Raw genomic sequence first — 108402 nt, forward strand, 5'->3', positions numbered from 1 at the left:
GTAAAAAATTACCCTGGCATGGGCTCTGTCAATAAAGAGTTATTTTAAAAAATAAATAAAATAAAATAGGGCATTACAAAAAAATGACATTGAGATCTCCTTAGTCTTCCAAATGGATTTTTTAAAAATCCAAAATGAAACTAACCAGCTGAACTTCATATCAAAAGAATTTTTTTTAAATGTACCTGTCCTGCCAAAATATAGCAGTATTTTCACTCAATCATCTTTTTATTGATTTTATTCTAGGGGAAGAAGCTAAATCTGCTTTTTTATTCAGAATCCTCATTCTGATTGAAAGGTTATTTCTCTGGAACTGGGCCCTCAATTGAGTACCAGTATTATATATTTTCTCAGTGACTACAAGAGCTAGAGCATGGTCCTTTACTAAATTAGGAGACAGAAGTGGATGGAATGTTAGATCTGCCTAGATTAGAGACTTGAGTTCAAATATAGTCTCAAACACTTATCAGGTTGTGGGCCTGAATCAGTCACTTAATCTCTCTCTACCTTAATTTTCTCTTCTGTAAAGTGGGGGTAAAAAGGAGAAATTTAATTCAAATCGACAAAGGCTTGTCATTTATTATTTGTAAGGCTTTGGGTAAGGAAAAACAATTTCTACAATGGGGAACATGAAATGTAACTCTTACCCATGTAAAATAGGTTACTTTGCCTCCAGTGTTTAAAAGTTGGATACATTAAACTTTATTCTTTCCCAGGGATTTCAGGACTCTTAAAAGGATTGGAAGTTTTAAGTTCTCCCATGATGGCTTCAGCCCCCACTCCATGGTATTCTTCCAAGTGTAGTGGATGTATTTGCCTGCAGCCCAGTTCTATCAGATACTGACTGTCAGATTAGCTTTTTTTACACAGAAACATTTTCTTCAGGAGGTATAATATAGACATGCTCCCCCAACATATGGGAAGTATAGTTTCTTCCCCTTCTTTACAGTCTCTGAGGAGAGGAAGGGGATTAGATTCATATTTTAGCTCAGTTCCCAAAGAGCACAGACATAGTTTCAAGGCCCAAACCCTTTGGGGTTCAAGTCCTGGAACACTTTGTTCAGGGCTTCTCTGCAACAATCTTGACTCTAAGGTTACCATGGCTTGAGCTTCCCATCCATGATGATCCCTTCTGGCACCTGAAACTGAGGAGAACAAACAATACAGTACAGAGACAAATACCCCAAGCCCCTTTTTGCAGATCTAGGTAACACAGCAAGGAAGAGCTCTCATCAGGTCAGCTCAGATTCTTTACCCTTCACCCTTGGGCTGGTTGATAAGTGCACAGAAGAAAGAACGTAGTGGAAAACAGTGGCTTGGTCTTGCCAATGTTTAAAGAGGAGGACAGCCAATCAAAAAAGGTTATCTTCTCCCCAGCACACACACACTTATCCACACATATCATAGGGGATGCAGGGGCACCCTGTAAGACTAATGCCAGAGAAACCCAGGTTACACAGATAAGTAAATATCAAGGAAGTTGAGGAGAGAGAAAGTAGTAACTAGTAAATGAATCAGAAAAGAACTTTTAGGGAAGAAGCCCTAACAGAGCTGTCCTTGTCTAGAAAAAACTGTCTTTATAAACTGATTTAATTTTTTAAAAATAAGGAAAATTTTATAAGGGTAGACTAAAGTACAGCCTCTGAGCAAGATCAGTTTGTTAACAGTGTCTGATAATTAACAGAGCAGGTCATACTGGCAACCTCAGCAAAGCAGGGATCCCAAAAGGAAGAGAGGACCCTCTTTATTTTTTTTATTATAGCTTTTTATTTACAAGATATATGCATGGGTAATTTTTCAGCATTGACAATTGCCAAACCTTTTGTTCCAATTTTTCCCCTCCTTTCCCCAGACGGCAGGTTGACCAATACATGTTAAATATGTTAAAATATAAGTTATACAATATATGTATACAGGACCCTCTTTATTGACATGCTCTAAAGAAAGGATTTCTGTAGACATGAAGAAAAGATAAATTAATAAGGATAGAAACATACAATTAGCTATACTGAGAAAAGTGGACTGGTATTCATTCAGGTGAGGCTAACGACACTTGTGTCTAAAAATTAAGGAATGTTCATTGTTTTATAGGACCTCTCTGCATCTTGGATGCAGTCTTGGATAGAGGATCACAACTGTAATTAAAGGAATAAATAGGGGTAATGGGCATATACAATGTATCTTTTGGGCCAGTAATTTGTGGAGCTTAACAAACAGATATCTAGGAAATATTCCAGAGGATAACAGCAGGAGAATGAAACTTTTCTTTTAAACTAAGTCAAAGAGAATGCTAAATTCCTAAGCTCAACTCAAGGATATAGAAAGGTAGCTTTAGGAAGATGTAAACTCAATTATAACAACCATTACAGCATGAAATCAATAAAATACATTGTAGAATCAATACAGTAGAAATCCATATAGTAGAAACTGTTACTAATATTAATAATATTAATTCTTATCTTTTTAAAGCTAAAAATTGAGAAAGGATGGAGTGAGGAGCAAGTACATTCTAGACATGGATGACAGGATCATTTGAGTTTATAGAAATGTTATACTATGTTCAGAGAATAACTTGTAATCCAATTTGGCTGGAACACAGAGTATATACAAAAATGAAATTGGAAAGAAGGCTGGAAAGGTAGGTTAAAGGCACATTATTGAAGCCCCTGAATTCTAAGTCAATGTTTTGTTATCTTATGTGAAGAGGAAACAGTCATGAGACATTCTTTTAAGTAGAAGGCACTACAGGAAGATTATTCTCAGGAATTAAAGGAGAACTGATACTAGCAACAGTGCTATTCAGTCATACATGAAGATCATCGAATTTTAGAGATAAAGAGATAGGTTTGAATCCTGGTGTGATCTTGAATAAGTCCCTTCCCTATTCATTCTCTTGAATTAGATATTCATTATCTAAAAGTAAACAATAAGCTTTACATTATCCTCTAATTCTATTTTTTTAAATTTTTATTTAATAATTACTTTATATTGACAGAATCCATGTCAGGGTAATTTTTTTACAACATTATCCCTTGCACTCATTTCTGTTCCAATTTTTCCCCTCCCTCCTTCCACCCCCTCCCCTAGATGGCAAGCGGTCCTATATATGTTTATCCTCTAATTCTAAGTCTACAAACCTGTGAATTGTAACCTACTCATATTAGAATAGGATGTAGGCCTAGGACTCTCATGATATTTATTTTTCACTTCCTAGCCCCTCGTGCCCCAATATACTACCTTTTCTGTCCTTCCTGTCCTTCTCCCTTTCTCTCTTCCTTTTGATGCTTTCTGGAGACAAATAATTATTATCTGATATTTCTGTTGTATTGTATCCACTGGTTTAAATTAAATAAAATAGTAAAAATACATAAATTAGCACAAATGAAGTTGGGAAAACATTTCTCTGGCATTAGTTGACAAAACATAATTAAGCCTTTCAAAATGTTCTCTTTTGAAACCCTAGGTTTAAATATAGATATGGGTTATGTTATTTTAAGAGTATCAACAGCACTGGCTCCTTCCCAAATTCAAAGGTTGCTGACTTTTGTCCTGGAGGCTTGCTTTGTACAACATCCATTATTACCAGAAAAGAAGGAAGAATGTGGATTTGTGCCAATCCTGAAAACCTATAACACATCACAGACTTCTAGAGCTGAAAGGAAGGAAAGCAGGAATCATATAGACCAATCATTTTATAGATAAGGAAACTGAGGCCCAGTGAAGTATCCTTTGAGATATAATTAAGGCAAGACAAATGAGACTTTCTTTGGGGTACCAAAATTTAGAGGGACAATGATCACTTTCAATCCTCCAGCAGCATAAACAACCTAGTTTAGCAACACTAATTAGTTAAAATAAGAAGCTGATAAATAGCTTCCAAATACCATCCTGGTTTCTCCCCCTAAGTGAATTCCTTCTTTACCCAACCCACCATACTATTCTGCCAAGCAGCTGCTTTGCAATATTTTGAAATCTTCTCCCATCTCTTAGTTGAACTGAGGACATGTTTCTTTTTTCTAGCTCTGGGCACCAAAATTGCTGTCTATCTCACTGAGACTCCTGATTCTCAAATGCTTTGTATGGAATTGATGGAAAATCCAAATTCAGGAGTTTCAACCACTGCCAAACTTTGGTGAAACCCTATATCTTCAAGGAAATCCAAACCTATGAAAAAAATAGATGTATAGTAGACTTCCCAAATTTGGTGATTTTATCCAGTAAATCAAGACAATTACTCACCTATAGGATGCAAGGCAATAGAATGCATTATATAAAAATGAAACAGCCTTTCTCAAGGGAAGATTTTTTAGAATATGAATAACTATCTTCTTTAAAGAATAGAGCAAAGGATTTAGAGTGGAAGAGGACCTCAGAAATGATTTATTATAACCCCCTAATTTTAAACTGTGGAAGAAATAAGCTTCATCCTGTATTTTGTCAAAGCCCCTTTTATTCAAGTCACAAACAATTTTGAGGATACGGGAATTTCTCCCTGTCAAGCCAAGGACTCTGCTTAAAGAAATTTCCAAATAATATTTATATGCTCATAATAATCTTGGATGAAGAGTAAAGAAAAATAGCCAACCATGTGATAAAAGTGATTCTGTTTTGTTACAGTTTTGTAATATTCAACACAAAGGAAAGGATGATAATGTAGTTACTTGCTTGGAAAAATCTGCTCATCAAGTTTTCTCTTTTGGTGAGGAAAGATACCACTCTAATCCTACTTCTTCAAAAACTAGCCTCTGGCTCTAATCCCTAACTCTAGCAATACTTGGGCTTCAGTAGTTTTGCATTCATTAAAGGAGGAAATAGGCCCAGATGGGACAAGGGACTTGTCTAAAATAGCAAGAGCTGAGATTCATACCAAAGTCTTCAGAATACAAATACGGTACTTTAGGATTATGCAGACATCAACTTGTTTCATGCTTATATACATACATATTTTCTAGATTTCATCATACTTGATTAAAAATGAGTGTTCATAAATTATTTGGTTTTCTTAATAATGTTGTTCATTTGTTCAATTGTGTCTGACTTTTCATGACTCTCTCTGGAGTTTTCTTGGCAAAGTGATTTGCCATTTCCTTCTCTAACTCATTTTACAGATTTGGAAACTGAGGCAAACAGGGTCAAGTGACTTGACCAGAGTCACATAGCTAGTAAGTCTCTGAAGTCAGATTTGAACTCAGGCCTTCCTGAATCCAGATCTAGTGTTCTATCCATTGTGCCACCTGTCTATCCTTTAGTAGACAATAAATGTATTGTCACTTAAGAAATATATTAGTGAATAAACAACTTGTGTCACCAATCACAACAAAAAATAAATTGCATCGTAGCAGACACACTAATACTTTTGCTCCCAGGTGCAAACTTCAACCTCACATCTTCAAAGTCCTATAATTTCATTAGTGAAAGAAAGTTCTCTTTGTACCAGTCTGGCAACGCCATTAGTCTGTCTTTTATGAGTTTTATGGCTAAAAGAAAATCTTGCAGACAGCCTTAATAAAAAGTCTTTCTAAACTTAGCTAAGGTTAGTTTTCAAAAAACAGACATACAGGCAGGAAGAACATAAAGACCTCTCTTCCATCTGCCAAAACTCATACTGGGCCTATAATGACTTTTAAGAATCCAGCATCATTTCCATTCCATGATGAGGGGATAGTACTTTCCTAGAGCCTTACATCCTGGGTCTCTTTTTCATATCTGGGAAGTGTCGCACAGTACATAGTGAGTTAAATTTAAAGATGGAAAAAACTGGGTCTGCTTCCCATTATTAACAGTATCTATGTGATCCAGGACAAATCTCTAAATCTGTAAATGTCAGATTCCTCACTTGTAAAATGGAGATAATTACACTTGCATTACCTATTGTTAAGGGTTGGTGTGAGGTTCAAATTTTTTCAGGGGTCCTCAAGCTTTTTAAATAGGGGGCCACTTCACTGTCCCTCAGACTGTTGGAGGACCGGACTATAGTAAAAACAAAAACCTTGTTTTGTAGGCCCTTAAATAAAGAAACTTCATAGTCCTGGGTGAGGGGAATAACCTTCCTCAGCTGCTAGATCTGGCCTGCAGGCCGCAGTTTGAGGACCCCTGTTAAATTTAGATTATATAAATGCTTTGCAAACTTTAAAATGTTTCATAGTTAAGATTGTGGTTATTTCTGACAGTTGTTACTGTTTTTTTCATAAGATCATACTTTAAAAGCTAGAAAGAACCTTAGAGTTCATCTAATTAAAAGCAAGTCAAAAAACATTTGTTAAACATTTATGATATAGAAAGCGTTATGTTAAGCTATGGAGATATAAAGAAGAGGAGGGAGTAATTGCCTTTAAGGAAGCTCACAATCTAATGGAGGGGAGAGGGAAAGGAAAGGAAAGAAAGCATTCAAACAGCTATGCACAAATAAAATATATAGAGGATAAAATGGAGGTAATGTGAGGGAAGACACTAATATTAAGGAGTAGAAAATAGTCATCTTGCACAAACTGAAATTAGAACTGAAACTTGAAGGGATCAAAGTAGAAGAGAAAGGGATGAGGAGGAATAGAATTCTAGGCGTGGGAGACAGCCAATGAAAATGGCCAGAGTGGAGAGATGGAATATTTGTTTGAGGTATTCCTCTAGCAGTAAATCTAGAATCATTAGATTTTAGAATACATGGAGGGGAGTAAATTATATGGCAGAAAAGGGTCAGGTTATGAAGAACTTTCAAAATTCTAAAATTTCAGAGGAAGGAACAGGACCAAAGATTGGAAGTGCTTAATGAAAGTCACTTATATTTATCCAACTTTGACCTGGTAGAAGATCTTCCCCCAAATATTTACCAACATAGTTATGCTTTTTTGTTCCCTTTTCCTCTGAGAAGGTCCTTGGCCAAGGCCTGAGTCCACTCATTACAGGAAGTAAGAAAAATATAATGAAGTATTCATTCATTGGGGAAATATTTTGAAGCTACTGTCTTTACTGTGCCATTTTAGTAAATGCCTTTGCTTTGAGCATATTATGAATACTGATTTACTATTAAAGATAAATTTACCAAGAGGGGATTGTGAACTATATTTTTAAGTAGTCTTTGAACTTGGGGGTATTAGCCACTCTCTGGGGATGTAGCTCAGAGGGGATGCTACAAATAAAACATGGTAGGCAATTGGTTTTTTAAGTACTTTAGAAATACCAAGCATTATGGTCCCTCACTTATTTTATAACTAAACAAGGTAAAACTAAGGAAATGAGAAATCATATTCATATTTGGAGACAAGTGTGGCATTTTTAAAAATTTAAGAGTTATACTTTCTATGTAATTTAATGTTATTAATTGTTGGAATCTTTACATAGTGTTAAGTCATTAGAATTGATAGAGACAATAATTATCTAATTTAGCATGGTTCAGTATGATTGATCTGATCCTACAAGGAGATGTTATGGGCCAGAACTTGAAACAAGGTACTAAGTGGAATTGAGGAGACAATGTTTAAATCTAGTTTAGAATTGATTTAATCCTACAACAAATAATGGTTTCCCAGTGATATAATGATTGGTGTGTGCTCAGTGTGTAGCATATAAGCAAAAAGCTCTCAGGACCAGACACAGAAGCCCACTCTCGGAGGCAGAGACAGATTCATTCCATATTCCACCTTTGTGCTGGCTGGAGACATTTGGAGGGAGCTAGAGGCTGAAGCTCAAGACTTTGAAGGACACAATAAAGGACTGGATTTTAACTCCTGGCTGCATTTGGAGTGATTATTACTCTGAATCGAAACTAAAGCTGCCTCCAGAAAACCTCCCCAAAAAAACCTATTCACAGAGAAACATCATATATTATACAAAAGAAAAGAACACTACAATTAATAAGGCCAGCATTTTAATAAAAGGATAGTCATTTGGCTGTCTCTCAGACCAAAGACTATCATGGTGACTCAAAATTTAGAAAGCCTTTTGGAAGAGGAATATTCCCAAGGAGAACAATCAACTCTGATTGGTTAACTATTAATGAAAGAATGACTATTAGAAGGATTGTTTATGTCATTTACTTCTTAAATTAACCCCAGCTTGGGTAATCTATTCAAAATATTTATTCCCACCCAAAGCTGAACTGATCACAATGGCTGCTCCACCTGGATGGGGTCTGATTAAAAGAGAAATTTAGCTCAATTTTCAGAGACTGAGGTCTTGAAAGGAGGATAAAAGAAAAAGGAGGAAATCTGAACCTCCCCAAATCATTGATTATTGGTAATCATTTTTCTCACAGGTAAATTTTTAAGAAGACTATTGTTATCTTTGGGAAAAAATAAGGAAGTTGTTACCTTTTAAGTGAAAAGTTTAAAAGTATAAGAAATAAAAGTATTAAAGAAAGAAAGCTGATACTGAAGACTGTATAACCTGAGAGAAAGGGTGGGGGAAGGGAGGAAAAAAACACCAGGTTTTGTAAGAGTGAATGTTGAAAATTATACATGTATCTATTTTGAAAATAAAAAAGCTTTGATTTAAAAAATAATCTGAGAAAAAAAGGAAAGAGGAAAACAGCAAGGGAAACCAATAAAATATTATACATGGTAATAGCATTGTGATAATCAACTATAAAAGACAGCCTTGCTGATCAATAAAGGATCCACAACAATTCCAAAGAATACATGATGAAAAAACCTATCTACCACCAGAGAAAGAGACTTGATGAACTCTGAGCGGAGACTGGAGCATTTTTAAGCTTTCTTTGCTTTTCTTGCCTTTTTATTTATTTATTTTGGCTATATACCTAATATGGAAATCTTTTGCATTACTTTCTGTACATATTCCATATCATGGTTGCTCAATGGAAAGGAGTTGGTGGAAGGAAAGGAAGAAACTTGGAGTGAGCAGAAGACTTTCAAAATAATATAAAAAGAAACAGCAAGGGTTGAAAAGCAGTTTGTTGGAGATGTTTAAGAGACTGACCTTAAACTAGTCTACTTTGGGTGTCAGCTCCTGATTGGTTGACTAAAGACTAAAGTTCCAGCTATTAGCCCATCAGTACCACTACCTAAACTTTTCAGAAGTGTATGTTGCTCTCTTCTGCCCCACTCTGTTCCAAGAGGGAAAAGCAGAAAGTGGCTTAACAGGTAACTAGTTATTTTTCTGTTTAAGAAAAATCAGGTTTAGACTTATTAGCTCAAAGTCTACCTTAATTATTTGCCATAGACGCTATTCTGATTGAACAACACAGCATTCTGGTAAGTGGAGAGCTGACTGGGTTAGTCTGTATAGCCCAGAGATAGTCAGCCTGAGGAGTTTTGCCGTTTCCCTACTTATAGGGAACTGCTATCCACATTTTAAGAACATTTTCTCAATGACATTTAAAGGGTGATTTTTTAATTTGAAAGAGCATGACAATACTACATTTGAATTTAGAAGAGATTATTTGTCCAGCTGGAGAGTAGAGGCAGTCCAGACACTCCTCAACTAACCAATGATATCAAAGTTTGTAGTCCTGAGTTACCCTGAGCACATGGGCTTCCTTCATGAACAAACCTATCAGATTTCTATAAATGTATACTCACTCTTCCCTATAGAAACTGATTGATCAATGGGAAAGTATATATACCCCAGGCGGTATGGATTGTAATGTATTTTATTATTTACACATTTGTCTTAATATGTGCATATTGTTATTATTTGATATTGTCATAATTTCTTTTGTCTTGTTTTTAAGTAAATAATTGTGCTTAAAATCTAAAAGTGTCATAATTGTGACTGGCTGGTTCGTGTAAATTGAAATATGCTAATGGGAGCTCAAGACCTACAGTTATGAGTAGAAGGAATCTATTCCTACTTAATAGAATTACCCCTAGAAACCTTGAGAGAATATGAATGCAATAGTGTGATGGTCTGACTGTGAAGTGATCACAATACAGATAGCAAGTAGATGGATGACAAAGTAGAGACAGAGTGGTAGAGACAGGAAGACAGAGACAGAGACACAGATAATGACACAGAGAGAGAGCAAGAGGGACACAGTGACAGAGATAGAAACACAGAGACAGACGCAGTGACAGAGATAGAAAGAGACGGATACATAGTGAGGAGAGAGATGGAGATACAGATAACAGAGGAAAAGAGAGATAGACACACAGTTAACAGTGAGAGAGAGGAAAAAAATAGAGAGAGAGAGAGAGACAGACAGACAGGGAGACAGAGAGAGACAGAGATAAAGACATGGTAGGGGAGGGGGGTAAGAAATCGGGAAATGGAAGAGAAAAGAGAGGGTAGAGGCAGAAACAGAATACAGGACAAATCGAGCCCAAGTAGATCGTAAGGCGTCAGGAGACTGACACCTAAGTAGAACAGACTTGAACATACGTAGTTAACAGGACAGAAGAAATACAAGAGAAAAAGACAAAGAGACAGAAAACACAAAGAGAGAGGAGCCGAGCGAAGGCAGAGACGGATGCAGAAGCGGGCTACAGAGAGCACGGGAGGAGCTTTTGCGTGCAAAAGACGTGTCTGGGGCAGTCCGGGCCCCTTCTTAGGATCATGTTTCGCGGCCCCAGTTCATAAAGGAAGGAAAGGAGAAAGTCAGTTAGGAAAGATGTGGTGCCCCCTCTCCCAACCAAGTGCAAAGGATGCCCGTTAGAGTCTAAGTCCCCACTTATGGATCCCAGGTTACGGACGCCCGGGGAGGGGAAATCAGAAACGGAGCAAACGGCTTCTTTCGTAGGCGGGAAAGAGGGAGGGAGCAGGCCGGAGGAGGGGCTGGCTTTTTCTTTCTTTGCAGGCGCTTAGTGAGTGCTCGGTGGCTGGCTAGGGCCGGCCCCAGAGACGCGGGGCTGCAGGCGGGGGAGGGAGGGGGAAAAAGAGAGAGAGGGAGACTCGCTCTGGTTCTCTCCTCTCCCCGTGGCTCTGCTCACTCACACGCGGGCCACCAGGGGTCGCTGCTCCTCCCCGCCTCCGCGGGGCGGGGGCGGAGACGGGGGCGGAGCCGGCGCCAAAATCAAACCCGCGCCTCGGCCGCTCGGCTCCGCCTCTGCCCGCAGCTTCTCCCGCACCCAGCCATGGTAAGCGCCGCGGCGGGGAGCCGGGACGTGGGAGCGGCAGGGTCCGGGAGGAGCAGGCTGGGGGGCCCGGCGCCGCTGTCCCTCGCTAGCCTTTCCTCCTCCTCTTCCTCCTGCGGGCCGCCCCAAGCCCTCTTCCCTCACCGTGCCCTTCTCTTCCTCCTCCCGGGCTCCTCCCCTTCCTCCTGCTGCTGTTTCCGCCCCCCAGCGCGTCCTCCACGTCCTCCTCCTCCCTCTCGCGCCCTCCTTTCCCTTCTTCCCACTCCTCTCCTCACCCTCTTCCTCCCTCACTCCCGTCTCCTCTCTTCCACCTTCCCATACTCCTCCTCCTCTTTCCCCTTTTCTAATCCCTTTTCTTCATCTCTTCCTTCTTTCTTTTTCGCCTCCCTATTCTTGCCTTCTCTTCCTCCTTCCCCCGATCCTTTACTTTCCCTCTTCCTCCCTTTCTCCTTCCCATCCTTTCCTCTTTCTCCTTCCCTTGCTCTTCCACCTCCCTCTCTTTTCCTTCCTTCCTCCTTCTTTTCCATCTCTTCCCTCCTCTCTCTCCTTCCCTTTCTCTTCCTCCTCTCCTCTTATCCTAGTCTTCCTCACCGTCCCCCCGCCAAAAAACAAAAACAAAAACAAACAACACATTTTGGGATTGTATTTTGTCTCATTAGTTTTTCACAACAAAACTTGGAGGCAATACAGTTGGTCAACTAGCACTTATTAAGTGCCTACTTTGTGCATTTTTTATATAAGTAAATTAAGATTCAAATTGAGATTTGCTTATGGTCACAACTACTAAATGTAGAAATGCTGGCTTTAAATACATTTCCCCTAACGATTTCAGTTTGCTTTCCCCGATGTCAGAGCTACATCGAGTTTTCCCCATTTCCTTTGTTAACATGCTTTCTTGCTTCATTGAATAATTGCAACCTGGGAAAAAATTAAGTCATTTAAAATTTGGCACAGCAAACATTTATGTTACTATGTGCTGTGTTCGAAGTGCTGAGGAATCAAAGATGAAAAGAGAGACTTGGCTGCTCTCCAGCTTACATTCTAAAAGTAGGTAAAAATTTCTAGAATGTGAACTCCTTGAGGGTAGAGACTTTCATTTATTTCAATCCACAGTGCTTATTAGCACATTGTTGGTGCCTTAATAAATGTTTGTTGATTGATCCTACTGGTAAAAGAATATTATGCATTTCCATATAAATGTAATGCTAGGTTGGGGGGGGGGATGGAACACTGAAGAGTTCTGGGCAAAAAAAGGATGTTCTTAACTTGGAATTCATGAATTTGCTTGTTAAAAATATTTTTATATTTCAATGTAATTGACTTCCTTTGAAAGACAGTTTATTTTATATATTTAGAAATATTATTTCATCAAGAGACTTCTCCAGAATGTCACAGGGGTCCATAAAAGAACAAAAAAACAAAAAAACAAAACTCCTGCCTCGAAACTTTTTGAGGAGGAAGAAACATTCTTGTAGGAATAAAAAGATGGGGACTGAAAAATGAAGGTGATAGCTGAATTCTTTCCTTTTCTGAACCTTTTGAAAGGCAGATAGAGAAATACATCCTATTCCTCCTGGGCAAATGCTTATGTCACTTCTCAGCATGTTTTCCCCCAGAAAATGTGTGCTCTTAAATGCTAGGCTAAAGAGCTTATACTTTATCCAGACGCTGAGGTTTTTTGAGCAGGGATAAAGGATTTGGTTAGATTTAAGCATTAGGAAGAATATTTTAGTAATTGTGTGAAGGATGAAGAAATGCAATACAGCTACTATAATGCTGAGTCCCAAAATCTCCTACAAATATTATATTGTTAAAAATAATTTTCTCTCCCTGACAATGTGCCTGGCAAATAGGTGCTAAATAAATGATTCCTGAGTAAAGGAATGGAAGACTGGGGCTGCAGCTGCCCAAGTAAAAGACCAGCAATTTACATAAGACTATCAAAGAGTTAGCAAGTAAGAAAAATACACCATAGTTCAAAAGACAAGGGGATGAATGGCATTTCTTTTATTTTGTAGCTTTTTATGTTTTGTAAGAATTTATGAAATATTTAAGCCAACATAAAGCAAAAGTGGAGACTTCAACCACCACGTGGTATTCTATTAGGAAAGAAGTGTGAAGTGAGAGTTTTATTATTACTGTATATACTTAGAAAAGAAAAAGGGGTTTTATTGTAAATTGTAGTTTCCTATTGGATATAGCAGTCTTTTCTTGTTAAGTATATAATAAGATCAACCTGTAGCTTTCCAAGATGCATCTCTAGCTTGTTTCCTATTCAAGGGATTATTTTGAGAGAGAAATAGTGCTTAAGATCATAATGGATCTAGGCAGAGCTGCTAAATTCAAGTAGAATTTCAAACCTCATTCTGTTTCTTGTGCATTCTCACTGCCCACCTAACCATTTCCTATTAACTTCACTTGAATTTTTTTAAACCTCTGTTTAGATTGTTGATATTAACTGTAATTTGAAGCCTTTTGTTTTTGAACTGAAGGGTCAGTATTTTAGCTGAAATTGTGGTGCAGACAGGCAGACTAGGGTACTTAAGTGTGAAGTTACTGCCGCTCCAGATGTAATTTTAACTGATAACGGCTTCTTTGTGGTTAGACTAAGCCAGCCACCTGGATATAAATAAATTGGTGTGAATGAACCTCATGCTCAAGTAAACTTAAAAAAAAAAATGTCACTAATGCAGGTTGATCCTATCCCCCTCTCCTAGTAATTTGGTAGTTAATAGTTCTGAGTTAACTGCCCAAGTCTGTCTGGCACAGCTTTTCCTTTTCCTTTGAGGTGGGAAAAAGTCTGTTCCTCACACCTGGGCTCTTTATAGAATTTAAATCCAGTACTAAAACTGTTTTGATTGTTATCTCTGATAAAGAACATACTACAGCATAATTGCGAATAGTCTTTATAAAACATTTTCTCATGATGATAGAAATTTTAAATATGAAATTCTATATCATCTTAATGTATTTTTGTTCTAGGCAAAGTTTACCAGATTGTGAGTTAATTAATAGCTATTTAATTTGAAGTAGCAGGGGTTGTCATAGAAACAATTTTAGTAAAACTAAGCCTATATTTACATAGTTGAAGAGCAGTATAAGTTATCTCTGTAACATACATACATACATACATACATACATATATATATATAATCAGTCTTCTGTTGAGATCTAATGATATGTAGAGTTGTTCCTGAGTATTCTTTAACTTATGGTGCAATATCATTAGAGCCTCTGATTTTACAAAAAGATGAAATTACCTTTAAAAGAAATTGTCCAAGTAGGGAACTTTGAAAGTCTCAAGTACCATATGCCCATCCATTTCTTATTCTTCAGCCAGATTTGCTTTTATTTTTATTTTGCAGAAACAAGTAATAATTGGTCTTTTATGACTCCTTGAGAGATTTTTATTGAAGTTATTTATCTGGTATCATTATAATGACCATTTAATATCAGAAAAAGCTGTATATGGTTGTTTCCTCCATTTCCTTTCTTACTGACTTTTCAACTTTTGTTGGTCTGGCTTCTGATCACATTACTGAAACTGCTCTCTTCAGAATTATCAGTGCTATTTTAATTGCTGACCATCTACCGCCTAACAAAAGTGACATACTCAATATGCAGAATGAGACATAAATTTTTGAACTTAATTAGAGAATTGTTTTATATGACTACTAATGTTTGTTAAAGCAGTTGTGTTTTTATTTTCCTTCCCCCCCCCCAAACTTATTAAGGGGGGAGGAGTTGATATTTTTTTTAAAGAAATTTTTTAAAATTGCTAATCTAATAGTTTTTTTTTTCCATTTCTCATTCTTGATTGTTCTTCAGGAGTTGCATTGTCTCTCCTCCTAGATATTCTTTCTTCTCTGAGCTTTTGTTCCTCTGCATTTCTTCTGGTTCTTCTGCCTATCTGGCTGTGACTTCTCAGTTTCTTTTGCTGTTCCTCATCTATATCCCACCTTCACTTCCCAAATGTGGCTCCTTTTTGGTCTTCTATAAATTCTCTTATTTGGTGACCTCATCTGATTCAACAAGTTATCACATCTATGCTAATCACTCCTAGACTGACATGTCCAGCTTTCACATTCTTGTCCCACATTACCAAATTCCTGGACACTGAAACTGAAAGATCATAAAGGCTTCTCAAATTAAGGCATAACCAAAATAAAACTCATTATCTTTCCCTGAAATCCATTCCTCTTCTGAATTCTCTTATTTCTGTTGAAAGAACCATCATCCTTCTACACTCCTCACTTATCCAAATAAGTTGCCAAATCTGATTTTGTTATAATTTTACAATCAAAATTATTTTCATTAAAAGAGGAAAAAAGCAAATATGTCACTTCTCTATTCCTCAAATTCCATTGGCTCCCTGTTGCCATCCAGATAAAACACAAATTCCTACTTGGCATTTAAGGCTCTTCACAACTTGCTTCCAACCAACCTTTGTATCCTTATTGCATATGGATTATCCAGCCAGAGTAGCCTTCTTGTGTTACATAGAACATCCCATTTTCCATTTTTATGGCTGAAATATACTTCCTCTTTTTAAAAATATTTTTCCCCAAATTTTATTCAATAAAAAACCGATCTCTACAGTTTTTATTGAGTAGGTTGACCATGACCACGCCCAAATCAACTTCTTAATTGGAATTCTGTGGTTGACCCAGCTCCAGTTTCAGCCTTCTTGTTAGCATTGGGAGAGCAGTGCTTTGTATGTGTCTGTCAGCTTCACCTGAGTAAATCAGGCAGGTCTCTCATCCTCCAGACTTTTAGGCCATGCCTTTCCTGCCCAGGACTTCTTCAGAGTGTGGCAGGCAGCTCCTGAATGCCCTCCTTGGTGAGGTGCCAGGAGAAGGGCCTCCATGGCAGCTGCTCTCTAACAGAGCCATGGGACTTTAGAGACTGCTTGGCCTTCAGGACATGGAGATCTGCCAGCTCAGGGTGCTTTGGCAGGTGGGCATCCTTAAAAAGGAGTTCTCAGATGGCAATTCAGTTCTTTGAGGGCATCCACATCTCGGCAGAGGCGCCTGATACTACTCTAGAAAGAACAGGATAGAAAGGAAAAAAGCTATACTTCCTCTTAAAATCACGTGTTTATTTCAAAACTCAGGTCAAATTCTAGCTAATATCTGAAGCCTTTCCTGATCTTCCCTCTCAAATCAGTAATTGTCTCTTAGGTACCTGCTGTGCTTCTGTACTGCCCTAAGTGTTGGAGAAGCAGACCCTGCCCTCAAAAACTTACAGTCTAATGGGGAAAGACAACAACAAAAGGAAACTGAAATGGGGCATGGTGGAGACAAAGTACCCTTTCAGGATATATGATGATGGTAGAGTGGAATTTAACAAATTCATTTGGTAGAAAATGACTAGACCATGAGTCCTCTTTTGCTTTGCCCTCCACAACTGTACCCAGAAACTAGCATCTTCCTCGCTAAGATAATAAAAATTATTTTGAATTTACTTTATATCCATTTTGAGTCTCTATAGCTCTATGATTGAATATAAACTCCTATAATGCAGTGCCTGACACAGTATGAAGTAAATAATCTTGTTAATTAATATTTACTTTGTCTCTATATCTTAATTATTATATCTATATACATCAAAGACCATTGCTACAAATCATAATATCTCAATGTTACTGTGGTCTTGAGATAGAACTACTTCCTAAAAGAGTACTTATTTCTACTCTAGTGTAGGTTAAGCTTAATTTCCCATGAAAAATCAAGAAAGTAATTTCTGAGACTCAATTGGTCTAGGATCTATGCTCAAGTTGTGCTTTTCTTATAGATTGACATGGCTTTCTGGTTACCAAAGGGCATTAAAAAGGTACGCCTATGTGGAATTGAGCCCATCAGACTATGTAGGTACCCAAGACCTGCTCCTTTTTGAATATTCATTCTAGTTTTTGTTAACTGTTGAATTGCCTGTCAGTGCTTCAGTTAATTCCAACATCAAACCAGAACTGTCAGACTTGCCCCCTAAGAAGCATAAAATGTATTTCATTTACACTTCTTCCTTTTTCTATTTTACTCTCCCTCCTCTTCCTCTCCCCCTCCCCAAGATGGCAATAATTTGATACAGGTAATAGATGTACAATCACATCAAATATATTTCCACATTCAAATTGTTTTAAAATGAAGTATTTGTATTCTTTCTCTAGTCGAAGAAAAAAGGATTGAGTGCAGAAGAGAAAAGAACTCGTATGATGGAGATCTTTTTTGAGACGGTTAGTACTTTTTCTTCACATTTTTATTATTTTAAATAGATTTTCTGTTAGCAAGATAATAGAGAAGGTGGAGAGAGGGAGGGTGGTTAGTCCATGACAGGGCTGGCCTTAGAGTCAGGAAAGCAGGAATGCTCATCTTGCCTTCTCACACATATTGACTATATGGCTATGGGCAAATTATCTACCCTTCAGGTAGTTCCCCACACTGGAAGTTCTTTAAACAGGTGAAATTGTAGGTCTAGACTCTCTGCCAAGGCCTCCTCTCCCAAAAAGAGAGGAATTATCAATAATAATTCAAACAATTATTCGTGATGTTAGTAGCAGATTTTTACCTAGGATCATCATTGATGTAGAGCTAGACCTCAAAGTTTCCAGGTTTACAAGTAAGTATACTTAGACTTAGAGAGGTCCAATGGCCTCCCAAGGTCATAGAGGTAGGAAAGAGCCAAGCCTTTCAGAACAAGCTGGCAAGCTTCCTGAATAGCAGGTGACATTTGGCAAAATTTTATGCTTTCTCTGAGCCTTTCTTCTTCCTGACATTATCCATTCATTGGACAAATTATGCCTTCCCATTAATAGAAAATGAAAGCTCAGTTCTTTAAAAAATTTTGCCATCTATGCAAATTGGAGGACAAGACAAAGAAGCTTCTGTTTTCAAATGTTTGATAATGTGTTTGAAAAAAATGACAAATAAGTTATTATAATGAAAAAGCTTTTTTTTTTTTTTTTTTTTTTTTTTTACTAATTTGAAGTCCTGTGATTAAACAATGTGAATTTATTTTACATTTTAAACTTGACCACCATTCTTTAAGTATAGCTCAATATTCCTAAAAGTTTTTGGTGATTAGAGAGAGAGTGATGATGTCATTTCCTTAAGTCACCATTACTCATTCTCCCATTTCTTATGTTCATAAAGATCCTCCCATATTGTCTTAGGCTAAATAAAATGGTGATGGTCTTTGACAGTCTTTGAAAAGGCAAAAGGGAAAGAAAAGTCCAGGTATCATTAATCTATATCAATTGTATAGATTTTCTTAAGAATCTTTTGACCTTTCAAAACATTTGCTCAATCCACACATTTCCCTCCAGCCTCCTATCAGCCATTCCAGTGAAGCAGCATGGTGCTATAGAAAGAGAGCTGAATGCTATTATCTTCTCTCTAAGATTATTTCCAGTTTATACTATATGTGTCTTATTTGTATGTAGTCATTCCTTGTTTCCTCCATTAGAATGTAAGCTGCTTAAGGGCAGAGGACTGTTTTTGTCCTTTTTTGTAGCCCCATCTTGTAGCACAGTACCTAACACCTAGTAAGCACCTAATTAATGCTTTTTGGCTTAATTTGGGTTACCTTGTAAATAGAGATTACGTCTTTCATTGTACTTATATTTCAGTACCTGGCTATTTTTGATTGTAAAATGTAAATATATGTATGAATAAATGAATGAGATGAAATGAATGTAAAAACCAAATGGAGAATAAATATATGCTTTTGATTTATATCTTTTAAACAGAAAGATGTATTTCAGTTGAAAGATATGGAGAAGATTGCTCCCAGAGAGAAAGGAATTAGTAAGTATCAGCTTTACTTTGTTTTTAATATCTTTAAAGATTCGAAGAGGTTACTTTTGGATTTTGGTTAGATTGTTTTGTTTTTTGTTATTATTGTTAGTTTATTTTTGTTTTTAGTATATGGGTCTTTTTTTTTCTGCAACTGTTATTATGTTTGTTTCCTTTTATCTTGAATATGAAGGACAGTAGACTTGACAAGAAGACCCATGTTTAAAGCTTCTTTAATACTTGATACTTATTAACTTGTGGGATCTTTGACAACTCTGTTGACCTCTTCTAGAGTCAATTTTCTCATCTAAAATAGTGGTGATAGTCATTTTTGTGATTCCATTCGTATGAAGTTCTCCCTAGTGGAGAAACACCTTCCACTGACATAGTTCTGAAGCTCTTCTGTAACACAAAGATGAAGAGAAATACTTGGAACACTCAGAGTCTAAATGACTTGTCTGTGGCCAAACATGTTAGGACTACAAACATGGATGTAGCAGAGACAGGAATAGACCCTGGTCTTCAGGAAGCCAAAATTGGCTAATTATCCATTACAGCAGCATTAGATCTCTTGACAATTGTCATAGAAAGGATAAAATAAATCCAAAAGGAAAAAAAGCTAAGGATGATTTCAAAAAAAAAGCACAGTAAAACTAAAAACTCCAATTTTGATGAAACATTTGAAAATGCATTTGAACTCTATCTTCCAAACTCCATTCAAAGCTGATATCTCAGCTTCTCCATGAAGTGGTATCTTTAGGTCTCACTGAACAGATTTGTTTAGTTTCTTTGTGTCTATGAGAGCAATTTTTTTGGTGTTCTTTCTTTTTGATTTATGGAGAGATAGGACTATTATAACATGATCAAACATATATTTTAAAATATATTCTTTAAATTTAAATTTTTTTGAGTTTTTTAACACCTTCTTTCCCTCCCCCCTGAAAAAAGAGCATTTCCATAATATAGAACACAAAAAGAAGTTTTTATAGGAAACTATGAACCTGCCCTTCCCTTTCCCCTTCCCCTTAATCAAGATGGTTGTGTGTGTGTGTGTAATTATTTTCTCCTCAGTATTATCTTTCCTTTTAATCCTATTAATTTCCCTGTTGAACTCATATAATGGAGATCTTTTTTGAGACGGTTAGTACTTTTTCTTCACATTTTTATTATTTTCAATAGAGTTTCTGTTAGCAAGATAGCAGAGAAGGTGGAGAAAGGGGGAAAAAAAAGACTTAATTGCTTAAAAAATTTAAAAGGAGAATTTCAATCTTTGGAATGTCCATTTCTTTTATCTAACCTGATAGATGATTCCTTTTGATTTAGTGAAACTAAGTATACAAAAAGGACATATCCCTTATGTATTTCCTGTTGCTAATGATATATAATTCTCTTTAGCAAGCATACTTTAAAAAAAAATAACCAGCTATACTGTAATAAGCAATCCTCTTTTTTTATTTGTTTTATATAACATATACTACTTATACAAAAATACTATTAGAAGAATTGTCAATAGCACATATTCTCCAACTATTAGTGGGGCACTTCACACTCTGGATGTAATAAAGCTTGTTCCTCTGGCATTATTGGCATTCACTAATCAAATTGATAAGAAAATTCCTGCAACAGTCTGGTGCCCATTCCTTTCTTCCATGTTTATATACTTTTCTTAAACATCCCAATTATAAGAAATAACAAATTCCAACCATTTCTCCCTTGTTCCTATACTAATGTATTCCTTTTACCTACTCATCTCTTTACTCTTTTAAAACCTTCAGATCAAAATCAATCTATTCCTCAAACCATTCTTTTTCTTGTTTATCTCTCTCAATATCCTTTGAAATAATTAAAGTTCTGAAGTATACTTATTTCATTTCCCATTAACAATATGTCAGCGCTATATCATGATATAGCTCCTTTTGATTGTTCGACTAAATTTATCTTTCTAGGTTTCTCTGTTCTTTTATGTTTGCATTTCAAAATTCCTGCTTAATTCTGGACGTTTCCATTAGAACTTCTTGAAAGTCTTTTATTCTATTAAAAATCTATATTTTATTCTCATTTTGGATTATACTCAGCTTGACTGTTATCCTATTTTTTTTATCTTTTAGAATATTATTTTCTAAGATCTCTTCTAATTTATATTTGAAACTGCCAAGTTTTATGTATTCCCAACTGTATGTATTTCTTTGTCCTTCAAATTGCTTCTTTCTGATTGTTTATGGCATTATTTCTTTGATATAGGGAGTCTGGATTTTGGCTTTGCCATTACTGTATTTATTCCAGGAGATGATATGTAGATTTTTTTTCATTATCTTTACTTTGGCCTCTAGTCCTACTAGATCTGGAGATTTTTCATTTATGACTTCTTGCCATATGGTGTCCAGAGTTTTTTTTAAAAAATCAGGAAGTTCATTGATTCATAAAATATATTTCTTTGACATCTTTTCCAGTTGAAAAAATTTTTTTCAGCCTATAGATTTTGCTCCATATTTCTTGCTGTCTCACAGAGTCATTTTATTGTTGTCATTTTCAAGTTTTCTGGAATCTATTTCTTGGTTAAAGTTTACCATTCTCTTGTCTAAGTTATTCATTATTCTTCCAATTCTTTCTCCCAGAAATTTTATTTCATTTTTTATCTCTTGCTCATTTGTTCTAAGTATTCATATAGAGCTTATAGAAAAATCTCTTTTTTTTTTCTTTGAGTCTAAACTTGAAGTTGTTATAGACTTACTTCTTTGGGGGGGATTTGATTTAATTGTTTTTGATTTGAAATAATTGTTGATATTGATGAAAATTTCTTTGGCTTATTCCTTTCTAGCATTACTTCCTGGAGGCTGTATGCCAAGGCCAGGCTTTGCCCCTTTATGTATTTTGGTTGAGGTCTTCAACCCTACTTAGTCTCTTTCTCTTGGAGAACTAATTGTTGAGCTTGCTTTCACCTCTCAGGATTCATTCTCCTTTCAACTTTAAGGTTCAGAGCACTATGTTGTCAGGGGTCATTCCAGCATGCTAGGACAGAATATTAGAGACCTCAGAGATCCTGGCCTTGGGTATGTTGGTCAAAGTGCTGTAGTCAGGTGGTGGTTGCTGCCTGCTGCTGCTCTCCGGATTTTCTAAGATTTGGGGCTTTCTGACCACTCTGGAGCTTTCTTAGGGAGCCTCTTACTTCATCTGAACACAGAACCACACTGGCTAGCTGTGAGCTTTACTGGTTTAGGGCCCATTTTCCTATTTCACATAGACTGCTGGCAGACTTTTTGTGTAGTTTTGGAGTGGGAAAAGTTACTTATTACAGTTTCTCTTTCAATTTCTTCATCAATTTTCAGTTTAGTTGGGACTTCAAGTATTTGCTAGAATTGGTTTGTAACAGCTGAGTATTATCTTTTGTTCAAGCAGTCATCTTGGCCAGATTTTTGAAGGTATATGAAACCAGGAAGTGTTGACATGAACCCAGATTTTCTGACTGCAAATTCTGTAGGCTATCTGTTATACAATATCTCCTAATTAAACAGAATTTAGCTGCAGAGAACTGAATGACAAAAAATTGGTTTTAGTTCTGAAAAATTTAAAGAGCAAGAGTTAATTCTGAATTATATACTGATTAGTAACTCTTTAAGATTTGCAAAGCACTTTATTTTATTAGTTCATTTGATACTTACAAGAACAGTAATAGCTAGTATTCATATAGCACCAAAGTGTGCCTGGAACTCTGTTTAATGTTTTATAAACATCTCCTTTGATTCTCATAATAGCCCCATGAGGTAAGGGCTTTTATTATCCCCAGATTTACAATTGAGGAAACTGAAGCAAATAGATTGTGACTTATGTAGGTTGACCCAGTTAGTGAATGTCTGAGACTGAATGTAAACTTAGGTTTTCCTGATTCCGGGCCTAGCATTCTTTTGATTGCACCAAGTAGTTGTTTAATTACATTTTCATAAGTGTATATTTTCAATAAATCATTATACACAGGTGAACTTTTATTCCCTGGTCAGTTAAGGAACTGACATGATTCAGTGACTCTAATTTCTTTTTAATGTTAAAAAATTTAAGTCTTGCACAGTGATACATTCATTCCCAATAGACCATAATGAATAGCCTGAGGGCTACACTGGTATAGTAGCACCACAAAGTTAAGAGAAAACAAGAGAAGTCTCATCTGTTAGGGACCCTCCATAGGTGAAGCGCTGGGGTGGTCAGGGACCAAAGATATCATGGAAGGAGTGAGTAGATATGGCTTGCAGTCCACAGAGATATAGGGAGTTCCCACATAGATGAGATCACTGGCCCCTTAGAATATTTGTGAGACATTCATTTTATGTTTTACATTGTTTTAGAAGCTTAAATTGCAGTATCTAGTGGTTTAATTTGAACATTTTGTTTTCTTAAGAATCTAGTCATTAATAAAAATGGATGAAAGTCTTATAAACATATTGACAAAGCAGTCTCTTTGCTATTAAGATGTCTAGGTTATTCTGCTGTGTGTTGGCTTTTCTATTTTAAAGGCTTAAGTCAGTTTACATGTGCCTGTATTTAACATGGGGAATGACATTATTAAAATGCCTTTGATTTTCACGAGATACAATATGGCACAATAGATACAAGAAGTTAACCAGAACTAGGGTCAAGTCCAGCCCTGGTATATGCTAGCTGTGTGATCCTGGTCAAGTCATTTAACTTCTAGGCAACTGCCCAGGATAAACTGCAGAAGCACTAGTCCAAGGAGTCTCTACCATCTCTTCCCCATCCCCATCTCCAATCATTTTTGAGGCGGTAACATATAGTTTATGAAGAACCAGACTCAAGTCAGGAGATGGGTTCAAGGAGCCACCACTGGCCATGTAACTTTGTCAAACTAGCCAGCCTGCTGCAAACTAACAATTAGGGAGGCCCACAAAAGTTTTGAGGAATGTCTGGAGATTTCAAAATGAATAAAAAAAAGTTGTTTTTTAATATCAAAAGCAAGAATCCAGTTAAAGAAAATAAATGTGAGCATGAGATGACAGAGAGGCAAAGGACTGCTTTGAGAAGAGGGGACCAGCGTACTCAGTGCATCAAGTTTGACATATTCAACAGTGTATTGCCTTGACCCATACTCAAAGAAGTTGAATAATTTCAAAAGATTATTTCCAATGACTACTCTAAATCTTGCCCAATCTTCCTTATATGGCTGGGTTTTGTTTGTTTGGGGGGCATCCAGAGTGATAGGTTTCATTGATGTGGCAAACTCCCATGGTAAAGACTCCCTGCATTGGGGCTCCTGCAATCTAGAGTTGCCTAGGGATTAAATGACTTGCTCAGTATCACACAGACAGTATGTATCAGGGACTGGACTTGAATCCAATTCCTCCTGACCCTCTATCCTCTGCACCGTCTGTCTCTCATGAAAATCAAAGGCAATTACTTGTTCATTCCCCATATTAAATACTGGCACATGTAAACTGACTTAGGTGTTTGGCTTTCTTTATTGTACTCAGCAGTCCTCTTGAATAAAGTCCAGACCCTACAATTTTTTAAAGTATTGAGATATATATTTCTTCCTAGGGGCATTTTAACCCCTCATGCCTTAGGTGCCATTAATGCAATTTTTCATTCATGTGTTATCTTTGTGTGTTATTAAGTTTAAAATACTCTTTTTCTTTCTGGTAGCTGCCATGTCAGTGAAGGAAGTCCTTCAAAGCCTAGTTGATGATGGCATGGTGGACTCTGAGAGGATTGGGACATCTAATTATTTCTGGGCTTTTCCAAGCAAAGCGTTGCATGCAAGGAAACGAAAACTAGAGACATTGTCAACTCAGGTAAGCAAGAGTTAGGGAAAAAAAATAGGATTTTTCTTTGTGAAAGGAGAATAGGATTTGTTCATGTTTTTCAGTGATAGCAGCAATGGCAGGGTAGAGTAATAGGCTTAATGTCAGGAAGGCCTAACCTAGTGAACTTTAATCAAAATTTTATGACTTTGTTTAATTCTATCAGAACTTTTTTTAAGTCTTTCTTTTTACTAACAAATTTAGTGCCTTCTATCTTTACCTAGCTTGTTGATAGTAGCATTACTTTTGTTTAATAGTTCTGATTTTCATTATTGAAGTAGTTCATGTATCTATTATGAATATCATTCATTTGTGAAATGTCTTCTCAGGCTTAGACAGGATTTGTTTCTATTTGTATATCTAAATTCCATGCTATTTTTGAAGTAAGAGCTAAGACTTTTCAGTGTTCATATTTTCCACTAAAAAATGCTTTAGATAGAGAAAAATTCAGTATTTACCTTGGGCAAATATCTCAAAGTATTTAGCACTAAATCAATTAAATTCTATCCGTGACTATTACTACCTCTAAGTGATTCTGGGTAAAGACTAAACCAGTAAGTCATAGATACCTTCCATTCTCTTAGTGGAAGGAACTTCTATACCTGGAGTCTACTCTTTTAACTTATTGCTAAAAAAACACAAAACAAAACAAAACAAAACAAAAATGAAAACAAAAAAACCTTTTTAACAGAAAAAAAATCCATTTTACACCATTATAATAAAGATAATTTTTTGATGATTTTTTGATGATATTATATCATTAATACATCTTTAGGACTGTAATAAATTGCTAAAAATGTTACTCAAAATATTTTGTGTTTTTTTTTTTCTCCCTGAATCTATAATTTCATTGGTAAGGGGAAATTCTGAAGAAACTCTCCTTTATCAATAAAGACTGGAAAACTTTTCTTCAATTTTTAGTAGAGTTAACACTGAGTGTCATGCCCTTGTTTACATAATCCATTTATGGGTCAAGAGTGGCAACTTGAACTCATGTCTCTTGACTTTTGTTGTCTATTTAATGTGCATCTAATTTTTGCCTCAAATGGTTGGGAATGGCAGTGAGGGTGGTATGTTTGTTTTTGGTAGGAACTGATTTGTATCAACAACAAATCAATAGGATTTCACTGCATCTTTTGTTGTGGTAGTTTTATATAAAATATCTAGATTGTAACCTACGTTATTTTTCATGCTTTATGTGGTGAAGTTATTGGAATAAATTGCAATATATTGTAGTATTAATTAGAAAGAATTGAGCAGAAGTTGAGTAAAGAATTGTAAAGGTGTATGATAAGAGAAAAAGATGGGTTGGCCCAAAATGCCAAGAGTGAGGGATAATTTGTGGATAACCTATGCAATCCATTGATATCCAGATATTAAGTATCATGAGATTTCAAGATAGGTCACCAGTATCCAGAGGGCTTCCAGTAAAACGATTATGAGAAAATGTGAATCCAACTCTCTGCACTTGAGGTTTTTAACTTTTTGGAGGGTCATGGCACTGTGTTTAATCCTATCAGGACTTTTTTTTTTTTTACTTTTTGTTAATAAATTTAATATCTTAAATTATTACCTAGCTTATTGATAGTAGCATTTTTCTTGTTTATTAGTTCTGATTCATTCTTGAAGTAGTCTAATGTTAGTCTACTCAGAGATTTAAATAGGATTTATTTCTAATTGTACTTCTAAATTCCATGATATTTTTGAACATGAGAGCAAAGACTTTAGTTTTCATGTTTCCACTAATTAAAATTTATTTGGATAGAGAAAAATTCAATTTTTATCTTGGACAAATACCTCAAATTATTTTGTTCTAAATCAAGCTTTGTATTAAGGGGCCAATGGTAAACAGAAATTTATTTTAATATAATGCTTCAACAACACAAGCCTCCAAATTTACAGCCAATTAATATCATTTAAGCCAATTTCATTACCATTGATTTAGGGCTCACAAGAAATTTACTGAACTGTTTCTTTCAGTCACATCTAATTATTTTTAATGAGCCTGCCATCTTTGGAGTCCTCTACTACCATTTGTTTTCCAAAATGTCTTGTGAATTTTTAAGTAGTTTTACTGAACTAAACATCCAGATTGTGATTCTGCTAACCCAGTGGACTAACACTGATGTCAGCATTTGTCTTCTGAGCCCAAATTCCTTTCTTTTCCCTTATTGGGTCAATTCCAAGCATTACGCTCTTTTCTGGGTTTTTGTTTCTATCCATGGCCAGACTCTGAATATTTAAAAAGAATGCCATTCAGCTTTTCAGCCTGGAAAACGGTTTCTTTTCATCTCATTTGGGATAGCTATCAGAAAATGGATTTTGGCTATTTTCAATTCTTCTTATTATTAATTTCTAGAACTTGGCCTGGCAATATTTTCATCTAGAAATATAGGGAAATTTCATTTTGAGTGTCTTTGGGTCTGAAACATACAAGCACTTAATTTACTAATTTTAAGAAAATATAGGAATTTATTGTAATTCATTCTCTGATAGCTGGTAGCTATTGAGTGGCACGGAACTTAAAATGATACTTAATATTTCTTTTCTGTTGTTTACAAAATAAATCTCAATTAAAACCTTTCTGGACCTCAGTTTCCTTTCCTCAAATTTCTGTGAATTGAAAGGACTAGATAAAATGATTCTTGATATCCCATTTCTGAATCTGGACCTTCACAAAGAGTTTCCTGTTGGAAATAAACTGTGTGGAATAAAATAACTGAGTCCACTTTATCTTACTATGGTTAAAAATTATAATTTTTATCTAACTACCAAGAGTACCTCTCAAGAAGGAGAGATCCACTGAATACCGAAGAAAGGAAATAATCCCTTTTATACAATTTAAGGGCCTATAATGAGATTTTATTCAAAAGTATTCAAATACTTTTTTTTAAAATTTATTTTAAAACTTTTTATTGACAGAACCCATGCCAGGGTAATTTTTTACAGCATTATCCCTTGCACTCGCTTATGTTCCAATTTTTTCCCTACCTTCCTCCACCCCTTCCCCCAGATGGCAAGCAGTCCTTTACATGTTAAATAGGTTACAATATATTCTAGATACAATATATGTGTGCAGAACCGCACAGTTCTCTTGTTACACAGGGACAATTGGATTCAGAAGGTAGAAATAACCCGGGAAGAAAAACAAAAATGCAAGCAGTTTATATTCATTTCCCTGTGTTCTTTCTTTGGGTGTAGCTGCTTCTGTCCAAAAAGGAAATACTTTTAATAAACTTCTTTTTCATAATATATCTTCCTTAATTGTGATAATAGTCACTAGCATACTGTTGACTGCTTTAATAGTCTAACTTTGCCTTAATAAGAATTTTGTTGTTTGCTTTATATAGCAAGCCTTAAATATTACCTTTCATTAAAAACTCATAACTTCGTCAGCAATTCGAACCAACACTGAAAAAAAAACCTTGATACAATGAAGAATTGTAAAGTCTGACTCTTTGCTTTCAGTTTATTTTTCAGGCTCTTCCCCTCACGCAGCTCCAATCCTATCTGCCTTGAATTGTAGCTATCACAACCCCCACCCCACCCCCCCAAAAAATAAAAAAATAAAAATAAACCACACCAAATCCAATCCTTCTGGGTAAATGCTTTGTGGATTGAGGATAACCACAAATCTGCCTGAGGCTGGAGTAATTGAAAAGTGCCTTGGTTTTGATATGCTAATATACATATTAGCATATATATTATGTATGGTATTCAAATTAGCTTTGAAATGTTTCTATTCACAGATGACCTTGCAGTAATTATTTGGAGTTTGAGATCTACAAAAAAGTCTCCTAGACAAAAATCCATGGTTCATTCCATCCTTCATAGGATCATATATTAAGATCTGGGAGGGAACCCAGAGACCATCTATTCCAGATAGATGAATAAACTTAGACATAGATTAAATGATTTTCTTTTTCCATACTATTTTTAAAATGTTCAATGTTTTAATGATTATTTGCAGCCATTTCCCCAAAATCATTCTTGTAGTTTTTAAAGAACAGGTAAGCCAGCATAAAAGCATGTACTAGCTGTCTGTGACAATATAGATAGCATTGTAGAGGTGGAGTTCAGTCATATCCAACTCCATTTGGGGTTTTCTTGGCAAAGATACAGGCGTGGTTTGTTTGTCATTTCCTTTTCCATCTTACAGATGAGGAAACTGAGGCAAACAACGACACACAGATTATCTGAGGTCACATTTGAATTCAGGGTTTCCTAACTCCTGGTCTGGCTGGAGCCAGGTGGAGCATCATCTAGCTGCTGTCATTAAGAAGAGGGAATGATAATTATAGATAAAGTTGATATTGTGTATTCAAGTTTGTACATTGAGCCTCACCACAGCAGTTAGTGGGTACTAGAGATACTGTTATCTCCATTTTGTCATTAAGGAAATTGAGACCAGAAAAGTAAAATCACTGCCCATGGCCACACTATTTGTAATTGTTAGACACCATATTTTAATCCAAGTTTTTCTGACTCTAAGGCTAGCTTTCTAGACCAAGGGTCCTTGGTCTCTTGGGGTATGAGGTAGGAGAGTTGACATGATACATTAATGGTCACACTGCTAGAGTCATGAGAGAAATGTGAACTCAAGTCTCCTAACACCAGTCTAATGTTGTTTTCACAGTATCTCACTGATTCTCAGAATTGCAGATGTTCAATTTTTATTTTGGAGCAAAGTTTCTTAGCGCCAGGCTCCTGAAGCTAGTTTTTTTTTTTTTTTTTAATTGATAATTACTTCAATATAATTGTTCTCCTTGTAATCCTAATATTTTGTTTTATCCATTTAAATACCGTATTCTAATCCATTTCTATCCAATAAACATTTGAGTCTCTATTAAGTACCTGGCACTGTTCGAAGCCCTGGGGATAGAATTAATCGAAAAATAGTCTCTATCCTGGAGGAGTTTACTATCTAAAGGGAAGGGAAGAGCTTAAAAGGTGGCTGGAAATGGTCTGGAGCAAGGGGAATACCAAGGAAATTATGGGAAAGTTTTGGGAGAAAAGTGATAGTCTGCTCTCCAAACTGAGGAAAGAGGAGGTTAAAGGAGGTGATGTCAGTCTAGTCTAGACTGCAACAGAGTGAGGAGATGAGAATTTAGGAGTTTATCTTGGGAGGGCTCTCTTGTTTAAATCAGGCAGAGTAGCAGGAGTGAATGGAAGGAGGAGTTACCAGACTTTCAAAGAAGTCCTCTCTCTCTCTCTTCCTCTCTCTCTTCCTTCTCTCTCTGTCTGTTCTTCTCTCTATCTCTACCTGTCTGTCTGTCTATTTCTCTCTGTTTCTCTCTTTGTGTGTCTCTCTCTCTTCCTCGCTCTGTCTCTCCTTCTCTCTCTCTCTCTCTCTCTCTCTCTCTCTCTCTCTCTCTCTCTCTCTCCCTTCCTCCCTCCCTCCTTTCCTCTCTCCCTTCCTCCTTCCCTCTCTTTCTCTCTTACACACAAACGTTAAGAACCCCTAATTTAGAGTTTTTTAAAGAGCAAATTGATAAAATGTGCTTACTTATTTACTGTGCTTACTAGGCAACATGGTATTGAAAGTTGTCTTTGAAAGACGCTCATTTTATTATTTTGTTTTTGACTATGAGCACAGGATGATGATTTATAAATAAGTATAGAGCAAATGGCTTACTAAAGAGCCCAGTTTGTTTAAAAAAAAATCCAACCTATTTATATTAGGATATTTTGATGCTTAAAAAAATCATTGTAAAATCCTCCCTTTTACCTAGTCATTGTTGAAAAAGTTAAAGCAAATCAACAAATAGTCTTTTGTGACATCAATCTGGAGAAAAGATAAATGTTTCATAATTGCCTTTCTGGAAGAAATCGGTCGTTCCATTAATCTGAATTCTGGTGTTTTTAGTGTTATTTCATACAAGTTTTTCCAGATTTCCCTGAAATCTTCATATTTACCATTTCTTATGTAGGATCAAAACTGGAACATCTGAGGGCCCCCAGTATTGTCATATTCCATCACACCCATATTTTAGGACCTCAAAAATGCTTCATTAATATTTTGTTATGGTAATTTTTTTCTTAGTAGTTGACCTCATTCAAATATTTGCCAAGGATTAAGACTGTTGGGTCATCTTAGTAAATTTTCTTTCATTAAACTATTTTCAGAATTTTTTGACAGATTCACAGCTTTACCAATACTGTAATAGTGAGCCTTTCTTTCCCTCATGTTAACATTTCCATTTTATAGCATCTTTGCCAATTTGTTGGGTGTGAAATGAAATCAGAGATGTTTTAATTATACATTCTCTTATTAGTTATTTGGAGCCTATTCCATATGGTCCTTTAAATTTTTTCATTCTTTTGAAAACTGATTATATCATTTGAACATTTATCTATTAAGAAATGGCTATTGGCTTTGTATATTTATATCAATTTTTTATTTATCTTTGACATCAGACTTTTTCCAGAGATACTTGATGAAAAAATTATTTCCCCAGTTGATGTCTTTTTACTATAATTCTACTGATTTTAATTTTTTTTATTTTTAATTTTTAAATTTTTTTATTAAAGCTTTTTTATTTTCAAAACTTATGCATGGATAATTCTTCAACATTAGCTCTTGCAAAACTTTGTGTTCCAATTTCTCCGCCTCTTCCTTCACCTCCTCCCCTAAATGGCAAGTAGTCCAATATATGTTAAACATGATAGAAATATATGTTAAATCCAATATATGCATACATATTTATACAATTATCTTGCTGCACAAGAAAAATCAAATCAAAATGGGAAAAAAATTAGAAAGAAAATAAAATGCAAGCAAACAACAGCAAAAAGAGTGAAAATGCTATATTGTGATCCACCCTCAGTTCTCACATTACTCTCTCTGGGTATAGATGCTCTCTTCATCACAAGATAATTGGAACTGGTCTGAATCATACTGATTTTATTAAAATTTATTCTCCTTGAAAAAACAATATAAAATGATATTTTTTCAAGGAGATTTAAGCCTTTACATTTATGCATGGGATAACTAGGTGGCCTGTGGATAGAGTTCCTGGTCTGAAGTCAAAAAAAATCAGGAAGTCCTGAGTTTAAATCTGGCCGTAGACACTTACTAGCCATATGACCCTGAGCAAGTCACTTAACCCTGTTTGCCTCAGTTCCTCAGCTGTAAAATGAGCTGGAGAAGGAAATGGTGAACTGCTCTAGTTTCTTTACCAAGAAAACCCTAACTAGGGTTTTGAATAGTAAGACATAACAGAAAATGACTGAATAATAACTATCAGCATTTATGTCACAGTTCATTTTCTGTCCAAAATTATTCAAATTCTATCAGAAAATTAATTCTTCTTTCTTTTTTTCTAAATCATAGTTCCTTTTCTATTCTTTTCAGGCAAAAAAAAAAACATCTATGAGAAAGACATCATTTTATATAGTTGATTGTACTATGTAACTAATTGAAATAAATTTATGTGAAATTTTTTTCTGAACCTCAGTACAAAATCACTTCTTATGAATAAATAGGACCATATATACCTACCTACTTGTTCATCTATACAAATGTTTTTAAGTGCTCCATAAGCCAATAAAAGACCTCCTTGATGAATCATTCATAGAATACAAGCTTCTTTAATTCTGTTTGATTTCAAGTAGGAAACAGTTAACTTTTATTCTAGAACAGCCAATCATATAGCAAAATTCCACATTATTCACAGGCTGTGATAGCCAAGCTCAGAATTAATGAGGGAAAGAATTTCCTGTACATAAAGGAAGTAGCAGAATAGGGAAACTAAGTTAAGAGAATCTTACCTTAGCAAGGTTGTCCTCTCAACCTTTCCAAGCCCTATAGCAGTTTCAGATCACCCTCCCTTTGAGTAACACATAGCATTTCCCTTAAGTAATATACAAATTTCAATCCTAAAAGATTTTAGCTAAAATAACAAGTTAAGGACTAAATATAGTTACTATTTTTCTCATGTTGTTACAATAATAGTTAATAGAAAACAAATACAAGGCCTTATTTTATTTATCCTTTCTAGTTTAAATCTATCCTGGAGCAGAAATCAATCATTAGAAATTAAGAACAATCACATTCTGGAGTTGCACACATGTAGTGAATTCAGTACGGTTTACTCAAAACCCCCCAAACACTGACTATTCATTGTAAGCCTCCAGTCTTCTCCATATCTGAAATTTACATATTAATCTCTAAGGTAAAATTAAATCTTTAAGTCTGGGGTCTGTTAAGACTAAATTGACTCAGAGATGTAACTTCAATATGTACTATTCCACGTGTAACTTTCATGATTTTCATAAGCAATGGCCAAACAATTTATCCAATAAAAATCATTCTCTATAAAACAAATTTGTAAATCCCCTTATTTCAAGTGTAAGATATTCGAATTTCTCATTAACTTTCTAGCATTTTTCAGCAACTTCTCCCACAGTTGATTGTATTTTACAATCTCACTAAGGCAGCAGACCCAGGGGAGGACAGAAAATTAGACAAGCCCCCCCCCCCAAAAAAAAGATAATGCCTCTGTAAAGAAAAACATACGGAATTAATTTAAATTCATAATTTCACAGCCTACTGATCAAAAGAGGAGTTAATTTTCTGGTGAAATAATTATATCATTTTCTGAGTATCATTTTTCTAATTAATAGCATTTCTTAATACAATAATTCCCTACATATTACAATACAAGAAATATTAGAAGCCTTACAATTATATAGATGGTATTATGGATTTTTAAAATGCAAAACAAAACATTACCAGGCAAATAACATCAATTCAATTGATTGCATTTCCAAATCATCTAACATAGAAAATCACTTTATTCATCTTTTAATTTGGTGTTCTTTACTAATTGCATCCAAAAACCACTATAGAGTAAATTTGAAATAATTAGTCTTTTCATTCTTATTAATGCCTTGAAGCCAAGTATCAAATAGAATTTGCAGTAAGTACTGTTCTATCTATAAAGATCAAATATCATATAGGAGAATAAATCTCACTTTAAAAGAAACCATATTTAATTTAATTTTAGGACAAACTCAGTCAACTCTAAATTTACAATTACAAATAGCATTTAAAATTTCAGTTTTCCTACGTGCCTAGCTGCCACCACCTCAAATCATAGACTTCATTGTTTCCAATTTGCTCAGTTTCAGAGATTTATGGTGGTTGTCTCACATTCTCATCCCCTTTTTTGAGGCCCTTGAGGTTCTAAAGATTCGACCCTTTTAACGGTCCTTTAAAGACAGAATTTTAGTATGGTATATTGAAATTATTCCATATGAAAGAAAGTTAATTATATTCTTTCTATTTTAACGAGAACAAAACCACTTCAAACCTCGCTTTCCATAGTTTGAAACCCTTTGCTTTCAAACCCAGTATTCATATTGTCAGTACAAATGGATTCCAACTTTCTTTAAATTTCTACCCATTTTCCTCTAATCTCTACCATTTAAACTTTCTCATTTTCTTTTTTCTTTTCCAGTGGACTTTAATTAAAGCCCTACAAATTTCAAAACTGCATCTTTCTCATTGCATCTCAGTTCAACAGTTCTCTTAAATTCACTATTGTCTTAAGTCCATCTCATCTTTACTTCCTAGTCTAATATTTAATTGAATCACTCCTTTTTTTATATTGTATTAATAAATTGAAAATTTTTATTTTACATTTCAAGTTAATTAATCTATTTCAATTTCTTTTAGGTGCTTTCACTTTAAATTTATCCCAACAATAACATTCTGTTGAATCATTCACAGAAAAAAATAGTGTTAAAATATCCTTTTAGTATAAAATTTAACCTGTTAAGGCACAAAAGCTTTAGACTGCAAACCATTCTTTTATTTTCTTTGCTTTAAGACTTTCTTAGCATTCTTCACCCTCTTCCCTTATACTAAAACAACAAATCTGTCATTCTCCAGGGGAAGGAAGATAGTAATAGAAAGGTGAGCTGTTTTTATATAATTTAATTCTAATGGAGTTCAAATTCTAGAAGTTCACTAGGATATTTCAGAATTTATAAAAATTTCCAAACCAAAATTTGGAAGTTTATAGCAAAATATTACATTTCAGTTACATTTTCCATCTATAATTAGTTTACAATGCAATAAAATTCTTACAAAACAAGGGAAAAAAATCTTTTTTTTTTTTTTTTTGTCTGTCTTTATTTCTGTAACCCTTGTCAGCTAAGTTTCTCCTTTTAAAATCTGCAAGGAAAATTTTCCTAGTTTGTAGACATTTGCCCACAGGAGAGCTTCTGAAGTGGAAACCCCAGTTTTTCTAGCCTTACTGCCTTGTAATAGGGTGAGCCAATATGTGGGGTGTTCAGGGATGACCGGCACTTCTGGTGTGAGGACTTGCTGGACCCTTATAAATCTTATTTGCAATAAGTATGTGAGTGTATAAGAAGTACTACTATGATTCCATATCCCAAACTGAGAAAGGCAGCATGGTATGGGGGGAAGAGCTCTATGTTTTGAGCCAGAAGTTCTGGATTTAAGTTCAGGGGTGTGGAAGAGAAATAACTTCATAATTTAGATTGTATTCATGAGACTCAAAAAAGATAAACTAAGAACATTGAATAATAGAACTTGAGATACCATCAAGTCAAACTTCCCCACTGGACAGATGAGGAAAATGAATCTTAGAGAAATCAAGTTGACTTGTTTAGGATCTCACAGCTATTGGTATCTGAGGCTGGATTTAATAACATGTCTCCAGATGCTATGTCCAATGCTACATCTACTATCCTAGACCAGCAGATGTGATTTCACATTTGAAATAAGCTTTTTGTCCTCAGATCTTAATTTAATAGCTCAGTCATATCTACATGATCTTTTTCATGATCTTCATTTACATAAAACTGATAAACTGAACTTTGTGTCCAAATTAAAAGAGATAAGAGTACTAAAATAAATATGAAACAGAAAACTTCTCTCAAACCATTAAGTTTGAAAAGTATTCTTGGTATACCTGAGAGGATCTGAAAGGAATTGTTTTTTTTTTTTTGTTTGTTTTTTTGTTTTTTTTTTTTTTTTACTAAGGTTATAACATGGGTATAACAAATATCACTGCTTTCTTAGTAAATATAACAGTCATGTGAAAAAAATTCCTTTTTTTTTTTAAACCACTGACTCCAAAGGAAATAATTAATTACAGAAGGAAATAAATTTGGTAATCCAAACACTAGTTCTTTAAAAAAAAAAGTTTCCTGCCAAAAAATTTATACATTAAACTTGGATTAATGAAAAAAAATTTAAAAAACCATTATAGACTCAGATACTTAACACTGCCTAGCTGTGTGACCCTGAGCAAGTCACTTAACCCAATTGCCTCAACCAAAAACAAAAAAAAACCCATTATAGATCAAAATGTTACAGATTTTATTTATCTGAAAATTTTTTTTTTTTTAAAAATCAGAGAGTCAAAATCAAAGAGGAGAAATTAGTGGATCTTCAAATAAGGGAAGTGATAAAAGAGGAGTATTTTGCAAATCATGAAAAAGGCCATTAAAAGGAAATTATTTTAAAGAATGAGAAAAAGAATTTTGGGGAAGTTCACAGAGCAGGAAATTACCAAAAAATTATAAATGACTATTGCAAAGCCTACAGAATGATATAATGTAATGTGCCACTGACGTTCCATTTATTGATTATGGAGCTTCTTCTTAGAAAATATAGGCTTTCTATATAACTGGTGAGTATGGGAAACCCTTAAAACAATAAATTTTTGCAATAGAAAAATCCAGATTAGTTGTATCAAAGTATGCTAGCTGTCATTGGTTGCTGAGGAAGAATGTTAAAGAAGCAGAATGCCAAAGATGATGATTGTATTTCATTAGTAGTTCTACCTTAGTACAACTTTAGAAAGTAAAATAAATGCTTTAAAATGAGGAAAAACAATTTTTGAAAATATGAATCCGATTCCTGCCAGCCTAGTGGAGCCTCGTGGGTTTTTGGTTTTGTTTTAAATTAAATTGATAAATATAAACATAGTACCTCAAAATTGTTTTAACATGCTTCTTTTTATTTATTAGATTAACATATATATATATATGCTTTTGAAAATGATTTGTTTTATTTAGTTCTATCAATAGAATAGTCTAGACAAAGAAGAAACAATTACTTGAACCCAATAAACCAAAGTATGATGAATCAGAAAACATATATTACCCAGGAAAGAACTTCTTATTTGATTAGAACTATTGGGATACTGGAAAATAGTATGACAAAAAATAGACTTAAGGCAGCTTCTTGTACTATATTCCATAAAAAACCCAAAATTGGTATGTAACCTGAATAGTAAAAAGCCTATCATAAAAAAACTTACAAGAAAGGCAGATCATATTCCTTTCACAGCTTTGGATAGGATATGAATTCTTAACCAATATATATTATTGGTTATATATATATATATTGGTGTTACAGATTATGATAAAAGATAAAGGTATTTTTGATATTTTGATTACACGAAATTGAAGTTAGTTGGTACAATAGATGGAGCAGCAACCCTAGAGTCAGAAGGATCTGAGTTCAAATGTGGCCTCAGACACTTACTAGCGGTGTGACCTAGGAAAGTCACTTAACCCCAATTTCCTCCCCCAAAAAAAGGAAAGAAGGAAGGAAGAGAAATTGAAAAGCTTTTGCACAAAAATGAACACATCTATGATAAGAGTTGGTCAAATAGAAAAAACAGCTTTGTATCAAAAATCTAAGCTAAGGGTTTTATGTCCCAAAATATATAGACAGATACTTTTGACCAAAAGATATTTTCTTATATATTAGGAATCAAAGAATATGAATAGGAATTAGATTGGGGTGAAAGGATACAAAGGCATAGGTCATTCTATATTTTATATCTCAAGTTTCTATTTCTCTGTTCACCATAGATATTGTTCCCAATGTGGTTTATATTGTTTTTGTTGATAGATATTTATTTTGATATGCTTAAGTATACTTATTTGAACCTTAATAAATATTTACAATATTGTACTTCCATCTTTTTTTAACAATTCATTTTTTATGTTTAAATCTCTTCAACCTCTGGAATTCAGTTATATAGTACCTATAATGTGTGTTTAAATCCATTTCCCAACAAGTTTCTACCAACTTTTCCCAAGTATGTTTGCTAAACTAACTGCATCTCAGTTTTGTTATATGAAAGTTTATCATACTAATCTTTTGTTGCATTTGACTATCTCTGTCCTTTTATATCATTCATTTCTTTTCTTTTTGCATATTGCTAAATATTTTTGATACCTACTTTCTAATATTTTTAAAGTTTAAAAGCACAAGTGCTTTAATTTGTTTTTTTTTTTTTTAGTCTCTTAATATTCTCGCACATTTGTTTTTCATTTAAATTTCATTATTACTTTTTCTGTTTGTTTAAAGAAACTTCTTGCTGTTTTGATTGCATTAAATTGCTAAATTAGACCCTGCATTATATAAGTGAATTAAATCGGATAGTATAGCAATAAGATTGCTATATCATAATATATTTGTGAACATGGTCCATCAAGTTTGTCTTCCTCTATTTCATATAGTTTTTAGTCGTTTCTTATATGGATAATATATATTCCTAGGCAGTTAATTCATGAATTTTGGGGGGATTTGATTTATTGATGCATTTTATTGCAATTGTAAGTGGGTTATCTTTTTAAAAAATTTTCTTCATTCTTATTGGTAAATCAAAATGCAAATGACTTTATGAGTCAATCTCGCCATCTTGTAACTTTGCTGATCTCATTTAATGCCTCTTAATTTTTTCTAGTTGGTCATTCTAGACATTTTCAGATTATCTGAAAAAATTTTCGACCTATTCATATAATATTAATCTTTCTAATATCTTCTGTCTCATTTAAATCACTAGAACTCCAATTCTTTATCAAATAAAAATAGCAAAAATGGGCACCATTGTTTTGTTCCTGTTTTTAGTTGGAATGCTCTCAACTAATTTTTAATTCTCCATGGAAGGAGACTACCACCAAAAGACTAAAGTGCTTTTGTTGTTTGGATAAAAAACATGCAATGGAATGTGAAACTTATTGAGCTTGCAATATTATTTCCAGTATCAATGTGGATATCTTGAACTAGTGGTACAGCTGGACATTGAACTGGACCCATCCCTGGATTATTGAAGGATACAGGGCAAAGTCATATTTGGGGAACTGTACTATGTTTTAGTACTATTAACTGATTCCCTGTCACCAAGCTCCTTTTTTTGTTCCATATTTTTTCATTTTATATGACCACAAAACGTAGAGCACTACAGTCTCAGACATATCATAATTGCAGGTGACTCAAAAGGCAATGGAAAGATCAGTAGAGTTGTAAGGCTTTCAGCATCCCTGAATGCTTTGAGTTAGAGAAATAGTCCAAAGGGATGTCAGGCATGTATGACCAGGAAAGGAGTTGGGTTAGTAATAAAGAAAAAATCAGAACTATAGGTGGATAGCCATAAACAATGAACAGAAACAAAAATTGGAAAGGTCTCCAACTTTGTAGGCAGATCCTCTATGGAGGATTCCATGGTTTGTGAAATTAGGTCGGATAGAGACCAGGTGGGAAGAGAACTGGATTTAAGGGTCAAAGGAACCATGTTCAAAACTTGCCTCTTACAATGTGACCTTGCTTAAGCCATTTCTCATGATTAGTTTCCTCATCTATAAAATGAGGCAGTTGTACTAAATGGCTTCCAAGGTCCCTTGCATCTTGAAATCTATGATTCTGTGATTGGATTTATTATAAGATGGGGAGTGGGGCCATGTTTTTGTGTTGTACCAATGGAAAAGTCACACTTGAGAAGGAGTTGGGTCGTTAATATTATAAAATCACACTAATGATTACAATTGGAAATGACTCTGCATATCTGTGCAGTAAATAGAATTTGTAGTAGAAGTGTCTGGTTGCTTTGGTGAGGAGGGAGTTATTTAAGTATCTATGAAAGTAGAGCTTCATGCATTTGATATTTTATATTGTCAGTTATATTAAGAGAACATTGTCGCTGTTGAGGAGAGGAAAAGTTTAAAGTGAAAAAGTGTGAGAAAAGACACAAGATCAGACAACAGAAACCAGTCTTTCTTCCATCTGTTCCCAGATTAAAAGGAGAAATAGCTTACCTAAAGTGGTAAAAAGCTTTTACAGCAGTGTTATTTTTTGTTTTTGCTGATTGGGAGCTTCTGGCTTCTCAGTCTGTTAAGAAAAGAGATTTGCTGAAGTGTGATTAACAACATGGGCTCTTCAGAATGCTTCAGCTCAGCTGATCTGTCTGTCATTGGATGTTGGCAGTGAGTTTAAGAAATCTTCAGGTAGGTAGTCATGACATGTGAGAAATTACTTATTTTTAGGAAGGGAATGAATTGGTCGTAATAGACTGTGTGCCTGCCTTCAGATACATTTCGAGATAACACAGGACACATGCTTTCATTGGTTCCATGGTGGTGAAGGGTTCCACTAGCTCATTAATGCTCTCTTTTTAAAATGAGGGGGCTTTTGTGGTTGACATGGATCAGAGTCGGGATGAATGAGGAACCCCTGAGATGGGACAGTATCGTTTTACCTAAATACCAAGTATTTGGAATACATATTTGGCCTGGTGCGTCCTCAGTATTTACTAATTATCAATTGGGTGGTACAATGGAGAGAGCCCTGTACCTGGAGTCAGGAAAACCCAAGTTCAGATTCTGTCCCAAATACTTACTAATTGTGTGAACCTGGGGAAGTCACTTAATTTCTGCCTCAGCTTCCTTATCCGTAAAATACTAGTGAAATTGGCACTTACCTTTTAAGGTTGTTGTGAGAGTGAAACAAGATAACATTTGTGAAGAACTGAGTACCAGTGCCTGACACATAATAAGTGTTTATTAAGTACTTATTAAATTTTCTTTAAAAATTTAATTTTCAGTATTCCAGAATGAATAAATGTCAACAGTGATTGTCTATTGTGTACAAAGAAGGCACCGTGCAAGGCATTGATGTTGTAAAGGCAATAAGAAACAGTTCCTCTCTGTAAAGAGCTTGTATTTCACTATGAGAATCTACCTTGTGCCCATCTAAGTTTAATAGAAAACGTTTTGTGGAGGGAGAGCACTAATGAGTAGGGGGATCAGGAAAACCTTCCTGGAAGAAGGGCATTGAAGCTGAACTGTAAAGGAAGGTAAAGATTCCATGTGGAGGAAGTATATGTATGCCAGTCATAGGTAACAGCCTGTGCCAAAGCATGGGGGCAAGAGTTGGGATGATAGCAAGTTGGCCATTTGGACTGGGAAATAAAGTGCCTCAAGGGAAGTAAGGCGAACCAGGGCTAGAAAAGGCCATTTGGAACCAGACTGTGGGATTCTTATCTTAGCAAGTCTCTGAAGCTTTTTTATTCTTTTAAAACATTTTAATAGTATATTATTTTCTCAATTACATGTAAAGATAGTTTTCAACATTAATTTTTTTCTTTTTTTTAAAAAAATTATAGCCTTTTATTTTCAAAATATATACATGGATAATTTTCAACATTCATCCCTATAAAACTTTGTGATCATTGTGAGATGATTATACACTACGACAACAATATTGTATGAGGACATATTTTGATGGAAGTGGATTTCTTTGACAAAGAGACCTAACTAAGTTTCAATTGATAAATGACGGACAAAAGCAGCTACACCCAAAGAACGAACACTGGGAAACGAATGTGAACTATCTGCATTTTTGTTTTTCTTCCCGGGTTATTTATACCTTCTGAATCCAATTCTCCCTATGCAACAAGAGAACTGTTCGGTTCTGCAAACATATATTGTATCTAGAATATACTGCAACATATCCAACATATAAAGGACTGCTTGCCATCTAGGGGAGGGGGTGGAGGGAGGGAGGGGAAAAAAATCGGAAAAGAAACGAGTGCAAGGGATAATGTTGTCAATATAAAGTAAAAATTAAATAAAAATTAAAAAAAAAACTTTGTGTTCTAATTTTATTCCCTTCTTCCCCCTCCCCCAGTCATCAAGTGATCCAGTATGTTAAATATGTGCAATTCCTCTATACATATTTCCACAAATATCATGCTGCACAAGAAAAATCAGATCCAAAAGGGAAAAAAATGAGAAAGAAAACAAGTACAACAGTCAACAATAAAAAGTGTGAAAATACTAGGTTGTGAAACACACTCAGTTCCCACAGTTCTCTCTCTGGGTGCAGATGGATTTCTTCATCACCAGACCATTGGCATTGGCCTGAATCACCTCATTGTTGACAAGAGCCATGTCCATCAGAATTGATCATCATATAATCTTGTTGTTGCCATGTATAATGATCTCCTGGTTCTGCTCATTTCACTTAGCATCAGTTCATCAACATTAATTTTTTATAAGACTTTGAGTTCCAATTTTTTTTCTCCTTATCTCCCTTATCTCACCCTTTCCTAAGACAGCAAATAATCTGATATAATTTATATGAGTAAACTCATTTTTAACATATTTCCACACCAATCATGTTGGGAAAGAAAAAACAAAAAGGAAAAACCACAAAAAAGAAAAGGTAAAAATAGTATTCCTTGCTCTTCATTCATTCTCCATCATTCTCTCTGGATGTGGATAGTTTCATATCACTATAGCTGTAAAGAACTAAATCAAAGTTGATCATCATACAGTCTTGCTATTACTTTGTATTATATGTACAGTGTGAAGGGTTTTTTTGTTGTTGTTCTCACTTTTGTTTTAGGAAGATTGTTTTGTCAACTATATGAAGGATGTTAATATTTTTATTAACAGTAATATTTTCCTTTTATTTATCTTCTCTCTTTAGAATGTAATATCCTTGAAGGAAGGGACAATTTGTCTTATATTTGTATTCCCAGCTCCTAGCATAGTGTCTCGCACTAAGTTATGCTTATTAAATAAAAGTTTGTTCATTGACATAACTTATATCCTTAAACGCTTTAAGGCTCAAACTGTTAGCTTTCCTGTAATTCTTTCCCCCACATATAAACAGTAGTCACTCAGTAAGTTTTTGTTGATTCTTTTTAAAATCTCTTTCAATATCTTACTTTTTCCCAATTACATGTAAAAACAAATTTAACAATTTTTTTTTTCGAATTTTGACTTCCAAATTCTCTCCCTTCTTTTCTAAACCTCCCCATTGAGAAGGCAGGCAATTTGACATAGGGTTATACATGTATAGTTATGCAGAACACATTTCCATGTAAATCATTCTTTGAAAGAAATCACAAGATTAAAAAAACTAAAGAAAAATGAAAAGTTATCTTCGATCTTCATTCTACCAGTTCTTTCTTTGGAGATGAATAGCAAGTTTCATCATAAGTCCTACAGAATTGTTTTGAGTGATTGAATTGTTGAGAATGGCTAAAGTGTTTTTAGTAGATAATATAATATTGCTGTTATTATGCACAGTGGTTTTGCTCATTTCACTAAGCATTAGTCCATGTAAGTCTTTCCATATTTTTCTGAGGGCATCCTGCTTACCATTTCTTAAAGTATATTGGTATTCTGTCACAGTCATATACTACTTTGTTAGCCATTCCCCAATTGATAGACATCCCCTTGTTTTCCAATTCTTTGTTACCACTAAATGAGCTGCTATTTTTTTATACACATAGGTACTTTCCTTTTTGTTTTTTATCTTTTTGAGATGTAGGCCTAGTTAGTATTGCTTCCAAATTACTCTCCAGAATGGTTGAATCCATATACAGCTTCATCAATAATACATTAGTGTTTTAATTTTCCCACATCCCCTTCAACATTTGTCATTTTCCTTTTCTGCCTTATTAGCCAATCTGTCAGGTGCAAGGTAATAGCTTAAAGTTGTTTTAATGTGCATTTCTCTCATCAAGAGTGATTTTTAATTTTTTTTAATCAAGAGTGATTTAAAGCATTTTTTCCCCATGTAACTATAGATAGCTTCAATTGTTTTGTCTGAAAACTGCCTGTTCATATCCTTTGACCAAATATCTTTGAAGAATGGCTAATATTTCTATAAATTTGATCTTATTTCCTATATGTTTGAGAAATGAAGTCTTTATCAGAGAAGATCAGTGTAAAATTTTTTTCACAGTAAGGATTATCAGCTATGTATTTCCCCTCATTTTGTTTCCCTGTCTATCTTTCTCCCTCTCTCTTCCTCTCCTTTTACTGTCCATTCTCAAGTGTTTTGCTTCTAATGTTTACTTCTCCCAAACTGCCTTTCCTTCTATCAGGTCCCTATCCTACCTTCTCTTATTTCTTTCCTCTCCTACTTTTCTGTATGGTAAGATATATTTCTTTTCTTTTTTTTTTTCATGTATTTCTTTTTTTTTTAATTATTATTATAGCTTTTTATTTATAAGGCAAGATACATTTCTAAACCCAACTGAGTTTGTGTATTGTTCCCTTTTTCCAATGAGAGTAAGGTTCTTCACCAAGATTTTACAATGATCAATTCTGATGCATGTGACTCTTTTCAGCAATGAGATGTTTCAGGCCAGTTCCAATGATCTTATGATGAAGAAAGCCATCTACACCCAGAGAGAGGACTATGGGAACTGAATGTGGATCACCACTTAACATTTTCACTCTTTTTTCTTTGTAGTGTACATTTTATTTTCTTTCTCATTTTTTTCCTTTTTGATCTGTTTTTTCTTGTGTAGCAAGATAATTGTATAAATATGTATGCCTAAATTGAATTTAACATATTTTTACCATATTTAGCATATGTTGGATTACTTGCCACCTAGGGGAGGGAGTGGGAGGAAGGCGGGGAATTGGAACACAAGGTTGTGCAAGGGTCAGTGTTGAAAAATTATCCTTACATGTGTTTTGAAAATAAAAAACTTCAATAAAAAAGAGAATAAGGTCTTGTGCTGCTTCTCCTGTTTCCCTCATTTACCCCCCCCCCCCCCACTGTAAAATCTTTTTCAGGTCTTTTTTTATGGAAGATAATATCACATTCTACCTCTTCTTTTCCCCTTCTCCCAATGCATTCTTTTTTTTCATCCTTTAATTTAATTTTTTAGATAATGCTATCCAATTCAAATCACATCTCTGCTTTCTGTTTATCTGTAAGCCTTCTAACTGTCTCCCTAATAATGATAAAGTTTTTAGGAGTTATAAGTATCATTTTCTCATATAGGAATATAAACAGCTTAACCTTATCAAATCCCTTATGATCTCTCTTTGCTCTCTTATCTTTTTATGTTTCTCATGATTCTTGTATTTGAAATTAAAATTTTTTATTCATCTCTAGTCTTTTCATTAGGAATGCTTGAAAATTCTCTATTCATTGAATGTCCTTTTTTTCCCCCTGAAAGATTATACTCAGATTTGCTAGTTAGAAACTTCTAGTTGTAATCTCAGAATATCATATTCTAAATCTTCTGATCTCTTTATGTAGAAGCTGCTAAATCATGTGTTATCCTGACTGTAGGCTCCATGGTATTTGACTTCTTGCAGTATTTTCTCCTTGATCTGGAAAGCCTAGAATTTGTCTATAATATTCCTAGGAGTTTTCATTTGAGGATCTCTTTTGGGAGATTCTTTTTGCCCTCTGGTTTTAGAATATGGAAGCAGTTTTTGCCCAAGGTCACAAAGCTAGGGAGTATTAAGTGTTTGAGGCCAGATTTGAACTGGGTTCCTCCTGACTTCAGGGCTGGTGCTCTATCCACTGTGCCACCTAGCTGCCCTGGTAATTTCTTGAAAGATGCTCTCTAGATTATCTTTTTTTTTTAATCATTATTTTAGGATAGTCCAATAATTCCTAAATTTTGTCTTCATTTATTTTCCAAATCTGTTTCTTTTTCAGTGAGACATTTCACATTTCTCTATTTTTTCATTCTTTTGATTTTGTTTGATTGTTTCGTGGTATTTCATAAAGTCATTAGTTTCCACTTGCTCAATTCTAACTTTTAAGAAATTGTTTTCTTCAGTGAGCTTTTGTACTTCCTTTTCCATTTAGCCAATTCTGCTTTTTTAATAGGGTTCTCGTGCTCTCTCTCTCTCTCTCTCTCTCTCTCTCTCTCTCTCTCTCTCTCTCTCTTTTCCCCAACTCTTGATATCACCTTACTATTTGTCTTTTTCTTTTAAATTGTACTTTCCCATCCCTTCCAAATGTTGGTTATTTAAATCTTGCTATTTGAATTTTCAATAAATAATGGTAGGTTTGATATAGCTTATGGTCTCTAAGGAAGACTGTTGTAATCAGAACTAAATTTTTAAACCTGTGGGTGAGCCCATTGATTTTCTTTCTTTTTTTTTTAATTTTTTTTAACTAATAGCTTTTTATTTTCAGAATACATGCAAAAATAGTTTTTAGCAATCACTCTTGCACAACCTTGTATTCCAATTTTTTCTCCTTCTCTTCCCCCATTCCCTCCCCAGTCAGCAAGTAATCTAATATATGTTCTTCTATACATGTTTCCACATTTATCATGTTGCACAAGAAAAATCAGATCAAAAAAGAAAAAATGAGGGAAAGAAAAACAAGCAAACAACAACAAGAAAGGTGAAAAAATTATGTTGTGGTCCACATTCAGTTCCCATAGTCCCCTTCTGGTTGCAGATGGCTGTCTCCATCTACAAGACCATTGGAATTGGTCTGAATCACCTTATTATTGAAAAGAGCCATGTCCATCAGAATTGATCATCATATGATGTAATGTTCTTCTCTAAAATATAATATTCTCTGGGAGCAGATTTCTTGGGGAGCTTCTGGAGGTAGCCTTCGTTTCAGTTCAGATCAATAATCACCTCAAATGCAGGAACTACAAGTTCAGATCCTTTATTGTCTCCTTCAAAATAGCCCCGGTTAGCTTTCTTAGAGGCCTATCTCTCTCCTTGGTTCCCAGAGCTCTTGCTGCTAGTCCTTTGTCTCTTCCAGCTTCAGCCTCTAGCCCTCTCTGAATCCAAAGCCTCTAGCCAGCACAAAGGTGGAAGTTGGAATGAATCTGACTCCTCCTCCCAGAGAGTGGGCTTATGGGCTTCTGACTTTGAATCTCCTAAAGTCTCTAGTGAGCTTGTGAGCTCCTCCTTAAATATGCTCTCTAAAGGTATGAACTCTAATGTGTGAACTCTCTTAAAGTGTGAACTCTAAAGGTGTGAACTAAGTACATAAGCATTGTTTCTATCAATTCCAGTGGCTTAGCACCTTGTTTCAATTCTGGCTCATAACAACATGATCTTGTTGCTGTGCACAATTACTCATTTTACTTAGCATCAGTTCATGTAAGTCTCCTCAGGCCTTTCTGAAAGCAGCCTGCTGATCATTTTTTATAGAACAATAATATTCCATAATATTCATACACCACAATTTATTCAGCCATTCTCCAACTGATGGGCATCCACTCAGTTTCCAGTTTCTTGTCAACAAAGAGGGCTGCCACAAACATTTTTGCACATGTGGGTCCCTTCCCTCCTTTAAGATCTCTTTGGGATATAGGCCCAGTAGAAACATTGCTGGATCAAAGGATATGCACAGTTTGATGGCCCTTTGGGCATAGCTCCACATTGTTTTCCAGAATGGTTGGATCACTTCACAGCTCCACCAACAATGTATTAGTGTCCTAGTTTTCCCACATCCCTTCCAATATTCATCATGTCTTTCCTGTTATCTTAGCCAATCTGAGAGTTGTGTAGTGGTATCTCAGAGTTGTCTTAATTCGCATTTCTCTGATCAATAGTGATTTAAAGAATTTTTGCATAGGAATAGAAACAGTTTTAATTTCTTCATCTGAAAATTGTTCATATCCTTTGACCATTTATCATTTGGGGAATGAGCCCATTGATTTTCAAAGTAAAAGCGAAACTCTCTGTCAGCTCCATTTTCTATTAAGCACCCACTGTTGGGGCTGGAGGTGGAAAATACTTTTTTTTTCCTACTGTGCTCTATTTGATTGTACGCCTCTGCTAAGAAATCCTTGTCCTTTCTTCTTATATCAGTCCAATACAGTGTAATAACTATTAGATTAAGAGTCTTAGAGATGCTGCGATCACTTTTTTATGATTCTCTGACTGAAGTTCAAACCTCCCTTGACTACCTTTGTGATCTTGGCCAAGGCACCACATTGGTCTATAATTTCCTCAAATGTAAAATGAAGAGATTGAATTAGATAATTTCTGAAGTCTCTTCTAGATCTAAATCTAAGATCCTGTGACTAGTGTGGAAATAAAAAGATATTGATCAAACTTTGAAAAAAATTGAATCAAATTAATGCATTCATCCATCCATGTATTCAACAATTTTTTTTCAGTGCCTTCTATACTCATAGCATTATTCTAAGTACTGTGGGAAAGACAAAGAATTATAGGACCAAATCTCTACCTTATAGCTATAAGACCTTATGGCTATAACTAATATTTACATAGTTTAAAGATTAGTACAACTCTTTCCCTCTTCTGTTTTCTCTTCCTCTTTCTCCTCTCCTTTTCCATCTTCTCTTTCTTCTGTTTCCCCTCTCTTCCCCCTTCTCCTCCTCCTTTTTTTCCATCTTCTTTTCTTTTGCTCCCCCCTCTTCCTCCTCTTTTACCTCTTCCTCTTCTTCCTCCTCCTCCTCTTCCTCCTCCTCTTTCTTTTCTCTCTATTTCTCTCATTTGGTCTTCACAGCAATCCTGTGAGGTAGATGCTATTTTAACTTACTTAGATTCTTCTTAAGAAAATTATAGGAATCCAGTGTTCAGGGATTGGATAAGCTTAGCCACCATAGAACATTTGTGTTGAGGAATAGTGGAAGGTAAGGATGAAAAGGTAATTTGGGATCACAGTGCGAAGAGTCCAGAATATCAGGCCCAAGAGTTGGGATTTTGACCTGTATAGGAAGCCAATGAAAATTTTGAATTTGCCCAACCTTGGAATTATTATTATCATACTATTATGAAAATGAATATATTTGAGATTGACCTATTTAGTGACATCATGCTTAATGATATATTAACCAGTAAGCTGAAATATCTATAATAGTGGCATGTTTTCTTCTCAATACTCAGGGTGAAAAAGCCCCCATTTATGCAACTGTGAGAGATCTGAGAGGCAGTCCATTAATTCCTTAAGCCTAAAATGGATTTGGAATTTCAGAGAGAGTTATGAAAGTTGCCTTCCTGAACAAGAATGATGCTGTATTATTCTTGAAAATTTTTTTACATGAAGTAATAAACTTCATTGAGGAACACAGGCTTCATGTGATGATGTTTTGTTATTTTAGCCATTTTTTTTTTTAAATCTATCGTGTGCATTTTTGGCTTCTGGGTAGTGAGGGATAGTATGGGAAGCAGGTATTTTGGCAGTTCTCACCAGTCACACAGAAATGCCCGAGTCCTTGTTCTCATATGCTTGGCTCTGCATTTGAGGAGTGAACTAATGGAGCTTAGAACTGATTTAGCTAAGTTTTAGTAACTGCCAAGTTAAATAATTTTATCTCTGCACCCTGAAGTACATATGTGGGCTATCAATCAGCTAAGAGCTGACTTTTTCTTCCTGAACAGCTGTTCAAAGAGTCTTGACTGATATTCTTTGCTTTTTTCTCCCTCAGGCAACAGGGTTTCAATCACAACCACGGTTTTTTTGAAGAGCTCTTTCTTCTATATCTTTTTTTCTCCTCATCACTTTAATTTCCCCCTGTATTCCTCTCTCTCAACTCTTTCCCAGAGACCAGCCCATATAATAAAAAATATGTCCAAAGTTTAAAAAAAGAAAAAAAGAAGAAAATCAGCAAAAAGAATGCATACATTGAAAAAATCTGAAAATGTATGCAATTTTCCACACCCAAAAGCCTCCCTCCTCTGCAGAGGAGTGGGAAGAAGCATTTTCTCATATCTCTTTGGGCCAAGCTTATTTTTTGTAATTTTGTAACATTCATTTTCAATTGTTTTGTGGTAGTTGGTTTTTTTCCATTTACATTGTTGTAGTCATTGTGTATGAGGTTTTCTTGGCTATGAAGAGCTATCTTAAAGGAGAAGAAAAGAGACTGGAAATAGTTGCATGAGTAGTTCTCTCCCTTCCTTTGTTTTCTTCACTTTCTTTCTTCCCTCCCTTGCTGCTCTTTCCTTCCTTCCCCACTTCCCCACCCCCATACTCACACACACACACACACACACACACACACATATATATATAAAACACCTCTGTGTTAAAAGTAGAAAAGTTGTGTTTCTCTCTAGGGACAAGATTGGGTGTCTTTTAATTGAAGGAGTTATCTTATCCTTCAAGTCATAGAGCTTCCCCTCTAGCCAGGATCCCTTGTGCTTAGTTTATTATATCTGGGTCTTTGTGCTTTCCCTTTGCCAGGAATCTTTTCTCCCTTTCAGTGTCATGTAGTTCCCAGCCATCTTCCAAGGCTCTTTTCAAGCCCTACGTATTTGGAAGTTTTCCTGAATAATACCAATCCAGATTATAATCTTTCCATTCTGGTTATCCACAAAACTTATTGTCCATGTCGTGTATTATGGCTTACCTGGTTACATTTAATTTAGTTCTTTAATAAAAGTTGACATATTTTGTAACTTGTTCCTCTTCCTTTTTCTCCTCCTCTTCTTCCCATTACTGCTACTTTTTCCCCCACTCTGCCTATTTCTCTTCCTATTAGTATTACCCTTACTTCTATTAATGCTTCTTTCTCTTAATACTACTACTTGTGTGTCTATTCCTCCTCCTCTTCCCATATTTCCTCTTCCTTATGAGAAGCTAATAAGAAGCTAAAGTACTTAGACATATTCTAGCTCATTCAACTTAACCCTTTGAGGATTATCAGAACAATTCCATACACTAGGGAGTTGCATTTTTATAGAAGATATTGAAATTTTTCCTTGTTTAGATTTTAACTCTTTTTAAAAAAATCTTTTTATTTTTTCCCCTACATCAAAGAAAGGAGTGATTCAGAGCTATTTTTAAAAAGGTTTCTCTAGGGCATAACTAAATTATAATAATAATTTTGGTATAAACTTCTCTAATTATTCATAATGATATGTTTTGGAATTGAGTACAAGAGGATTTCATAGCAATTGTATCAAGGCAGTTTCCCTCAGAGGTGGTATAAAAAGTGAACATTTTCCTTCTCCTCTCTCTTTGTTATTTTGGGAAATATTTGGGAAATAACACTATTTTGGGAAATAGCACTGGGAAAATGAGCAGCATTAAAGCAGCTCAATCAGTAGAAACCTTTGGTAAGTAATAAATCTTTCTACACATCTATACTACTTTTGATGCCATCATATACCCTAATCTGCTACATTTAACTAGAGTGCATCAATTCTGAGCTTTGGTTTTAAAACATATACTGAGTGAACCAATAAACTATTCAAAATGTATATCTTCTAAGGGGGAAAAAAGTTTCTGATTGTTTTACTTAGTGAAATTAGTGACATTCATTGCTTTGGGGGGCTTGATTTTACTTAATCTCTGATTGCCTATTTTCCTTAGCTGTTCCTCTGTTCTTCTCCTGTTCCTTTTTACTATGAGTGTCACTCAGGCCTCAGCCCTAATTTTGTAACATCCCTCCTTTTTAAATAAGCAAAGTTAAGTTTCTGCTTACCTTCTGCTTCACATATGCCATTTAATGGTCTTCTCTGGAACTCTTTCCCTTTTCCTGACTATCATTGTCCTCTCTTTTTCTAAGCTCTGTTTATACCACCTCTTCTATGACTTTATTCCAGATCTCACACTCAAAACTCTTATATTATATCACCTTCTGTTCCTATATTGTTCTTATCTATAAAATCCCCCTGCCTAATTTTTTTTATTATAGCTTTTTATTGACAAAACATATGCATGGGTAATTTTTCAACATTGTCCTTGCAATCACTTCTGTTCCAGCTTTAACCTTCCTTCCCTCCACCCTGTCCCCTAGATAGCAGGCAGTCTCATATATGTTAAACATGTTAAAGTATGTCTTAAATACAATATATGTGTATATATTTGTATGATTCTCTTGTTGCACAAGAAAAATCTGATTCAGAAAGGTAAAAATAACCTGAGAAGAAAAACAAAAATGCAAGCAATCTACATTCATTTCCCAGTGTTCTTTCTTTGAGTGTAGCTGGTTCTATTCATCATTGATCAGTTAGAACTGAATTGGATCTTCTCATTGCTGAAGATATGCACTTCCATCAGAATTCATCTTCATATAGTATTGTTGTTGAAGTGTATAATGATATCCTGGTTCTGCTCATTTCACTTAAGCATGAGTTCATGTAAGTCTCGCCAGGCCTTTCTGAAATCATCCTGCTGCTCATTTCTTACAGAACTACAATATTCCATAACATTCATATACCACTATTTACTCAACCATTCTACAATTGAAGGGCATCCATTCATTTTCCAGTTTCTAGCCACTACAAAAAAGGCTGCTACATACATTTTTGAACATACAGGTCCCTTTCCTTTCTTTGATATCTCTTTGGGTTATAAGCCCAGTAGTAACACTGCTGGATCAAAGGGTATGCACAGTTTGATAACTTTTTGAGCATAGTTCCAAATCACTCTCCAGAATGGTTGGATCTATTCACAACTCCACCAACAATGCATCAGTGTCCCAATTTTTCCACATCCTCTCTAACATTCGTCATTATCTTTTTTTAGCCAATCTGACAGGTGTGTAGGGGTATCTCAGAGTTGTCTTATGCATTTTTCTGTTCAATAGGGATTTGATTTCTTATAAATTAGAGTCAATTCTTTATATATTTTGGAAATGAGGCCTTTATCAGAACCTTTAATTGTAAAAATGTTTTCCCAGTTATTGCTTCCCTTCTAATCTTGTCTGCATTAGTTTTGTTTGTGCAAAAGCTTTTCAATTTGATATAATCAAATTTTTCACATCTAGTTCTTCTTTGGTCACAAATTCCTTCCTCCTTCACAAGTCTGAGAGGTAAACTATCTTATGTTCTTCTAATTTATTTATAATCTCATTCTTTATACCTATGATCAGAATAAAAAGATGGGCAAGTCATGAGTTTATAGTAATAAGGGTTCCACATCAAGACTTAGAAGTTATGAAAAGATATAGATAAAGGTGTCTAGTATATTAAGTAACTCCTTTCTGGAAGATTCAAGTTAAAACAAGAGCAAGAATACATCAGGTTGTGATAGCCAGCAGGGGTGGACAGATTAGAAGTCTATATACTTTATCTGCAGGTCTACACACTACCCCAAGAGGAAATTTGTAAACCTGCATTCTGGATGCATTAGTGAGAAGTTAACTACCTGAGCACTTATCGTTGGCCTTGGAGCATCAAAGCTTTTCAGAGTAATTACAAAACATATTCTTAAAGGTGTTATAGTTTATTCTGCCTCTTAAATAATATTTCCTTTTTGTCTTGTAAGCTGTCATAAAATAAAACATTCCCACTTTTCTCCTTTTCCCCATCTCCTCCTGCCCTCTGAACAAAGAATTCTCTTACACCCAATCTAATTTGTATTCTTGAGGAAATGTCAGAACAAGAATTGGCTCTACCTATTCCATCCACACCTTGAACCTTGAGTCAGCCCACCTTCTGGTGAAAGGGCTTATCTCCCTTTGCAACCTGGGATCATAGAATTAGAGGCAGCCTAACCTAAATCCTTAAGTTTGCTTTCAACTCCAAAATTAATTTAACATTCTTAAAATTAAAAAAACAGCATTAATCACGAGTTAGAAGAACAGCATTTGCAATGGTATTCAATGCAAGATGTGTTTTTCAAACGCTTGCTGTGTGTAAAACAGTATACTAGAATGAAGAAAGCATAGGGATATAGGGTGGCGAAGTAGGAAAGGGAATGGAGATATACTGTGTGTGTGTGTGTGTGTGTGTGTGTGTGTGTGTGTGTATGATTAGCTTGAACAAGAGTTCACAATGGCTAAAGTCTTCCAGTTTTCATTTCCGTTTTTTTCCTTCTTACCCTACTGTACAGTAATTATTTTCTTCTCCAGGATTCCTCTAGCCTTACACCCTTAGACTCACATAACTAGGTGGTACAATGGATAAATCACTGGATTTGGCATCAGGAAGACCTGAATTCATATCCTGCCTCTGATGTTTATTATGATCGACTTGAGCAAGTTCAAGTTATTTAACTTCTGGTTGCCTTAGTTTCCTCATCTATAAAATGGGGATAAATAGTACCTACATCCAGAGGTTGTTGTAAAAGTTCAAATGAATCTTTTTAAAGTGTTTACAATGCCTAGAACATAGTAGGTACTTAACAAATGCTTATTTCTTTCCTTCCCACCTTCTAGAGTAAAGTTGACATAATCGCATCTGCCTCCTAAGGTTATTGTGAAGATATAATGAGATAATTATAAATTGCTTAGTATAGTGCTTGGCACATAGTAAGCACTATGTAAAATGTTAGCTATCATCATCATCATCATCATCATCATCATTCTTATCATTTGTATCTAAGTACTGAGGATTTGATCAGAACAGGCCCTATTTTAAAGCTTTAGCAAAATTCTCTTTTTTGATCTCCGTTTGACAGATTTTAAAATTTTGGTGGTGGTAATGGAGTTTTTTTGTTTGTTTGTTTTTAGTGACTATGGCCATGTAAAGGAGAAAAAAATCAGAATCATATTTTTTTCTAGAATTATCCTTGTTAGTTTACGATTAGTTTTTCAGCAGTCCTACCATGGACACTAGTCAGGGAAGAACCCCTCCGCCCCCCCAATTTCTATTGAAGAAGATAATAAGCATAATGTTAATTTGTTGTACTTGAGAGAAGATTTTTCCCGATTTAGTGTGGTTTGATTACTAGGTGCTTGCCAAGGCAGGAATGTCACTTAATGGTGGTAGCATTTGAAAAGTGGGGGGGAAAAAAAGAAAAATTTTAAGATATTTCTAAAACTTCCAGAAAATCTAAATCCTAGTATGTAACTTAATGTCATATTTAGTTATTTCTTCTGGGTTCCTGGGACAATGTATTGAATTGTACTTCTGGTTATATAGTAATTTAATGTTGAATATAATATATTTCTTGTTCTTGTCTAAAGCTTTTTATGTAAATTGTTCTAGATGTTTGAGAGTAATTAGCATTTGGTAAAAGGAATGATTATATTCTTATTCAAATAAAATATGTAATCATAATAATAATTACAGAATCAAAAAAGTATGATGGTTTTCTTATGAATCGATAACATTGGATGTATTTTGGGGTGTTTCCCCCAAAAGAATCTGTTTTTTTCTACTTTTGCTTTTTGCTCCCTGTAAGTCAAAACAATTATTAGATTAGATTTGGGACTTGATATTCTAAAGTCAAAATCTTAAATTATCATTGTTAAATCTAAATGGTCAAAGTGTACTTTTACTATAATCCTTGTTAGGTTGATTTGGATATACTTTGGGTATAAATTATGTTATTTTCTCTCTTTCCTTGCCTTGGGGTGGAAGATGGAGAAATTTTATGTAACAAATAAAAGTTGATATAAATACAATAGTTTTAGTTTTAGATGCTATTTTGGCTTATGACAGCAATGTTGGCATATTTCTGCCCTGTATTGTATAAGATAAAAACTCAGTGTTATTTATCATTCGACTTACAATTTACATATTTCTGCTAGATTCTTATAATTACTTAAAATACTTCTTAATGTTTGTTCTTCATTCTTGAAGAGGACCAGGAAATCAGGGAGGCCATGTCATGACATGCAAGCGAATTATATTTAAGTTAGGGAGGGCTGGGCAAGGTCACCTGCCTCACTTTTCCCTCCAGAGCCATAAAGAAGGGAGGCAGTAGCCTTAGTCTGGCCATTCACTTCGAACCTAAGAGTCTGTATTGTTACTTGTGAACTCAATTTGGAGGGAAGGAAATGTTTCTGGTCCTAACCTCATCCCCTTGATCAGGTCTTTGGATCTATTGGAAATTCATGACTCCAACCCAGAAGATTCCCTTCTACTTTCAAAGGATGCTTTAGAACTATGATGCTTACTATTACTTTCTAACATGATATTGTAGAACTTTTTTTTTTAGAAGAGGTTTAGTAACCGTCAGAAAACCTGAAATTGCAACTTTAACCTGCAGCCACCAGGTGGTAGTGGTGATGTCTCAGTCACATGTCCAAACTCTTCAGGCCTATGTACTTTTGCTGAGATTCAGTGTGGATTGTTTGTTTAAGCTCTGGCAAATTTATAGCCATGTATTTCCTGTACTTTATAAAAACATTTTTTTAAACTAAAAATAATCATATTTTACCCTTTATGAATCCTTTAGAACTTAGGAAACAACATTTTTTTGTTTGTTTGTTTTTTGTTTTTTTTTTACCTTGCTTAATGAGAGTAATTTAGAAGAAAAATTAATATCTAATCTATTCTTTTAAAATATCCATATTGATAAACAAACTCAACAGATCCAGCTACATGTGGTAGTTTGTTCAATATGTATATTCCATTTGTCTAATCTTTCTCATTTAGATGTTTAGACCCAGCCCTTCCACACTGCTATAGATTTCACCAAAGGAATGATAGGAGGCCTAGAACAGTTAATAGAATGGCTTAATTCAGTAAATGAACATTTCTTAAATATCTCCTATGTGCCTGGCACTACGCCATGCACTTTGGAGTATGTCATTATAGCACAGTGTCTAAGGCACTGGAATTAGAGCTGGGAAGATCTGGATATGGATCCCTCCAACCCTTCATGCTATGTGACTCTGGGCAAAAGTGTTTAATCCTAATCACCCTCAGGTCCCTCATCTATAAAATGATGATAATAACATTTATCTCAGAGGGTTGTTGTGAGGATCAAATAAGGTAATTATGTGTATAAAGGGCTTCGCTAACCTGAATGCTGCATATAAATAGGAGCTATTTATATCATGACCAGTCATGGAGAATTCTTATTTGTTTTGACTTTACACAAGCTGTGTCACGACATTGATAAAGATAATAATAGCTGACATTTAAAAAGCACTTGTATTTAATCCTCACAATAGCCCTGGGTAGTGGATGCTGTTAGTAATCACATTTTACAGATGGGAACTGAGACTCTCAAAGGTTGAGTTGACATGCTTAGTATCCCACAGAGCTAAGTGGCATTTGAACTGTGCTCTTCCACATCCTGATTCCAAATCCAGCTTCTCCAAAACCTTTGCTGAATAACTTTTTTTTCATTTTCTTTATTTTTCTGCTTTTTTCCCCCTTGAATGCAGTCTAATATGTAAATATTTTTTGCATGATTTCACAGGTATAAAAATTAATAGCACACTGCTTGCCTTCTCACTGGGCAAAAGGGAAGGCAAGAAAATTCAAAATTAAAAAAAATATATTAAATGTATATTTAAAATGTACAAAATTTACAAAACATACATAGTTCCACTTTGCAACTTACACCATCATGGTTTTGATATATTGCAGGTTGGCATAAGAAATTAAATGGGAATTTAGGGGGAATTTTGTGGAAGCCACAGATAGCATGTGAAGGCCACAGATAACAGAACCTATAATCAAATATTTAATCCAAATTGTATAATAAGATAGTGTAAACATCCCATAAAAGAAAAAGAAAAAAAAAGTCAGATTTCTTTGTTATGAGGGGATTTTATGCAGATTTTCCGGATCACAGAGAATACCATGCCCCAAACTCCTATGATGTGGAAGAGATAACTAAATTTGTTTTAAAAAAATAAATAATTTTGCTGGAAATAATTTCTTCCTATTTTACTTCTCATTTGAGGTGAGCCAAATTCTTCTTTCAGCAGTTAACTCATATTCATCATGGATGATACAACTTTTATATATACAAAGGAGAAACATCTGAATGGAGCCTTCAAGATTGCATTTCATTTTTATCAAGCCATGTGCTTTTTAAAAAATCAATAAATGAATCTTAGTGGCATCTTAGAGCACAATGCCCCTTTTGCTTCCTTCGGGGCTAGATGGAATGAAATTAGGAAGACCCAAGTTCAAGTCCACTTACTAGCTATGTGACCCTGAGCAAGTCATTTTATCTGTCTGCCTCAGTTTCTTCATCTGTAAAATGGTCTGGAGAAGGAAATGGCAAACCGCTCCCAGATCTTTGCCAAGAAAAACCTCATGTGGGGTCTCCAAAGGGCAGATGCTCCTGAAAAACAACTAAAATAATAGTAGCACTTGCAGCGAGCTCTACATGGAAAATCATCCACAAAACTGACCCTTTTCTTGCTTGTGGCTTTCCCCAGACACTCTTGCTGCCTGCCATTTTTCGCTTTTCAGTGTACGTTTACCCTATATTTGTGGTGGTTTGCCCACAGCCTCCTCCTTGAGCCTTGTTTGTCTGGCTGGGAGCTTTGTCTCTTTTCCAGGTGGTCCAGGCACCCTGCCTAAGCTGTTGAGCTAATTAAAGGGAAGCCCTTAGTCATCAAGAAAGGGAAAGCTGAAAAGACAAGCTAATGGTCATCATTAGGAACATCAATTATCATACCATGATGTAATAAATGAATGTCCTCAGAGGCACCTAGGGTTGTTTACTCCTACCCTAAATCACTCCAGACACTTGTGCCTTTTCTTAGATCTTTTCTCTGGTTCTTCTGATACCTTCAGGGTTTCCTATCCTATCTTACAGCTATCCACATCCTTATTTTCCTTCAAGATTCAGCCTTGGTTCTTCCTCATCTATCAAGCCTTCCCTTTTCACTCCAGGAGCTACTGTTCCCTCTTTCCTCAGTTTTCCTTGTATTGTACTTGTACTATCCATGTACTATGTATGTCTTCCCAGTAGAATGAAAATTCCAGTTCAAGGCCTCTTGAATCACCAACACCTATTGTAATCACTGGTTTCATAGGTACTTAATAAATTAGTGTTTAATTTCATAATTTACCTCTAGACAAGATCTTCATTTATCCATCCCCTTTTAATTTGCTTTATTATTTTCTAGAAAATCTCTTGGTCAAGATTTTCAAATTTGTCTAAAGGGCAATGGCCTAAATGAAGGCCAAAGAGCCTTTTTTATAGCTTAAAGCATGTAAGCTATATAACAGCTAGTGAGCCCATTCAAAGGCCTTTCTTACTGATGTAGGAATTTAATATTCTTCCAAGTGATTGAGATTGGTTTAAATTTGATCTCTACATAAGATGAACATTAATTGTTTACATTTTTAGTCATTTCATAGAGGGATCTTTTTTTTTTCTCTTTTAAAAATTAAATTTTTTCTTAATTTTTAACATTCACTTTTTAAAAAATGTCAAGTTTGAAACTTCCTTCCTTCCTCCAATCCTTCCCCCATGCATTGAATAGGCAAGATGCATGATATCAATTGTACACGTGAAGTAAAATATTTGTTGCATTTTAGCCGTATTGCAAAAGCTAAAAGAAGCAAAAAATTTAAAGAAATTTTTAAAAGTATGCTTCAATCTGCATTCAGACTTTAATTGAATCTTTCTTAATGAATGGTTTAAAAAAAAAGAAAAACGGTTTACTGAAAGGTTTTAAATCAGAGAAAATAACATGAAAGATCTGTAATTGTGGTACTACATATATAGGTATGGTAGCATATTGAACTTTGGGTAAAGAGGTTTATTTTATTTTTTCTTCATTTGTTTCAGCCATGTCCAACTCTTTGTAATACTACATGAGGTTTTCTTACTGAGGGTCCTGGGAGTGGTTTGCCATTTCTTTCTCCATTCCATACTGGAGAAAGCCTGTTTGAAGCAAACAGGGCTAAGTGATTTATCCAGATGACACAGCTAGTAAGTGCCTGAAGCCAGATTTGAACTCAGGAAGATTCTCCTTCTTAACTCCAGGCCCAGTGCTATCCATGGCACTACCTTCTAATCCTGCCTCTTGTATTAATTATTAACTGGGTGACCAGAATCAAGTCATGTAACCTCCATAAACCTCAGCTTCCTCATCTAAAAAATGAAAGATAATAATCCTTTTAATACCCACCTCACAGGCTTAAATGAGATAATGTATGTACAGCAATTTGCAGACTTTAAAGTTAGCCATTATCATCATTACTCAGCTTACAGAATAAAAAGAATTAATATCATGGTCCACTTTGATCCTCCCACTCCCATTCCTTACACCTTAGTTATATATACCCACATAGGAAAAAAGTGGTGTGTAAAATTTTATATCTTCCAAAATTTTCTACAGTTTAGATTTGATTGTACCAGATCCACATTTGGATGGATACTTTAAATAATTTGTTTATCAGATTTCTTCTCTCTCATTATTCAAATAGCTTTTTATATCTTGTCTCTTTGATGAAGCCTTTCTAGACTAACTGGGAAAGATTAGTTTTCACAGGTCCCATTGTCTTCCCACAAAATTAGTATAGTTATCTTTTTTCTTATCACCTCCCAAAATACAATCCTGTTCGACCCCACATATTTAATACTTAATACTTAAGTTGGTATTTTTATATAAGTATTAGAAGGTTTTGTTCAATTTTTTTCACATTATTTATATGTAATTTGTAAAACCCTGTGCAACAGCATAACCTAACAGGATTGACCTTGGAAGGCCTTGAAATTCAGCTTCAGTGACATGGCATTGTCACATAGTAAGCATTATGTGAATGTCAGCTATTGTTGTTATTATTATTGTTATTATTAGCTGCATGACTTTGTACCAGTCACTTATTTATTCTGAGCCTCCGTTTCCTCATTTGTAAAATGTAAGACTAAGTGACTCTCCTGAGGACCCTACTAGTTCTAAAATATATCATCCTGTTTTCAAGTTATTCTCGCTAAAGCCCAGCATGGCAGGCTGGCAATTCAGTCTGGAAGAGGAAGGGGATGCTTTGAATTGGATGTACTTTCACAAAAGTCTTGAAACAAAAGCCAGTTGTAGTGAGCATTCCCACTCGGGTAAGGATTGGACCGTGTGGTCTCTGAGGTATATCTCAGCTATCCTCAAGTATTTGAAGGATTTTTCCTTAGACCAGGGATTAGGCTTGAAGCTTCTATGCTACAGAGGCAGGGGCAGTAGGTAGAAGTTACAAAAGGACGACAAAAGTACCATATAAGGAAACTTCCTCAGAATTAGAGCTCACCTAAAGTGGTGAGCTAAAACCCAGTTTGTCCCAGGATGAAATGAGAGTTTCTTTTTCCATTGAGATCTTCAAGCAAAGGCTAAATATCCATATATGGGGTTATTCAGCAAGTTTTTATTCAATGCCTATTGTGTAAAAAGCACCTAGCATTCCAAGATATACTTGTACAGGAGAATTTGTTTGTTTATTATAGGGAAAGTTTAGGCTAAATGATGTTCCTTCCAAGTCTTATATTCTGAGATGCCCTTCCAACTTAAGTTTGGGGCAGTTGGTGGTAGTTGTTGTTGTGGGTTATAACACATGAACTTAGCTAGTTTCCATAGCAGAATTCTGGATTGTAAAAGAGAAAGACACCAAAATCTTAGAAAAGGTAAATCTTCTGAAAATCATCTTAAATTCAGAAATTTTAGGATGGTTTTTTTTTTTTTTTTTACTTTTGCTATTCTTTTCCCTTTTACTTCTCCCTCCCAAGATTTTTTCATCTTACTCTCTACATGATATCTTTGTAATCCTTTTGTGTTAGCAAAGTAGTTCAAGACTTCTGGCCTGTACAGTTTGAATCAATCATTTCTCTTTCTTCAGTGAGTAGACCATTAGTTCCTTGAGGCAGTGATTTTCTCTTTAAAATACATTTGGCATTATTTTTTTCAGTCCTGTTTTATCAATTATACAGGTTAATGTCCAATGTACAAGTAAACTACAATGTCCTGGATTTGTAGATCTTCAGATAAAAACATCTATCCCATAGCTAGATTTATTTATCCACATAAAGAACTTGTGGTGGATATAACAAAATTTAGATTGGTTTTATAGCCTTTCCCCTCATTTTATTTTATTGTCTTGTATAGGTATCTCTGACTTTACACAAGTCGCACAGTAGAAAATTTTTATGTACATAGCAATTTAATGAATCACATTTCACATAGATTAAGGAAGCTTATAATTTACAAGTCTCTTACTGTGAATTTCTTTTTAAAGAAAAGAATAATCTTTAATTACTTTCCATTTTAAAATCAGAATTTCATTTCTCAAAGGAAGAACATCACTATATCTTTGTCTAGTTCAGAATTAATCTATCCAGCAGTCTGGTTTTTATAGCATATCCATTCTTCTATCATCCTTGGCTGATTTTGTTACTGCAAGAAAACAGGTTTTAGAAGTTTAGATCATATCATCACAGAAGTTCAGGAGCCATGTTAGCCCTTGTCTTGTGAGGCCTCGATCTGATTTAAGTCCAAAATACTAGCCAGGAACTGTGGCAAAAATTACTTCCAAGAAAAGTGTAGATCCTTCACTGTGATAAGAAAGCTACTTACACGGGAGTCACATATTGTGGCTTTGAGTGGTTGTGGCTTTGTGATCTAAGCAGAATACCAGGAATCAGTCAGTAGTCAGTGAGACCGGATTGTTTCGGTACTTACTGGTACAGGAGCTCCTGAGTGGAAGTCCTCTGTAGCTCTTACATCATGTGAATTACCGAGGGCCTACGGGACAGACCTTGAATACCATGTTCCTCCTTTAAGGCCAGGTTATTTTATTCATTAGTGAGCTTCCTGTTTCGGGGTGCGTCTTTCATTTGTCTTTTCTACTTCCTCAGCAAACTGATTGGTACAAAACCTCTAACAGATGTCATTTATGTAACTGAACTATGAAGCTGAGTCTCAGTTAATTAAGGGTTCATCTTATGATCTTTCTTTAATGAGATAGAAAGGGGTGGGGAGAGTGAAGGATAAGGACAGGGAGAAGGAGAGGGAGAGAGGGAGGGAGAAACAGACAGACAGAGAGGGAGGGAGAGAGGGAGACAGAGATAGAGAGCATAGAGAGTGGTTGAAAAGGAGAAAGAGATGGAATGCATTTATTAAGCACTTACTATGTGTATGACACTTAGGTAGGTGCAGAGTAGGTGCATTAAGAAATGAAACAGTCCCTAAAGTAAAAGAGCTTATGTGCTAATGGGAGGTGGATATGCAAAGATTAGCGTGTATTTGACAATTAGAGAAAGAGGTGCCTTCCTAAGGAGACTGGTGAGTGGTCCCTGAGCTGTGCTCAAGTACTGTAAAAAGCAGAAACCAGAAAGGAGAGAAGCAGTCTTGTACAAAGACACAGAGATGGGTGGATGGAGTGGTACATCTAGGGAACAGCAGGCAAGCCAGTTTTTCCAAATTGGCAAGAACATAGAATCTAGTGAGCCTGATAAGAAAGGCTAAGTTTTCATTTTGTCTTAGAGGTAATAGGGAGACAGGGATGTCTTTAGAGCAAGGGAGTGTGACCTGTCTCCGTGTGTTCTTTAGGAAGATTATTTCTTCTAGATACAGATATAATTTTACATTGAACCATAGTGTTAATCTATAATATTCTTGAATGACAATAAGGACTTCAAGTGAGTCCTTGAGGGAGGATATATTCATGTTCTTTAAGGCCACTTCTAAGGGAAAGTTCCTGTTTTTGCAGGAATCTTGATCTTTTGCTGCAGTCGAAGTCTTAGACCTGTGCTTTGAGTTTGTTGTGGGTCCTAAGCATTCTAGCAGAATTTATCTAACTGCTCCCTCCCTCCTCCTCCTCCTTTCTTTGAGATGATTCCTCTCATAAAGAGGTATAACTGGTTTGGTTATGTCGGCAGGGCATTCCTAATTGGTCTTATTCATGGTGGGGATTAGAATTAATGGCCAGGGAAATGTTAAATGGAAGCTTACAGTGCTTTTTTTTGTTGGACATCAGGAGCAGAGACACATTGTATAGCTCCCTGCTTCTTAAGGATATTACCCTTTATTCTCAGCAGAGAACATTCAGGCCCCTTTCAGTATTCAAATATTGCTAGATCACATGTGCAAAAAAGACAGTTTCCTATGGTCATCAGTGACAAAAAGTTTCCCTTCATCCAATTATTTCCTTTATATTAACACTCATGTGGACTAAGACAAATTGTCTGCTTTTAACCAGGTGTCTACTTCCTAAGCTTCCAATCAGTTTATTGAAAACAACACAACAGAGGTTTTTCACAGGTAAATTTGTTGTAATATTTAGTAAAGTAGCATATATGGAAGGCCAGCCTTAGATTTACTTCCTGCCTCCGGCCCATTCTAGCTTCTGTGACCTAGAGAAAGCCAGTTAACTTCTCAAGTTTGTACAACATTCATTTTAAATTAAAGATAAGTAATTATGGATTATAGATTATGAAAATTATGGATTAGAGAGATGCAGGGACATTAATGAAGAGAATTTTCTTTGCTGAGCTAGATAAAAAAATAGTTACAAAAAAAAAGACAAAAGAGAAGTTTTATAAAATTATTGAGCCCCTTTTAGTATGGGGCTAGGCCCATACTTGTAACGAGTTTATGCTAATGATACTTCATTCATTTCTACATGAAGCTTTTTATCATCTTACTGTACTGAGTGAAATGTTTAGAGTGATCACTGTGGAGATAAAGTACTTAAATAAATAACCTAAGTGATATGTAATAGAATAAAAAAGTTTGGCAGCCAATTTGACCAATTCCGAGTATTGAGCATATAAATATGAAATGTCCTTTACCGTTTGGTTTTTTCTAAGCAGTGAGAACTTCCTTTACTGCTCCTTTCTGAGTACTAGTGAAGTAGCCACACACTCATAGAACTTCAAGTCTCTAGGATGGCTAAAATAGATAATCTAATTTCTAAGCAGCATTGAATCGAGCCCTTATCCCAGTAGCTAAGGTGTTGACATTTATTGAATTTTTGTTATTAAGTCATTTTTCAATCACACCTGACTCTTCACAAATCCATTGGGGTTTTCTTGGCAAAGATACTGGAGTGGTCTGCCATTTTTCTTCTCCCTCTCATTTTACAGATGAGGAAACTGAGGCAAACAGGGGAAAGTGACTGTCACCCAGTAAGTGAGAGTCTGAGGCTGGATTTGACCCAGGAAGATGAGTCCTCCCAATTCTAGGTCCAGCATTCTATCCACTGCTCAACTAGCTGCCTATTTATTGAATACTAGGGTACTGAATATATTTGAACTTCTTTATTTTGTAGTCTACTCCACTTATCAATTTAATCCATACAAAATTATTTTAATAATTACTGCTTTGTAGTATTGCTGAAGATTTGGCACTCATAAACTCCCTTCCTTCCCATTTTTTCCCCTTATTTCTCTTGAGAATCTTGACTTTTTTTCCTCCATATAAATTTTTTTCTACTATAAAGCAATCTCTTGATAGTTTGATTAGTATAACATTGAATAAATCAATTTATGTAGCATTTCCATTATTATTATATTGACCCATCCTACCTGTAAGCAATTAATATTTTTCCAATTATTTCAAGCTGTCTTTATTTTAATAAATAGTTGTTTATGTAGGTAGAAAGGTGGTACAATGTATCCTAGATCTGAAGTTGGAAAGACCTGAGTTCAAATGCAGCCTTAGATGCTTACTAACTCTGAGACCCTGTGAAGCTCAGTTAATCTCTGTGTGCTTCAGTTTCCTCTTCTGGAAAATGGGGATAATAGCACCAACCTCCCAGGGTTGTGAGGATCAAATGAGATGATAATGATAATGATAATCACTTAGCACAGCAGCTGGTATATAGGTAGTGCTATATAGATGTTAGCTATTATTATTGTTGCTGCTGTTGTTGTTATTATATTTAAATAGTCCTTATATGTACCTTGGGAGAAGTTTTAATACATTCTGTAGTATTTGTAAGTGAAATATCTCTTTTTGGTGGGTTTTATCAGTATTCTATAGAAGTGCTGATGACTTGTGGAATGTGATAGAGTACTGTAGTATTGTAAAAAAAAATGAGGAAGTAGATGATTTCCAAAAGACTGACTTGTATGAACTGATGTAAAGCTAAGTGAGCAAAATCAGAGCAATTTATATTTCAACACTAATATTATTTTTTTAAATGAATAATTTTGTAAATTGATAAGGAATGAAATAACCAGAACCAGGAGAACAATTTGTATAACTATTGATATGATACAAATAAAGAATTTTGTAAGCTCTAACTCTTGGAAAAACTTTCATTTAGCCATTTTTTTTTTGTAGTGGCAAAGAACTGGAAATTGCATGGATGTCCATCAGTTGGGGAATGACTGAATAAGTTATGGTATATGAATGTAATGGAATATTATTGTTCTATGAGAAACAATCAGCAGGATGTTTTCAGAAAGTCCTGGAAAGACTTAAATGAAGTCAAGCTAAGTAAAGTGAGCAGAACCAAGAGAACAAGATTATGTGATGATCAACTCTGATGGACATGGCTCTTTTCAACAACAAGATGACTCAAGCCAATTCCAATAGACTTGTGATAGAGAGAGCCATCTGCATCAGAAAGAGGGACTTTGAGAACTGAGTGTGGATCACAACATAGTATTTTCACGGTTTGTTTGGTTGATTGATTTTTTTTTTTTTCCTTTTTGATCTGATTTTTCTTGTGCAGCATAATGAATGTTGAAATATGTTTAGAAGAATTGCATATGTTTATCCTATATTGGATTACTTTCTGTCTAGAGGAAGGGAAAAGAGGGAAGGAAGAGAAAAATATGGAACACAAAGTTATGCAAGGGTAAATGTTGAAAACTATATTTGCATATATTTTGAAAAATAATAATCTATTATTAAGAATAACCTTAATTTTTGCTTCATTTTTCTGTGTGCCTTTGTATTCTTATATAAAGAAAAAACATAGAGAGCAGCACACATTGTTGGTAATAACAATAATAAGATCATACATTTACATTTGTAAAGCACCATATATGTTTTCTTAATTGATCCTCACAACAACCCTATGTTGTGATCCTTATTTTATAGATAAGGAAACTGAGGCAGACAGATTAAGCAACTTGTCACACTGTTAATTAATGTCTGAAGTTGGATTGGAATTCAGGTCCTCACTCCAAGACCAGCACTCTATCCACTAAGTTTGTGAATGCTTGTCTGATGTCGGTGACCACAGTGTGCTGGTCCCAAGTATCAGCTAACTATCTTGAGTGAAGGACTTAGAGAGCTTCTGTAGGCTAAACCAATTCAAGGTGTTTTGGTTTTAGGGTTGTTTGTGTGGGGTGTGTGTGGGGTGTGGGGTGTGTGTGTGTGTGTGATGGTTTTCTATTTTTTAAAGAGGGTATTCCACAGCCCTATCTGACCTGAGACAGGATGGCAGATATATTAGATATATTGGTATTGAATCAGTTATATCATTTTATTAACTGGTTATCCTACTTTGTTAATAGTTGAGATAGAAAGTCGAACTTCATTATTGTGTGATGATTGAAGTGAATGATCGTCCCTAATCCCAGTAAAAACAAATTGAAGAAAGTAAATTTAATCTTTCGAAACCAGAGAGAAAAAGACATAAAATGAAGTTATATTAAAAAAAAAAACTTCTTCCCCCCAAAATCATCAGTTTGTATAAACATCAAATTGAAATAGAACGTCTAAAGTTATTTGAAGAAAACTGCCAAGAAAATACTGAAGACTCAGAGAAAAGACTGAAAGTATATGAGAAGAAAATATTAAAAAATATTTTTAAATTCTTTTCTACTAAAGTCTTTATTTTCTCCTTGGGGCAGAGAAGTAGCCCTGCGTTCGTGAAAACTTAAGCCAGTGAAAACATGTTCTGGCAACCAACAGAATCATAAATTTAGAAGTCTAAAAAAAAAAAGCACTAGATAGCAAGTTCTACTGAGTCATTTTACATATGGGACACTGAGGCTCAGAAAAATGAAGGAATTGTCTAAGATAGTAAGTGGCTATTGGTGGGTCATGTGTTTTTCTATGGACCATCATAGCTAAGCAGTGAGCATCTTATCACAAGCCTGTCCACAAGATAATAGGATCACAAGATCATATAGTCTCATCTCATTTTACTGATAGGGAAACCAAGGTCCATAGAGTGGGGAAGTGATTCCCTCAACATCACACAAATAGGAGGTGGCAGAGCAAAAATTGAAACTCAGCTCTTCTGTTAACATGGTGCTTCTGAATTTTGCAACCACAGCAACTTTTGAATACCATTTTGGATGCCATCGATCTATTGAGACATAAAGGGGTTGTGATCTGAGTTGGTAGAAAGAATATCCATGCTATTAAAATCATAGAACTTTGAAGTAAAATTCAGGAAGCCCCAATGAACCATTCTTTCTCACCTTTTCTTTGTGATAGGAGAATCCATTGCCACCTTTGATTTTATTGGGCACTAAATGCAACAAAATCCTAGTAGATTAATGCTTCATGGTTCATTTGGTAAGTTACCTTTGTTTATGGTTTGTTTTGTTTCTTCCTCCAGTTTTCAGAAGGGAATCAGAAGAAAGAGAATTTACAACAAAGCATCAAGAGAGCTAAAATTGGCCGGCAAGACACAGTAAGTTCCCTCCCATCTTTAATTTTCTTTGACAATAATGCCCTGGTATTGACCAAAGACAAAGAGGATCTTGGAACAAGAACTGCATATTACACCCAGCATGTTTCTGTAATCATGAAGATAGGTTTTAGCTTGGACTAATTCTCTTTGATGTGGTTTTTTATTAATTCCTCATTTCTGAATGCCACCTCCACACCATCCTTTGTGTGCTCATGAGAATTTTAAATGACTTAAAGGAACCTTGCAGTTAAAAAAAAAAAAAAGTTAATTTCTTTGAACTAGTTGTACAGATTTTTTTAAAAATCAGTTTTGCTAAATTTCTCAATCCAGAAAAACATTGAAGAGCAAATTAAAAGCAGATTTTCCCTGGGTGACAGCAATAAAATTCCTGGTAGCCCATGGTTTGGCAGCAACATTTGAGCTTCTCTTCTCATGATAAAAAAGGACCCTGACACTCAATTAATGAGAAAGAAACAATAATAGAACTATACAATTATAGTGTTATATACCTTTCAAAGCATTTTCATACATTCTTATTTGGGTAAACAACACAACCATGAATAGAAATATTCTCTTAAAGATTTCTTTTTGAATTTTATTTTCATGTCCCATCATCCCTTCAATTCTGCCTCATCCTACACAGAGCCCTTCCTCATTGCAAAGAAAAAAATTAAGCAAAAATAGTGTATATCCAGCATCTCATATCCCAAGCCCTATTTCTCTACTCAGAAGAGGAAAGTAGATATATTTCATTATTTATTCTCCAGAACTGAACTAGTTCATTATAGTTCATCAAAAGATAAAATAATTTTGATTACATGAAATTGAAAACCTTTTGCATAAACAAAATCAATGCAATTAGGACAAGGATAGGGAAGCCACCAATTTTGGGAGAAAATATTTGTATAAAATATGTTTGATTAGGACCAAATATTGGAGATATAAAACCAAGGACCATTTCCAATAAGAATATGAACAAAGGATACTCAAACTCATTTATAAACTATACCTGGACATTTAAAAATTGCTGAAATCATTAATAATATACATAAACATAAATATTTATTTATATACATAAAAATAATAGAGGTTCCCTTGCATGCTTAGTGATTTAGCGAAATTAGACAAAAGATGGAATTAGTCAATCTTGAAAAGATTGTGGAAAAATAAATACACTAATATATTGTTCGTGGAGCTCTGCCTTGGTCCAGTTATTCTGAAAAGTGATTTGGAATTGTGAAGAGGACTAAAATATTCATATTCTTTTGAGCCAGTAATCCCATTATTAGGCATAGACCTCTAAAAAGGACAGAGATAGAAAGGCAAAACATATGTTCTAAAATATTTATGGCAGCACTTTTTGAAGTAGCAAAAAACTAGAAATAAAATAACTATCAATTGGGAAAAGGCTAAACAAATTGTGGTATGAGAATGGAAGAGAAAGAAGAAAGGGAAGGAGGAAGAAAAGAAGAGAGGAAACAACAAAGGGAGATAGAAATGAAAGAAGGGAGGGAGGAGAGGACCTTAGAAAATAAAAAAAGTAAGGAAAAAAGAACAGAAAGGAAGGAGAAGGAAGGAATGACGGACAGAAGGGAAGAAGGAAGGAGGAAGAATAGAAGGAAGGAAAGATGGGAATTATTTATTTACTGTGTGCCAGGCATTGTACTATTTGCAGAGAATACAAATACAACTCAAAAAAATATATACAGTGTCTGCTCTCAAAGGTCTTACATTCTAGTGGGGAGTACAACATACAATAAGGAGCTGAAAAGATGCCTCCTAAAGAAGATACGATTTTTAAGACAGAAATAGGCTCAGGAGAAGAATGAAGGAAGACTGGCCTGAATCCCTTCACAATCCAGACAGAACTCACTTGGAATTCCTAGCAAAAGATGGAGCAGACCTTCTGAAGGAAGCAGTGATGCTGTAATGTTCCAGGGCAAGGAATAATGAAATATTAATATGCTGAAATTATGAATATAATAAATAATTAGAAGTATGCAAAGACTCACATGAACTGATGCAGAGCTAAATAACTGGAATCCAGAAATCTACCTACATAATGACTATAACAGTGTAAATGGAAAGAACAATTAGACAAACAAAATATATGTGTAATTTAATGACCAAATTTGAAATCAGGAAGAGAAAATGCATCCTCCCCTCCATTCTTTGCAGAAGTGGGAAACCCCAGATGTGGATTATCACATATGTTTTCAGACTTAATTGATCTGTTAATTAATTCTACTGAACTGATTTTTCTTTTCTTTCTTTGGTTCTTTGTACCATGGGATGTCTGTCAGGGGAGTAAAGGCTATATCTGAAAATGAAGATGATGCCAAAACAAAAAATGTCAATAACATTTTTTTTAAAATTCATTAGAATTTAGTCTCTTTTGAAGTGTTATATTGTGTACTCTCTTGGTTCTACTTCCTTCATTCTGTATCAGATCATAAAAATCTTCTGATATTTCTTTGAATTTCTCATATTGATTTTTTCTTATGATTACCTTCTCCTTTACTCAGTCTCTCCTCCACAGTCTGTCTGACTCTGACTGACTCACTCTTGATCTTAGTGGAGGAGTGGAGGAGACAGGAGAGCCACCAGGACAATGGTCAAAGATAGAATGTCTCATTTTCAGCCCTTCTCAGCCCTTATATACCTTAGTACTTTTTACATCATTACATCATACTGATTATGTGTGAACTAGAGTACCATGGCATTACCATGCTAAGTACTAACTATATGTATACCACAACTATCATCTCCATAATTCTACTGAGTTAATACCTTGTTGTAAGTATCCCACATCTCCTCCCTTGTGAATAGTTTCCCATTTTCTTACCTTGTTGATTTTTTTCCTTTGTCTCTTTTACTGACTCCTTATTTTCTTCCTGCCCCTAAAATATAGATATTTCCAAAGGTTGTTTTGTCTTTCTTTTGCCATTACATTCAGTTGTTGTTCTCTTCTTCCATGACTTCCTTTGTTACTCTTATGCAGTATCCACAAAACTGTTATCTTCTCCTACATCTATAATCCTGTATCTCAGTTTCCTGCTTTGGACATTTCCATCTGGATGAGCCACTAATGCCTCTTCCTACACTGCATATCGAAAATTGAATTTAACATCATCCCTCCAAACTTGTTTCTCTTCCAATTTGCCATTTTCTCATAAAGCACCAACAGTGTACTTCTAGTAATTTTAATTCTTATCTAATTCATCTGCCATATCTTGGTCTAAAACTTCCTTCTTAATACATGTCTTTGTGGTGGCTGCTCTTCTACATATAAACTTTCTGTGTCTCTCTATTACCTGCTCATAAAGTATCAGCTTTTAATCCTGAAATTCAAGGTCATCAATAATCTGGTTTTAATCTTCGAACCCCATTTCATATACTTGATATACTCACCACTCTAGCCAAATTGTATGTCTCCCTGCCCTTCTTCTCTGTGCATGTACTATTATTCTACCTGTCTAGAATGTACCTGCTCTCCTTTAAGGTGAAACTCAGGTACTGCCCTCAAACATCCTCCTCCTCTTCCACATACACCATGAAGCCCTCTGTCCAAAACTGAAAGTGAGGCTGTATTGCGTAGTGGATAGAGCTTTAAATTTCGAGTCAGAAAGAACTGAATCTGAATATTCGCCAGTTACCAATCCACTTTGTGCCCCATGGCCTCTACCATACAGGGTTGCCTGAAAATTAAATGAACTATTATATGCATGTTGTCTTTTAAACTTTGAAGTTCTATATAAATGTTAGCTATTAATAACCCTCATGTTTCTCATGCACTATGCCTGAACAGAGTTGTTCTGTGAAAAATTTATATTAGGATATGAACAGGAATCATACAAGATGAGAAAGCCTTGATGACTTATAGTTTGCTTTGTTGAAGAGGTTATTCACATTGGTGAGATAGTAAATCTGTTTGAATATTGAAGTTTTTTTTTTAATACATAATTTGGCCATTCGTAGACAATATTCCTAGCAGTTAACCAGTGCTTGATACATAATTGGTTCTTAATAAATGTTTATTTATTGACTGATTTTTGTTTGAGTAATACTTGCACTGTATACTCATAAATAATGCTCATTTCATCATATCCTTACATCCTGAAAGTAGTATGAGCTTTCAGAGGGAGAGAAAGAATTGTGACTGCTTTATTTATTTTTGACTGAGGCTTTCTAGATGAACAGAACACTAAAGGACCTGTAAATGTTCAGCTGCAAAAAGGAAAAAAGATGCTTGGTCAGTGTTTTTGCAAGAATGAGATTTGCATTTTAATACCTCCTATATTCTAGTGGACCAAGATCAAGTTTTCAGGTCCATCGGATGGCTCTTCTGAAAATAATTTATGGGAAAAGTCATTGGAAATGAGAAGACCCTAGAGGGTTGATATCTGCATCAGAATGGGGGGGGGAACACAAACTGTTAAAAATAAAGAATTTTTCAAAGCCAGGAGTAATCGCTAAGGAGATAATTTAGTGTTTAGTTTAACCTTTTTGTTTGGGTTTGAGATAATCAGTCTATAGACATTAACTAAAGTGTTGGGCAGTGGAAGAAATAAAATTAGAGGGAGCATGACATAAAAATAGAGAACTAGAGGCAGGAAAGTCTGATTGAAATAATATTTAAGACACTTGCCAATTGTGAAACCTTGGGAAAATAAATTAAAACACTCTGGGTCTCAGTTTTGATATCCATAAAATGAAGGGAATAAACTTGATCTCTGAGATTCTTCCCACCTTTACATCTTTGATAAAATTCTATGGAAATACATATTCAATTTGAGCTTTTTCTTAAATCAGATTTTCTTTGTGATAACTGTAGCCCATGAAATTATTTTGAACACAGGAAGAACGTGCCTCATTCTTGAAGGAGCTTGTTTCCCTCCGGCAGCAGAAGGAGCAGCTAAAGGCTGAATTAGAAAAATACAAGGAATGTGATCCTGAAGTTGTAGAAGAAATCCGTAAGTTTGCTTCCTGACTTGAGTGTGCTTTACATCTGCAGTAAATAGAGCCTAAATCCTGAAGCCTTTTATAAGTAAATCAGGGAAAGAATTATTAATTACTTTATTTACTTAGATAGCTTCTGTCTCTTTTTGCTGATATTTTAAATGTTAAGTCATGTAACAGATGTTTAATAAATGCTTATTGACAACTTCAGCAAAGTTGCAGGATACAAAATAAACCCACATAAATCATCAGCATTTCTATATATTACCTACAAAATCCAACAGCAAATAGAAAGAGAAATTTCATTTAAAATAACTGTAGGCAATATAATATACATAGGAGTCTACCTGCGAAGACCAACCCAGGTACTATATGAATACAACTATAAAACACTTTTTATATAAATAAAGTCAGATCTAAATAATTGGAAAAATATTAATAGTTCATGGGTAGGCTGAGCTAATATAATAAAAATTACAATTCTACCTAAATTAATCTGTTTTTTCATTGCTATACCACCAAACTATCAAAAAATTGTTTTATAGAGCTAGGAAAAATAATAACAAAATTCATCTTGAAGAACAAAAGCTCAATTATATCAAGGAAATCAATGAAAAACAATGAAAAAGAAGATAGATCTAGATCTCAAATTGTATTGTAAAGCAGGAATTACCGAAATAATCTTGTACTGGTTAAGAAATGGACTAGTGGATAAATAAAATAGATTAGGTGCAAATTTTCATTATAGTAAATGATCATAGTAATCTAGTATATCATAAACTCAAACATTCAATTTTTTGGAACAAAAATTCATTATTTGATAAAAACTACAGGGGAAACTGACAGAAATTAGGTATAGACAAATATCTCATACCATATACCAATGTTGAGGTATAAGGCACCTCAAAAACATTGAGTCCCCAAATCGGTGCAGATATGGCAAAAGAATTCACTAACTCAAGTTTGTCTCCAAGTTAAGGGGCAAAGATTTATTGCACTGCTATCAGTGGACTAAATTCCAAAAGAATTTCCAAAGAACCTGGAACAAGATAAATTTATGGGGAAAAAGTTAGGGAGATAGGATGCTTCTTGTCACTAATATGCTAATTTGATGGTTTGAGGTAGAGTTGAGGAGTGGTCTTAGAGATGGAGTTGAGGAGTGGTCTGGTATGCACTTCATTATCGAATTTTATGGCTTAGAGGTGGAGTTGAGGAGTGGTGTGGTATGCACCTCATTATTGTCTCAGAAACTTTATCACTGACCAACAGAATATTATCTGTCAGCCAGCAGTGTTTGTGGAACTACCACACTCCAAGATCAGGTGGCCTTAGGGTTAAAGCCAGATAGGCTTAGGGTTATTGCTATATCCTTTCTAGGAGTTGTACCTCATTGATCAAAATGGTTACATGATTTACACATAAAGGGTGATAGCATAAGCAAATTTAGAAAGCATGGAAAGTTTATCAAGCAGATTAGGAGAGCATGGAATAATTTATCTGTCAGATTTATAGATAAGGGAAAAATTTAGAACCCAAGAAGACATAGAGAGCATTACAAAATGAAAAATAGATCATTTTGATTATATAAAAATAACAAAACTAATCCAACCAAAATCATAAGAAAAGTAGAAAATTAGGGGAAGGAGACTTTTGTAACAAGTATCTCTGATAGAGGCCTCATTTTCCAAATATATAAAGAATTGAGTCAAATTTATAAGAATATAACTCATTTTCCAAGTATAAATAGTTGAAGGATATGAACAGGCAGTTTTCAGATAAAGAAATCAAAAGTATCTATAATCATATGAAAAAAATACCTTAAATTACTATTGATCACAGAATTGCAAATTAAAATAATTCTGAAGTACCATCTCATATCTAGCAGAGTGTCTAATGTGACAGAAAAGGAAAATGTTGGATGTTAGAGGGGTATGGGAAAAGTAGGACAGTAGTATTCTGTGTGAATTTGTGAACTGATCTAACCATTTGGGAGAGGAATTTGGAACTATGCTCAAAGGGTTGTGCCTACTCTTTGATCCAGTACTACCACTGCTTGGTCTATATTCCAAAAACACCCCCCCCCCCAAAATGGAAAGGACTTTTTTGTACAAAAATATCATTGCAGCTCCTTTTGTGGTTCTTCAAACTTGGAAATCAAAGGGATGTCTATTAATTAGAGAATAACTAATCAAGATATAGTATATGATCATCATGGAATATTATTAGGATATAAAGAAATAGCAATCAGGATGATTTTGGGGGGAAAAAAACTGGAAAGACATACATGAATTGATGCATAGAACAGAACCAGGAAAACATTGTACCCAATAACAGCAATATTGTACAGTGAAGAACTATGAATGATGTCACTATTCTTAGCCATATAATGATCTAAGATAACCCCAAAGGACTAATGATGAAACGTACTTCAGAGAAAGAAGCCTTCAGAGAAAGAACTGATATTGATTGAATACAGACTGAAGCATGGTTTTTTCATTTTCTTTTATTTTTAATTTTATTCGAGTCTTCTTATGTGTTTTACATAATTGCACGTGTATAACATATCTGATTGCTCACCATCTCAGGGAGGGAGAAATGGGAAGGATAGAGAGAGAGATAGAATTTAAAATGCAAAACTTTTTTAAAATGACATAATTGGGGTTAAATGACTTGCCCAGAGTCATACAGCTAATAAGTGTCAAGTATCTATATGATGAGAAATTGATAAGATAAGATGAGAGTTGAACTCAGGTCCTCCTGGCTCCAAGGCTGGTGCTCTATCCACTATACCATCCAGCTGCTCTGGAACTCAAAAGTTTAAGTAAAAATGTTTTTAAATTGGGGGAAAACTGGGAATGCAAATAATGAATTTAAGGTATTAACTTTGATCTATAAACCTAAGTAAGGATAGAAAAAGAAATCTGATAACTTCTCAAATTTAGGGGAGGAGAAGGGATTGGTTATAAAAGTCTAACCATCTCTACCAGACCTCTTCCCTCCATTATTCAAACAACTTTCTTCTGTCCTTACTGAATCCTATCTAGACTTATCAAAGGAAAGTTAAACTTTTTGCAAGCCTTACTTTCTCTATATGCAAGACTCTATTAATAGATATCTCCTAACTACCCTCCCAAATGTATTAAAAAATGAATGTAATGTAGAGACTTAATCAGGTCTTTTATATGTATATTAGAAAGTTTTGTTCAGTGTTTTCATATTATTTATAAATGGCTTATAAACTCTAGTAGGTATGTGACTCTTGGCAAGGTACTCATTAATTAAAACTAGAGTTCAATGTCTCTGGAGATAGTAGGGTTTCCTTTACTGTCGTCTTTAAGCTGAGATTGGATTTTATCAGATATGTCATGTGGGTAGGTGAGTGGGTGGTAGGTTCCTATTCAAATTACAGGTTGAACAAGATGATTTATGTGAACCCTTCTAACTTTGATATTCTGTGATGTTGCTCCAACAGTTCATTAGTTCTCTGTCCACACCCACCACTACCCTTAGCATTCCTTCTCCCTAAGAATGAGAAAATGAAATCTGGTTTTGTGCAATATTTTCCCAATTATGTTTTTAACAACTTAGTTTTTTAACAAAAGACTTAGTATTAGGAAAATACACCTTATACAAATTCCTCCAATTTTTTATAGTACATTGGAGTTGTTTCAATGAATGCTGAAACACTTAATAATAACTGTTCACAAAAATTATAAACATTTTGAAATCTAAGGAGGCAAAGATCACAAAATGCAAGGTTAGACTTGACAAATGGGGCATATAAGAAACTAATTTATCACTTGAATGTCTTAATTATAGTCAAAGATATGCTACTACCATCAAGAGGATATCACAGTGGAATCATGGGAATCAGTAGGAGAAACATACCAAAGAAAAGTCATTAAGAAGCAGAAAACTGTTTTGCATTTTCCCCATTGCATTTGTCTGTCCTATTGCATTATGGGCATGCCCCCAAAAGCAAAGAACTTAAAGTTAGGGTGTGTATCACAACCATGCTTTTGGATTCTATGACTCTACCCTTGAGTATATATTATGTAAAGGTGAACATTTAATAGTATTTGAGGAAATTAAAAACATCATTCAGATAAATAAGATACAATGTTAAAATGTTAAAATTGTCCTGGAAACCAAGGCTAAAAATTTAATGTTTTTCATGTTTAGAGCACCTCATAATGTGACCAAGTTAGAAAAACATTTTAAATACTGTTTTCAGGATTATTGTAACTGCGGATGATAAAAGGAAAGCTTTGAGAGAATTTAGAAAGATGTTACTTATTTATCTAGTTATATTTTGGGGGAAGTTTGAACATTTTTTTTTATTAAAGCTTTTTATTTTTCAAAACATATGCATGGATAATTCTTCAGCATTAGCCCTTGCAAAATTTTGTGTTCCAATTTTTTCTCCTCTTACCCCAATTCCTCCCCTAGATGGCAAGTAGCCAATATAAGTTAGATCCAATAAATGCATACATAGTTATACAACTATCTTGCTGCACAAGAAAAATCAAATCAAATGGGGGGAAAAATGAGAAAGAAAATAAAATACAAGCAAACAACAACAGAAAGAGTGAAAATGCTATGTTGTGAACCACACTCAGTTCCCACAATCCTCTCTCTGGGTGTAGATGGCTCTCTTCATCACAAGATCATTGGAACTAGTATCAACCATCTCATTGTTGGAAAGAGCCACATCCATCAGAATTGATCATCATATAATCTTTTTGTTGCCATGTACAATGTTCTGCTCACTTCATTCAGCATCAGTTCATGTAAGGCTTCTCTAAAATCCTGCTGGTCATTTCTTATAGAACAATAATATTCCATAACATTCATATACCATAACTTATTCAGCCATTCTCCAACTCATGGGCATCCATTAAGTTTCCAGTTTCTTGCCATTACAAAAAAATTATTGCCAATTTTGCACATATGGGAAAGATAATATTTAAAGAATAGATTTTTATACTACTATACTCAATAATTTCTTTGGAATAAAGCCAACCTGGCACTTGAAAGCATATTAAATGGGTATAATTACATTACTCAATTACCATAATTAAATACCATAGTTAGGTTGGATTAAATTTAAAGGATTTCATTTATTTTCTTTTTAAATTTATTGATACATTTATGTTATCTAACAGATACTTCCCAGCCAACATTCAAACAAATCCCATTGTGAAATACATTCCCTCTAAATAGTTAAGCAAATAACACCTAGTTAGATCTCTGTTAATAGTACCTGTCACTTTCTCCTTTGGTAGTTTACTGATCATTAACAAAAAGGAGGAAGTGTGCTTTAATTTTGCTAGTTGGAACGCTGTTTGTTGATTTTATCCACTGTTTGTTGTTCAGTCATTTTTCAATCCTGTGCAAATCTCCTGATGCCATTTGAGATTTTCTTGGCAAAAACACTGGTGTAGTTTGCCATTTCCTTCTCCAGCTCATTTTATAGATGAGGAAACTGAGGCAATCAGGGTTAAGTGACTTGTTCAGGGTCATACAAGTAAGTATATGAGGCTAAATTTGAACTCATGAAGATGTGTCTTTCTGATACTCAACCCAATGCTCTATCTACTGTACTTTACCCCAGATTGTTTCTCCCTATCCCCCAAACCCTTATTCTTATCTTTATGTACGTTGTTAAAATCACTGTGTAAAGAATTCTTTGGGCTCCACTTTTTTTCCTTTTAGTCTTGTCACATTACTCTGAATTCTTCATATGTATCATTCTTTATGGTCCAGTAATTTTCTATAGAGAGAGACCACAGGCAATGTGGATAAAGGTCTACCTTTTCAGGAAAATCTAGCTTTGTCATCCTAGGCAAGTTATCATTAGTGCTTCCAGCAAATCTCTTTTGAATTGTAGATCTGCATTGGTAGAGAAAATTTTTTCCCCATAGGTGAGTCACAGAATTGGACCAAAAAATGTCCCTCCAGTCCCAACTAGTAGCCCAGGTATTGGTTACATATTTTGTTTCTAGTTTTCTTATCTCAGATAGTTCTATCTATTGAGAAGGCAAGCGATGTGATATCATTTATACATATGAAATCGAGGAAAACACATTTCCATATTAGTCATATTGCAGATAAACAAATAAATAAACAAATGAATAAATGAATGAATGAAGTAAGCAAGGGAAAAATTATACTTTAATTTGCACTCAAAGTTTATCAATTCTCTCTCTGGAGGTAAATGGCATTTTCCATCATCAGTTCTTTGGAATTGTCTTTGATCATTGTCTTGATAAAGAATACTCAAATCTTTCAAGTTGATCATCATTACAGTTTGCTATAATTGTGTGCAGTGTTCTCTTGGTCCTGCTGATTTCACTTTGCATCAATTCGTGTGAGTCTTTCCAGGTTTTTCAGAAGCTCATTTTTTCTTATAGCACTGTAATATTCCATCACAATGATACCATATCTTGTTCAGCCATGCCCCAATTAATGAGCATTCCCTCAATTTATATAGGCCTTTTCTTATTGTCAGTAATCTCTTTAGGGAATGGCCTGAATATTAAAGTCTCTTAGTGAAAAGTATAAATTTTTATAGTAACTTTTCTTGCAGGATTGCAAATTGTATAACCATTTCAGTGAACACCAGCAGGGGATGAATATACTTGTCTTTCCATAGCTCTAAAATATTTAACTTAAGTAAAAGACCAAAGCTGTATTTTTATAGGATACACCTCAGAGAGAATTAAAATGTTTCCTATAAGGTAACTGTGAATGTAGAAACATCCTTTTGTAAAATAAATTTTATTGGCATTTTTATATTGCCTAAATTTCCCTTTATTCTTTCTTTCCCCCTGTCCAGAGAAACCTCAACTATATCAGTTTTTTTGAAGAATATCTTAAATGAAAAAACAATTCCACAAAAATGGGTTGCTAAAGGGATCTTCTGTTCTCTGGTGCCATGCCAGAAGAACATCCCATCTTTTCACTGCTGGCGGGTTGAAGAACCCAGATAATGACTGAGGATGTGAGTCCCTGCCATGTTGATGTTGCCATTAGTGGACCTAATAAGTGGGCATCAGGACCCCTTTTCTCACTGAAGATATGTTCCAGCAGAAGAAAGCACTCCTAGATGGCACTGAAAAGGGGTCATTATAGATTATTTTAATGGAGATCCACTTAAATCAAATGTAGCTAGCTACATGGCAATCACTAAAGAGATCACATCAAAGTAAGAGTGGGCGAAGTTATGGTGACTCATCATGAAGAAGTGCAGGCAGCTCGTTAAATAAGACATCAAAGCTTGCCTGTCTGGTCCAGAGCTACTTTTCACAGATTAGTTCTCTATAATAAGTGATAACCTCTTTGTTCTGCTGATTGTCTCCCTCTCCCCAAACCATAAGTCATTTTCAAGGGGGAAAAAGTCTTCATTCTTTCTAGAACATTCCCAGATCCTAATCTGAGGTATCATGAGACAGTAGAGGAATTAGATTGAAATCATGTCTGGCATTTAGTATTTATGTGATTCTGGGCAAATCATTGAGCTTCCCTGACCTGTTCAGAGAAGGTGGGATAGGCTGACATCGCAGGTCCCTTCTAGTTTCAGTCTATGATTCTGTAATTACTTCTAAATGATTCAGAGCAAATGTTTTTCTTTGTCCATATTTTTCAGTAGCTGAAAGAGTGAGTGTAAACAAAGATTGATAATCGGTTAAATCCTATATGTTATGGTGTTTCAATATAGTTTCATTTTAATTAGTAAAAAACATATTTTTGCCAGCTTTTTATAGCAAAGTAGCCCTGTTTTGTTGTACTGTGATGTTAATGAGACACTTAATGAAAAGGAGAATAGTTTCCTGATTTGTAGTGAACTAAGAGTTTATTATTCTCAGCTACCATGAGAGCTAAATTACCTTCAAAAAACTGTTTTGGAGCAGATAGGTGACACAGTGGATAGAGTGCCAGTCCTGAAGTCAGAAGGACCCAAGTTCAAATGTGGCCTCAGACACTTAAACTGTCCTAGCTGTTTGACCTTGGACAAGTCACTTAACCCCAGTTGCCTCAGGGCAAAAATGTTTTATTCAGGTTTTTCCTTTATCATAGTAATTTCTATCTATACCACCCATCCCCATCCCATTCAGTGACCCTAAGCTTGTTACAAAAAAAGGGGGGAGGGGGCAATAAACATTTATATAGTACCTATTAAGTGAAAAAATCAATTTATCAAAAGAAATGGACATGGGTCTTCATATTATTATTCTATACATTATATGTCAGTGCAGTTGCTTAGTAAATAGAGTGATGAGCCTGGAATCAGGAAGGTTCATCTTCCTGAGTTCAAATTATTTGCTACTTAGGTAACTCTGAGTAAGTTACTTAAACTCCTTTTGCCTCAGTTTTCTCATCTATAAAATGAGCTGGAGAAGAAAATGGCAAATCACTGTAGTATCTCTGCCAAGAAAACCCCAAATGGGGTTATGAAGAGGCAGACTTAATTTTAAAATTATTGAACAGCTTATATTGCTCATATTTCTGTTTCTGCTTAATGCTTTTTGCAATGTCTCCTATAAGTCTTCCTATATTTCTCTAAATTCTTTATATGTGCTATTTATTATAAGCACAATTCCTTGTATTCATAGATGTTTGTTTAGCCAATACCCAGGCAATAGACATTTCTTTGTTTCCACTTTTTTGCCACTGCAAAAAGTATTGCTGTAAATATTTCTGTGAATACAGACCTCTTTCCATGACCTCACATCTACGCAACAGTGAGATTTCAGGGCCAAAGACCATGAACAATTTCGTGACTTCTCTCATGTAATTCCAAATGTGTTTCCAAAAAGTTAAACAAATTTCCAGCTCCACCAATTGTCTATTAGTGTTGGCTTTCTCAGAGCCACTCCAATATTGACAGTTTTTATATGTTTTCATCTTTGACAGTTTGCTAAGCATCAAGTGAAACATTAGTGAATTTTTTCAGTTCAATTTCTTTTCTTACCTGTTTTGGAGTTATCTTTCATGAAAGTAGTACTTGATAGTTTGCATTTCTTTTGAAAATTGTAAACACATCCTTTTCCCAGTTATCCCCTGGGAGACATAATTGTCTTAAAAAATTACACAGCAAAAAAAAAAATAATAATAAAGGATGACTTGGTATTTGTAATAGTGAAACCTGACTTTTAATTTTTTTTATTTTTTTAAAGTAAGAGATTTCATTAGCAGCCACTTTCATAATTAGAAAATTCTGGTCTTGACTGTAAGAAGAAAATTGTTGTATTTTGAAATTTAAACTAGTCTGATAGTAAATGCTCACTCCATTAAAATAAGAACTTTAAGGAACCATGATTTCACCGAGGGAAGCCTATCACTTTATACTACAGTCTCACCAGGCAAGCATACAATGACAGAATGAGTTTTGGTTCTGGAGTCTGGTCTCCAGATTCAAATCCTTTCATTGCTACTGTCTCAGGTGATTCTCCACAAGTCATTTAAATTCAGTAGCCTAAGTGCTCTCTCATCTATTAAATCCCAAAATCCTAAAGGCCTTCTGAAGTCCACTCCAGCCCTCAATCTATGAACAATATAACAAGTTGTTTCTGTGAGTTACTTTGGCCTGAAAAATTCCTTGCCTTATAGACAATCTTTCTGTCATCCTTTGAGATTATTGAGCATCTATTCTGTACGTATATTTTTTATATCTCTTTTTTTACATGCTGTCACCTCTTATTAGAATTGGTTTTGCCTCTCTTTGTTTCTCCAGCACTTAATATATAGCATATAGTAAATTGGAGAAATCCAAGAGATGAGTATGTAAATTTAGAGTAGATATCTTTGAACTTAGATGGGGAAAAAATATTTTTATTTCAATACAATTGGTTTCTTTGTGGTCCTATGTATTTTATTTTATGCTTTAAAAATTTTTATTTTGAGAAGAATTTTGTAGGTTTTATCATATTGCCCAAGGACTCTGTAGTACCAAAAAAACTTAGAACCTCTATGATAAGTGCTTGTTAGTTGACTGACTAGAGGTGAACTCTTATAAACTTTACTAGGTCTTCTCTCCAAGAGCAACATAACACATAAGACAAAGATAATTCACAAATAACCTTAATACCAAATAATCAGAATTAGAATGTAGAAGAGATCAAATATTAGCGAGAAAATTTGAGTAGGAAAGCATCAGGCCTAAGACTAGACAGAGGAAGTAATTGCTGATCTAAACATTATTTATCAGCAAATAACAAATTTATGCTTCACTTCTATTTTTGGTCACTAAATCAATCAACAAGCATTTATTAAGCACCTACTATGTATATCCAAGAGAAGTTACTGGGTATTGTGGATAGAGATTGTCTCAAATCCAAAAACTAGTTCAGATACATACTGGCAATCTACTTGACCCATCAATGCCCTGGATAGCTTTCAAAGGGTAAAGTTGCAAAAAGGTGCTGAGTACATTAGTCGAGAGTATCTTTTTACTTGGGAGTCCCCTATGCCAATGAACTCATAGATCCAGTCTCAATTCCAATATGACAGGCTTAGCACAGTGCCTGACACATAGCAAGTGCTTAAATGTATATTGACTGACTGATGAACATTATGAGATGGAAAGGTATTAAAGAGGAAAATAGTAAAATGAAGCAGAGGAAAAAAATGATGAGAGGCCAACTTTTTCTGTTCTAATTACCTTTCTCTTTTGGAAACCTGACCCTGCCTTGGAATTGCTGCTCCTTAAAGATATTAATCCCCTTCCTCCTGATCATTATGTCCTTTCTGCTACTAGCCTAGTGACTGAACAGCTTCTTAAGTCCCTGAACCCTTCATCCTAGCAGTGCCAAACATTCACCTTCACCAGGCTACTAGAGTAGTCTCTCTAACTCTTCGAGGCCATAAGGGTACTGTTTAGTGCTCAAGACTAGTAATTTAGTAGATTGTGATCAGGAACAGTATGATAGTATTTCTAGATAGTACCTAATAATGCATTTCCTAGGGAGTAATTACTGCATGGCCATTAGCTTTAAGCTTTTCTCACAACATTTTTATTGTAGTGTAAATAAGTATGTCATAGAGAAGCTAAAAATGCTTTATTGCACAGTTACTCTTCATTTGATATTCCAATTCCCTTGATTCACTTGGAATTATTATTCTATGACAGTTTTAAGATGATATAAAGAACCATAAAAGTTAATAAATACTATGACATGAATAGGAACACATGGATTTATATTTCATTTTTCTAATCTAGTTCCACCTTCCTTCTTAAACTTCTTTCCTTCCTTCCTTCTTTTCTTCTTTTTTCCTTTTTTTTAAGTTTTAAAAGGTTGTTACTGAATAAAAAATTACCTGCATTTGATTTTTCTCTTCATTCTTAACTAGACCAACCACATGAGTTTTTCTAAATAATTATGAATCTTAACTTAGAACCAATACCTTGTCATAGAGAGGTCTTCAACATACAAAATTTTTAAGTTGATTGTAACATAAGTCCATAGATAGTATGGCTTGCCATCAAATAGGATGCTGTTAAGGAGGAAAAAAAAATCCACCTGAGATGCACTTGTAGCTTATTTGTCAGCTAGATCCATTTTCAGAAGCTGCTTTTTGCTTTTCCATTATAGGATAAGGATTCTTGTGGTTTCATTGGTTAAAAGGATGAGGAAACTATGTCATTGCAGGTCAGCACTTTCCAGAAACTATAGTTTTGGAGAGTTGCCCAGAGCCTTGAGAATTTATAACTTGCTTAGAGTTACACTGCCAGGAAACATTAGAGATAGGACTTGAACCTAGGTCTTCTTAGTCTTGAGATCTGATTCTTTACCAATTCGTGAGTCAGTCATTTTTCAGTTGCATCCAACTCATCATAACCCTATTCGTGGCTTTCTTGACAAAGATACTAGAGTAGTTTGACCCTTCCCCCCCCCCCCATTTCATTTTACAGATGGGGAAACTGAAGCAAATGGGGTTAAAGGACTTGTCTAGGGTCACACAACTAATAAATATCTGAGGTCAGATTTTAATTCAGGGCCCCCTGACTCCAGGCCTGATCTTCTGTTCACTGTGCCATTGTTCCTCTGTTAACCTAATATTTTTATACCTATTCCATACCTTCAGAAAATACTTTACTTAGTTAGATTATGTTCTTATTAGTTCAAAGAGCCCTCTTCCTCCAGGGGGTATAATTTAATTAATATTATAACTTCATTTTGTGGGTGAAATTAGGTAGAAACCAAAACTAGTTAGCAAATCATCATGATGCAAACATTTTTATTCTATCTGGAAGTTATTCTTCCCCCAATTCTCTACCAATTTCATTTTCACTGAAATTTTGCTTTTACAATACATTTCCATTTTTATGAAAAAAGACACTATTTTAGAACTTAAACAAAATGAATTTTAGCTCAAAATTATATTTGAAGGACAAATTATCCCATTGATAAATGGTTAAAGGATATGAACAGGAAGTTTTCAAAGGATGAAATTCAACTATGAACAACCATAGAGAAAAAATACTCCAAATCACTAATAATTAGAAAAATATACATTAAAGCAACTTGAAGATTCCTTCCCACATTTCTCAAAGGGGCAGAGGTACCAGAAAAGGAAGATGTCAAACATTGCCTTGAATTTGTACCTACCACTTCATAGCTTAGGCCAACAAAGTGACCGACTATCTGCCAAGTCCTTACTGAGTGATAGGGATACAAAGAAAGTCAAGTCTTTGTGGTCTGGCTTCTGAACTCATCTTTTAACCAAAACTCCTTTCTTCAAAGTGCCAGTAAGCTTCTTGAGGGCATAATTGTCTCTTTTTGTATCCCAAGAACTGAGCACAGTGCCTGGCACTGTAGCATGGAGGTGCTTAATGAATGTTTATGGATTGATTGGCGAATCTAACCTCATCCTTTTTGATCTCCCTATAGCCCTTGACACTGCTGGTCACCCTCTTCATACTTTTTTTGTCTTTAGAATTTTATGATGTCACTCTCTCTTATTTCTCTTCCTGTTTGTCCGACCACTTCTGTTTCTTGTTGAATCTTCAGATTCATCCAATAAAGCATTGGAGATCTTGCAAAACTCTGTTCTCAGTCATCTTTTCTTCTCCCTCTATACTATTTTAATTAGTGATCTCATCAGTTCCCATGTTTTCAAGTATCATCTCTATGCAGATGATTTTCAGATCTACTTGTCTAACCCTAACCCTCTCCCCACCAACCTCCAATCTCATAGCTCCATCTGCCTATTGGATATCTTGAACTAGATGTTTCATGAATATTTTAAACCCAATATGTCTAAAACTAAACTCATCTTTTTAAAAAATTCAGTTATATATTATTTTCTGTTCCAGATTTTTCTTCCTCCTTCTCCCCCTCTCCCAGGTGTTGAGAAGGAAAGAAAAAAACAAAATCCACTGCAAACATGCATAGACATACAAATCAACTATCTCTAGTAGTCACATTGCAAAAACAAACAAAAACAAAAACCCAAAGAGAAATGAATAGAAGAAAATATGCTCCAATCTGTTCTCTTAGTCCATTAGTTTCTCTTATCTGCAGAATACCATGAATCCTTTGGAATTGTGGTTTGTCAGTGTGTGGACCAGAGTTACTAAGTCAGAGTTGATCATCTTTACAATGTTTCTGTTACTGTATAAATTGTTCTCCAGGTTCTGCTCTTTTCACTTTTTTTTTTTTCTAAAACTGTCACCTTCATCTTTTCTTATAGTACAACATATGAAGGTACCATTCATATACCATAAGTTGTTCGGCCATTCCCAAGTTCACGGGCCTGTCCTCAGTTTCCAATTTTTTGCTACCACATATGTCTCGGTCCCCTCTGTGTACGATGTAGTCCAGTGACACAGGCCTCCCTGTCCTCCCAGGTGATGCTCTGTCTCCCGACTCCAAGCATTTCCACTGCTGTCTCCCATTCCCTCAGTATTCTTCTTCCTCATCTCTGCCTCTTGGCTTTCCACTTCCTTCAGGTCAGAGGTAAAGTTGGCCTTTCTGCAAGAAGCCTTTCCTAGTCTTTCTTTCTGAAACCTCCATAAGTTATCCATAAGTTAAACATAGTGTGTTTGCATGTTGTCTTCTCCAGTAAACTTAAGAACAGAGATGGCTTTTGGTTTGGCTTGGGTTTTTCCCCTTTTTTGTATCCCCAGTGCCTGGCAGACAATAAGTACATAAATGCAAGTTACTTGACTGACCCCTTGTAAAAGGGATATAAGACAATAACATAGGTAACCATATGTACAGTATTATTCTATAAATACATTGGAGTAAATCAGATCAAAACTCTATAGGAAGTATGGAGTTTGAGAGAAGGGACATTTTTAACCACCTGATAAGATCCTAGAAAACTTGCAAAAAGTGTAGACAGTTTGACTTAGGCTGAGAGGGAGCGCATTTATCAGGCCTAGAAAAGAGCATGAACCAATACAGGTAGGTTAATTTTGCTAGAGTAGAGAGTATGTGAAAGTGAAAGAAAGAAATGTGAAATAAGGCTGAACAGATAAGAATGTCATCAAATTGTGGAAAGCTTTTAATGCCAGATCAGGAATTTGAATGGAAGCAGTATGCAAGGAGAATGAAAGATTTTAAGTAGGAGAATAACATGGCCATATCTCTGGTTGTTAAGCTTGTTTTTTGGTAAAGTTCTAAACATTATCACTTGCACATGTGACAACTTCAAAAAGCTGTTTTCCCCTTTATTTCTTCCCCCCCCCCCCATTTTATTTAGGTCTTCTTATGCAAAATGGCTAATATGGAAATGTTTTACATAATTGTACAGTTATAAGCTATAGCTGATAGCTTACCACCTAAGGGAGTGGAGATAAATAGAAGTTAGATCTCAGAATTTTAAATAAAAGTGTTTAAAAAATTGAAGAAAAAAGTAATTGCCTGCAAAAAAAAAAATTCTAAAAATCCTTATTGATGCAGAAAAGGTTTCTAAATCTACATCAGAAATTCTTTAATTTTAAATGACTCAGTTGTTGGAAATGACAATTTTAAGGACATTTATAGGATTGATTCTTAAGTGCTTTGAAAAGAGGAAGGATTTAACATTTGGGCAGAAATCATGGATGTTATTACTACTGGAGAAAAAAAAAAGAGGGAGATCAAAAACTAATGATCCATCAGCCTGCTTTCTCATGTCTATTAAATCATCATGAGAGTTATCTGCACAGTTATCAAAAGACATACTTGATGAAGATACATATGAGAAAGGAACACTAAAGTTTCACAAAGGGTCACATCTTTTCAGACTGAAAAGTTCAAAGAATACCAGATCCTGCCATGCTTATCAACCTCAGAAGTACAAAGTGAGGGCGATGTGACTACATAGGAGCTGGTCTTTAAAAGATCTAGGAATTCAGAGGACTGCCAAGGTTGTATTAGTCAACAGAGAGTCCTTAGGCAGCCAAGAAAGCTTATGTGTATTTAGGCTACATTGGGAGAGGAAATGTCCACATCTCTAGAGATTATAGTTATTCTCTCCTCCTCCACCCTGCTGTGCCCCAGTCAGTAAGTCAGGCAATAAACATTTATTGAGTGTCTTTTACTTGTTGGATTTTTTGCTGAGTGGTGTTTGGAATACAGAAAAAAGCAAAAGATTGTCCCTGACCTGGAAAAGTTCACAAAGGAATTAGAAAGGTGCAAGTGACTATGGACTATAGACAAGACACATATGGAAAATGATCAACAGAGGTAAAGCACTAAAATTAAGAGGGAGCAGTCAAGGCTTCCTGTAGGTTGGGCTTTAGCAGTGACTTGAGGAAAGCCAGCCCTGGGTATTTCACTTTAGGAAGAACACTGTTAAATTAGACATTATCCAACCTCGTGATGAAGGGCCCTGGTTCATGCCATATAAGGATGGAAGAATCTGGGGATATGTAGTATGGAGAAAGGGGATGGGGGATGATAACCATTTTCAAGTGTTTAAAGGTCTCTGATATGTATACATGTATAAAGTGTGTGAAAATTATAAAGGACCAAGTTTAAGCTCATTCACCCATTAAAACAATTCAAAAATGGATAGGTTACTTGAGGAGATAATAAAAGCTAACATTTAAATAACATTTACTACTGATCACAAAATAGAAAATTTTGATTATATCAAATTAAAAAGCCTTTGTACAAACAGAACGAATGCAAACAAGATTAGTAGGGAAGCAACAAACTGGGAAAACATCTTTACAATTAAAGGTTCTGATAAAGGCCTCATTTCCAAAATATATAGAGAACTGACTCAAATTTATAAAAAATCAAGCCATTCTCCAATTGATAAATGGTCAAAGGATATGAACAGACAATTTTCAGATGATGAAATTGAAACTATTACCACTCACATGAAAGAGTGTTCCAAATCACTATTGATCAGAGAAATGCAAATTAAGACAACTCTGAGATATCACTACACACCTGTCAGATTGGCTAAGATGACAGGAAAAAATAATGATGAATGTTGGAGGGGATGCGGGAAAACGGGGACACTGATGCATTGTTGGTGGAGTTGTGAACGAATCCAACCATTCTGGAGAGCAATCTGGAATTATGCCCAAAAAGTTATCAAACTGTGCATACCCTTTGATCCAGCAGTGTTTATATTGGGCTTATACCCCAAAGAGATACTAAAAAAAGGAAAGGGACCTGTATGTGCCAAAATGTTTGTAGCAGCCCTGTTTGTAGTGGCTAGAAACTGGAAAATGAATGGATGCCCATCAATTGGAGAATGGCTGGGTAAATTGTGGTATATGAATGTTATGGAATATTATTGCTCTGTAAGGAATGACCAGCAGGATGAATACAGAGAGGCTTGGAGAGACCTACATGGACTGATGCTAAGTGAGATGAGCAGAACCAGGAGATCATTATACACTTCGACAACGATATTGTATGAGGATGTATTCTGATGGAAGTGGATTTCTCTGACAAAGAGACTTAACTGAGTTTCATTGGAGAAATGATGGACAGAAACAGCTACACCCAAAGAAGGAATACTGGGAAATGAATGTGAACTATTTGCATTTTTGATTTTCTTCCTGAGTTATTTTTACCTTCTGAATCCAATTCTCCCTGTGCAGCGGGAGAACTGTTCGGTTCTGCAAATATGTATTGTATCTAGGATATACTGCAACATATTTAACATATATAGGACTGCTTGCCATCTTGGGGAGGGGGTGGAGGGAGGGAGGGGAAAAAACGAAACATAAGCGAGTGCAAGGGATAATGTTGTAAAAAATTACCCTGGCATGGATTCTGTCAATACAAAGTTATTATTAAATAAAATAAAATTTAAAAAAAAATAAAAATAAATAAAAATAAATAACATTTACTATATGGCAGGCCCTCTGCTGAGCACTTGATACTCTCATTTGATCCTATAATGATCCTGGGAAGTAATTGCTTTTATTATGCTTCCTTTTATAAGTGAGATAACTGAGGCTTCTTCCAGTTGATTTGAACAAAGTTCCATGCCAAGCTTTGCCCAACCACATTGCTGGCAATGCTTCTGGATTAGTGTGGAATTCAGAGTGTAACTCAGGTACCTGATCAAGATCAGGTACCTCTGCTGCAGGCCAGCACTGAACAAAGCTTATTAAATTCTGTGACCAGGGTGGCACTTTGGAACTATTTCCAGGTAAAATCCCACTCTTGTTCTCCACCTCTGGCAATGGCATTGCAATAAATGGTAGATCTCAGATTAGGATGGATCGCATTATTTGAGTCAGGGTGAAGCACTGGCTCACAGCTATTGTCTGAGATCACTTTTGAACTCAAGTCTGGTCCTTTGTATCTCCTAGTTGCCCTTAAAGAGAATGGTTTTCCCTCCTTGAAGAAGTCATGAAGATTTTCCCCTAAACATGAGTCTCCAAGCACAATATGGCAAATTCATGACAACATGAACTAGTCAGTCATATTGTAGGGAATGTTCTTGTTCCAGTCATGGATCAACTAGACCTAGGTCTTCCAGGTCACCTGAGTGTTTCTGCCTTCAAGACTCTCTAGCAGAGTGTTTTCCCTGCAGGTGCCAAAAGCATACAAAAGTTCTTTTTTTTTTTTAATAACTTTTTATTGATAGAACCCATGCCAGGATAATTTTTTACAGCATTATCCCTTGCACTCACTTCTGTTCTGATTTTTCCCCTCCCTCCCTCCACCCCCTCCCCCAGATGGCAAGCAGTCCTTTACATGTTAAATAGGTTACAGTATATCCTAGATACAATATATGTGTGCAGAACCAAACAGTTCTCTTGTTGAACAGGGAGATTTGGATTCAGAAGGTAGAAATAACCTGGGAAGAAAAAAATGCAAGCAGTTTATATTCATTTCTCAGTGTTCTTTCTTTGAGTGTAGCTGTTTCTGTCCATCCTTGATCAATTGAAACCGAATTAGCTCTCTTTTTTGAAGAGATCCACTTCCATCAGAATACATCCTCAAACAGTATCATTGTTGAGGTATATAATGATCTCCTGGTTCTGCTCATTTCACTTAGCATCAGTTCATGTAAGTCTCGCCAGTCCTCTCTGTATTCCTCCTGCTGGTCATTTCTTACAGAACAATAATATTCCATAACGTTCATATGCCACAATTTACTCAACCATTCTCCAATTGATGGGCATCCATTCATTTTCCAGCTTCTAGCCACTACAAACAGGGCTGCCACAAACATGTTGGCACATACAGGTCCCTTTCACTTCTTTAGTATCTCTTTGGGGTATAAGCCCAATAGAAACACTGCTGGATCAAAGGGTATGCACAGTTAGATAACTTTTTGAGCATAGTTCCAAATTGCTCTCCAGAATGGCTGGATGTGTTCACAATTCCACCAACAATGTATTAGTGTCCCTGTTTTCCCACATCCCCTCCAATATTCCGCATTATCTTTCCCTGTCATTCTAGCCAATCTGACAGGCGTGTAGTGGTATCTCAGAGTTAGTATACAAAAGTTCTTGAAAGACACAGCTCCATACAGTTTTGTTTGACTGCCCTCTGGTTTGCATTAAGAGGGAGAAACAGCAGCTTCCCCAAAGGGTTTGCCACTGACATGAAGCCGGGAGCCCATGGAGAGTAATGCTGTATGGTTCCAGATCTTAAGGAATTAAATGGAGACATATCTAAGTTGGGTTTTTTGGTTTATTTGTTTGTTTTTTATAATTGGCTATAGCAGATAAGCAATGAAAAATTAGCAATGAGCTCAAAAGCTCACAAAAGATGTCATCACATATATTGGATTGCTTGCCATCTAAGGGAGGGAGTGGGGGAAAGGGAAGGAAATTTGGAACACAAGGTTTTGCAAGGGTCAATGTTGAAAAATTATGTATGTATATGTTTTGAAAACACAAAGCTTAAATTTTTTTTAAAATGGTTTAAAAAATGTCCTCAGAGAGAGAGAGATATCAGCGGGAAAGAAGGGGAGGTGGATCAGACAGATCGAGTAAAGAATGAAAACATTTTGAAGTTCCCCTAAAATTATTTTGGTGTCTTTTGTCATGCACTTGTGTTCACCTCCATATATGCATGCTTGCTTCCCCTAATTTCCTGGTTTCTCAGATTCTGCTTCTGAATTTCCAGACCTTGCCCCCTTGCCTGGAGAGCTGTGCAGTTCCTGGGGCCTCTCTCTCTAACATCTCTCCCCTCACATAATTTCCCCATTTCTTTTGCATATTGTATTCCTCCATCAAATTGCAAGGCCCTGGAAAGCAGGGACTGGCTTTTTTTTTTTTTTTTTTAACTTGTATTTCTGTTCCGGACCCTTAGGATCATGCCTTATATGCTTCATAAATAATTGTTTCCTGACCTTGCCTTAGAAAATATAAACCCCTTGAGGGCAGGGATCATTTGATTTGGGGTCTCTATCATAGTAGCTGAAAGTACTTAATAAGTACTTGCTGATTGCTACCAAATTGATAGCCTGTATGCTCCATAGGTACCTACGCTGTGTGGAGAGATCAAGAAGGCCCGCAGTACATTAGGGAGATCCTTTCTGGAATATTTGTGGGAGGGCAGGGGCAGAGAAAGTATGAATGGGCTGCTGCCTTAACTGTAGGAAAACACCCATCAATTAGGGTCTTTCTACTTAGAGAGGATAGTCAAGGGGTTACCCTTCCCTACTGAAAGATCTGCTGACTGCTTTGTTTTTCTCTGCTAGCAAAAAAAAAAAAAAGCTGCTCTTTGCCCCTTTGACAATCTGTCTCTGGCCTATCTTTCCAAGTTATCATATGTTACTTTCTTTTGTACGTCCTACCATGTGGGAGGGTCCCAGTTTGCTCCAGGTTGGGAATATTAAGGAGCCTCAATGTCTGCCTTTGAAAAGGTTTGTACTTTGGTGATGAAGACTAGACCTCTCCAGAAAAGATAAATAACAATGCTAGTTAATTAATACTAAATGTTTTGCAAATGACCTTGTAAATAGTCAGGGCTCCTTAGTGGGGGAGTGATTGCCAACCTCTGGCTGGGACTTTGAAGAAATGTCTCTACAGCCAATGGGGCTGGAATTGGGCTTATTCAGAGGGATGGTGTTATTACCGGGAGACCAAAAAGTACTCAGAAGAGGGGCCTCTGGGATGCAAAATGCTGTCTTTACTCTCCCCTGTTCTAAAAGCTCCAAAGACGCCTTATTATCTTTAGTTTAAAGTACAGACTCCTGTTTGATCTTGAAAGTCCTTCATTCTATCCTTTCTATCCTTCTAGGTTATTCCAAATGATTCCCCTTTCTGTGCTTGGCTGCCCAACCACACTGGCATGCTAGGTAGCATAGTGGTTAGAGAATCTGCGATCAGGAAGACCTGAATTCAAATTGAGTTTTTGCTTTATGATCCTGGACAAGTCCCTTAATCTGTTTCCTCATCTGTAACATAAAATGGGGTTTTATGATAAGAGCATCTTCCTTCCAGGGTTGTGATGAAACTCAAATGAGATAATAATCTATTAATAACAAAGCATTATAGAAATGCCAGCTATTATGATTATTCCTTGGAGACAACATTCCATTCCCAGCTGTGAACCTTTGTACAGGTGTGCTCACCCTGCGAGGTTATAGTGCATCCTCCTTTCACTTCAGACTCATTGAGTCTTGTGATTCAGCTACAAACCTCCCCTAACCATTCAGACCTTTCCTGAGTCTGAATGTTGATTGAGGGCAGTGGAACTCGGCCCCTTTGCCTCCAGAGCTTCCCATCAAAAAATTATTATACCCTAAATTTCCTTATGCGAACTTTGTATTAATTTTATGTTTTAATTTATAAATCATATACTACATAAATTACTAATTTATGTTTATATATTCTCCAAGGACTCTTTTTTGATTCTTTGCTTTTTCATCTCCAGCATCAGCCACAGAGTAAGGACTCCATAAATGCTGGTTATTTTGATAAGGAGAAATAACATTACATGATGGAAGAATCTTAAGGCTATCTCAGTTAAAAAATAATAATAATAAAGTTTAGTTGACAGTGCCTCAGGGAATTTTCAGAATTAAATATTATCAGATGAAACTGGTGAAAAAATTGTTATGATGATTGCCCAGAAACCAAAACCTATGACAAATTAGTAAAGCAAAAAAATATTTCCAAAGGTATGCTTTAAATATTTAGTAGTATATTCATTTAAGTTGGTATTGTATTTTTATTAGAGGCAGCTGTGCCGTAGTAACCCAAAAAATGGCCTCAGACTGAGTGATACCCAAAGTACAGCCTCTGGTAATATCCCCACTGTGTGATCCTGGGCAGGTCACTCTAAGATTATAAATTGTACAAAGTGGTACTTCTGCCTTAGAATGTATTTTCTCAGTAACTCTCAACATGAAAATAAAAGTAAACTCTTGTTGCATCGGGTCCTTAGTGACCTTGGGAAGCCAGAGTTTCCCCTGTTTTAGGCCATATGGAAAAGTTGGTGTTGATAAGAGCTTGGCTTACTTTCCATAAATATCTATAATGCCTTCTTAGGGGTTAAAATCAATTCCTTCACCCAGCTCTCCCCACCGCTGGATGCCTGTTACTACCTTCAGTGTTTTAAGGTGGCTGTCCCAGACAACAGCATGGAGCCTCCAACCGTGGGTCTCCCCTTAATTCACTAGTTGCTTCGGTTCTTACCAGAGGCATTCAGATGGCATAGCATGGAGAATATTTACAAAATAGCTAACCTTTATCTAGGGCTTACTATATGACAGGCACAACATTAAGCACTTTACAATTATTCTCTTCACAGTTGATTTTCACAATAACCCTTTGAGGTAAATGTGGTCTCTATTTTACAGTTGAGGAAACTAAGGCAAAGTTTAGTTAAATAACTTGCCCAGGGTCACACAGCCGGTTGGTGTCTGAGGACAAATTGGAACTCAGGTCTGTCCTGATGTAGACCTTTCCACTGCACCTCCTAGCTGCCTGGCTATTTGCCTGGAGTGAGCTAACTGGCAAGCTTATTTTTAGAATATTCTTGCTTTTATCATTTATTGATAAAACATTTATATTGACAGGTATTTCTGTGACTTTTCTAATTTGGTACGGTGCATGTGCTGTTACTATGAACAATAATTTCTTGAAGATCTAATATATGCAAAGCACTGTGCTAATGGAGCACAAGCTCCTGGAAGCTGGGAACTCCCTTATTTTATATCAGTATATCCAGTCCCTAGCATATTGAACTATTATAGAAGTTGCATATGTAGAGGAGGTGCTTAATAAATGCTTGTTTGAAACACCAAGGAGAATACTTCTTGCTATGCTTATAATTCAGTTTAGTGAAGCAAATATTTAAATGCCTACTGTATGCAAAGAAAAAGCCAAACCACAGACAAGAATGAGCTAGACCGTCCCCTAAAGGACTTTGCACTCTCCTGGGAAGATGGGTCATGTGTATAGATAAGTTAATGCAAAGTAATTTCAAAAGGGGGAAAACTCTGAAGGTAGAGCTGAGAAGATGAGACCTAAGCACATGAAAGACAAATAAGGCGGTGTCTGTCTTTCTTTACTCCAGGAGGTCAGTCATTACTGAAGGTAATGTCCTCCTCTGACACAGCCTAGTACAAAATAGCCTCCCTTCCAGGGCCTTCCACTGTGGGAGATCCCAGCAGAAGCAGCTTCACAAAGCCCTCTGAGCTTGTGCTTTGCTATTAATTAATTGTATCCTGCAGGGAAAGTTAGTTCACTTTTGTGGCTTCAGGTTCCTAATCTCTAAAAGGATGGGGTGGACCAAAGGTAATGTTTTGTTCTGAATATACTTATATCCGGATTTGTGTCTCCCTTGATAGAACATAAGTTTCTGGAAAACCTACCATATTTGTATCTCCAGCATCTTAAAGAGTGCCTGACATGACCTGGATACTTAACAACTGTTAGCTGAGTGTTTGATTAACTGATTGATTGGTAAACGGCCTCTAACCACCTTTCTGGCTTTCTGATCTAAGATCTGTTGCGGATTGAGCTGCATTGATAATGGGAGCTGTGCTTTCTGAAAGAAATGGCAACCTTTAGGCAGGAGGTGCCAAAAAAGGCTTTGGTGATATGGTATGTGTGTGTGTGTGCCTTCAGGAAATGAACTGTGCAAAAGCAGTGTACATTTCAGAGCAAGGGGAAGGAAATAAGCATTTACATAATGTTCTGTACCAAACGTTGTGCGTCACGCTTTTTTCAAATATTAGCTCATTTGAGGCTCACAGTTCTGCAAGGTAGATCCTATTACTAGGCTTTACAATTATTATCTCATCTGAACCTCCCAATAACTCTGGGAAGCAGGTGCCTTTATCATGTTCATTTTCACAGTTGAAGTAATTTAGGGGAAGTGACTTGTGCAGGGTCACACAGCTAATAAGTATCCGAAGCCGTCTTTGACCTTGGGACTTCCCAACTCTACCATCCCACCGATTGCCTGTCTTCAAGGAGCAGTCTGGGACCAGCAGTAGACAAGCTGCCCCCTCCCCCAAACTTGACATTCCTTTTTTCCCCTCAGACAGCCCGGAATATCCTCCTTCCCCAGTTTTCTTCCACCAGGGATCAGCTCAGGCCTGCCTGTCTCCCCTCAGTCTTCCATTGTTAATGCTCGATTTTAGGAATCTCGGTGTCATTCCCAGTTGCAAGCTGCTCACAGGGTTTAAATATGTTCCCCACTTCCACTCCTAATGTTGTTCGGTGACTTGCTAGGTTAGGCATTTCCTGCTCATATTTCAGTAGGTCCCAGGGGAGGAGACCTCCCAAATCCAGTGTTTGAGAAGGTTGGAGCCATACTCATATTCTTCTGGGTCTGTTGATGGAGAAAGGAAGAGGTGGTACTGAGCTAGACAAGCAAACTGTATATGAAACAACTAGGTGGCTCATTGTTTAGACTCATCTTCTTGAGTTCATATCTAGCTTCAGGCGGTTACTGGCTGTGTGACCTTGGACAAGTTATTTAACCCTGCTTGCCTCAGTTTCCTCATCTGTAAAATGAGCTAGAGAAAGAAATGGCCAACCACTCCAATATCTTTTTCAAGAAGATCCAAAATGGGGTCAGGAAGAGTTGGACACAACTGAAAACAACAAAACATCAAAATCTAGACATAGACACACTCTGTGTACATGAAGATATACATATGGATGTGTACCCACGTATTTATATTACATGTGTATGTAGACACATAGATGTTCAATGAGCTGGGGACAGAATTCAGGACAATGGAGAGAGCTCATTTATGAAAATGAACTCTCCCTACTTTGATTCCAAACCATTCACTGTCACAGAAACCTATTTCTGGCAACACTGGTATTCTTCCATTCACCATTTATCTAATCCTGGCAATCGTGAAAAAAGATATAATTTTCAGAGAAATTAAAATTAAATGTAATTCAATGAACAATGAAAAGATGCATTATGGATGATATAAGCAAACTACAGTTTGGTGCCAACTTATATGGCATAAAAGCTATTACTGAGGACATGTATGAGTAAAAGAAGGCAGTCAGATAATTTTGAAAGGGGTAGCTCAAATGGCACACAGGTCCTGCTGTCCCCATTATTAGAAGAAACAAAGACTTTGTTGAATTAAGTAGATTCTCTACTGAAGATGTAAGGAAAATATGGTCTAAAGGGGTAACATGGGGAAATTATGCTGTGCATTGATTGTCTAATAAGTATTCTTATTCGTATCTTTATTGCTTTTTTAATTGTTCATGCTTTGAGAGGGTCGTTGCCATTTCTGTCTTTGGGAGATTACCTTGCCCAGATTGACATTTTACAAAAGTTTATTGAATTGGTGAATGAGCACCCATTGAAATCAGAAGTGTTTCAAAGTATCCACCTACCCTTGAAATTGTCACTTAATGATTTTTCTCTTTCTTCTTTTTATTCACTTGTAAGTTTTTCCTTAGGAAATAATTCATGCCAGGAGCGAATGGCAATGAGAAGAGGGACAGCCATGTCAGGTCTTCAGTAGTTACTTTTTGGCTGACTAAAATTAGAATGTAAGGAGGAGGGAGAACCAACAGCCTCACCTACTTCTACTTTGATTCTAATTTGCATGCTAAACTGACTTTGAGGGCCTCACATCCAAAAAGTTTTAGGTCCCAGGTTTCATTTAAGATTGAAAAGGGAGAGGCAGCTACCTAGTATAGTAGATAGAGTACCACCCTGAAGTCAGGAGAACCTGATTTCAGATCTGACCTCAGACACTTAGCACTTCCTGGCTGTGTGATCCTGGGCAAGTCACTCAACCCCAATTGCCTCAGCAATAAAAAATAAAAAAAATAAAAAAAATAAATTGAAAAGAGTAGGCCCGTCAAAAAGGCACTGCTTCCCATAAAATCCCAACAGGCTTTCGTTTTTTTCATACTATCTCCCTAACAGTTTTTCCTCATTGGTAGCTTGCTTATTTCTTCTTGCCCTTGTTGACCAAGATGCTTTGCCCAATCTATTTTGTCTCACTTATTTCCTTGCTTATAAAGGGGTCCCTAAAAGTTTTTTGTGCCATTTTTAGCTTTAAAAAAAAAAAAACTTCAGATACCCAATATATCAGCCTCTCATTTGCTCTAGTAGTTTCATAATTTTATTTGGATTCCCCATTACTTGATCCTGCTACTTATAGTTTGTTCTCTTTCTTACTGATATTTCTTTTACCAAAGCATCATAGATTTGAGGAAACATAAGACTTGACTAAAGTCACACAGGAACTACGTGGCAAAGCCAGGATTTGAATCCAAATCCTCTGGCTTTTTTGTTGTTGTTACTGCTGAGCACTACCTCTAAATGAGCTATTTCTCTCTGCTGTCTTCTGTTTGCATCAGTGAAATATGTAGTCTCCCATCCTCTCTTTCTCCTCCTCCACTTGAAAACTCTTTCTGAACCTCTGCTATGGGCAAGACATCGTGGGAGATAGAGAGATGATCAATACACACAATTCTCTGCGTAGAGATGAGAAGTAGGGTAGGAGTAGAGGGGAAGAATGAGAACTTGACAAGAAATTATTTAGTGCTTGTGATTGTGGGTGATAGCAAAAAGAATTTAGCCAGTGAAGATTTTATCAGTGCCTCTCTTTTGAATTAAGTTGCTCCATTCTGCTATATCATGGAGAGATTACAATTTACACACGCACCACCCCCTCAAAACAACAACAACAACAACAACAACAACAACAAACCCCTCCCTTTTGGTCATACACTCCTTAAATCATTTTTTCTCCTACTTCCCAGCATCTACAGCTCCTTGAAGAGGTAGCTCCCTCTACACAATTGTTCTGCAAATTCATAATCTTAGAGTCACTTAGGCCATCCAAAGGTTAATTGATTGTTTAGGGTCACACAGTCTGCCTTCGTCAGAGGCAGAATCAGAATGTAGGTGTTGCTAACTCACAAGTAAATGCTCTGTCAATTACCTCATGCCACCTTTCACTTCCCATCCCACTACATCCTTTTTCTATTTTTCTAAAACAGCCTCATTTCTCTAGCCCTCCCCCATGGTCATTGAGCTCCTTTGTCAAGCTACAAACACTGACCCATCTTTCTCAATATAATTTTAAATTCTAAAACTTTTTTTTTTCTGGAATTAATATTTATTTTTCTACATCTATTCTATTACATTCTTAACTTGAGGCCAATTTCTATGTATCCTGGTCATTTCTTGAAATACCTTATAAATCTTTTATTGTCTTAATACCAACAGGATTTCACAGATGATTATGGGGTGGCACATAATAGTTCTCTACTGTCAGATTTGCTAGTTCGGAACATCTTAGACTACCTTATTTTATCTCACTTTCCTCATTTGTAAAACTAGCTGGAGAAGGAAATGGCATACTACTCCAGTATCACTGCCAAGAAACTGTCTATCCTCTCCCCACAAAAAAGGAGGGTCGTGAAGAATCAAACATGACTGACATAATTAAACGACAAGAAATAATATGTGATGATTCAAAATATAGGAGAAGACATTTCCAACCTACTCTTTGATGAAAGTAGGAGATCCATGGCTGTTACATATGGCACATACATATTTTCAGAACTTTTTCGTCATATTAGTTGTGTTAGGTTAGTTTTTGCCCCTTTAAAAAAAAAAAAGGGTTAGATCTCTGAGATAGGGAAGATGAGTGGTTTTTGCCATTATTATAGTGATATAAGAAACAGAAAATATCAATAAAAACATTTTAATGAAAAGAAGAAAGGAGGAAGGGGGTGATAGAGAACATTGTCAAAGGTAAGGTAGTATCGATGACCATTCCTTTATTTTGGTCTTGCATTAAGAATTTGTAAGTATTGGCTTCTTGTGTTATATTTTTATTGTAAGTTTCTTTTTACTCTGCTCAGAATATATTTTTGATTTTTTATCTATACAATAAGTTTTCATTAATTCATCATCAACAATATTCTGCAATTGAAAGAAAATATTTTATAATTATTGATTACTTTTGGTGCCCAGGTGCCAATCTAGACAAATGTCTATGAAACATCTTATGACTGCATCTATCCTGAAGTATTTCTTTTTTTTTTTTTTATAGATAATATATTTGCTATAAAATCTTGGGCCAAAAGGAAATTTGGATTTGAAGAAAGTAAAATTGATAAAAACTTTGGAATTCCAGAAGATTTTGACTACATAGACTAAAACCTTCTATGGTAGTGCTAGATTACATGCATATATATATATATATTATATACAAGTATATTCATATTGGTCTTCCAAGATTATTAAAATGTCATACACTTGCAGCTATGTTTTTTTTAATTTGAATTCCTTCAATAAAATTTAAAATCCTTGTGTTCTGCCCTTTTTTATTAAAAGAAGAACAGTAATCTGCCTTGGGAGTAGTAAATACCCCTGAAGGTCCTAAAAATGAGGTAAGGGATTCCTCCTGAGGTACTGGATTCTCTGGATCAAAACTTTTTAAACTTTTTCCACTCATGACCCCTTTTCACCCAAGAATTTCTACATGATGCTGGGAATATAGATATATAAAAAAAGTACACAAATCAAACATTAATGATCTCCACATTCAGTTTTGAGACCCCATATGGGCTTATGAACCACAGTCTAAGAAGCTGGGCTCTAAATGGCCTTTGCTTTTGATTCTGCTATTATCTTCATCCATGCACTATTCAATAAAATGAGAAAATTCCAGTCAAGTTAATACATGCTTATCAGAATATTTGTTTTTTCAAGGCATTATTCCAGTAGGTTATGATAATATTGTGATACTTTCCCTTATATAGCAAATAAATAGAAAGATGTGGCCTAGATGACCCCCAAGATTTTTTCCAGCTGTAGACCTATAATCCTATGGAGTATTTGAAAAATCAGCATGAATGATAATTGTGGAAATATATATATATAGAGAGAAGAATGCTTAACATATTGGATTGCTTGCTGTTTAGGGGAGGGGATGGGGGAAAGGGAAGGAAAAAAATTGGAACACAAGGTTTTACAAGGGTGAATGCTGAAAACTATGCATAGAGTTTTGAAAATAAAAAGCTTTAAAATTTTTTAATAATATGAAAAAAAGTCAGCATTACTTAGTGTAATGTATAGAGAACTGGTCTTAGATCTGCCATCTTCCTTCTAACATTTTAATTGGCTGTGACTCTAGGCAAGTCAGTATTTCAATGCCTGAGGCATTTTAAGATGAAAAATTGATGCCATTCTCTAGTGATGTGAAAAATTTCTTCACTGAGAGTTCCCTATACCACTGACATTATATATCCAGCCCAAAAGAAAATTTAAATTGGTATAATTTATTTGAGGTCTTTAATTCATGTGTATGGATAAAAGATTTTTAAATCCCATAATGCTATTTATTACTTCCCCTGGTCTGGTTTTAAGTCCTAAAAAATATCACCGTTACCTGAAGACTCAGAAATCTGTATATAGTACACTAATTATTGTTGAATCCCATACAAGAAATCCAGTGGAGTCTAGTTTAAAGCTATGTTGAAATTCTCAAAATTGCAAGATTAAACTCTTTTAAACTTTTTATTTAAATGTTTCTGTTGCAAAGACAAAGCAAAAGTGCTTTGTATCTATTTTACAATGAGAGTAAATCCACTGAAGCAGGTATTACAAATGTCTTCGTTTTATAGATGGGAAGACTACTTACTATTCAGAGAAGTTATATGACTTGCCCATGGTCATCCAGCAAGTAAATGTCAAAGATGAGATTAATTTTTAATATTTAAAAGTGACTCCTTTCTCTCCTTTCCTTCTCTACTCCCAACATATCTTTGTATTTGTGAGCCTCTTCAAAGGTGACTATGTGGCCCAAAACATACTTGAATCTCATTGTTAGCTATAGCATTCAGGAATTTTTTTTCAATGTAGGAAAGTTTTTTTCTTTCTTTTTTTAATTAAAGCTTTTTGTTTTCAAAATATATACATGGATAATTTTCAACATTTCACCCCTACAAAACCCTGTGTTCTAATTTTTTCCCTCAACCACTCCCCCAGTCAGAAATGATCCAATATATGTTAAATGTGTGTAATTCTTCTATATATATTTCCACAATTATCATGCAGCTCAAGAAAAATCAGATCCAAAAGGGAAAAAATAAGAAAGAAAACAAAATGCAAGCAAATAACAAAAAGAATGAAAATTATATGTTGTGTTCCATACTCAGTTCCCACATCCTCTCTCTGGGTGCAGATGGCTCTCTTCATCACAAGACCATTAGAACTGGTCTGAATCACCTCATTGTTGAGGAGAGCCACATTCATCAGAATTGATCTTAATATAATCTTGTTGCCATGTACAACAATCTCCTGGTTCTGTCATTTCTCTTAGCATCAGTTCATGTAAGTGTCTCCAGGCCTTTCTGAAATCATCCTGCTGATTATTTCTTATAGAACAATAATATTCCATACATTCATATACCATTAAAATGGTATATGGAATTTTAAATTTTAATTAATTTTTCAATTAACAAGCATTTGTTTTTTTTCCTCTTATCCCTTTCCACCTCACATTTGTAGCAAAATTATTTTTTTTAATGTAACCAAAATGTATAGCCATGCAAAATAAATTCTTGTAGTAACCATGTTCAAAAAATATAGGTCTCCAGTTCCAATGATCTTGTGATGAAGAGAGCTATTTGCACCCAAAGAAAGGGCTGTGGGAACCAAGTGTAGTTCACAACACAGCATATTCGCTTTTTGTTGTTGTTTGCCTGCATTTAATTTTTTCTTATTTTTTTTCCAGTCTGATTTGATTTTTCTTGTGCAACAAAATAATTGTATAAATATGTATGCCATTGGATTTAACATATATTTCTACCATGTTTAACATATATTGGACTACTTGCCATCTAGGGGAGGGGATGAAGGAATAGAAAGAACACAAGGGTTTGCAAGAGTTAATGTGAAAGAATTATCCATGCATATGTTCTGAAAAATAAAAAGCTTTAATTAAAAAAAAAAGATAAAAATATAGGTCTCATTCTGCATCCTGATTCACTCACTCCACTGTCAGGATGTTGTCATTCAAAAATTTTTAAAACTCCCACCCAAAAAGGATTAGTTAAAAAGAATACCCTCCCACATGTAATTTCTTCCCACTTGAAAGATGTTTTGGGGGGGTATTTGCTAGCCAATCTAAAATGACAGTTTTTTTTTTTTTTTTTTTTTTTTTTTTTTAACATCTGCCTTCGGTTTTTTCCTCCCTCAAGCAGTCGGATTCAGATATTCTCTCTCTGGCAGCTTGAAGGAAATACTCCATATGTCTGCAGTGACCCAAATGGCATTCATTGTGTTTGCTAGTGAATGTGGTCTTTGTACATGAAGAGTGCCCCAAGGCTCCACAATCACTTCCTGCAGGTGGGTAGGAAAGGATTGGTCCATCACCATTTGTTGTGTAAGAGGTAAAGGCCTGGAGTAGATGTTGCCTGGGGAAATGGTTCTAGCTGGAAAAGTGGTTTAGTGTAGGAGAGGAATAAATAGCCTGTCACATAGCAGTCCTCTGCTTTATACCACCTTATTGCCCCAAAAGAAACTTTCCTGTTCAGGACAGAAGCTCTTGTATATAATATTCTATGCAGATCTTTTAAATTCTAAAACTAATGGCACCTAAAACATTATTCTGCCTAATATAAGATAGGGAGAAATTTGACTATCCTTAATTTATTTTTAAAAAATATTCTAGAGGTTTAAAAAAAAATGAGCATGAGAGCCAGTAGCCAACATCCAGCATCATCCCAATTTTTGAGGGCTTTTTATTGGAGTTATGGTATATTGTAAGTCACATTCAGGGTGGCCTAAGACCCTTAGTCTCCTGTTTCTTGTTATTCCCTGACCCGTTTAACTTTGAGGCTTGGCAATACTTTGGTTATGCTTGGAAGCAGCCAGCATAGAGATTCTCAACCAAATTCTAGTCCTTCCTCTACTCAGTAACTGACCCAACTTCTCTTGATAGGGTCAAAAAGACCCTTGAAAGATGATGTCTGCTAGACTTAAAAGTCTGTGAGAGTAAGAACCAAATCTTTTATTAGAACCTGAATACCATAGTACGTCATAATAGCAGACACTTTGAAAATACTGCATGAATTACCCCCATTTCATTGCTTTCAAATGTCCTAAGTGGATGAAATCTATCCTATTTTCTTTTAAAGAATTACAAGTTAAAATTATTAATCAATAATAGTAGCTTGCATTTATAATATATAGTGTAAATGCAGCAGAAAGAGATTAACTTTTCAAGTCAAATAATCTTTGGATTGAATTTAGATTTCAACTCTGTTACATATTACCTGAACAAATTAGTTAACCATTCTAGACCTCGATTTGCTCATCTCTAAAACGAAGGAGTTAGATGAGGTGAATTCTTAGACTCTCATTCAGTTCTTTAAAAGGAAAGAAGAGAAGAGTTTATGTGTATGAAGTGGGATGTAAATTGAACCTTACAAGATAGATGGCCAAAATCATGAAGGCAATAATAGTGGCATTCCAGAAGGGGTAATGGGCTGCTGGGAGTGAGGATGGGAGGGAAGGGAGTGCAGGGAACGAGGGAGGTATTATGAGGCATTAATTATCCCATGAATTAAAGCCAGATTGGTGTTGTCTCTTTCTGAGGGTGGGTGGCTAAGATGGATGGGGGGAGAACAGGGACACATTTGCCTTAATCATCTGAATAATTACTTCAGTTCTCCAATTCTCTTAATTTATGGATGCAGCCTTTCATCTAAGCAATTATGTGGCCCAGCCCCATTTTTCTAGGAAGATTGGTGTGGTTGTTATTATGACAGAAATATCAATCACTTTCTTACTCACAGATGATATCATCACATTTTATGTCAAAGGATAGCTTTCCTGCCATTGAGAAAAGCCTTTTTTAGACCTTCCTCTAAGAGGTCCCAGCAGGCTTCAATCTCTTATTTGTCACCAAACCCCTTGGAAGTGACAATACTTTTAACACCATTGCATATGGAAAGGATAGGAGATGATCCAGCCCTGTAATTTCATTGGAATTAACAACTTGCAGATGAGGGAACTCCATGTCAAAGAGTTTTTGGTTTTTGTCCATATTCAAAGAGGATCGATGACATTGTAATGTTAGGGTCAAGGTACAGTGTGTTCAACTGTGGCTTATCAAATCAGTATGAGCTCCAAAGCTCTACCACAAATAGTCCATGTGAATATTTGGAGAGAAGGTGTCTCTAACTTTGCACATCTCAGGTTCCTTTTCAATTTCTGCAATTCTGCTTTTCTCATAGAGCACAATGCCTTCTTTGGGGTGGTCAAATTGCAGTCAATTCCAAAATTCTTCAGAGAGATCTTGAGAGTATCCTTGTATTGCTTCTTCTGACCTCTATGTGAGCATTTGCCTTTTGTGAGTTCTCCACTTTTAGGGCAAGGTATGTTGGGCATTGAACAGTGTGGCCAATCCATTGAAATTGCACTCTGCAGTAGAGATTTTTAAAAATTATTTTTATTTTTAATTATATTTAATTTTAAATTTTAATTTATGGAATAAAACATTTTACAACATAGTGCAATTAAAAAATCATTGCACATGAAACTGCAAGTCTATCATGCATAACTTGCTCAAATATGCAACAAAATTAGATAAAATTTTCTTTCCTTTTTTTCTCTTCACCCCCACAGATGCTGCCATTAGACATAAATCTATACCTATATGAATATATACATATATGCATATATGTGTATACATATATATACTTCTATATGTAAAATTATTCTATACATACTTCTCAGTTCTTTCTCTGGATGCAGACAGTGCATCCTTCATATGTCCTTTATTATTAACTTGAGTATTTATAATAGTCAAAATAACTTATTCAAAGTTGTTCTTAAAATGTTGCTGTTATTATATACAATGTTTTCTTGGTTCTGCTCATTTCACTCTTCACTATTTCATGCAAGTCTTATCATGTTTTTCTAAAATCACTGAACTTATCATTTCTTGTAGCACAGTAGTATTCCATCACAATCGTATACCACAGTTTGTTCAGCCATTTCCCAGGTGATGGGCATTCGGCAATTTCCAGTTCTTTGACACTGCAAAGAGAGATGCTATAAACATTTTAGAACATATTGGTTCTTTTCCCTTTCCCTTAATTTGGAATAAACCAGATAGTGATATTGCTGATCAAAGGGATATAAATAGTTTAATAACTTTGGGAGCATAATTCCTAATTGCTCTCCAAAATGATTGGATCACATCACAATTCTACTAACAGTGAATTAATGTGCTAATTTTCTCATCCCCTCCAGCATCTTCCCTCCACCCTCCCCCAGCTTCTATCATTTTAGCCAATCTGGTAGGGGTAAAATGGTATCTCAAGAATGTTTTAATTTTTTTTCAAAAACTGCCTGTTCATATCCTTTGATCATTTATCAATTGGGAAGTAACTCATATGCTTATAAATTTGACAAAGTTCTTTATATATTTTAGATATAAGAACTTTATCAGTGAAAATTTCTATAATATTTCTCTCCCAATTTTCTGCTTTTCTTCTGATCTTGATTATATTTGTTTTATTATTATTATCAGTAAATATTTGATTAATATACCTTATTTTATATACTTACATATCTGGGATCATATAGAAATTTCTTGGGCAAATAAAGGTTACACATGGAAAAAGCATGAGAAGACCATTGTTATCAAATAAATAGAAATAAGAGCCACTAACCTACCCATCCATACGTCTGTACAAGGACACTGCAGGTGCCATATTGACTTAGTTGTAAAATGAAAAATTATCTAAGCTTATTTTTAATTTATTTTTATTATATATCATATAGATTATTGTTATATTTATTTTTTTATTTTGTAAATTTTTTCCCAATTAGATTTCAATCTTCTTCCCTATGCCCTTCAGCATATTTGATAAATCACTCTCTAATAGATTACTCAGTTTTTCATACCTCAAAAGTAAGAATTCCTAACCAAGGATTCAAATCCATCAACTTGTTTTTAAAAATATTTTCATTTGATAAAATATTAAATAGTTGAAATTGTATTTCAGTGTAATTAGTTTCCTTTGTAATCCTGTGTGTTCTATTTTAAGTTTTTAAAAATATTTTTCTGAGAAGGGGAAAGGAATGAGAATAAGCATTTGTTATTGTTGTTGTTCAGTTGTCTATTCATATCTAGTCTCTTAGTGATCCCAGGTTCTTCTCCATGGGGTTTTCTTGGATTGCCATATCCTTCTCTAATGTATCCCCATTTTACAGATGAGGAACTAAGGCAAATAAGGGTTATATGATTTGCTCAGGATCATAACAACTAGTAAGTTTCTGAGACCAGCTTTGTATTCAAATCTTCTTGACTGCAGGCTGGTTCTCTATCCACTGTACCACCTAGCTGCCCCAAAACATTTATATAAATAATACTTAAAATGTGCCAAATACTGAGCTGAACAATTTAGAAATATCATTACATTAGATCTTCACAGCTTTATTACAAAGTTGGCACTTTTGCTATCTCCATTTTAAAGCTGAGGAAACTGAGGCAAACTTGTTAAATGACTTTCCCAGGATCACATAGCTGGTAAATGCCTAAGTCTGGATTTGAACTCAGGCCTTCCTGATCCTAGATGTAGTTCTTTCTCCACCATAGTTTCTTTTTTTTTTAATCAGAAAATAGCAAAGAAAACCATATTTATTTTTTTCAGTTTGTGAAATAAAACAAATAAAACAAACATTTCCATAACAGCATAATAAA

At 35.3% G+C, this 108402-nt stretch overlaps 1 protein-coding gene across 1 annotated transcript; it reads left to right on the top strand.

Annotated features, from left to right (window-relative positions):
• Positions 1 to 10631: 10631 nt before the first annotated feature.
• Positions 10632 to 72875, top strand: MND1 (meiotic nuclear divisions 1). The gene is made up of 6 exons (XM_051964951.1): positions 10632 to 11030; positions 17194 to 17259; positions 18772 to 18829; positions 24467 to 24615; positions 67768 to 67842; positions 72701 to 72875. Exons 1-6 carry the CDS (start codon positions 11028 to 11030, stop codon positions 72830 to 72832), a joined length of 483 nt encoding a protein of 160 aa, XP_051820911.1. The 5' UTR covers positions 10632 to 11027; the 3' UTR covers positions 72833 to 72875.
• The last annotated feature ends 35527 nt before the right edge of the window (positions 72876 to 108402 follow it).

This window comes from Antechinus flavipes, chromosome 6 (genome assembly GCF_016432865.1).
Source record: "Antechinus flavipes isolate AdamAnt ecotype Samford, QLD, Australia chromosome 6, AdamAnt_v2, whole genome shotgun sequence".
Taxonomy (NCBI): domain Eukaryota; kingdom Metazoa; phylum Chordata; class Mammalia; order Dasyuromorphia; family Dasyuridae; genus Antechinus; species Antechinus flavipes.

What these genes read in the sequence shown, in the direction of transcription:
- MND1 (XM_051964951.1), top strand. An exon ending in TGGAGATCTTTTTTGAGACG is followed by an intron (nt 17,260 to 18,771) that starts GTTAGTACTTTT and finishes TCTTTTAAACAG; the next exon opens with AAAGATGTATTTCAGTTGAA. An exon ending in TCCCAGAGAGAAAGGAATTA is followed by an intron (nt 18,830 to 24,466) that starts GTAAGTATCAGC and finishes TCTTTCTGGTAG; the next exon opens with CTGCCATGTCAGTGAAGGAA.